General features: G+C 32.2%; 4 protein-coding genes and 1 long non-coding RNA gene across 16 annotated transcripts in view; 1 reads left to right on the plus strand and 4 right to left on the minus strand.

Annotated features, from left to right (window-relative positions):
- Positions 1–3911, minus strand: part of LOC148621370 (uncharacterized) — a 7533-nt gene extending 3622 nt beyond the window's left edge. The window contains exons 1-5 of one of the 2 annotated variants that reach the window (XM_088575616.1): positions 3761–3911; positions 1847–1955; positions 1064–1105; positions 539–804; positions 1–43 (exon numbers count right to left, since the gene is read on the minus strand). The exon at positions 1–43 is cut by the window's left edge and continues 137 nt beyond it. In XM_088575616.1, coding sequence (XP_088431742.1) covers positions 1–43; positions 539–804; positions 1064–1105; positions 1847–1861 — 366 coding nt within the window. In that variant the 5' untranslated portion in view covers positions 1862–1955; positions 3761–3911. Of the gene's footprint in view, positions 44–538; positions 805–1063; positions 1106–1846; positions 1956–3755 lie in introns of both variants that reach the window. The other variant, XM_088575615.1, reaches the window with a different exon arrangement.
- Positions 3912–7882: 3971 nt separating this feature from the next.
- On the minus strand, positions 7883–67346 carry LOC148621371 (leucine zipper putative tumor suppressor 2 homolog). 11 transcript variants are annotated; one of them, XM_088575619.1, is made up of 6 exons: positions 67275–67346; positions 57524–57645; positions 53419–53477; positions 52062–52212; positions 32591–33198; positions 7883–11224 (listed from the first exon to the last, which is right to left on the minus strand). In XM_088575619.1, the coding sequence occupies exons 5-6, from the start codon at positions 33182–33184 to the stop codon at positions 9938–9940; spliced, it is 1881 nt and encodes a 626-aa protein (XP_088431745.1). In that variant the 5' UTR covers positions 33185–33198; positions 52062–52212; positions 53419–53477; positions 57524–57645; positions 67275–67346; the 3' UTR covers positions 7883–9937. The 11 variants fall into 11 exon arrangements, with proteins under 11 accessions (XP_088431745.1, XP_088431743.1, XP_088431744.1 ...); XM_088575617.1 differs by lacking the exon at positions 67275–67346 and adding an exon at positions 64068–64210; XM_088575618.1 differs by lacking the exon at positions 67275–67346 and adding an exon at positions 62917–63043.
- A 3414-nt stretch (positions 67347–70760) lies between these two features.
- LOC148621372 (uncharacterized) lies at positions 70761–78094 on the minus strand. Its single transcript, XR_015920849.1, has 4 exons — positions 77954–78094; positions 76191–76378; positions 72184–72258; positions 70761–70934 (listed from the first exon to the last, which is right to left on the minus strand). It is a non-coding gene; the product is annotated as an uncharacterized LOC148621372 (long non-coding RNA).
- A 4950-nt stretch (positions 78095–83044) lies between these two features.
- Positions 83045–108071, plus strand: LOC148621373 (ubiquitin carboxyl-terminal hydrolase 3-like). The gene is made up of 16 exons (XM_088575629.1): positions 83045–83283; positions 85775–85835; positions 90636–90722; positions 91056–91142; positions 92078–92131; positions 92955–93090; positions 93400–93485; positions 94240–94347; positions 95002–95115; positions 95469–95689; positions 96140–96220; positions 97153–97271; positions 104034–104153; positions 104607–104683; positions 105079–105119; positions 106012–108071. Exons 1-16 carry the CDS (start codon positions 83199–83201, stop codon positions 106155–106157), a joined length of 1623 nt encoding a protein of 540 aa, XP_088431755.1. The 5' UTR covers positions 83045–83198; the 3' UTR covers positions 106158–108071.
- A 3261-nt stretch (positions 108072–111332) lies between these two features.
- LOC148621374 (putative serine/threonine-protein kinase DDB_G0267514) lies at positions 111333–113511 on the minus strand. Its single transcript, XM_088574069.1, is given in 3 exon segments — positions 111333–112303; positions 113135–113370; positions 113373–113511. Coding segments are annotated over 3 exon segments (1242 nt in total). The 3' UTR covers positions 111333–111436.
- Between the last annotated feature and the right edge of the window lie 17365 nt (positions 113512–130876).

The following is a 130876-nucleotide window of genomic DNA, read 5'->3' on the forward strand; positions in this document are numbered from 1 at the left end:
GTGTGTAGAGATCATATCAGGTGTTGCAGCCCAAGAGGCTTTCCTGCATGTAGAAATAATATGTTTTATTTGGTTTTAGTTTCATTCACAAAATTGTTTGCATCAAGCTATTCATTGGTGTTCATCCCGGTAAGGTTGTTGCCTTTTTTACATATCCATTCTCGTGATATAAAGATGAATGTATGCATGTATCACCTAAATGCTACATGCCTTCAATACTAGCTTTGAAATTATCATAGGAGGTTTACTACTTTGCTGTGATATATGTAAAACTACTTTTTCCCAATGTCAAACATTGCAATGGCGGATCTAAGAGTTCCGAAAGGGAGGCGCTCCACTGAATACCTGTTTTGTTTATATAATCAACCGAACTTTTCGAACATAAAGGGTTTCCTCACCCCCTATGCACCCCTTGGACCCGCATATACATTGAGTAACATTGATACTAAGTATGTGTACCAGACTTCGTACTTTTATGTTCTTAAATCTTACTGCAACCATTTTTAAAACTTTCGTATTTTAAATTTCATAGTTATACCATGCAGAATTTTGTCGGTATTCCCCTGTGCGGTTAGACTCTCTGCTGTCCATAACAGCCAATCTGGTCCCCCTACTGGATCGATCTTCTAACTGCAGTTGAAGTCTCTCTATTTCAAAGTGAAGCTTGTCACATTCGGCGCAGTGGTGAGATCTTGTATCTGACTTGTCAATTTTTGCATAATCTGGAATCACCAACTGGCGAGAAACTGGTTTTCTCATGGGTGTCATCCTGGATACTAGTTCAGCGCGGTATTCATGGGAACCCTATCAACAACATTATTTTGAAAAAGGGGAGGGTTTCAGAAAAAAAGAAGATTCAAGGCTATAATTTTGTCACGTTGTCCAAGATTCACACTGAATGAACAAAATTTTCGGACAAAATTTCAATCCTTTTTTGATAATTAACTATTACTCATACTTTTATCTCAAATGTATCTTCATTTTTAACAAGTCGATAAACCACTCAATTCTTAATTTAAATCGACGTCATTGTAATGTCTAACAACACCCAAAATTTACTTACAGGAGAATCCTGTGGCTTGTTTCGAAAGACGAATGATCCATTCTGAAATAAGAAAATTAAATATTACCATGTTTGTTCCGGTGTTCAAAGGACAATAATAAACAGGTTCATATAATAAATACTTATTTATACATATATATATGAATAATGTAAGAAAGAAAAAAAATGTTTACATGGATTTTTTTTTAATTTATGAAACAGTTTGTTATTTATATCAAAAGTACTTCAGATCTTTAAAAATTTCCTTACAAACGAATCCGTAATAGGTGCCCATCTAAGTCACTTGAGCAACATGACTTTGGTAAGGGTATATTATACAGTCAAATTCGCTAAGTGAACAGTGCATCTTGTTCCAAACTCAGTTCATTATTTGAGGTAATATGGGTGCTTTTTGTTGTTGTATATCGCGGTATATGTTTTTGTCAACGATTTCTTGCCTAGAAATCTCCATCTTGAGTACTGATCCCTTTCGATGCCCTTGAAATTTTTCTTTGCAGTGGGGGTCGAGAGAGATTCCGTGGGTTGAAATCTCTTATTTTCCCCGATTTTTTTCCGTTTTGTGTGAAACTTGGGCAAAATGATTAAATGATAGCCTATAACCTCTTTTTTTTCTGGAACCATTCCCCTTTTCAAAATATTTTGGAACAGCTCAGGGCTGACTTTTTGTATGCTATAACTGCCACGAGTATGCTATTGCACCTTAATATGTAATTCAGAGAGTTTTCAAACTTTTTTTCACCAATATAAACCAACTTAACAAACACGATAAAAAAACAATCTTACCTTGGAAGAGAACATCTGGCTGGGTTAAAAAGTGGCGTTCCTTCTCGTCTCTCCGGTATATGTCATATGAACTACCCAGTTCATGTAAGTATATACTTTCTCCAGAATTCTAAACATAAATATTGACAAAATGAATGTGAGTTTATTTACTTTAGGTTTTGGATTGGCCCGCCGTACTTTAAATTGGGTACTTATTTCAAGTTTATAACCAGTATAAAAAGTTAAACTCTTTTACACATTTTTTTCACTCTTAAGTTGCCAGGTAATAAGAAGTATTGAAATGACAACTTGTATACAATTGAACTTTTTAATTTGGAAGTTGTATGTGAAAGGTTTATTTTGTATAATTTGTTACTCGCAAACTACGGGATTTTAAGATAAAGATTGTATTGAAATGATGCACTGTGTATGCATTTTTCTTCAGTTGTCTTTTTGGTGTCCGCAGCTTCTATGTTTTTTCCTTCGATTGAAACTTTGGTAATCAAACATTTTATTGATAATAACATTTTCTACTGTGATGATGATTTTGATTCAAGAGCCATTCGCGCATTCCGGCAGAGTCTGGGGGTTGAGTTTTCTTTTTGGTTTGTTTGTTTGTTTGTTTGTTTGTTTTTTGTTTGTTTTTGTTTGTTTTTGTTTTTGTTTTTTTTTGTTGTTGTTTTTTTTTATTAGGGGGGTGGATAATATCATTAAAACATTATTAAAATTAGCAAAAAATAACAGCTTGCAGATAGTGTTATCCATTTTCTAGATCGGACTTAAATAAATTTCTGGACTTGTCATAATAGCTTCTATCATTATATCATTAACAATGTATTTGTAATTTTGGAATTATTGAAATTTATGTTGCTGTTTAGTCAGTACTTTTAATCTTATAAGTCGTAATTATATGCGTCTTTTTTTAATTCAATGAAGATGGTTTTCTTCTCCACCCATGCAAGGCCTTTCTGATACGTCTTTTATCGACACTTGAAAGTTATCGTTCTTAAACATGAGGAAAACCGGAAAAGTCAAACATGTTAAAATGTTGTTTTTTTTCTGAAATTAATACGAAGTTCGCTTTTGTAGTGAAAAAAGTATGTATTACAATGTCTATAAAAATACGTGAAGCTGAATTTACGAGACTATGTAGGAGTGTCCAAGAAATCGTGACAAACTTAAGAGGTTATATACAATGAGCATATAATACTTGTTTAGAAATGAATGATTTCGCCATAATGTAATTGTTGGTCATTAATGTGTCTTCGTGTCGTTATTTGACTTTTAAGTTTATATTGAAGAAGTGTAATCGTTCTGTTACCGTGTATTTTATTACTTTTGTTGTCAGGGCCTTTCAGAGCTGACTTGAAGCTGTGTTTACACTTATTGAAAACCCTTTGGAGATCTCTTAAGTATTCGTTATTTTTATAGGGATAATACGATGGTGCATTTGTTTCGTTTCACTATATATTTGTTGCCTTTTCTATAAAACAAATTTAGAGAACAGTGAACAAATTTTGCAGAAATTTCGCTCGTTTTGTCGTACATTACATTTGTTTCTATTTAATCTAACTCTGTTTCGTTTACTCATTTACTTCATTTTGATGTACTGATAAAGTATTATTGTTCGTGGAGTACCAATTTCATGGTTTTCGTGGTTTGCTACGTTTCCAGCGAAAGGGAAATTCCCCATTCAATTGTAATAAGAAGTTAAGAATCTACGAACTTAACATTTTCCCTAAACCACGAAAACCGTAGTTTGAATTTCCTCTGGCCCTGCAACCCTCCTCCGCAGCCGACATAACAATATCCAAATAAAAAAGGGACTGGATGGTCAAGGAAATTCAGACTACGAAAACTGGTACTCATGAATAAAAGTGCTTTCACATATTTGCTACTCAAAGAAATTAAGTGAGAAAAAAATACCAACCTTACATGGATGTCTACGGGAGATCCAATTATTGTTAGATTATCCCAATTTCACAAGATAGACCATTCTTCAATAGAATAGACCGAAATAAACCAACCCAAGTAAGAAATCGGAGTAAAAACACATTTAAATGCCATAAACCACTTCAATACACAAAATGTGAATTTCGACAAGGTGAAATTTTAAATCTAGTTTCAATGTTATCGAACTATCTGTCAATTTTATACTCTAATGATGTGGTTTAAACTACAAGTTAAAAAGAGTAATTAAGAAAAATTGCTTTCCTAAACATTGGTTGTTTGGATATGGTTCGACATAGCAGTTGTGTATTTACTTAGTTCTCAGTGGGTTGAAAAGGAAAATGTCAAACGTTTTCATAGTGCTAAAATACTTATTATTTGTGATGTTTTAAATTGGTTTTACATTTGTATTTTGATGCTTCATTTCTTTTAAAGAGAAAGTAATGGATTGTCATGAATAAATTTCCAATATGATGTCAAGAAATTAATTAGAGTTATCGCTCTTTCTATATCATAGTATGCCAATAGTAAATGTCTTGTATATTCGCTGGGTTAAAATTATACTGAAAATGAAATAATTTCATTCGCATAGAATACACGTTATCTTGAGATGAAATAGTCTAATGAAACTTTTGTCCATAAGTAAGGACCACTGCATGGGGTCTGTATCATACTCTATAATTTTAACATTATCATTACCACCGTAAATTACTGCAAATGATGTTCTGAAATAATTCAAACTTCTCATGGAAAACCCTGCATTCCGGTGTAATAATCAAGATAATGGCGAAATGTGAGAAATATTAAAAAAATAAAATACATGCCAGTAATGACTGACCGCACATGCATTGGTGGCAAGCATTTTCTCGTTGTTTGAATCAGGGACTTACTATACCACCTGTTTAAAAATGTGTTCAAAGTGATTTTTTTCTTTATTTGTAAGTGTTTTATCGTATTGTTGCATACATTACAACTTACTTGCACTGCACGCAGACTACACCTGCATTTGTAGAATCTTGAATTCTTGGATTGTAGCCTTAATTTTTTTTAAAACGCCTTCGGAAATCTCCAGCTATATCTTGTTATTGACGCCTAATTGACCGATGCCGCTGAGTGTTCATGCAAATGTGATTCATGGTTTAAAACCTACACATTCATTGGCTGACCCAGAGGAGCTGCAGGGGTTGGCATCCTCTATTTATTGGAAAATTTGTCATTTTTATGTTTAAAATTGACAAAAGATGGCAAATAATTTCCTAGCACCCCATCCCCTCCTTTTCTGAGGCACACCGGTTGGCACCCTTCCTTTTCAAATTGTATGGATCCAGCCCTGACATTTTTATTTTTTGATATTTTGTTAAATGAACATGTGACTTTTCATATAACCCCAGTTCGTATGAAATATACATTATAAGGAATATACTAAAGAATTCGAAGTTAAGGGAGATAACTCTGCCAATGAAACTGAAATACAACAGAAACTACTGGATTTTCATTGTGAACTATCTCATAAGAACAGACATATTGGAATTAATGATTATACATTTCATAATATAGACCCATAAAACAACTTAATAAAAAAATATGTAGTCTTTTGGGAGTGTATCACTTATTTCTTACCAAGACTGTTTTATATCATAACCAGTTAACCACATGGTGCCATCTAGACATCGTAACCAGGATCTCTTAAGAGCTAATGCAATGGCATGAAAAAATTTGGAAGAAAATGGGCTCTTATTCTTATTCTGCTAAGAAATCAAAGTAACTGCTAGTATTTTTTTCACATATTTTGCAATCAAATGTAGGCCAGCACAATACACATTATATTTAAAACATAATTCTTTAATGCCTTTTCTCCCTTCTGGTCAGTTATTTTAGAGCTATCAATTTGAAATGGGGTGTGTTAACATTTAATATTTGCAATGATTTGTACTACACGGTCTGTTCTACCATTTTTTTTTTTTTTTTTGATTGTCTTGTTTCTTTGTTCAGCTATTGTAGAGTTCAATTATATGATAAGCGATACGTGTGATAAAAAAAAAGTAAATATTAGCACCTTTACCACAGACAAGGATTGACTAGTGGATCGTTACGGTGCATCCATCTGCACCATGAAAACTGATTTGTTCAGCATGTCATAGTTTTCCTTTCATCTTTCGTCTTTGACTTTTTATCAGCAACTCGGCGTTTGTAGAAAGGCAGAGAATGCTTACCCTACCGGGGCATCTGGTCCATGGTCTCACTTTTTAGTGGAGCCCGAGTTGCTTATTTACTTATGTTACTTTATATGTATTATTTTAGTGATTTTATGTTCTTCGCTGTGTTCGTCTGTTTCCATGTCTGGTCTTTGTCCCTAGATTACATTCTTTTGATTTCTGCTAGAATCTTGGTTCCCTTGATTACTCTTTCACTACATCTTTCTTGGTTTTGTCTTGTTCCATTTTGCTTATTTGTGTTTTTCCATATTTACATTACGTTGTTTCAAAAATGCCTTTTTTTTTGGTTTGAGGTTGATGAGACCTTGCTGCTTCTTTTGGTCTTACTCCATGTTGTAGGCTAGATAACGTCTTTCGATTTTTGTTTTCCTCATAATATTCTTGCCAAGGTTTTAGTTTTAACCACATTTTCCTCGTATATTTGGCCAGGGACTTTACATTACAGGAACTGGTCACTCCTAACAATGTCTATATAATGTGTAAAAACAACTGTGCCTCCCCGATCTTTATACGGTTTGAACTTAAAGCCTGTAAGATTTACATTTGGCATATACATAGAAATTTTTCAGGAGTTTAGTTATATAAGTTGCAAAATTGACAGATTAATAATGACAGTTATAATGAAAACACTGAGGAAGGGTGTGTTTTCAAAACACTAAAATATTATAGAAATGTTCAGATTTACCTGTAAAAATCAATAATTACTGATTATTTATCAGTAATTGCCACAAGGAAAATTAATGAAATTGGTCAACTTCTAATTGTTAATTAAGTTATTCAAACTCATTATTATGTAATGAAAATTATATCATTTTAAAGAAGTTTCTTTAATCTTTTAATTGGTTGTAAATTCACTTGGTTCAATAAACAGAAGACACAATAATTTAGAAATTACTGGGGTATAGTTAAATTAAAATAGGAAAATTAAAATTTTGATATTTCTTTCTCAAGACATAGGTACATACATTTAGTCATCATATTATTGTTATTCAAAACACACTTATTAAAATTAGCCATTGTCATTCAGCTGTTATTTCTCTTTCATTTGGTATTAATATCATTTTGATATAGCATTTATTGAAATGAAATTCATAATAAATCACAAACATTAAAGGACAATTCATACTTTTTGAACCTTTAAAAAAGTGACTTTTTTTGCTTATTTTTCTAAAAAGAAAATATTTATATTCCTGTTATTTTAAATAAATAACAAAAATACATGTTGCCATATGCCAATCTTTTACCTTTAATTTGGCACACCACTCATCAAAATCCATCTACTGGTTTTAACAAACACCCTTAGCAAAGTTACCCTATTTTCGATAAAGGAATTTGAGAAAATTAGCTAAAACAGCCAAAAAGTAACAGCAGTGTTCAATATGGATTATTACAAGTGACTTCTCCCTCTAATAAACACTCCCTGGTTTGGCAACTGTAAGTAATTGTGCATATTTAATAGAGGGATAGGGATCTGTACCTAATCCAATTCCACTCTATAGTTGTACACCACTGCCAGTGGGGCTGATGTTTGCCTTCCCATTAGACACACTTAATTTTCCTACTCTACTTATACAATAATTCATACTGGTAATTGACTTTATAGATAGTGTACAGATATTTTTTTATTGTTGTGTTATCCTCCCCAGTCAGGCAATTTGTTAAAATTGTTTGTTCTACATTTTTTGCCCAGTTCCTGTTTTTATGTAATGACCTTTGCATTTTTTAAGGAGTTGTGCTCCTTGGATGATTCATTAAGTAATATTACAGGATGAGCTTTTTTGATGGTATTTCATTTTCTATTTGCCTAAGATTATTTATATGGGGGGGGGGGATTTCGACATCGACGCTGTAATCTAATGTTCTAGTAAATTAGGACTAAGAAAACAACAAATTAAGGTTTCATATTTTATGTCATTATAATATTATAACATATTCATCACTGGAAGACTTTCCAAGTCCTTCAATTGAAACTGAATTGTACAACAACTATTTTTCTCATATTTGTATTAGAGTTGCTTCCCTTTGACCATGACTAGAAATAAAATAATTGAGTCTTTCAATATGAGCGAAAATGAAACATCAAAAGTCTAAACATACATTTTATAGCAGTGCTACTTTAAAGTACTGGCAATTCCAAGAACAGGCTAGCACACTATTCATAGAACAACATTTAAATGGATCATTAAATCATGAACTGCCATCTATGAATGTGGAAAACATGCACTTATCATGAAATACTCCAATATTGTCCCCTGTCGATAAAACTGAGATAATGGCCATGAACAAACACAGTACTGTCTCATAACAAACACTTTGTTTCATGACAGACATATCGGGTCAAGACCTTAAGGACACGAAAATAAACTTGACCTTAGAAGAATACAAATGATGTCTGACTTGTATTGGCCTTTTAAAGGAATAGAGATTTTCTGTTTCTTGAACAAATTTACTTTTTTATTTAATAGCAAATTTTGATCACATCAGGATTTTGAGCTATTTCAGAAATTAATGGATTAAGGAAAACAAGTGAACTCCTTTTATCTATATAAATGCTTCAAAAACAAAAACAAAAAAGAAGCATTACAAATGTACAAAGGAGTCTCATTTAAAAAAAAAAAAAATTATCAAAGCTTAAATAGGAAATTTACTTATGACCAAAAAAATGGTGTTTCCTTGATATTGAAGTGACAGCTTTCGAAACAAAAATGTTCACAGCTGTACATGATGGTGCAAAAGAGCTGCCAAAATAATCTACTAATTGATGCCAAATAACAATTACTAAAAATGCATATCATAAAAGCATAATTCACACAATAAATGCTGCAGTCTTTGAAATCCTAATAATATAACTACAAACAGTTTACACTATAAACAACAAATTTGGCACATACTAAATAACGTACATCTAACTTTAATTATATATTTCATTTGACAAAGAATGCTTCAGAAAAAGGGGGGGAGGTGATTTAAATAGAAAATTCTATGGTGTTTTGTAACATATAGCAGATGATTTCAGTAAGTTACAGCAATCTCTTCTTCATGGAAGGACACTTAGTCTTCGTCCTTATTCATTCACAAATATTCACAAAGACAGGGCATAAACCTATTTATTGCCCCCTTGCAAAGCCCAGCAGAAATATCCAAATCAACAATACCAGTATTTGATTTTTACTTATCAAAATGTCAATATCAAAAGGACTACTTTATCACTGTTTGCAAAATCCACTTTACATCTAAACCAAAATTTGAAACAAGGGGAGGTAATTCTCTTCCACAAACATACTTAATTTATTAATTGAATCGGCACACAATCTATGAAAATTGAGTACTTTTACATTAATTCCATATGGCGTCATGTTTTATATTGATTGAACTGTTCCAGTAATACCCATAACCAGACACTAATATCATAAAATACCTTAACGCCTGAATAAAATTATTCTTTATTCTCCTGTTTTTCCTGCTCTAATGGGAAATCAATGAGAATCAGATGATACATAATCTAACCCAGTTATTATTATAACTGTAAAAACATTGAAAATCCATCTCTGAATCTTTTTAATACATAGTTCTTTATGTAATGTCCTCAAAAACAACACAATGGGAAGTTTCCTAAGAATCTGTGAGTAAATCCAGATCAAACTGATCAGATTCACCATAACTCAAAATTATCGTATTTTGTACTATAGAATGAATACTGAAAGTAAAAGAATTACCTCCCTTTTATAAAAAAAACCCTTTCATTTTGAAATTTAAAATAAGATTCTTTAACATACTGAACAATATCAAATACTGATCAATTCTCAAAACTTACAAAAAGTACATATATGTATGTACACGTACATGTATTTAAAACATTCATTTTAAGGTCAGGTTGCCCTCTTCAATGACTGATCGGACAACAGATAGTAAATGTATGTATAGTATAGCACCATTGAAATATTTTCTAGCACATAGATTCTTCGCCTCCATTCATGGCCATTAATTTAATATCACGATTTTCTAAATCCAGCGTTAATTGTTCTACCTCTGCTTCAAGCATACGATTTTTATTGTACATTTGTAAATAATTGAGTTGTAATTGTTTCTGGTATCGTATCACTTTATTTTTCTCATCTTTCCACTGTTCTTTTTCTTTTTCGAAATTTTCATTTTTTGCCTGTAATGCCGTACGCAATTCCTGAATTTCTTGCTGTAAACTTGATTGACTGTCACCTCCAGGAGACTTAACTCCTGTACTAGGAGACGTGAAAGTGTTTCTAAACTCCACTTGTATTTCCTTATCACATGAACAGAAGCTAGAGTCTGTGAACTCCATATCACTATCTCCTGACACTCTTCGTAAGTTTGCTCGAAGTGTTTTCACTTCCTCATTTCTATTTGCAACTTCTTTGAATGTCCTTGAGAGTTCATCTTCTCTCTCTGCAATTTCACATTCCTTTTCTTGAAGTCTAAACTGCAATAATTGAATGTCTTCATTCTGTTTAGCTAAACTTGAATTAAGATCTTCAACTTTCTGCTGAAGGTCTGTAACTTCAAATGAATGCTGAAACTCTGATCCTTGTGAACTACTTCGTCCCTGCATGGACATCATATCCGAGCAGCGAGCTTCAACCCATTCACTCTTTTTCATGAGATTGTCTCTTTCTCCTTTAACATTTTCTAGTTCTTGTTGTATGGATTTCAGTTCTTGTTGGGCTTTAAATGACTGTAATGATAAAACCTGTTCAGTTTTGTAGGCTTTGCGTTGTAATATTTTTAATTTCTGCTCATAGTCATTTTTAATTTCATGGATTTCTTTTAACCATGACTTTTTCTTTTCGTCATAAACTTGAAATATGGCTCTCTCATTTTTATCCATAACTTCTCTGAGTGTGTTTATCTCAGCATCTTTTTCTCGCAACATGGCCTCCAATTCCCCCACCCCGCTATCGCTAGGGGATGGGGTTCCAACATATCCATCCATATGGTTTGAAGAAACACGACTCACATTTGCCATAGAAAAAATATCTGGTCTGTCGGCCGGTGAAAAATGTTTTGTGCTTCCACTTGAAAAACTGCTAGACCTATCACTGTCCACATGAACAGACTGTGGTGATGGGTGTCCACCATTTTGTCCAATCACATGACTCTCATGTGCCATACTGTCATTGTTATTACTGATGTAACTGTTGTTAGCATTGATGACCACTGGCTTGAATGCTATAGGCTTAATAATCCCTCTGGCTGGTGACTGAAATGAGAAAATAACTTTAGTGAAATAACCTAACAAAATTTAAATTAATTAGTAGACTGCTTGCTCTAGGCTTATTCCTGCTGATAGCTGTTAAAACATTCAAATTCTAGTCACTCAAATCATTTGCAGAACAGCAAACAAGACAAAAAACTGAACAAAGTACCAAAGTAGTATTCAGGCATCAGAAAGAAATACATGACTGTATGTAAGTTAATCCCCCTACATGGCAGCCTTTGCACACCCAATTTGCAAAAAGTTATGAAGCTCACCATTTTAAATTCACTTGTGCAACTCCCCATACTCCAAGGGAGGCAACTCCAATTCAAAGTGTGTCAATGCCTTGTAAATTCTGATTTAAAATGAAAATTATTCCTCTCATAACATGTTGAGGACAACATTTAACTAAGAGAATGATGTCATTGAAGATAATGGTATAAGAACAGACTATCCTCAAACTTTTATGCTTATAATTAAGGACACCACAACTTTGTCTGAGGAAAAAGACATAATTGAAGTTCATATTTCAATTAGGTTTAGGATTATAATGTCAAGGGTTTATAAGTGGTTTATTCTACTTTCTGTGCTTCATGTCACATATGTTATAATTTTTTTACAGTGTGTCTTATAGAATCAGTCAGATTCTATCACAGAATGAATGGATAGACTCACTGTACATAAAAAGCCGATAAAAAACTCAGTATTTTTTCTTAATAAATATGGTTAACTATTCTTTCAAACCATCCTTTCAATTGCTGTGATAATGCAGACTTAGTGCTAGACTCAAATATCTTGATGACAATTGTAATTGAACAAAAATCAATTCAAAATAATGCAGACTTTGTGGCAGACACAAATATCTTGATGACAATTTTTAATAAAACAAAAATCAATTCAAATGTTATACTTTAGCTATTCATCCTCATATATTTAGAAATGACACAAGTACAACCACTAGCGGTTGTTTTCTAACTTATAAGTGACAAGTAGAAATTAGTTTCACTGCCTCTAAAATGTTGATGATTTTGAATATTTATATTGTTATCTCAAATTCAGATATTAAGCAGCACTCCAGCTAAGAATCATGCAAAATGTGATTCATGGGTAAAAAGCCTACATATTTTTATTTTTGATATTTTGTTTGAATTGCCATAATAAGCAGAAATTAACATTTCAGTTTTTCATATATCCCATGTTCTTAGGAAATAAAAATTATATAGAATGCACTGTAGATTTCAAAATTAAGGGAGATAACTCTGTAAATGACACTCAAATACAACAGAATCTATTGGATTTTAAATGTTGATTATCTCCTAAGAGCAGGCAGATTTGAATGAATAATTACACATTTCATAGTATAAACCCATAAAACAACTTGATTACAAAAAAAAAATATGTGTAGCCTTTTTTGGGGTGTATCACATTTTTCAGATTTTGCATGATTCTTACAAAGACTGCTACTTAACACTGTATAAAAGTTTGCTTCTAATGAAATTAATTGCCTTCAACATAGTGAATGTTACACAGAAATTGTCATATATTTTGCCAAATTATAATTTGACTAATCAAAATAGGTAAGCCTAATAATATTTGTCAGCCTTGAAGACATGCTTACCATATTGAAAAGAAATGTTAGATTAGACTCCTTAAACAAATAACAAGCCTGCTTTTCAATAGTACATATGTTTATCTGACACATAGCATAAACTTCTTTCTAATGTTTAAGTGTAAGTCTCAGTAAGAATCAGGCAGTGGGTGAAACATGGTATAAAAAAAAACACCATTTTGATAGTGTAATTTGACTATTTGAACCATAACAATCAAGGAAAAAGGACAATATTTTCCATATCATGTTCGTGCATTGAGTTATAATTTCTTTGAAATGCATTGAAATTTAACACTTCAAGGGCAGATAACTCTTGTCAAAAACCTCATTTTTTTTTAACTTTCATGCAAAGATCAGATAAAGGTCTCTTCAAATCGAGAAAACATCCTTGAGTGATATTTTATTGTCAGATCAGTGGGGATTTGACATGTATGTTTCTGATTTTTTCCATTTTGCCTGATTCTTACAAACACTTACACTTAATCATTATCATTCATTAGGTTAACTTGTCATTTATTTTGACATCAGAGAAACCTACATACAAATATAGGAAGTGAAACCTTGTAGTGTTATTCATTCAGAAAATGTAATGAAAGATTTGGAATGAATTAAATTCTTGAGGAGCCACAATACAGTATTTTTGGAATTAACATCTTTCTTTCTTTCATGGCTTGAAAAAGGTCAACAAAAAATCTGTTAACATTCAAAATACTGGTATTGTTTCTTTTTCAGTGCAACTGTAGTTAAATTTCATCCTGGTATTTGAGAGAGTGATAAAGTACTGTTACAAAAAATATCACCAATATTTTAGCTGCCACATGTTACATGTAAATGGCTAAAAGCACATGAAAGAAATTCTTTGCAATGAGAGAGCTCCATAAAATTTTCAGCATTTAACAAAACAAATCATCTGTATCACTGTGTTCAATTGATGAATATTGATGATGATTTAAATTGATGATGTGATATTTGAGTCACATGTAATGGAGGATATCATCAGGAAAAAAGCAACTATCTGACAGTGACTATTGCAAAAAAATCCAAAACCACAACTTCAAAACATGTTACCAATGGTACAATATACATTTTGTATCACATGATGAATAAAAGCAATAGATACATGTATAAAAACACAAAAATTACCTTGTAAACAAGAAAAACATATCCATAAAAAAAAAGTCAGAATTCCAAATATTTCTGTTTATAAATATCACCTGATGTCACATAATCACTTAGCTTTGATGGTAATTTATACCTGTTGAGACAAAGCTATTTCCCACCAGGTTAATTACAATATGTATTCAGGTCAGATACCTGGGCAATGAAATATACAATTATTATTGGTTGATGTCAATTTCATCAGCTGTTAACAAGCTTGGATGTTTATATATTAGTCTTTTCAAGAATCAGGCAGTCTGTAAATTTCAAGGTGCTACCAGTTGTGTTTGTAATTATATGTGTCATTAAGTACATTTTACCTTTTTTCCCCAGAAAACTTGTCAGATGTACATCAAAATGCCAGGTCAAACTAATGTACAACTAATATCCCAATACAACTATTATTTTCTGTTTGTTTATAAATATATGGCAGTTGGTCAAAGGCATTACTTCTGTTTGTAACTAGTTGAGCAATTATTTTATTTCCTCAATTCTTTTCATTTTATTCAAATGCAATCACAATTAATCAACAATGTAAAATCGGTCATTTGGCAATCAAGTTTACACCAAAGTAAACAATGTAGAATATTGAACAAGTAATCATTTTTTTTACGAGTCACTGCATGGTTTTTACATGGAGTGGTATTACTAAGATCAATAACTCATTTCATCCCTCTGATACTATCTGATTTTATTCAAAAGAAAACTATTGATCACATGGTTTTAAATGAATGGTCATTAGGTCAATGAGAAATTTATCAGATACTATGATTTTAAAGAGTTCTTTGGGTAGATAAATCAATGTTGAATTAAATAAATAGATTTCCATTTGGATGAAAAAGAGTACTTTTTTTCACTGTCATAAAAGACTGACATATGGGTCTATTAATATGGTGAAAGACTGTACATAAAAGACTCACATATATCATGTTAATTAAAGCTTGTGCTAATTTTGTATATCATTAACATGATAGAAGATATTACATCTGACAGATGAAAAAGATTTTTTTCAAATACTTGATATACACTGTCTGGATGTCATCCAACTGGATGAAAAATGGAAAATTTCAGATCTGCATATTTTCCTACTATTATCTTGATAAAGCAATTTGAAAACTGTTATGAAATCAGAAGAAAGAACATGTCTAAAAATAAACAACTAAATGCCACAGTTAAAATTGTTGTTTATCTACAATAAGTGTATGGTCAAGCTAACAGAGAAGGTAATAGCCTAAAAGGCAAAGTATGAAATTATGAACATGTAAAAAAAATGACTGATGCAACAATTTTCCTAGAAATAAGAAGAGGCTCTGCTGTTGGTGACTATAAATTTGTCATTCTTCCTTAGCTCTAAAGTTGGCTTCTGCAATTTGTGGTCAAAATTGTCAACCAATTGATGATTCTTTTACAAAGTTAGTTTCTATTTCTGTCACATATTGCTGACTACAATCTAATAAAAAGAAAAGATCTTGTAATTTGTCCACTACTTCCCACATTGAACAAATTGCAAGATCTAGTTTTAATTAGATTGTGCTGACTACAGCTTAATACAGAGCTTATGAATTAACAAAATTCACCCAAAACTGAGAGGATAAACTTAAATGAACATCTGTTTCAAAAGGCCACGAAACAAAAACTACAATTATCATTCACTTAAATTTATCAGTAACCATTTAAAAGTCAACCAACTAAAATCACAGCATGACAAATGACAAATAGAAATTATACCTTTTCAAAGTATCAATCACATTTTGTCCATTTAACTGACCAAGGTAAATAATATACCCCCAGCACCCCAGGGAGTTAATTACATCTACTATACAAAACAGAAATCTGGTTTCGCTAACATGGCGTGAAATAGAATGACTACTTAACCCTAGGTCTTAAACTTTTATTTTTAATGAGGTCTTTTGTAGTGTCTTTGTAGTTTCTAATGTATGGATAAATAGACCAAACAGAGTTAGATGAGGGGGGGGGGGGCTAGACTTTTGTGTACTTACAGTTATTGTAGTAAATCTGGTTTATCAAGTTATGTAAACACTGTCATTTAAAATGTAAATACCTTTTATGTAATTAAGGATTATGGGGCTGAGGGTAAAACCGTGACCCTATAAAGTGGAAGGTCAATACTCACAAAAAGAAATATCTGTCTTTTGAATCAATTTTAATATCAATTTTCAAAATTTCTGTTTTTACAATTGCTATTAAAGACTGAGCACACTGAAGTGAAAAATCAATGGGAAATGACAAGAAACTAACTCAAGAAAGAAAGAATATTTTCAGCTTGGCCTAATGCCTTTATGTAATTTGAGATTAAGAGGGCTAATAATGAGTGTGTCAGTCCATTCAAATATTAGTAAGATTTTTGCATAATCAATGTAATATAGATAAGAATATATAGAAATTCATAATGACGGTTTTATAAAGATTAAATAAGATTATTACGGGACACAGACACTATAGATATCCTGTGATACACTGGAGAAATATTTACTATATCAAAGTTTGTAGTAACTTAGTCATCCATATAGGTTCATTGCAAACACTATTTACTTTATAAGGGAAAAAAATTGAATGTCAATAATAATATACTAATGTGTGGACATGAAATGTTTGAGTTTTTTCTGAAAAAAAAAGTGTTAAGGGCAGTGTTCTAGGATTTTTCATAAATTGAGGTTTCCTCCAGAAAAATCCATATAAAATCAACATTCCCACAGTCAATGACTGCTTTCCTAACAAAACAAATCCTTACAGCATATTAAGTTTTCAACTTGCCACGGGAAAGTGTAACTAAGTATCTAACTTTCCCGGACCCAAATTTCACTTGCCCCGGTCAACAGGAAATAGGACACTGACAATCCTAGAACACTGACAGGGTTTATGAAACTGAGATGTACATTTTTTAACAACCTCACTGCAAAGTAAAACAAATCAGAAATACATTTTTTTTTTATTCTTAACATTCTAAGTATAAAAGTAAAATGCTGAGCAAGTTCAATATGCTGGCCTGTCAGTAGTGGATCAAGAAGCGCACGGGGTGTCAACCCCCCTTTTTATTCATGTGCATAATTGACAAAAATGGCAAATAATGTCCTAACACCTCCCTTTCTAAAGAACTCTGGCTGGCCCTCCTCCTTTTCAAAGTGTTTGGATCTGCCCCTGCTTATTTAATGTCACAGAATTTCAGAAAGACTTCCATATTTGATGCAGATTTTATCCCCAATTTTCTTTATCAATTGCTTTTTCTCCTTGATCTTTCAAAATTTTGCCAAATCTCTTGGATTTACATATTGAAATCTTTACAGCCTTTTATTTAACAAGCATGGCAATACATATATTTCATTTTTTTAAGCAGTGTATACCTGAACAAGAAACACGAAACCACCAATATCCCTTTGGACATGGATTCAAGATCTCGCAAACAAACACACTTTGCAACTATTTATACTTCAAACACTTAACATTCTCCCACTGTCATAACCGTATTCTTTATACAAAATTTTGAAAAAAGAGAAAATTTCGTCTATCTGACAATTATAAAATTGAATTTTTTTCCAAATAAGCCATAACCTTTAAGAGATATATAAAAATGGATGTAAAATAAATACCTTCATGGCTCATAAAGAACATTATCCCAAGTAAAACCAACTCACACTACTTACAGCTATAGTTTACCTGCCATTGTTCACAATTTCACACTTGAGTGGTTGACCCATCTGTCAAAATGGTTCCACATGATTGAGTATACATTCTCTAATTTTTGTTATCTGAAGAAAATATTTGATTCTCTCTCCAGAGTTAAGTGGCCTGATGACTCTGTTTACATACAAACCTATTCAGTCTACATGACAACAGATTTATGTGAAAGTGTGACCTAATTTATCATAAATCTGGTTCTTGTTATGAAAAAGACAACTCAATATAATATTTTTTTTCTTTGGAATGTCTTCAGAACTATGCAAAATACTATAAAGATATGTGTTGACATTCTTTAAAAGTTGCTCATCGCTACTTTTGAATGGGCATCACAATGAGCCCTGCCTGCCTGTCTGTAGCTCAATTTTTATTAATCTACATATCTTAAGGTCAATTTTAAGCATATTAATCTTGTTAGTCTTTGTCATGCTTTGTATTTTTCACTTATATGATGCCCTGTCTACAATATTTTGGTATTTTTAGCCATTAAAAAACGTCATTTCAAAACTTCTAGCAATCACATTAACCTCTTCAGATAAAATATTTCCAACGTAAAGAAAAACATGACTTGAAATACCAAATTGTGGTTTTCTAGTCACTTCCGACAGAAGTCAAAATATGCCAGAGGGAACCGTGAATGTCAGACTATATTTAAAACTTGTGCAATACTCATCCAGATTTTTTTTCCATGATGAATGAGTACTGGAAATTTTTTTTAACATAAAATAAACATTTTGTGGTCAACTCAAAGTAATACTCCATACAACAGAAATCTTAAACAAATTATTGGACCACAAAAACTATAAATAGAACTTACCATCTGAACACAATGTCCTTTCAACAACATAATATATTGTCCCTTTCACTGATCAAACTTTAAACTTTGAAAAATGAAAACACAACTGCCACTTTCAAAACACTTGACATGATGAATTAGCTTACAAGTTAAAATGTCCCTAAAATGTTACCCCTGAACCACTGTCACCAGTCTTTTGTCAAAAAAATCTCTATTATCTAAACCAGAAGTACATGACCCCTGGCCATTTTAATACATTTTTTTTTGTAAAAATACATTTTACCATAATTAACCATAATGTGAAATTGTAGTATAAATTTACAGAGAAATTTACCTGAAGATAATGACTGATCTCATTATGATCCTGAATAAGGTTGATAACTATTGAAATTTGAGTGGATGTGTATTGCCTTCAGTGAGGGTCTTCATGGTTCAGGTGTACATAGATTACCTTTGTCAGGTTTCATACTGGAGAGAAAGTGCTTACCTTTCAATTTTATCAAGTATTTCATCAGATACAAAGCAGATGATATAAAAAAGAATTTAGCTTTGTCCCTTTGTTCGTCTGATACTCACACTTTGTTTGGAATACCAGTTTTAAGTTTGTGAAGGTTGCTACATTGTATTTTTGTCAGTGCTATCAGTATAAATGTATGAAAGTATCTTTAACATCTAAAAGAATAATCCATTCAAATGTAGTATCTGAGTTCAAGAAACAATAGTTCTGAAAATTGCCCAAACAACAACCTCCAAGCATACAGGGAAACCACATTACAAAGTTAAAATCTAAACGATGATTTCTTACAAAAATATGAAATATGCTTGACTTATCAGACATGCATTAGTCATTCTCTTTTGAATGATGTGTCTGCATGGATATTGCAACTTGGGCCTTTTTCATCACTGGAATTGGCTTTCGCAATAAATCTATTGAAGAAACTATTACAAAATAATATATAAATGTACTTTTCATAAACTTTTTGAACTACCACAAAAACTTATCCACTAACATAGCCCAATACCCTACACAGCCTCACTAGACCTTTACCAATATAGACCCTCCATAGGCCAATACCCTACACAGCCTCACTAAGCCACTACCCATACAGACCCTGTATAGACCAACACCAGACAAGGTAACTACTCTCAACTATAAACAACAAAAAGTATTTCCTCCTTGCAGCCATGTGTTCCTACCATAACTTCATGCATGATAGATTTCATTGGTAAAACAATAGGGCTCAGGAGACATGTTAATTAGGGTGAAGTTACAGCTACCAGATCTTATAGGCAATTTATAGTCTCCTAACTAAATCAAATCACCCCTGGTACTGATAAAAACAATACATTAGGGATTTGAGGTTTGGTTTTCTGCCATTTCTATTTTGCATTTTCATGTTCTTTATCTATTTTTGTGGATAATAGTTGGCAAAACATTTGTTACAAAAGTTAGTAAAGGATTATTATAAGCATTAAAAGATCTACAATCAATTGAAGGGATGAAGCATCAGCCATGTTCTATATTTGTAGAGAGTCTGAAGTATGAATGGCTCAAAATGGTTCTGTTAATGGCATAGTTAATTCAGAAGTGATTGTTTAAATTTTTGACACAGTGTCAAAGCACATATTCCCATTGGTCAAGACATAACTACATGGCAGTGCATCATTATCATAATCATTATTTAATTACAAATTGCTCCATCCCTCAAGCCAAAGCCTAAAATCATATTAGCACCCTTAACCTGAGAACAACACTTATATATAGTCTATGGCAGGCTTCCGAATGGGCACTGGTCAGTACCATGAAGCCAGAATGTTTCTATGGCAGGCTTCCGAATGGGTACTGGTTAGTACCATGAAGCCAGAATGTTTAACATGAAATTTACTTTAAAATCCTTTAAGTACACAAAACAACCTTCCTACCCTCAATTACCAAAATTTCTAAAGCTTCTGAGATGGTCACTGCATGCATTCTTTTAAGTGTATTCAATGGCCATCCCTGTCATAATGTCTTTTAATTCAAACCCCTTGACTTCTAAATTTCTTATTTTAAACCTGAATGCCAATGATCTTACTTGTAACATGGCAGTCATACATGTACATACATATATCTACTAGATAAGCATTATCAGAACATAATTTGGGTCCAGTAAACATTTTGCTCAAACTATGAAATAATTTTCACTATTTGCCAAATCATTTCTCAAATTAGCCCTTAATCTCTGCCATTGTTTGATTTACACTTGAAAGCTGGTCATAATCATCAAAAATAAATGTACTGAAGAATAAAACTGGAATATTAGAGATTTCCCACCGATTCCCCACTGATCATTTGCTGATCATTTGCTGATATTCATGTTTAGCCCCATGAGTTATGGTCTAAATTAACTTAATTTGGCTTATGATAACATAGCTCTGACCTCAAGAATGTTCGAACTGCCCTCCTCTGACAATTCAAAACCAATGTCATACTATTTTCTGGACTAGAAAACTTCCTGGACTAGAAAACTTTCTGTACCATACAACTGTAAATAAACAGGTCTAGAGTGCACATCTTATCAAAAGCATAACTCGAACCACGATAACCCATCATATAAAAGGTCTATCTAATCTTCTTGCAATATTCTAATATACATGCATGATTTCTTTATCATTCTTGTTGCAAAAATATGATGTTTTATAATAAAACCTTATGAAACTTTCTTTTCCACAGAAATCTAAAGATAATGTAAAAAGCTGCTAAAATGCGTCAGTTAGTATTAAAAACCTGTTTTTCATTAACATACATGTACATGGTACTGCTAACACTGACAACCAAAGAAAGGAGTGTACCTGAAAAGAGCACATCTTTAGATTTTCAAGTATAGAAAGCTGGCATAGTTCTTCAACTTGAAATGGTCAGGCTAGCTATAAAATTCACATATTTCTTCACCACCCAAGCCAATGACTTGCAAAAAATTTTGCAAAATAGTCAGAGATTAAACCTCAAATAATCCTGATTTGAGGAAGAAACTATATGTTCCGTTATTTTCATAGGCAATACCCGAGTAAAACCAACTTTTATCATAAGGAAATAAATTGACATTGATGTTTTTTTTTCATCTTCCTTCTACAAGACACTTTAAAATTTCCAAGGCTGAGAAAGCTATTGTGAACTAACACCTGCAATATACCATAAACAATAGAATATGTAAAACCAATTACCTTTTAAGTGTTATCAATGTCATATTTATGGATTTTGGCAAGAATTAATATCTATACAATTTTTTGTGGTGGTGGAAGATCATAGAAACTAGAAGAGCTATAATGTTCTGTGGTTTTTTCAACCCTTCTGGCAAAAAAAAAAGATACAGAAATTGCCCATTGAGTTCTAAAATCTATATGCCATATCTGATTTTAAGAAATAGCTAATACATAAATATTCTGCTTCCATCTTGTGCTATTGTACAAGAATGTCAATCCTTTTCCTGGAATCTCAGGAGACTCTGATATTCCAGAATTTTAAGATGTGACAGGTTGACAAAGTCATTAACACCTGCAATGCCACAAACTGAAGAATATGGAAAGTCCATTTACCTCAAACTGTTATCATAGTCATCTTTTTATGGAGATTGACAAGAACAGGTAATAGTTCAATCATTGTCCACCTGTCATGGTGAACACCTGAAAGTCAACCACATGTCATGTGATTATTAGATCATCACTGATGCTTTCTGCTGATGTAATGATACCCTCAAGAAACTAGAGAGGAGTCTGAAAATGACCTGGTCTATAAGCCAAGTAAAATATCCAGTTTTGAAAATTTTTTTGATATCAACTGACAATCTCAACAAAAGGATGCAAGTGTTAGCTAAACTAAGGGACAAATCTAAGATTTAAATTAGGGGAAGAAAACAGAACTAACTGCTTTAAGTTATGCTCATTGGAGCAAGGCAGGACAAGTTTTTAGAAAATTTAATGGAAAGTTCAAGATTTCATGTAAATATATACATTTTTTTTTCAATTCCATGGAGGAAGGAAATCCCCTCTCCTACAAATCTGACATTGAGACTACCACTTTACAGATTTCTGACTGAAGACGACCCCCTCCCCAATTTGTACCAATTAATTGAAAAGTCAAGTTTAGCGTGCCAATTACATCAAAATTTCAACAATTAAAGTTTGCAATGACAAATATGCTTACAAATAGAATGGTACTGCAAATGTTTTTGAGAACTTAACTCTCCCTTGTGTCCAGAAGTATAAATAGACAATAAAGGAAAACTAGGTTTATCAATACCATGTTATTCCATCTATCAAATTCACAAATTCAATGTACCTTCACAGAAAACAAGCAATGAGCATATTGGTTTAATTGCCTACCTTAGATATGTAGTAATACTAAATCAATGGTCATAAAATCATCATCAACATGAAAATTACAGATCAGAACAAAATCCAAATTTCCTCACGAAATCCACAAAAAATTCAACAGCTAATTAGAAGGTAGAAAATGCTAAAATACCATACCTGATGAATATTCATTTTTCAAATTAAATCCTCTACAAAAACATGTACACTGTAATAACATACCTGATGAAAATTCATCTTTCAAAATCAAACTCTCTACAAAAACATCTAATTTTACACCCAGCTTAGTGAATTTTTAACAAAATCAATGCCTGAATGTGAAAACAATCCTCAAGATGTTACAGTCATGGAGTTGAATCAGCTGCTAATTTTACATAGAAACCATAGTCTGGCTTACTGAACCGTAAATTGTCTGACCCATAGATGTAATATCAGGTCTCCATTGCAGTTTTTCTTTTTTTTCAGAGCAGTTGGTCCATAATCTGGTAATTTGATTAAGGTGAAAATCTTCTCCCATAACTCACAATGTGAAACAAAGCATAGATCTACTATAAACTATACTTTATGTTTTAACGGCATGTGCAAACTGGCTCTTTTCAATACATTTTTCAAATTTTCTATTATAAAATTATAATAGATTGTATACATGGTGAAGACAAAATTGGAGGGTGTTTGACAAATTCTGATGAAAGTGCATGTTTCATTTACATTTTATGGCTTCAGAGGTGGAATGTTAGATGCAAAGTACTTATCAATGATATCTATTTAAAGTTTAGAGACATCAAACTTATTTACCTTAAACAAACTGAACACCATTCTGCCAAAATAAGGAGTAGTCCTCTCCACTCTAATAATGTCTTATTTTTTTTCAGCAATTGAAAGGTTAAGAGGTGTTAAGTACTGTTTGCCCGATTTGTGATTAAGTTCCATAGTGTCAAAACATGCTTGAACATTCTGGCTTATTATAGAAATCTCAATTAAAAAATAAGTTATATATAGTACATCATACAAAATAACACTTAATATAGAAGGGTTTTTTTAAGATTTGACAGAACTATCCTCTTATTTCATCAAGATAACAAATCTGATTAGCCCATCCACTTAATCCAGAGATTAAAAGATTAAGATTTATTAAGTGGATAATTTCCATCAATGAAGGTGATAATTGGCCTTTCATTATTTTAAATGTCACTTTGTTAGTGTGAAAGCACTAAAATGTCAAAACTCAAGAATATAAATGGCTAGCAGTTTTATGGGCTACGCTGTAAAATTTAAATAAGTCTCTAATATTTATTTTCTTCAAGAACATTATGGCCAAACACAAGGTCCTAACATATTTAAAGAGATTCATAGGCCATAAAAGTGTATTAAGGATTAAATATACAACTTACTAGTAGTGATACATTTGTAGCCCCTGGAGCATTTCTTGATAAAAATCTAAATGGTTGGGCCTTAAATTTACATAGATATATAATTAGATGGTTTGGTTTTATTGTTGTAAAAAGACAGTAAATGAACTCCTTGGTACTTCTCTATTTTAGTAGAGATACAATCTATTTGTCATTCCTAGGTTTTATTTCATACCAGTCAAAATTACAGCCTTGTTGTAAAATCCAAAATTGATACCTTATGACAGGCAAAGTTTTATATCTGAGAATGCAAAAAAATTAACATTTAACAGGTGAAAGGAAATAAATTTACAGACAACTGTCTGTTGCCTTTAAATATCAAATATGATAAAAAGAAACATCAATTGTTTTTTATTCATATTTTTTCAAAGTTCTTTTGATAATTTGAAATTTTACTACATGTGCACATGTATCCCTTGACAAGATTGCGTGATTTCCTGATCCATTTACAGCCAACCTACAATAGTTCAAATGATATTTTTTTGTAAATTAGTAAGTTAAACCACAAATTCTTATTTCATACATGTACATGTAGATCGATGTTTATTTTTCATTGACACAGAACAAAGCTGATGATATCAGCAAATCATTTTTAAATTCATTACATTTGTACAAACAAAGTTTTACCAAAATACCCATTACATTTAGTCCCAAAATGTATAAATATCTACATGTAATATAAAAAAGTTCCAAAATTAGGGAATATGAAATTTCTGAGTCTTCAAAATGGAGTAAGCATCTGTATAAGTAACAAAAACTCATGATGAAGACCATAACTTATCAAACAGTACTTTTTTAAAATTATTTAAAGAAAAAACATGTATGTAAATATCTAAAAAGAACATAAAAAAAAAATATGACTTACTGTTGTGAAATTAAGATCCATACCACAAGCATTTCTGATCAAAATCTAGAATAATTCCTCCAACTCATACAATCAGATGAGTCTTTAAACATTGACCCAGTTATGATCTCACTCCAAGTTCATCCATAACAAATGACATTAGAAGACAATTTTTTTTATTCTGCCTGAAATCTACACCTTCTTTGGTTTGGCTGATTGCCACATAATTTTGACATTTATTAGTCATTTTATTTACTCTTATGTTATCATGAAATTATCTTATGGTATTTAACACAGATATATTCTATTCCTCATTGGGGTGTGATTTTATGATGGATAATCTTTTTATTTTGAAAGAGACGCAAATTTATTTTCATTGTGTTTTAGTATTTATTTATAGGTATTGATATCATTTAATCTATTCTCTATGACAGATCATTTAACAGTAAACAATGCATGAAAAAAATAAATCTTTCTTTATCATGTTTTCAATTTGAATGATTTGATCCCCCTTATAACATAGATATCTTTTTATTTGTCATGCAATTTAAATAAACAATACACAATATTTCCATATTAGGTTGATCCCCATAGAAGGTCAACTATGTGATAAAAGATGGGTGAAAAATTGTGAAATATTTCCTCTGACCATTATTTAATGAAAAAATTTATAAAATCTCATAATCAAAGATGAAACCTATCAGCTTTCCTTTCATAAATGCATTTTCAAAAGATATATTATTTTCTTTCAAGTACATTTTTATGCCTTTTTTGACCATGAAAAACCACAAATCCTATCACATTATCATAAAGATCATATATCAAATTCTGTGATCTAGCCACAGACAAATTCTTTTTTTCTCCAGGGATATTTACTGAATTTACAAAAGTACAAAAACCTGCCCATGAACCAATTGCATTAAGTACACAGTACCTGAGGGTCATAATTTTTTATTTTTTTATATGCTTACTGAAAGAAGAAAAAATTATTATGCTGCATTTGTACATAAAATGGAATATTTAAAAAAGGCAGCAAGAATGATACTTTCCTTTTTCATCAACCTCACCAATATTTTTCTTTTCAATACTTTATGGATTTATCCCCTTTTACTTTTGCCTTTTTTAATCATTGATTTTTTTTATTTTCATTTAATAATTTATTCTTCTTTGTAGTATTTTGGTCACCATTGTTCATGCTCAAGGCAAATAAAAAATTAAAAAAAAACTTTTTTGTTTTTAGTCCTTTTTGTCCTTTTTATAGTAAAAATATTGTTGAAAGTCTATCATCCATAATAGGTCTATAATTATTATCATTAAATAAATAAATCACTCAGTTGAATTGAAAGACATTTCATCTAATTTCTATCTGGTTTTCTACATAAATCTATAATGCATTACCCCTTATAACAAAACACCCAATCAATATCAGTCTTTGATGTTCTGTTCCATTTTCAAAATATATTTGTTACACCTATACAGCATTAACAAACAAATAATCATTACCAAGTACTGTAAACAGATTAATTTTCATGGTTGCTAATTTTAGCGGATTCTGTCAAGTGAGTATATTTGTGGGTATCAGTTTTTGCAGATTCAAAAAAATGATATGCGTTAAATAGTGTTAAAAATCAATTTCGTGGGTACTATTTTTTGCAGTTTTCTGTCCACTGTGAAAATAGCAAAAATTAGTACGTTTACAGTATACAGTTAATTTAATAAAACTCATCAATGAAATATATAGAAAAATTCCTTCATCTCTTCACATACCAACAACAGATGGTAAACGATCATTATCTACATATCTGATTCACACAAAAAGTAACATCTATCGTGTCAGAAATATTAACTTGAATCGACCACAAATAATTCTGCCTTACATATTCTGTGGCAACATCCTGTCATCATGAATTACTCTAATGTGATCACCTTAGAATTGAAGATACTAGTTAATGAAATACATTCATTTAATTTTTGCAAGCAGTATAATATTGAGTTATCTCCCTTTGACCATCAACCTAATATTGAACCATCTTCTCAATCACCGCTACCACACTCAACATTAAACCCCACCCCTTTATGCAAATTAGTATAGTCCACCAGAAACAGTTTCATAGATATGTAATGAGCAGTGCTCATGCCCTGTAAAAATGGTCATAACTGGTATAGCTAACTGTGTGATATACAGTAAATAAGGAAGTGGTCATACATGTCTAGGGAGTAGATTGGCATTTTCCTGGATAAAACCACTTCAAAAAGAACAATAAAAATATAAGACAACCTTAGCTTTCCTATAGTCTAGGTTTCTGACTATAAAATGCAAATGCATATTTATAGATGGAAATAAATATTTCGAGAAATATAACATCTATATGAAACAGAGTTATTCCTCTTTAACTATTCATTTTTTTTTTAAATGGCGCTGCATACCTATGAATATGCAAAATAGATTCACAGTGCTTAACACTTTATATCCAACACAATTAATTGATTACATTTTTACTTATTATTAGAAACTAGGCTTAAAGCATACATTTTATTCATGTTTTGAAATTGACGGGAAGTGTCTCTTGTGACCTGAGGATAATCAATTTAATTTTGTATGTATTTTCCAGCTTTAATTTTAATTAAACATCATAGAGGTTTTCTGTAAAGGAGGTAATAACATGTGAATGATAAAATACAGCTTATACCAAATCAAAGGAAGGACAAAAAAAGGAAAATGCAACCAAAATATCTGCTTATTTCTAAAGCAGCTTATTAATAAGGATTTCAAGTTAGAGGGAACATGAGTAAAATGCTCTAAATTATCAAGTATAGCAAGGCATGATTACTTTAAAGTATAAATAAACAATAATTAATATTTCATTGAGAATATCAATTGTTTTCAAATTTGACAGGGGTGGTACAATGGGCCTGTCTCTCTTTGACTCTTTACATGAAAGTGCAAGTATTACACTCACTCCAAAAAAAAAAAAAGATTTGATTTTGCCAAATCAGGTAAACATTGTATGACTAGATATGTGGAATATACTAGGTAATATAATTAGAATGGAAATGGTGAGAACGGAAATGGTGAGAACGGAAATGGTGAAAATGTAAAAGATACAACAACCCAACAGGGATGAAAAATCTTAGCTCAAGGCCACCCAAGGGTCTTCGGTGAATGCCGAGGAAACCCTCATACTACAGGACAGGCTTGAGTTGTCACTAATACAACATTATACACAGGTACTCTAAAAGAGTTGCCCTATATACTCCAGCAACATTAAAGTAAACTGAAAGTGAAAACGAAACAATACATACTGAGGTCAGAAATTCCTGACTTGGGACAGTTAGTTACAAAATGTAAGTATGATTACCAAAAGAAGAAGCAGAGTAAAATAAAAATGCAATATCTTGTGGAAAAATAGACAAACTGACAGACAGACAGAAATGGAAAAATACACTATAGTTCTCATTACCTATCAGTGGGGGTATAAAAATCTCACAATAAAACATTAAAAATACTGAACCAACTCTAATAAAACCATTTCTGATGACATTACAAAATTGCTATAAATTTTATATTACATAAGTTCAAAAGAATCAGAGTTGTTGTATAAAAGAATAGCATAACCTCTATTACAGTTTGTCAACCGAAATATTCATAAATTGAACACAAGGTGAATGAAATCAATAAGGCCCTGTTAAAAAGATCAAGTTAAAAGTAATATCTTGAATTCAATGCCATCAATTCAAAATTAATTTTACACAAATTTCTTTCAATTCTATATAAAGGCAATTCAAGGTTTCAATTAAAAATTTTTAAAAAGTATAATATTTCAATCATGTTTATTAATAATTATCGAATTCCTATTAAATGCTTTAACATAAATTAAATGATCCTGTACATCACTTTCACAGTCAAATATTTACAAAAAATTATTTGTAATATATATGTTAATTTTAATTTTACTTCAATCAAAACTTTAAAAGTACACATGAAAACATCTTTATTTTGCTTTAAGTAAATCGGATCACCTAAGAATCAGGCAGAGGAAGACAAGTCCATATTTTTGTCAACTTTCTAAACAGTGCAAATATGTCTCACCAGTGGTATAACTATGGAAGAGGTACAAAAAGTGGATTAAAACATTTATTAATTACATAATATTCTGTAGTGAAAATATAAATAGAATACAAATACACTGCTCTGCCGAATTCCATTACTTTCCAAACCTTAGATAAACCTATTATTTGTACCTGATCATAAATCTGGCATCAATTTCACAAAAAGTCCTGTGAAATTGATCGTAAATTATGACGTCATAATGCTATTTTAGGTTGTGATGTCATTACTTATGATCAACTATACACTAACAATTTTTTGTGAAATCGACGCCTGAATTTTAGGTTACTAAGAAAGGTGTCCCAAAAATTTAACTACGATCTGTTTCTTTCTTTGCATGATTCTTATGCAAACCTGTACATCAAAGATCAGGTCTGGTGAATCCAGGATATCACAGGAAGTTCTAGACTATAACTTGGTCTTTGACTGTACCATAATGACATTTTAAGCCTTGGAATCATTCTCAGCAGCAGCTACAAGTTTCTTGAAGAAAATGGACATCACTTTCACAATCAAATATTTGTCCTGGTCTAGAAATTGAACTACAGCAAATGTCTTTTTAATAAAAAGTAGGTTAAAGCTATAAAAATGATGGATGGTATTTCCTGGAGACTCTTTTAGCTTTACTTAGGATTATTTCAATAATAATACTCCACAGGGAGTTAAAGTAACCAAGTGATTGCCCACTATCAAGCAAGAAAACCTCACTATTCCAAATATCTTTTTTTCAAACAAGAGATTGGGTTCAGGCAAAGCTGACTAATTACTCATGACATAAATCTCTGAAACTTGATCTAAAAAAGGAGTTAAACCCAGTAAAAGCTTAGAGAAACCTGTGACAAAAACATGCCAAACTTACAGGGTCTACATAACATCAAATACAAAATTGTGGTCCATCAAAAGTTACAGCAGGAGACAAAATACAGCCTACATGTATCATGCTAAGCTGTGATACAGATATCAACAAAGTACAGGACAAAATCTAATGGATACCAGAAAGATTACAAAAATCATTTAACTTTGTATGAAATGTCATTTTAAATGATGGTATTTCTGCAAGCTAAAGGCTTAGATCATTTCAGTTCTACTTATTCAAATCCTCAGTGTAAAGTAAAGAAAAAAGAAACTATACATAAAGATATGAAATTTCTCACAAGAAACCTTAGTTAACACACAATAACATTAGGTCATAGAATTCTGGGTGTAGAATTTCTCCCATATTCTCGGCAACAGACATTTAGCTGAACACCTAGCAAGTCCTTATTATTACCTTTGAAGTACAATATCAACAGTATAATTTGGATAAAATGTTGATTTTATGGACTTAGAATGGTAAATTGTTCACTTTAATGTGTGATCTATCTTACTGTGAGGTTTGCTCTGGATTATTGAAGTCTGGAGATAAAATAACACTATAAAAACTTGATAATACTTCACACAACAATCAGCTACTGTTTATAATAGTCGGGGATTTCAATGCTGCAGGATTTTAATTCCGGTTTTAATGGCCATTTTAATGGTTTTTGCAATTTTAATCACTGAATGCAAGTGTAACAATAATTGGATTTTCTGGTTTTCTTTGTTTGACATGTACTATCAAATGGCTTAAGTTGAATGGGACGTTGTTTTTACACCTTTTAAAATATGCATTTTTGGACCAAGAGGAAGTTTGGAAAGGCAAGTTTTGACAACAGGCTTTGATAGTGATAGAAATCAGGATGACTTGCTATCAAAACAAATATCAGTACCTGGATGACTTGATTTTTTCATGAAATATGAAATACAAAATCAGGGGCAGATTTAGAAACTTTGAGAAGGTTAGGGGTAGTGTTAGGATTTCTATTTCCTGTTACCCGGGGCACGTGAAATTTTGGTCAAGGAAAGTTAGATACTTAGTTACACTTTCCCGTGGCTAGTTGAAAATTTCATATGCTGTAAGGATTTGTTTTGTTAGGAAAACAGTCATTGACTGTGGGAAACAGAAAAGGGGATTCCAGGTTAATTTTTGCTTATTCTTACCCAAATTTTGCTGAAAATAAAAAAAAAATTCCTGATAAAAAAGGGGGTCAACCTGGATATAGCACTGATAGTAGAGAACAATTAGTCTTCTACTTATTACTGTGAATATATGTAACTCTGCTCTAAAAATTGAAAATTTAAATTGAAAGCCAACCTGTTTCTGAAGATTTTAAATGACATTATGAAAAGCAGATAGGACAGAAAGGGGACATTGTTAAAACTCAAGCCAAATATGTTCTTTTTGAGTCCTTCCCCATCCTGTGTAAGACAAGATAACATTATTCCTTCACTTTGGTGGACATATAAATTAAGATCATAAAAAGTCACTCAACTTCACTTGATTTATAAAGAAATTTCCTGCAAATACCATATAAAACCCAATACAACCACATATGTAAACATTTTTATCTGCATCAGACCCTGGGTAGCCGCTGTAGATAACTTTATATTTGAGGATGTCATGCAGTATCTTACAAATGAACTCTTGATGATAACATTCCACAACATAAGGGCAGCTGTTAACCAATATCCTCAAAGCTCGAACAGAAATATGACCTCCATACCTGTTTCTGCCATAATCAAGCTCATGAGGAGATAATGTGTTTCTATGTGTGTTCTCATTTGTAAAATAAGTGGTACAGCATGACTGAATAGCTAATTCAGACATGGACAAGTCTTATTGAATGAAATGGTTACAATTAGCCAAATACATGTACTAAAGTGGACCCCTATATGTCTAATGGCAAACCTAAGTTATCCAGAATCTAGAACACTCTGACATATTCTGTTGTCTAAATACTTTCATTGTTTATAAACAAATGTAAACCAAACTTATGGCTTATCGGGGCATTAATTTTTGTCAGGTTGACTGTTCGCATAAATCTTTTTACATCTTAGATAAGTCAGTCAAATCCACATAAATGAGAAGGAAGACACACATCTGTCATTTTTATAACAGTTTCTGTATGACATAACCCCGTCAATGAGCTCAGTCTCATCACCATCTATGCATGGGGTAATGATTCTTTGTGGGGTACTAATTTTTATGAATTTCCTGGTTTGGTCAAACAAAAAAATTCATTCTAAAACATACTGTTACTATTGTATTGGCAAATAAAATCCATAGAACTAAATTCTATAAACCTAACATTGTAACCGAAAAAGTAATTAAATCCAATATAAAAGGCAAATGTTTATACAGAGCCACTGTGGAAGGCATGCATCCCATTTTTAGAAAAAAAAAAAAAACTAAGTTGTTGTGTTTAACTGGATCAATGTTCCTTTAATATACACAGGGATACTGAGTTCCAATACCACAACTCACCCACTACTAGAAAATTTCTCCAGCCATCCCAAGAAGATACCATGTAAATATCTTACCTTAGGTAACATGCCACTAACAGGAGCCAGTTTAGGGGGACCTTTATCTTGGTCTTCATAAATTGTTGGTCCACCTCTTCTCAATTTATTGTCCAATAAATCACTACTACTACAATTTCTTGGCCTTCCAGAATAGTTTCCAGACATGCTCAATTTTAATCCGTTAGGTGACCAAGTTTTCCGTCTGGACTGGTGATGATGCTGATAGTGGTGTGGATGCTGTAACGTGTAATTTCCATAATTGTGATTCCTATCGTGCTCGTATGCCATAGGATACGATCGCTGACTATAGTCTGACATCACTGACGAAACACTAGAAGTTCTGATTGGAGGTTCTGGAGGAATTTTGGACCCAGCTCTATGTGGAGGTAACTGTATATGGGCATAATCCTCGTCTTCATTTTGAGAACACATTTTCTGTGGCGTAATGTATCCACTGAATTCCTGTGAACTTCTCACTGGTGTTATATACCCATTTAGTTCTTGAGAATTGAAGGAAAAGTTTGATATTGGAGAATACAAGTTTTGAAAATGTGGTGAAAATTCATCGTCTGAATAAAATACTTCTGACACTGAATTAGTCCTGCTCGCCATTTTTCACTTCATATCTGAAAGTAGCAAAACAGAACTAATGAAATCAAAATGTTTGTGCTAAAATAAAATGCAAAATTACATCATCTAAAAGAACTGAAAGTATCTTTAATTTGATTAAAACTTTGTAACTCATCTAAACATTACCTTGCTAATGTACCTTAAAAATTTGTTTCCATCATTTTATGCAGAATTCTCACGTAAACAAAAAATTCCCTCCAACAGCTATTAATAACTTTTAAGAAACATCAATAATATAATTCCAATGCATTTGAAATCTAATGCTACAAGCTTAATGCTCCCAAAATACAACTGATGGAAAAATCCTCCTATCAACAGCATACTGATACAGAAACAAAATCATCAATCTATATACCCATCCATCAAACTCAAAGGCCAAGATCAGCAACCAAAAGGGAAAAGAAGAATAGAAACCAGAACATCAATAATTAGTAATAAGCTTATCTACTTGCACTCCACTATAAACACTTTGAAGTAGATCTATGAAGGAAAACTTCCAAGAAGATACACAGATAACAGGCAAGCCAGGTCTGTGTATTGATAGGTGATTACCTCCCCTGGGGCAAAATCCATCATGTACATTTTGTACATCTGTCAAACCTTCTGTCATTGCTGTATGAAATAATTTGTACCTCACACTTCATTTAGACATGTTACTTGTTGGTGATATGAATTCATATAGCATTGTCTGTCTAAAGGTTAAAGTTCATTAATTTCCAAGGGCATACTTGAAATCTTTCTTTAAAAGGTGTGTTTGATACTTTTAGTGTTTATAGCAAATGAGTGATTGCAAAAACCTTTACTTCTATTTTCTTCATTATTATAGAGATTTGAAATGGGAGTTACGAGGCACATTCTTTAGTGATTCATTTCAAATGGATCATAAAAATGAATTGTCTATCCAGGGTACACTAAAATTATACATGATTTTACATCTTAGCCAACAAAAGAGCAGAAATTCATTAAATCTGAAGTAAACATATGATAAATAAAAGATAGGAAATAAAAAAACAGAATTATCTTTCAAGCAAATACAATCATGTCTGAAAAAAAAATTATTTTTTCCTTGCTCCAGTCTCACTATTGAAAAATCAAACAAATGCCAATACACAAACTGTATTGTATTGTTCCTATAATCTAAGACCAGTGGTTACCTTTACAAATCAATTTAATAACAGACAAAAATTTAACTTCCTCAATTACAATTGTGAACAAATTGACAAAAGTTGATGAATAATTTATAATCTATAGACATTTTAACACCTTTAAACATGAAATCCACACACCAATATGCTGTCAAGAGAATGTCTAAGCTCATTCCAAAAATGGTAAGAAATAGAGCTTTTAAGTAACAAATGAAATGCATGGTTTTTCAAGAAAGGTATTGACATCTGCCAGCAAGGGGAAACTGGATTTGACTCTGGTGCCATTCCCCCCACACCCCAAAAATAAATGCACAGACATTACACACGACATTCAGTAATATCAAGTTCGAAGCAATTTTGAAAAGTATAAACCATTATGTCCTGGAGGGGGGGGCTAAAAATACAGTTTCATTTCATCCCTACCATTAATTACAAAATCTCACAAAAACCCTCACTATGAGAACATTTCACTAGCTCATAGATACAATTGCTCCAGGCTCATGTAAAATTACGCAAGTTCAAAGAAACATATATTACAATTTTGACAAGTCCAATACGAAGCAGTGCCAAAATATATACACCAGATGGCCAAGACACAAAGACTCTCTGATGAGGTAATCATCATCATAAAATTAGAATCAATTACATCAATAAAAGTCTGAGGAGTATGTTTCTAATTACTGCATTACAAAGCTGACTACATGTATGATGTAACTGGGTACCTGTATAAGTTTAAAGGGTTCAGGTGTTAACAATGCAATTGCTTGTAAATACTGATAAAACTTGATGAAGTGGGTTTAATTTGATCTTGTTAATGATACATAACAAATAAATTTGTGCTTTCAACTTTCACATTAATTCGGAAGTTAATGTGAGCCTCAACAACCAATTGATGAAACTCAAAATTAATCATGCTTTAAGCTAAAAACTGTTTCAAGTTTTATTCCATGGAAATAAATAATATGAGCCAAATAGAAAGTACAAGCATCATGACTAACAGACAGACAGACAGGCACACTGACAAAAACTATATGTCTCCTAAAATGGACAAATCTAGATACTATCAATTAAAACAGCTGTTCAATCTTAAATTATGGCTTTTGATATAAAATTTGTAAACAAGAAAGTATGAAAACGATATCCCTTGCACATCTGAGAGTTTTTTTTTTAAATCACTATCAAGAAATCTTCTCTATACATAAGGTGAGTCACATGCATATGAATGCATGACAATAGTTTATGGTTTATATCTAAAATATAATAAAGTAGATATTGCCTGATTTGTAAGGTATGATGATACACCAAATATAAAATTAGAATCAAATCACCACCAGGTTTCACAAAAGGCCTGTTCTCTCTCCTATTTTCAATGGATGTCAAATTTGCATAAGTAACCCATGCCTCAGTATAGGTATACATACACATCATACATCCATCAAAAGAAAATATTTTTATAGAGAAATCTATACCAAATTGTTAGTTTACATTACTTATAATTCCCAACATGCAATATTCAATTTACAGGGAGTTACCGAAATTAAAAGAAAATAAAACCATGTAATACTATCGCTAAAATTATACTTGTGAATTTTTAAAGTATGCTTTTAATACTGTGTAAACCCAACAACCTTACTTCAAAACCTATTCATACAGATTGATACCAACACATCTAAATACAGGCTGTGATGTCAACAGGGACATACTATTGTAAGATAGGGTGGCTATTCAAAGATTATAAGTACAGTACAACCACTAAATGCTCTGTTTAGTTTATGCAGGTGTTTATTTTTGACAGATACAGAATGCTATGAAAATGACAGACAGGGCAATCAGAAGGTGTCTGGTTAGGACAGGTTTCAGATTTATTCAGGGATCAGTTTATACAGCTTTCACTATGTTTCAGATTTATACCAAGTTTTAGTTTAGAGTCTGGTCTCACTGTGTTTCCAAATTATTCCGGGTTCAGTTTAGACTGGTTTCACTGTATAGCACTTGATGGAGCAATAAAAAACAGAAATTAAAACTTTAAAACTTAGCCTGTGATTGTGTAAGGAAATATATCATAAATTCTCAAGGGACATAACTCCTTACAAAATGACACATTTTTTCATAACATGACAAAGGGGACATAACTCCTTAAAACTTTGGAAATACATACTTTTTTTTATAAATTTATCTTTAATTTGACCTGATAAGGCACAATACCACACCAATTAAGAATCAAGCAGAATCAATGATTGGTATATGCAATATTTCATAAGACTTCATTGACATCATTAAATAACATGCCATCAATTTTTTCATGTATATAATAATATTGCTATTATATTATTGGAATTATTTTAATTATATGTATATACTTTTCAACATTTGACCTCTGCCTGATATTTATGGAATTTCAGTAGAAATTTGGGAAGCCCAATATCATTAATTAAAATTACTTCTTTCATGTATATCACCAAATTTTCAACATTCAACCTCTGCCTGATTTTTATGTAATGAAGTTCTTGAACAAGAAACATAAACAATGTATTAAAACAATGGCATTGATGGTACAGGAAAATAATCAAATTATGAAAGAATGGAACAATATATGAACAACCCATCAATAAACTGGATGGAAATATCCACATAATGGCCAAAACTTCGGCACTCCTCTGACTTTGTTTATTTATATGGCTGACAGCTTGTCTATGGAGAAACATAAAATTCTGACAAGAAGATGAGCAAGGGCAGGAATTCTGCCAGAAATTCTGACTTCATGTAGAGAAAAATAATAGAATTTACCAATCAATATACAACCAAATACCACAAATCAATGCATATAACAATACTGGAAAATCAAATTTGATTATGAACAACATGGCATGGGAGAAATGAAAACAGTAATTAGATGGATCTTGGCTGAAATCATATTGATCTTAATTTCTAGATTTATGTACCATACAGAAAAATCTAGTACTTGTAGTTATATGATGTAACATTCCATTGCACAATTAGGAAGTGAAATGTCAAGGTCTTAGAACTTTTCAAAAGTATTTCAGATCAGAGAACATATTTTGAAGAAGAAGTAACTCATCCTCAATTTTTTTTCCTTGTTTTAGACTTTCATCTTTATAGTGGTTTGGGAAATAACACACTTAGCCATCTCTTACATCATAGCCTCTTCACTTAATAGAAGGAAATCATCTCTAGCTTGCAATAGTATATTTGCACACCATGTTTTTTCTAAGCTTCCTGATTTTTGTTTTATTAACAGAAGATATAGTACAGACAAAAAATTGTTTCTCTTACAGGTAAACAATTCATAATTTTCAAAATCACTATTTTTTTTTTTTTTTTTTTTTTTGAGAACTTTGAAAGCAAAGGAAAACTGATGATTCTTTTTCTGCTTCTGACAGTGATAGCACTATTTCTGAATATTTTAATTATATTTAATTTATTCAATCCAGATTTATAAAATGGGGGGGGAGAGTACAATCAAGAAATCCATAAGAGATTGGGCTCCAGACTAAGATATGCTCATTTTTACAATTTTCATATAAAAGAGGGATACCAACCTCTGGAATCCTCCCCTGGATCTTCCACAACAATCTTACTAGTTTATAAGCACTGAAATTTAAGCCCATTAAAGAGGGAATCTGAAAAAAAATCACTTAGATTTCTCAAACTGAATTTTGTCTTTTCTTTCAAGGAGCATTTGATATTATATCATGAAATGATTTAAGAGCGAATATCATCAAATAATTGTATTCTTTTGAAGTTTTCACAACATAAAACACTACTTGAGACACTTTGCCTGGTGTCCATGGTTCACCACAGGAAACCAAAACTACCAAACATTTGCATAAGGAAAAAACAGTTAGTGTTATTTAATCATTTTGTATCAAAAGAATCTATGACATAAACAATTAAACATGATAAATAATTTCATTAGGTAATAAAAATACTATTGCCTATCAATTACACTGTCACCAAAAAGTTAAAATTACCTCAACCAATTTATGAATCATTAATGTGATCATTGCATGGGAAAGTTCAAGCTTAATTTGGTGTACATAAGTCAAATTACATTTATAGCACATGAACAGCTGATCACAGCTCTTTTATAGATATGTAAGTTATACATTTATTTATGTTTGTGACACTGCAATTTTCTATCTTTCTCCCAGCTAAGCAATTATGGGCTTAACTCAACTTTGCTAGAAGTGTCTATTCACTATACCAAATATTACCTCTTTCCTCTTATCTGAATTTGAAATCTATGTGCAACCTAGCAGGAGTTCTAGAAAAGCAGAGGATGCTTACCCTACCATTGCACCTGGTCCAGACTCCCAATTTGGTGGAGACTCTCGGAAGCTTATTAAATAATTATTCTGAAGTTTCTGAGAGATCCTAGTTAATTTGTTTAATTAACAGTGTTTTGTCCTCTGATCATGAATATCCTGTTCTTCATTCTAATAATTGTCACCTTGCTCTTACTTATCCATACAATAATAAAAATATGTTGACTCATTTGCCATCTTAATCTGCCACAGACAGCAAGCCCAAACCCCATAGTAGAATGTTATTTTTTCAAATCATAAAAATTTATACCCAAGAAAAAAATCAAAGTTTCAAAGTACATGAAATTAGAAATTAATTTGTGTCAACACTAAAACAACCTGATTTACCAAAACTTAGATCAACAAACAGAAAACTGTACTTTTAATGTAATCCAACTGCATTAAAACATTCGTTATACAATAAAAGAAGAAACTTCGACATTATACCATGAATCATACCATTCAATGTTCCCTTATTTATTAGATAGACTCAGTAAGTTAAACATGAATATATAGTTTAAATTTCAGAAGTGAAAAAATACAATGAATTAATTGATTTTTCTGCTAAAGCTACCACTTACCATCACAGAATATAGTATTTAAATTAATAAATCCAAAACCTGCATAAAATTTACGGCAAATTTAGAAACTTGATGCATTATGTCACCACTTTACTCAACGATCTGACAAAGTCACAAAGAAGCTAGCGTTAAAGTGAGATCATTATCCGTCATGTCAAAAGACTAAGAACACAAAGACATATAGAGACCTAAGATGGCTGAGATAATACGGTCCGGATCCCCAACTTCCTTCATACAAAAGAAAACAAAAGCCTTGGGGTCACATCTAATCGGGGACTGAAACATGCACAATATTGATTCAAAAAGATTTTCTTCAAGTCCTGCATTTATTATAATTACTTCTTATGATCATAAAGTTTGGTATTAAATGATTTAAACCACTATAAAATCTTAGCTTTTCCCTCAAGCTGGTTGTAATTTGAAGAAATAAGAGACATTCTAAATGCAATTGGTAATGATTATTGATAGAAGTCAACAAAGAAAATTGACATTTGTGGACTAATCAGAAAGGGAGTCTAGAATTAAGCCACAGACTCATTATAAAGCAGTAACCCAAAGGCTATTAACAACCACTGACATCATTTTTTGCTATATATAAAACTGTGACAACTCCCAACTTCTTGTTGTATTTTTTACTTAAAACATTCTCTAATTTCACAAGCCAAAGTAAATGTTATATCTTGTATGGAACTATACCAAATAAATTCACTGCTTTTAAGTTGCAAAAAATACTCATCATATTGATTCTGTTTGCTTTTTAACACTATACCCTAAAAATGTGTTACAATTAAATATGTCCATTGGAGAGAGTCTGGGAAAATTTGCATTTTTAAAAAAATTATCTGACTTCCTGCATAAAAACCTCCCTCTCTGTATCCCATCCTTAAGATTCTTGTCCTTGAACATAGATTGATAATGATTGTGGGTTCAAATATACTCCCTTTAAACCACACCCCTCACTGAGCATCTGTACTATTGTTGTAATTATACCATGTTAAGGGAAAAGACTGTGAACATAATACTGTACAACTAGTATAAAAAAACAAACAGGTAAAAAGCCTATAAAGATTGTTGTATTGGGCTACCATCATTTGTTTGTAGGTATATGAACAATTCAATTAGTTCCATTTTCCTGTTTGCCTTCTATTGAACATTCCGAACTGCTCTTTGAACCCCGTTCTACCTATTATTTCAATTTACTCAGTGGAAATAACAAGGAACTTTACAAATGAAGCTAACATGAAATTCCAATCAAGTTTCCAGTTAATAGAAATTGGATCCACGAAAAAAAAAATTACAAGAAAATTGGCATCCATGCACTTGAAATCTATAGAAAACAAGGGCTACATGCAAATTTGAAGCATACATATCCTGGAGAAATTGATGAAATGTAATAATTTCTGAAAGCTATAGCCTCTCCTGACTTCTGAGTGTAGGTTTTTGTTGATCCCATGGGAAATATGCATAAAAGAGAAAGGAATCAATAAAGTAGCATTGTATTTTGAGAACTGAGTAGGAAAGATAAACATATTAGCCTTGAAACAGCTAGAAGGAACGTTATCAAAAAATAAAACTGGCTCCTCCTCATAATGTAACAATTAAAAGGTTATCATTTAGAACATCTTATCTACAAAGATACATGCAGTGCTGCTAAACAATGAACCATGAGAAGCATCATTGCCAATGAGACTTAAAATTAACTTTCAAAGGGTACAGAAGATTATCTTTGGTTCTGAGTATACACATCACATGACAGAAGACATCAGACATTATAGAAACCTGCATCATCTGAGATTGATTTGATACATGTAATAAACAGCTGAGCAAAAGCATATAACATAACCTCAATAACCAGTCCCTTTTTTTTTGCATTAAAATGGATAACTCTGAAAAAAACAATAACTTGTATAGATGGTACTAGACTTATCCAGTAGATATATTTTATAGATTGCACTACACTTATCCACTGGATAACTTGTATAAATTGGACTGGACTTATCCAGTGGATCACTTGAATAGATTGCAATATACTTATCCAATGGATAACTTGTATATAGATAGCACTATACTTATCAAGTGGATAACTTGTATAGAATGAACTAGACTTATCCAGTGGATAACTTGTATAAAGATAGCACTATACTTATACAGTGTGTAACTTGTATGGATTGAAATAGACTTCTCCAATGGATAACTTGTTTAGATAGCACTAGACTTATCCACTGGATAACTTCTTTTAACATTAAAGGCTAGAAGGAACAGAAGTGTACAGAACCCCACACTTTAAATGCTATATATTTGTATTCAAACCTTTCTACAAAAGTTCAAAGCAGATTTTAATAGGAGGTGATATACAAGTCTTTTTACATGTACATGTACTAATAAATATATTCAATACACAAACTGAATAATTGCAAGAAGAACTTTTATAAAAAAAAAATGATACAATAAATTGCCAAAATATGACTAATATCGATGCATCAATATTTTTCTTCCACATTTTAGGCTGATCTTGAGTCATGCTATCTGTAATAGCTGATAATATTACCCTTTTTCTCATCATCAGGGAATTAATTCCAGTCATGAAACGTAGGCCAGGAAATTCCCTTCTCAGCTGTCACAACTTTTTATGATCTAATTTGCAATCAAATTTGTATAAATGTGATGAAATAGAGAAATATCAATTATTAAGCAGTTGTTTTGTTGTTAAGTGGTGAAAGTCAGTCAGAATTCAATTTTCTATAATTTTTCTAAGAGTGTTATAATGGATATACTAGGTCTCTCAGTGACATACATTATGGAAACAAAAACTGGATGATCTTTCTTGTGTAGATCTTTCTTTCGCATTGATCTGTCAAATTTCCAAAAGGAAAGTAGTATTTTTAGTACCTGTCTACTTCCACTTCACTGTTCTTTCTTAGAAGCCATTAAAGGACAGCTTGTCTCAAAATAAGCTAGGTAGTGTGATATTAAACTTTAACTAAATTCCCACTCAATATTACTCCACAAGTCCATATATGACTTATTGACCTCATTAAAAGTCCATTAAAAAGACTATACACAGATACTAAGGTACAGTCCATCCTCAGACATCCATGAACTCGGTATAAGAGCTAAGACTCTAAAACACAAAGATAAGATTCTGAGGATGGATACATCAAAGGAACCAATCACAAGTTCAGGGTGTTCTTAAAATGTTCTAGATTTGGGTGTTGGTACTTCATTCAAAAATTGTATAGTGCCAACTATTGGAATTACAATTCAGACATGGTTTTGCTAATTGTCAAAAAAGTAGGAAAATGGGGAGGGGATAGGAATTAGGGGGGTAATGCCTAGAAAAAAAAACTGTTTTATATCTGTTCAGACTAAAATCTGTATCTTTTGAGACCGAAATTGCAGATTAAACAGTAGGAATTCTTATTTAAATAGGAAGAAAATCATGTCTGTTACATGTACATCTACTCATACTAGTAGTTTATTTTAGGAAAAGAGAAAACCTTGCATCCCTTCTAATATACAACATGTTATTCAATGTAATACAAACACAAATATACATCTAATACAACAAAAAACAACCAAGCCATCAAAACCCTATAAAATCAGAAAATCATACAATATATTAAAGTCGAGGCCCACTTGTTTTAAGATTTTAAACAAGTTACGGTAAAAACAAATACAACTTTTATCAATAAAAAAATCAAAAGACCAAAAAATGAAACTAAGTTAACGCCTAAGACAACAAATATATCACCAAATTTTTACACCTATCAATATTACTGACATCAATAAACCACGATCACAACATTCAGTAGAACTCTTTTCTACAACTTTTTTTTTATATTTGTCATGTATTTACATGTCACTATTTCAAACATAAAACATCAATATAAAAGAATTACACAGTATGACTTTCTTTTAACATGTGTCTGGAATTCCATGTCAATACCTCAAGTTCAAGAAAACATTATAGCTCGTTTTCCATGCCACAAATTCCATGCTAATATTTCACCCCAAAACATAGTAACATGTCAATATATCTCCACATTTCTTTAGGTGTTAAGAAATTTTAAGATCTCTGAAGCTTTCATTTTATCCTTGTACACAATTTGATTTCATTAACCACCCCCCCTTCCCCCCGCCCCCGCAAAAAAAAAAAATTCTGATCAAATTATTTACTACCAGTACAACTTCTTTTTACATTTTGTCACACTCCATGTGAATAGATCTCCCCCTAAAATATCAATAAAAAAGTTCAAGAAGTAACTATCTTACACATCAAAGTAAAGATAACACTTACCGTATTTAAAACACTTCTTTAAACTTTGAAAAATAATCCTAAATAGTCCCAAGTAACATTTCCTTCATATGATATATATTCATATATCTGATACCATAAAAAAGTAATTTTCAAACTGCCAAAATTAAGTCCTTTCCTCTGAGTTTCTTTATATTTTTGACGGAGATTAATGAACACATAAAGTTTCCACTGATACAATTCACCTGCATGATAAATTTTTTACCTGAGATATATTTAAACTCAATGAAATGAACATCCACGCAAATTTCCGATCTTTAAAATAAATGTTCAAGATTTTAATCTTGACAGCTTGCATTGTGATCTGTGTCTGATATCGTTTAGCAATAAAGTTACTATGATCATCAAGGTAGAGAAATTCAGGATTGTAAAAAAAATTGCCTCTTTTCCTAAGTTACCCGCTTGGGGACAAATGCCCTATTGTTATACATGTACTTGTCTACGATGAACACACTCTTTAACCAAAATATGTCAATTTATCACTTTTAAAATTCTTTTAAATTGCTTAAATAACCACAAAAAAGTAATAAAACTGAAATATGAAAATCATTAGTATCACCTTTCAATTGTGCTCTATGGCATGAAATTATGTTGACTTTTTTTTAAAATAAGTTTTAGGCCATAAGTGTTTATAGTGAAAAGATCAAGTAAAGTAGAACCATTCTTCCGGAAATGGCTCTTTGTGAGTTGAGACAACCCATGTAAGATGAGGTCACATGTGCTTGTTTTAACTCATTTGCTTAACCAATTATACAACTTAAAATTGGCAGTGTCACAGACATATTAAAAACAAAGTCAATAGGAAATTTGACGTCACAATATACACTATGTTTCCAAAAATGGCAGCGCTCTCTAGGAGAAGTGAATGAAATATGTTTTGACGGAAGAAACTGGTGCTTTACACTAGTTATAGATAAAAGACCCGGTTATCTTTCACTCCTCAGAGAAACTCTTGGTCTTTTCAATTGTTCCACTAAACTTGTGAAAGATAGTCTGATCTTTTATTTTCACTTATGTAAGAACCTAATAACCAAATGCAAGAATAATCAAGAGAACCTAGATTCAAGTGGTAATCAAAATAATAAGACTAAACAGGGAAAATAGACACATGCAACATGAAATAACAATAAAAAAAACATGTACAAAGAAACAAAAGTAAAGGGCAACCTGTACTTCACTAAAGACTGGAAGCATGGATTAGGTGTACCGGTAGGGTAAGCGTCATCTACAACTCACAAGTAATCCAGAATTTCTGATACTGATACCTTGATTGTTTTTCAACTATCTGTTTTATCTTTTATGAATTTCCCTACCTGTTTTATCCTTTATGAATTTCCCTACCTGTTTTATCCTTTATGAATTTCCAAGTTTCAAATTAAAGGTTCGCTATAAGAAAATTGAAAATCCTTAATAAATTGAGTGTCAATGAAAAGGGTTAAAAGTACAGGCATAGTTAAATGAAAAAGGTCCAACTAAGAAATTGAGGGTCCAAGGCTGACAGACCCACACAAATCTGAAACACTACTTGAATTTCTTTTTCTCCAAGTAAGTGAGATTAGATAAGTCCATGTAATCATACTTATTATGTTAATCTGATTATCAAATCAATCTAGCATTTTAAAGCTGGTCTTTGTAAGAATCAGGCAGTGGGTCAACCCCCTACCAACCACTTAAACTGTGCATTATTATTATTTGCACCACCAGAACTAATAGTATAGACCAGCTTTGCAATTTTTTTCTGATAAGATGAGTTATAGTGTCAATAAAATGTACTCCATGTGATCAAAAAATACATGGACCAGGATACTTACCCTACCAGTACATCTGGTCCAATTTTTAGTGGAGTCCAAGTTGCTCATTTACTTATGCTACTTTGTATTAATTTAGTTACTTTGTGTTCTTCACTGTGATTGTCTTTTTTCCATGTCTAGTCTTGGTCCCTGGACTACATTCCTTTGATTTCCGCTAGAATCTTGGTTCCCTTAATTACTCTATCAAATCATAGGCTTGTATAACTCAGCTAAAAATAAAGTTTTCAAATGTCCCAAATTTCACCAAATAGCAGTCATTGTGAAAAAAAGTAGATGAATATTCAATATTTAGGATAAAGGTTAAATATTTTGTTAATTGTATTACCGCTTAAACTGAAATAAGGCATCTGCAAGATGCATTACCCTCATATAAAACAAATGAAACATGTTGTGAAAATGGATAAACAATGGTTCATATCTCATGTTGACTTGACCGGAGATTCTGACAAAAATTTTCTAATGATTTGATTTATCTAAGAAATTGAATGGTAAAAGGACCACGGTCTTTAAGATTGAATTGTCTGGATACTCCTTTTAAGATAACAGGAAGTTATTAGATCTCTATGAGTTAATGGGGGAGATAGGATGTTCAGATCTTTGTTCAATGTAAAGAAAATTCAGTTAAAATATATTAGCCCAAAGAACTCCACAACCTTGTACAACTGCTACAAAATTGTTAAAAAAAGGAAGTGTATCGTCAAGATATATCAATATAACTTGTATAAAACATAAACTTAGTAACTGAATGAACCTTATACACAAATCCCATATTATAAAAATACCCTCTACAGAGAGTTGATCACTACCTATAATACCAGTACTACTCATATGACACAGACTAACAGGACTCCTCGCACCTGGCACTAACCAGAAAGTATTACAGGGAAAAGCCATTAGAAAAAAAATCTATAGTACATACCTCATACCTTTGACCAACCAGAGAGTGCCCCAGGTGAGCCCACCTTAAAAGACAGGGGATCTATGACATGGAAAACAGGACATCCTATATCAGATCAACTAAAGTGCCCCAGATAAGGTCAAATTGGATATGATATACTGATCAGAATATCCCCAAGCTAAAAACCTGGATCAACACAAGTGCCAAAGATGAAGGCCCATTAGATAGGAAATCTATAGAACAGACATCATGACTCCAAACAAATGGGATCAATTGCAACTGATGACACATAACAGGGTTTCTAGTACTTGGACTAATCAGACAATACCTCAAGTGAAAGCCATAAGACAGGAAATCTGTGACACAGCCAACAGGACTTCTAATAACTGGAACCATCGAGTAAGTGTCACTGGGCAGGAGATCAATGGCACATATCACTATACTCACAACATCTGGAACCAACAAACAGGAGATCTATGGCACATTTAACTGGAATCTCAACACCTAAGATTAACAAGTGAAAACCCATAGACAGGAGATCTATGGCACATACCACAGGACTCCAAACACCTGGGACCAACCTGTGAGTGCCCCTAGACAGGAGATCAGTATCACTAACCAAGGTACATCTATCTACCCAGGTGTAATTTACCATAACATGAACTTGACAGTAGGAGATACAACTCTCACATTACAGACTATGACCTAATGTAATGTTTCCGCTATCATGAGTAATATTGATGAGAAATCGAATGAGTTTACCTTGAAAAAGGTATTTAAGGCTAAGTACTTAGTAAAATGATAAATAGATGTGTGAATAATAAGACTGAGATTTATGTACCTCTGATAATTGGATATTTTTCAATACAAATCTTTGATAAACAACTTGAAGTAATTTGGATCAGAATCTATGAAGGCAAATCAAATCTGATGTCATGGAGTTTATAATCATTGACCAAAAAATCTATCCCTATGGTAATAAGTACAGATTGTAAAACAGGGGCAGATCAAATTTGCTATTATGAAGTTCATGATTATGGACGGCATGTCCATCATTATTCATTATTAGGTAGAGAGCCAGTTGAGCAGAAGCTTGAGAATCAAACTTGACATTATATTGTACGAATGTTAATAAACCAAGAATATTTATTGAAGTTTTTCTGATCAGAATCATGCAGCTGATAAGACTAATTGCATTGAAACCATAAATTTCATTAATAATATTCATTAACCAGATTTTATAGGAAGTTGTAGACTAATTAAATTTAAACCACAAAATTAATGTTCATTAACCAAATTCTGTAGATAAGCTCAGCTAAAATAACAGTGTTATCACAGAAAAAAAAGTTTGGTTAAATTTATTTATTATTTGATGCATTTTCAAAATCTCCATTAAAAATGAAGATTAGATCATTATTTTCTTCCCTTGTGAGTAAACCAAAAGAGTAGTGGACCCAGAGAATTTGAAAGGGTGGCTTACAAGTGGATTCTAGAAATAGGTGGGAGGGAGGTTCAAGATTGTTATGTTTTGCATAAAATTAACAAAATTTTCCAACAAATGGAGAAGGGTGTTTTGACCCCTGAATCCCCCCTAAAATCAATCACTGGTCAATCTTAAATTTACTGTTTTAGTTCTTCTGAAACATTTTTTTTTGCTTAACACAATTAAAGGAATATTACACACTAAGATAATACAAACAGACAGACAGACCAACAGGATAGATTCATGGCAAAGTTCATGTACATTAAAATTTTGCCTCAAATCTCTGCCTTCATTATGGATAAAATGTATTCAGTATCTGTTATTTAAGCACTGAAAAAAAATACATTGTACAACTTGTTCCATGGAAAACTATCTACCCCCCTCTTTTGCACAAGTTATGTTGTAGTACAACAAGAAAAACAACTATACAAGCTAGTATCTAATAAAAGTAATCAATTGGACTGAAACACTATAATTTAATATACAAATTGATTTCAAGGCAGCTTAACGTGTCTACCTTTTTCAATAAAATTATCAAATTATTATTCTGTCAATGTCTTAAAGGTAAAAATAGGACATCTTACAAATCAATTTCCAATCATATATCAAAACACCTGTTAAAAATATGATTCAACCTACAAAAATATATAATTTATTCTTTATATCAAATCTTATTAAACTCAGCCACTTATAAAGTTTGTTGCCATATGAATTCATTAGCAATTCAATACAACAAAAATATGTTCAACATAAAAAAAACAAATTTACCATAAAAAAGATATTTTCATATTTCTTTTTAATTATTGCAACCGACCAAATGTGGTAGCTTACATCCTGTAGATCAAAGAATGTTAGATAAACTACATAGAAATGATGTTCTGCCCTTGGATATATAATGGTTTTGTTTATACTGACAAAAAGATGACTTTATCACATTTCTCAGGAATGTTATAACAAATGTATTGTACATGCTGACATGGTGGAGATTTAAAGTATATCATAACGAATATAAGTTTAAAGATCTTCCTTATATTTATATGCAAAAATAGATTATTTTGTTTTGTGTCAGAGACTGTCTTAAACCTTCCATTATATTTCTGTAAACAATGAAATTTTCGCTTTTTTTTTTTTTTTTTTTTTGGCTGTTTCTGTGATCAATCCACTTTTGTACAGTTTTTTAATTTGCAATCTTTCCCAAATTATAGTATAATGTTCATCAAAAAATATTCACAACAGTTTAATTTTCGTGTTACTGCTCTTACCGCAAAAAATAGTGAAAATTAACATCCACTAAAATTTCACGGTTTATATTATAAGTTGTCATAAAAAGATAGACATGAATTCAACTGAGAGGCTGATCAGGGTTTGCCTCTTATAAAATTGAGACAATAATCTGAAATTTATCTTTACTTTCTTAATTTCATCTGAAAATATTTCACCCAGAACAGATTCCATGATTCTTATCAGAACGGACAAGGAGCAACTACTACAAGTCACTGTAAGATGAACTCTATCTGCAAAGGTGAGAACCTGGTCGGTGAAAAACAACATGAACAGTATCTAGAAAGTGAAAATCTGGCTAGTCAGAAAAAAAAATGGACAGTATTTGGAAAGAGTGAACCTTGCTGGTCCAAAACAACAAGGACAGTATCTGGAAAGAGAGAGCCTGGCTAGCCAAAAACAACATAGAATGTTTCTGGAAAGATTAGAGCTGGCTAGTCAAAAACAACATTAAATGTATCTGAAAAGAGAGAACCTTGCTGGTCAAAAACAGCGTGGACAAAATCTGAAAAGAGAGAACCTAGCTGGTCCAAAACAACATGGACAATATCTTGAAAGTGAGTACCTGGCTGGTCAAAAACAACATGGACAATATCTGGAAAAAGAGAACCTGGCTGATCAAAAACAACATGGTAACAGAACTGAAAGATAATGGGCTCTCATGGGGAAAGACACAGAAATTGGCAAAAAGACAGACCAAAGTGGAGAGAAACAAATTGCAGTAATAGTAGAATTCTGTTTTTGCTACATGAAGTTGACATGAGTTTCACAAATGGCTAGTACAAAATTCTTGAAGTACTGCATTGGCAATACAAAGAGTTCCTTCTGAAAGGGCATAACTCTGATAAAAGTAGCTGATGAATCAGAAATACCAATAATTCACTGAATTATAAATACAAATGAAATATTGAGGAAGTATATTTATCTCGATCAACTGAAAAAAAAAAAGTGTGGCCAACTAGATAACACAAAATACAGACTGACAGATGGACAGAATCTACAATATAGTCACCATGCAAGTTTATGAATCACCTCAAACTCCTAAGCACTCCCTTGTCTTTCAAGCAGAGACCACTTACCACTCAGCTAAATGCATTACAAAAAGCTCCAAATTAATGTGAAACTCTCTGTGCTTAATCTGATTACATAACAAAGTTAATAAATACCCTTCTTAGAAATTTAACAAATCACATTCAATTGGCACTGATGCTGATTCATGTCTCACAGTTTTTAAGTTACAATCAATTGTTATGGGGCAGCCAATGGGAGAACTAAAATGGACTAAGACTCCGATTGTTGGGGGAAAACCAAAGTTGCCCAGGAAATAGCTATGAAATTAGACTCATGGATAACAAAAGTTGTTCTCAATGTCACTCTCTTTATCAAAACCTATTTTCAGTAATAGTGACCTTGCCCTTTGACCAACTGACATGGAAACCAAAAGGTGTCTTCTTTGTCATTCAAGTTTTAATTAGTGCAAGTTTATTCAAATCCTTAAAGCAAACAAGCTATTTTGGTAAAAATTAATTACACACACACAAGCACAAACACACAGACTGACAGACAGTGAAATTCATTTTGAAGGCAGACTTTACAATGCACAAATATATATAGAACTAGTACTCAGATAACATTGTAGCAGAAATCCTTTCCCTTTATAAGAAAAGAATAACTCTCTAATTCATATGTAGTAAAATGCAAACAAAGAATTTCTGAAATTAAAATGTCACAGTTTTCTGGAGTTACTCAAAACAATAACTATTTATCAGACAAAAGTAATATAAATATTCCATTTTATATAAAACAACACTTTCAGTAAATTATGATTTCACATAAATATGTTAGACAGATAATATTTTCTACCATTTATCTCACCAGAAATTTGCATAACTTTATCAGAAATATGACTGATTAGGGACAATTTAGAAGAAATGGTCATACAGCAGTAAAATCTATCATAATATAAACATCACATAAGTATGCATAGTTTTATATGTTAATGTTTTTTTCGAACTTTTCAAAGGAGGAGAAAACAATACCTCTAAGCTTATCAATAGTACTTGAATGCATTTTAAAGAAATTTTTTTTTTTCAAATGGAAGCGGATGATGTTAATAATAGAAATAAAACATTTGTCGTAAGGGGTCTAAATTTTCATGGTTTAACTTTCACCTGTTTCAATCACATCTGAATTTGTACTTCCACCCAGTGGTATGATTTTAATTGAAAACTAAGTTTCCTGATCAAAAAAATGAAATCCACTAACATCAGAATTAACAAAACGAAAAATTGAAGCCAACACTGTCCTCTATAAAATAAATATACTAACCTCAACCAGTGAATCAAAATGCAAACATTAGCTTCATGGAACCCCTTACTATGACTTTTTTCTATTTAGGATAAAGAAGTACATTTCTGTTCTCAAAGTCAATAAGTTTGCTTTAGTTTTGGTAAAATAATATTATAAATGTCAAGTTTCTTAAAAATAATTCCCTTTTCAATCATGATTCTTCATTCATCATTAACAGTATGTATTTGAAAAAAGTTCTTTCAAATAGCAGTGTTGACTTTTCATTAAAACCACAAGCCTCAAACCAACATTCCCTCTGATATCATTCTTACCCTCTAATAGCAAAGTTCAAGCTATTCTACCTATAAATCTGCCCAAAGGTTAAAATAGCACATAAAATGTCTGGTCATTAATGGGCCATCCTTAATGGTCTTCTCTGGACCACCACTAATAACACTTCATTAAAGGTTTAACACAAATCAAGATTAATATAGTGACCATACAGCCCATTAACTGGGCATTAACTGTAGCTACTAATAAAGTACTAGCCAACTTACCTCTAAAACTTGGAAAAAATTACTTAAGTGGTAAAATATCCTTTTTGATTTACATTAAACACCAGCAACCACTTTCAAAATGACACAATTAGAGGCAAAACTATTTTTCTCAGTTTTGCCTTGGGAAGTTATGACCCATTTCTTTCCATTAACTTCAGCTAAACCTGCTCTCACCTTCAAACAATAATGTAGATGACTCTGACCTCTTTTGACCTAAGATGAAATCCACTGAACCAATCAAGATGCTACATAATCAAGACACTGTATCAGTTAGGAATGTTCCATTATTCTTGTAGGGATTTTCTAAAAAGTGTGTATATTTTGTCTGAAAAGTAAAAGAATGCAAATCAAAATAAATAACAGATGTTAGTTACACATGTGAGAAGAAGGAAATTCTAAGATGTGTGCAAATTCTTAATAATATTTCAAATAATTACAATCTTGAAAACCTGTTTGCAAAATGTTATTAGTTTTAAAAATCATCTACATGTCTTATAATTACTCTTATGATTTTCTTCTTTCCCACATATCATAGACCACAAGTATGACAGTTTGTAACCTCAAGAGATTTAATCTATAAAAGAAATATTTTCATTTGTTAAAAATTCAAAAATATTAAATATTTATTTATATGGTAAAGTAAACAAAATCATTCTGAAATCTTACACCTATTTTATTGACTCACGTCCAAAATACCTAATAATGTACTATGGTTTAGAATATCTGTATGTGTAATACAAATAGCATTTTTGAAATTGTAACAATTCAATTAAAGCTATCAATTTCCATCTTGTCTGGGTTGGATTTATTATTCATGTACATTAAATATCCCGCTTTGTAATAAATAAGTAGTATTCTATTTTCAGATTGTCGTCAGAAAAAATTTTGTGTTCGTTCAATAGAGTCAATCCTTAAATTGTTACCTTGAGTGTAGAATCATACTACTGGTAATTTGGACTGAACTTTATATAACTTAGAATTAACAATTTAAATGGTCAAACAAAAATTATAAAAAAACTTCCTATGTTCCATACCACTACTTAAAATAATGACCCAATTGATTGATTAATTAATTGAACTACAGATATAATATTTCTGCTCTATTTGAGAGTACCCTAAAACTAATGACTTAACATATCAAATTCTTAGTCTAAGATGGGCCTAACAATTTAATTGAGAAGACGCTTTAAATAATATTACCAATACTTTTGGTGAAAATTACAAAAAATTCAGACTTTAAAACACAAAGAACTCATACAAGATTTTTTTCAGCAGAGGCATAAACATGGTCTCCCAGCCATGCATGGATCCAGAGATTTTGGAAAGAGAATATTCCAGAAAAAGGAGGGTTCTAGGTTATAATTGGTCACTATTTAAACAAAAAAATGCACAAAATAAACAAACAATAGAGGGGGCTCCCACTAAACATTCCTCCTTCCACCTCAGGATCCATTAATGTCATCTACATATGAAGCTACCTACAAAACTTCTTATTGAACATGATCCTAAGATCCACTCCTTTAAAAAGTACCTTTGGTATACAATAACTTCTTCAGGTGGATTTTATCAGCTATCAAATATGCAGGATCCCTGTGTGAAAGAGAAATATATGACCTTGATTAGATAACCACACCATGGAGGTATTGTCTGCATACAATACTACTCATACTAAATCATGTATATAGCTCCATATGAAGATGGAGAAAAGCATTTAAAGCTCTGCATGTTTCTCTTCAATGACATATCCCCCCTTTTAGAGAGATTTAGTATCATTAACATGCATTCCATATTGTTCCTTAACTTATCTGTATTACATAACATTTAGGCATGTACTTCAGTAGGTATGACATGTACTTTGATTGGTTGATTGATGGATAAATAATGAGTTCATGTATTTGGTGATTAAGTGGTAGTCCCTGTAAGAGTCGGGCAATGTGTGAAACATAAATTTCTTGCATTACTCTAAAAGGTATATATGCATTTAAGTCTTCAATACAAATATCATCCTTCCCTATTTCTACCTGAGTAACGTAACCAAGGAATAAATATTTGATTTCTAGTTTTTCTTGCAAGAAACAGAAAATCAATGAAATACATTACAAATGAACAATTTAGGCAAAAATAATATTTTTTTAACACATTCTAAAAGTTCTGTGGATCACTGTAATCCTAGGCAGATCCAAGGAAAAGGAAAAGGGCCCCCTTAGGAAAGTGCAAATCTTTAAAACTGTTATAATTTTGTTAGGAAGGTAGCTCAATAAATACTTATGTATAACTTCATCATAAAACTAGTCAGTATAATATCTATTTTATTTTCATTGATATGACCCCTTCTTTTTGTAGTTATAAGCCACTGGTAGTCATTTCTAATAACAGGACCAACTTTTCAGTGTACATGTACCCAGATGATTGGGTTTTGACATGAACAATTAAATTAATTTTACCTGATACTAATATAGAATTGTACTCACAAGAACATCTTAATGAAAACATCAAATACTGCATGTGTTGTATTATCATACTTCCAGAAGTAGGAGGGCTAAAATTTTAGTATTTGCAGGTGACATGCATGTTAAATCCTTATGTATCAATACAAATTACGTTGTAATCTGTTTTGACAGACAAAAGCTACCGAACAAACTATACTGTCAACACAGGAAAGTAGCTAAATACCCCGTTTGATAACAAGTTAAAAAATGTGGAACTTTATAGATTAATTACCTCTAGAAAAATGAAACTTGAATATGTGTATTCCAGGCACAGATCCAAGGAAAGTTGTGTTGGGCATATGCCCCACCCCCCCCCCCACCCCCAAGCAGATAAAGGAACAGATATGGTGAAACACAACAAATGCACCATCGTCTAACCTTAATAATAATAGTAAATTCTTACAGAGATCATAAAAAAGTCTTCACTAGTGCTGCTAATAAGCAAAGAGATTGAACACTCAATGGTGGATCCTGGAGGAAGGTTCAGGAGGTTGGCATCCCTCCTTTTTAATGGAAAATGGGTCAATTGACTTATAATGGCAAATAGTGTCCTAGCACACACCCTTTTTTTCTGAGAAGCCCCAATTGGCACCCTTCCTATTCAAAGTGTCTGGATCCACCCCTGACACTTACAAATGGTAAGAAATTGCAGATCCAGGGGTTAATTCCATGAGTTAGGACCCACTTTTGTTGGAAAATTTTGTTAATCTTAGGCAAAACATGAGAAAAAGTGAGCAAATGATATCCTGGACAACCTCTTACATTTTCCTATCCATCTCTACTAAGCAACATTTACATTTTTGTATCGTATTCTTTTCAATGAATCAATTAGGTTTTTCTTACAAAATCTGAAATTTGAGGATCCATCGTTTTGAGTTGGTCCTCAAATATTACAATTATAATTTATTCTTATCCTCTAGATCAACCAAAAATTTAATTCACTCCATCAGCATTTATTTCAACAGCGGTCTAAATCAAACCTTAAAATTCATCTTTTTTCATATTTATAACAGTAGTTCTGAAAAGCCAAAAGAACCGTGAGTTTTATAAGGTATAATATTTCAAATTAATTCATCCATTCTTTTTGAGCCCTAATTAATAAGCAATAAATATTCATTTGTGGTATACATTGGAAATTCTATAAATTCAAATACCAGTAGCATTTTATATTATGGCAGTTTATGGGATTCTTGTGGATACTTGATTTTTACTATTCTATTTTCATACAGGTGTTATAGCCATAGTCATTTTAAAAGTGACCAAATGTCAACAAGAAATCCACAGACAGAAACCTGTGGTTCTATTTCAATAAACCATACTTAAATTTCAATTTGAGAAGTACCGTTGATTCTGGACTATTGTGTCAATTGTGTATCATAGCTATATCCCTAAATCAGAGGAAGAAAGCCTATTTTTCCTATCTGATTTGGCCATTTAAAGTATTTAATTCCAACCTTTATACAGCTATAGAAATTGTGATTTCATTTCAAACATGCAGTTGTCATTTTCGGGTAACAATAGCGTTTATTGTCGCCTGATGCTAGTGGGCAAATAAAAGAGTGAAAGAACTCCCTAATGCTTGAGTACACACGAACTTCATAATGAACATGTTAAATGCAAATGAAATAAAAAATAGTCCAGTCTAGTCGTACTCAAAGTAAGTTGAGTAAGGTGGCTTCTCAGTGCAAATCTTACCACTAAAATACATGAATATAGAAATGGGAGTTTTCAGTGAATAAAAGTCTACTTTTTTTCTGCAGTTTTGATTAATTATCATGATAAGAAGCAATATTATCCAATTCAGGTCCATGATCAAAAGAATATTTTCAAAAATAAAGTTCAAGGTATCATTTATATGTACGTAATTATAGCTCTTAATGCAGAGCTTTGTAAAAATGACATTAAAGATCAAAACTTTGATGTGAAAATGCCATATTAGAATTTTATAAGGACTTAGATTCCAAAGTTGACACCAGATTTGTATCTGAATAATCTTAATGCTTTACAATATTAGGCAATAATAAGACTTTAAAGTGATAAAAGTCTATAAAGGACTTAGTTTAATGCAAACAGTAATTTTATCAGCATTTTATTGGGAATAAAACTGTGTCAGCATGATTATTATGTTTTATCACATGGAAATAGAGACAGAATTACAGACCACACTATCAACCACATTGGGAAGAAATATTTTTTTAAAGTATCCAATTAGGAAATCTAAACGCATGATACAAAATAGGGACCTGCAACTGGTCCTTTATAGAAATCAAAGCTTATTTGAAAAATTAGGTAGAACCAAGACAATGAAAATACCATTTTTTCAGCTTTCCCTCCCATACCCTCCTTCAAAATAATCATGATCAAATGGATGCTTTCTCGGTCCCCATAGGCTTGTTGGCAATAATTCTAATATGATCAGTGGTCAATTTTGTCACTCATATGTCTACATGTATGTGTCCAGGATATGTCAAGAGAATGTTTCAAGAATTCCAAGGCTGTTACAAAGAACTTCAACCAGCAAAAATATAAAAGAAAATAGGTAAGAGGCAGGAAACACACATAGTTACTCAACAGTAGGAGGCTTAAAAGTTTTTGTGGTAAAATTTATTGCAAATCAAGATTTCAGGCTAACGTATATACATTTTTCTTTAGATGGGGCCCCTCTCTAAAAACTATCCTGCAAACATGTCAAATTTTACTCAAAACTGAGTTCAAAATCCCACCCAAAAAAAGAAAACAAAAATCAAAAACACAAACAAATGAATTCTGATGTCACAATATGTCATCATTGCTCTCTCAGGCAGTGAGGGTGGTGAAAAATGATATTCACATCAGTTTAAACTACGAAAAATTTGTACAATTTCTAAAATCCAGAATGTTCTATTATGATTCTGTAATGTATTTATTATCAGCCTTAAGATGTCCTGAAGAAATCTTCAATATTTATTAAATGTATTAAAGGTTGTTTTTCAACATGAAATAGAAACAAAATTTTTTTAAAAAGTATCCCAAAGATTTTACAACCCAGCTGAATCAGTCTAATTTTAAGTAGTCAGGACAATATAACCGAAGTTGTGTTTGTTTTTAATCTGTTGACCACAGCAAAAAAAACTAAATTCAAGTACATGTACTCTGTAGTTGATATACCTAGACTTCTTGAAAGTTGAAGTATTAAGGCCTATATAACAGTGTACAAAAATGTTGTTCAGTTCTAGGTTGTCTTCTTGTATCAATCAATCTCTCTAATCCAATGTACTTCTTCTTAGGATCTGAAAACAGAAAAAAAAACAGGGCATTAATGGAACATCCACATAATGGTGAAAAAAAGGGGACAGCAAAATGTTCAAAATGGACTAACTCTAAAACAACATTTTGGATTTTTGCTGAAAATTAAACATGACATGTATTTATGGTACAAAACAAATGCACATAGTTTTTATAAAAGTCATTGATCTGATCTCAAGTTATGAACTGGAGACTGTAAGGGGATAGACAGATGGACGAACAGACAGACACACCACTTTTCTGGGAGTTTCACATAAAACCTCACCCTTTTGTCTGAGGGGTATAAAAATAAATAATTTCGACACATTGTTATTAAAAAAAATTTCTTTTATAAGACAAAAATAAATGTTAAGGTTTGAATTATCTGACCATTAACAAGATTCATCATTTAATATTCCTATGTCTAGACTGTTCATGCTATGCCACACAATGTATACCTACAATTGTTTCATATATTGAGAAAATGGAAAGTTCCATTGGACAGCAACCAAAACTCATCTATATGAGATAATTGCAAAGAAATTCAAACAGACAGAATGACAGATGGAAAGATGGACAAGGTGAATCCAATAAACAACACTCAATGTGTGGGGGTATAATTAATAGAAGTTTTTCAATTTTTCAAATGTTAATTGGGAGATGTTTAATAAAATTGCTAAATAACAGAGAAAATTTTGGCAAAATATGAAGTTAAGACTATTTTAACAGAACAGTACAGCAACTTTAAGTATAGTACAGAAAGGCAAGGTTTAATAGGGTTACGACCCCCTTTTTGTTGGAAAATTTGGATAATATTGAGTATTGCTTGGACAAAAAAGCCCATTAATAGCCTGGAAAACATGTTTGTCCTAAAAAATGCCATTTTCATAAGTCCAGGATCTGTATGTGATACAGCTGGGGAGAAAAAATGGGATTGTCATCAGTGAATACAAAATTATCATATAACATGAAATCTACATTAACGGATATACAGATATACATGGTTGTCTATACCCTTCACAGCTTACTACTGGTACAATGCCTTTGTCATCAATCGTTTATCAAGTTTGTACTAAGTAGCAGCTAAGAATCAAGCAAAATATGATTCATGGGTAAAGAGCCCACATATTTTTATTTTTTATATTTTGTTTGTTTGAATTTCCATAGGAAACAGAAATTAACATTCAGTTTTCCAAATAACCTGTGTTCTTAGGAGATAAAAATTATATAGAATGCACTGTAGATTTCAAAATTAAGGGAGATAACTCTATAATTGACAACCAAATACAATAGAATCTATTGGATTTTCAGTGTTGATTATCTCCTAAGAGCAGGCAGATTTGAATGAATAATTACACATTTCATAGTATAGACCCATAAAACAACTTAATTATAAAAATAAAAATATGTAGCTTTTTTTTGGGTGTATCACATTTTTTCAGATTTTGCATGATTCTTACAAAGACGGCTACTTAATAGCTATGAAATCTATAATATGTCCCGTAAGTCACTGTCCTATCCAGATGCAGTTATCTTAAGACAGTGACACCAATAGTTGATGTAAAAATTTATGAAAATTTGAATTAATATGAATAGTCTGACACTATCAGCCATCACAGCCAAAGGTCAATGTCCAAAATTGAGAAAGTTTAGATTTAAATTAATGAATATTCCAGACTGTCATTTAAACCATAACTAAAATCTACCATTAGGTACCAGGCATTTAACACATCAATATTTCACAAATATTTCATAAAACCCATTAAACTTCTGGTGGCCACCTGTAATTTACTGGCCATCATCCGCGACATGTCTGTCACCAGATTTCAAAAACTTTGATTATAATCTTTTTATATAGGTAATTTCAATAAGATATGGTCAGTAAAGTTTAAAATTAATCTATATGTAAGGTAATTGAACCAAAAATCGTTAAATCTTCTCCATTTCAAACTTTGATATCCATCAATTGGCAAGTAATTTAACGGACATGGACAGTCAGAACGTGATAAATTCAAAACCATTAGGATTTTAAAACTGTTTATTTTCTTTATCACCTAACACCAATTTTATTATAGGTTTACAGTAACTAATTTATATCAACTTAAAAACTGCAAAAGAATGGTCTTTTCAGACTGGGTGGTCAGAAATGGCCCATTAGATTAAACAAGTAACTTTTAGAACCATACTGGGTTACACTTGGTGTATATCTATTTTTTTATTAATACAGGGGTTAAAATTAACCTTCAAGTGTGAAAGGCCCTTGTTTTTATGCATGCTAAACAAAAAGATCCACCAGAAGAAAGTGAAAAGTCCTCAATAAGATTAATGTAAACTAGGTAGGCCCAAAACCTACAAAAATGAAATTTCAGTTGTCCTGTATCAGAAATTGAGGATCTTGGACTTTGGACCAACACTAATTTGAACCCCTAATGACAGAAAATATTTTCAAAGTTACTGTTTCTTTTTCCTTTATTTCAGTAAGTTTGCTGTTGTCATTATTCAGATTTTTTTTTCTCTTGTTTTATTTTCGGTAAAATATCAGCTTTCCTTAGAAGTTAACGAGAAATTCTATGCAAGATTGTGATCTCAATCAAGCACTCAAGAGTTTTCTTGTAACCTAAAAGCATATCTTAAAGTATCCTGCATATGATTACTAACCATTCAAAGGCTTTCAAAGCAAGTGCTAGTAGTTTAAGAGCAAAAAGCTGAGATCTTGTTTGTAATGCAAAAGTGATAAAATATGCAGTTTTGTAATATTCTAAGACTTGGCCATCAATCTTCTGCTGTTTATAGACAATGACTTGAAGTGGCTGACAGATGGCCAGGAACCACAACAAAGATGTCTAGACAGACTAATCACATTGTCATTATTATCTCCAAACTTTATCCCCCATTTTTTGTTCCATTTAGAATCACAATATATCAATAAAGAAAAAGGACTCATTTAACTTATGTATTAGTTATTTAATCAAAATTTTATAAAATGCTTGTTTCTTTGGGGGGAGGGTGTCCCTTTTATGGTACACAACTCCTGTATGAGTGGGGACACAATGCAAAAAATCAAAGATCCACACACCATTACTGAAGCTAGTCCAGAAAACAGAAAACTGATGACACAGATGATGACATCCCAAACCATTATAACTAAATAAGGAGTGGTAGAGCAAACTGATATTCTATTTCTCCCAGCTTAGAATTAAAGTGTTTAGGCTTGTCCAAGCTCTCTTTAAACTTATGCTTACATCATTTGTACTTTCACCATAATCATTATATAAGAAATCTTACATAACAAATTGAGAAGGGAAGGTAACCTTCTCAGAGCAGTATGAAAGTCATGATTCTTAAAAGGGCTCATTACACTCAACCACTAGAAATTACCACAAAGGGTCACATTATTCTATTAATCTTTAAAGTACTTGATGAATTAATTATCAATTATCAAACCATTTAAAGAGAATCAGACAAGTGTTGACAAAACAAATATTTTTCTTTATTTGGTGTTTAAAATACTTTCTCTACATTTCACAGTCTGATGGCTAATACTGAACAACCACATCAGAGGAACTCAACTAAACAGGCGACTCAAATGACACGATAAAGGATTTTTAGGGGAATATTATCATAATTTTATCAATTAGTAAAAGTAGTCCCTATGTTCAGGCCATTGAATACTTGAAATTGACTATTTTATGTTGACTGATTACCAACTTTGTGAGATTAAGGCTGGAGTTTGATAAATTAATTAGATACCACAAAGGACATGACTTTTGGCTTTTACATAGAGTCATGGACTTATCATTTAATCAGTGAAATGAAAATTAAATTTAATTTAATAATATACTCAGAATACAAAATAGTATAATCAGCAATAAAATGTGTTAAATCCTAGTAACAACTTTTCTGATAATGTTGGAGAGGACCAATTACTAACCAATGATTGGCAGATTAAATAATTTACATGAAATTTCATATAAAAAGGAACAATATGCCACTGTGTGGGAAGTACCATATAAGAATCAATTTGCTGACATTTTCACTTTTTTACCCACTTTGCAAACTTTAATGGTAGGACAGTGCTGTCATGCACAATGCCTGCTTCACTTTAAAATGCTATAATTGAAAGTAATTTGACACATAATTATTGTAAAATTTACCAACAAACTGCATAATCTGTCAGTGTCAGCAAGATTTATGTCTCGAACAGAAAATCTATTGATAATTCAATGTAAATTGTGTCATGACCATGTGCATTCAGAATTTATAATTTATTGGGTGTAAATAGAGATGAGTTATCTCCCATTCCAGACTGATTTTGTAAATGAATTCATCTATTCAGGTACATGTATAGAAATTACACAGATTTAAATATGCGAAACAAGAGATTTAAGTTTTTTTGTAACATTTCAAATCAGAAAGCAGAGATTTAATTTTTGAATGAAAATTCCATAACTACGCCTTTTCAGCAAGGAGTTGAATTACTAACAACTTTGATTTCTAAAGATAGTAAATTCCTCTTGGTTTTTTTGTTTTTGTTTTTTTTAAGTAAAGAGAAATTTATGACATAACACTTCTTTTTGAAAAACAGAAAATTAATTACTAACTGGAAAAAACAAACTTTTTAATGCTTGAAGAATGTAATACCACCACTTCTCAAACATTAAGCATCGCCTAATCTAGAGGGAGAAATTGGGCAAAAACTTCAGCTTATTTGTGCTCACTTTTCCAATTTGTCTTTGTAAGGGAGAAGTTTTATAATACATTATACAGACAATAATGTCAATATTGTTAATTTTCAAACAGAAGTTACTAAAACGTCTCCTGGTCATTGCTGTCTAGATTAGGCCCTGTTGTGTAGATATTAGTTTTCTTCATTTATCTTTTGATGTATCTGATGTAAAAACATATGTTATAATGAACTGTCGATTGCTAATGTATATTGAAATACCAATGGGGTAGAAACTTCTTACTTTTATTCATAAACTGCTATATAACATAAAGTTATTATTTTTTTTTATTTTATTTTTTTATTCATTTTGCTATGAATGAAATGTCTAGGATTGATGTCAAATTCATGTTACTGAAAGATTTCCCAATTTAAAAAAATATCAATTGTCAGTCTACAAAATAATCCAGGCAAAAATATCATTAAAGTGTTGAAAACAAAGGGCAGCCATTTTCCCATTATGATCAAATAACACTGCACTTGCTTTAAATTATTAGTCAGTTTTATAGATCAAAACATATGTTTTACACTAAAAAAATAAATCTGAACTTACTACATGTAGATTTCCTCAGATTACTCTCACCAGAGAAATTAGATTATCACACGATGTTGTACATATATTTAACTACAATGTACTAGTAAACCTATCCCATCAACTTTCATATGACTTTTTAACACTATGACAAAACAAAACACAACCAGACTTTTAAAATCTATTAGTCTTCTGAACCAACATTGTTTTTGAAAACAAAAAAAGCATTTAATTCTTAACAAAAGGCAGCATTTCCTTTGTATTATATTGCCAATTTTCTACTGTAAATGTTTGGACAAGGTTTAAACAGGGATTTGGTAGTAGATAATGAGATAAATAAACGATTGTCAAAACAGTGGCTTTATTTTTTAACAATTTGGTAAATCACACTTGTCTGACCTTTTGAACATCAGAGGAAAAAGAGATAATGATAAAAAAAAATAGTATTTTCATGTTATAATCTTCTTTGAAAATAAAGCATTAAGTAGAGATGGATCAGCCTTTAGACAATCAAAATTGAGGATTCTGAAATTCTGGGGTTTTTTTTGTGGAAAATACAGAATTTTAAAGCTGAATTACTAGTGCATTGTACATTGGTCAGTAAAATCACTTCTTTTAACAAACATGTAAATGTGATAATACAAAATGCTTGAATTGTTTAATTCCGTCTCTTTTATTTTGTAAGGGTTTTTCATCGTTACTTTACTATTCAGTTTTAGTGTTTATGAAGTATTAACAAGCACACATATCAAAATTTTTAATTAATAACAAATAACTGACTTCCTACAACAATTTTTTTTTAATTTCACAATCCCTGTTTTGGTTTTAAGGGGCTGGACAGGCTGGCTTGTTGCAAACTTATTAAGACTGCAGTTTGAGATTTAGAAGTCTAACTTGTACAAATCTGTTAGTATTACCAGCAGGTAAAGTCATAGGAAGAGTACTTCTTGTTGCTCTAACAATTATCATGCTAGATTTTGTTTTTCGACATAAAAAAAACAAAACATTCCTTGTTGCTCCAACCCATACATATTAATATGCTAAAAAAACATGCTTTGTACAATTGTGACAATAAAAAATCTGTCATAAAAGCATCTGTCATCTTACAATTTACTTTATTGCACAAAAACATGCATTACATCGGAAACAATTACATAATAAGGTTACCTTACCATCGAAAAACGAAGAGGCCAAATTGATAAAAAAATCCCAGTGAGAGCCAAATTACTAAATGACGTTTTTTGCAACTAGTTCTTGATTATAATGGAGTATTATGGTGTTGTATGTTGGTAACATAATTATCACGAAAAAAAACACTAATTGAAGATGAATATGTTTTTCTAATATGTTTCCATAGTAACCACCACAAAATGGTAAGAGGAAAAATAAATTAAAGTGTTATGTAATGTACTAGAACTGTATTATGAATTTGTTTTGCAGCAGGTTTTTTCAATGATGCACTGTCAGAAAATTAATATAGAACAGGTTGATTTCCATGGGAAAACAGCTCGTATAAACAAACAAGATGGCATCAGGATAGAAACAGCTGATAGAATGTCACATCATATGAATTTGATAGATGCAAAAGGAAAGGAGTGTTGTGCCTGTTTTTTCTACCTTCTTTTCAAAGTTATATGGTAAAAGTAAAGATAATGATTTGGGTTTTTGAGAAAAAATAAAGACAAAAAGTAAGAAAAATGGTTGCAGTATAAAATTCCTTCTTTTAGAACCCAACTGTAGTTGCAAAGTTTCTTATTAGTAGTCAAGGGTTACTATTACTTCCTCACCTCATTTGACAACAGTAGATTCCCAAGATGTTTGAGTTATATATAAGCTTAATCAATGAGATGTACCCAGCTACACATGTACATGTATACTAACCATGTTTCCATTTCAGTGTTCTACGATTCCACATTCCTGTCACCCGAGGCAAGTGCAATTTTGCTGTGGGAAAGTTTATTATTATGCCCCACTTTCCCTTAGGCAAGTGGAAATCTTAATACATGTATTTTTAAATGATTTGATAAGTTCAAGTGAGGGAAAGTCAATCTTCATTTAGACTTTTCCCCTGTAAACCTAAATATTTTAAAAATTCTAGAACACTGCCACTTGTCTTTCTTTTTTTCAATGTTAGAACTCATCATGGAGGTTGATTATCCACAAAGCTTCATATCAGATAACCTAGGAAATCAGCATCTCACAAAATAAAGAAATTTTTTAATTAATCATGTCAATTGTTACAGTTGTATATGATAAAGGAAAGATAACCCAAGAAGGTATAAAGGAATTAAAACAGATCATATTAAGCATACAACTTGGCTGTAAACATTGTTTTCCCTAAGCACTGTTATTTATGGTAATGTGTAATTGCTTGTGCTCTATTTGCACAATAATAAATATTTGTCACAAATCAATATTGATTCATAGACAATCAAATTTAAATTCATAAAAATCATTGCAGTATATTGTACCTAGAATTAATAGAAAAGTATAGAACATGGTTTATTCCAATGAAAGGACTATTTATAAAGCATGTTGGACATTTGCATACAACAATAATTATCATATAGTTACAAATATCAGAAAAAGAAACTATATTTATACTGGCAGTCTATAAATAATGGTATGTTTTATAAGTATTGTTCTGTCTAAAAACCAGGCAGGGGGTGATTCATCATATCTTATGATAATCAATGAAACTTTATAAATATACATGTTAGGTCCTAAAAACAACTCTTCTTATGTTCATGTCTTGGATCTGCTACTTATTGTGAAATATTTTTGACTGGTTATAGTGTAAGATTCTGGTAGGAAATATTCCTGAACCTTTTCAGTAGTGTAACATAACCAAATTATTAATATCTCCAGTGGACTACTTTTATTGAAACTTATATTTTCCAATACAGTTTCTACAAGCTCAGTCTACAGCAGAATTTGTTTATCTTCCTCAGACAAATTACATGAACCTGACATAAATCATAACATCTTGACCTTCTTTGATCAGGTATATTTTATCTGGGCAAAGATAGACAACTCTTGGTATTTGCTAATCATTTTGCTAATACATGTATTTAGAGGGAGAAGTCACTTGAGCAATTACTATTTGGGTGCCTATAAATCTTAAATTTTGTGTTTTATTTAAATACATAAAATATGTCAAATTAGACGTTGATTACTGATAATTTTCCAGTTAGCAATTAGAGATAATTAATAAACAATTATTGATTTCTAACATGATGCTATGATATTCTTTTACTTATAAACACAAACTCTGTATTTTCACTTTCATAACTTTCTCAATTGTATAATATTCATTTTCATAACTTACTCAATTGTTCGCCTTTTTTTTCTAACATAAAGACCTGGGAGGCACCATTATTTATGTGAATTAGGGAATGTAGTTTAAAGTCCCTGATTTAGTAGGCTGTTAGGGATGACCAGTCCTTCTACATGTACATGTATAAGGCCACAGGGCACAGTTATGGAAGTCTAATTAACTATTGAAAACTTTGCTATTTCTGAATTTCACATTTTATAATTTTACATGATTATGAGAGTCAGTAGAAACAAAAAAGTGAATGTTTCCTACTCCTAACTGGAAGATTGTCAATGAAAATCCCACTAGAAAAATCACAGACTAACAGTCCAGCTAATAACCCTTTTTGGATTCGGCACTGGAGATATTTTTTTACCCCCACCCAAAAGGGATACTGTCCAGCCAATCCTTACAATTGCAGGTGTCCTTTGGATAGTAAACTCTAAGTCTACTATCAGTATTTCAACTGCTTAGTTCTGTCATGACGACATGAGACAATGTAGTCCGAATTTCCTCTGACCCTGCAACCCTCCTCTTTTTTATTTGGATATTGATATATCAATATCCAAATTAAAAAAAATAAAAAAGAGGAGGGTTGCAGGGGCAGAGGAAATTTCGACTAGACAATGTACATTGTCAGAATCTTCGACTCATTTGCAGTGTATATAGATATACTAATATGAAAAGAAACTGTGCACAAATTTCGAATTTCTTTCAATACTTTAACACATTAATGTCTTATTTCTCTTTTCAAAACATCCCAATTCATATTTTCATGATTGGGAATGGAAGAAAAAAACTTTCTAAAAAAGATTTGGATACAAAAAAATAAAAAATAAATTTCCATTTTTAAATAACAGATTGTAATGGTTTCCAGTGAAAACGTTTGATCATCATTCTGTGTAGAGTTTACTCGATGGATTTTGCAATAAAAATAGATTTTTTCCCCCCAGTTTTTGAGTAAAAAAGTGGTTATTTGAAAGTCAGCAATTGGAGTTCTTTCATAGCAAGGATACTCAGCTCCACTTCATACGTAGTACTGGAGCTGTATACCTGTCATTACCTGTCGAAAAAAATTAAATAAAATTTAAATAAATAAAGGCAACTTCTCTTTTCTGGTGTTAATAGAATGGGGAATGAAAAGGTAATAAACTCGTCACAGAATATTATCGGCACAAACGTTGCATTTTAGTAGCAAAATTCAATCTTTTGTGCATCCATGATTTGGGCTTGTTGTTTTGATTTTTTTGCTTGGAAAACATTGTGTGGGTTTCCGAAAAAAATATATTAATGTTGTCTAAAAGTTGAGAAATGATTTGTGATGATTTGCTCGGTACCGGATCATGAGGACTGTACCATAGTTAAATATGTCGAAGCCGAATAGAGTATAAAAGTAAATGGACACCCAAATTCCATCAAAAGCTTTATCGAGATAAGCATCACTCATCAAGTCGTTCATTATTATAAAGCCACTGATTTCGAGATACGAACGTTGATTGTACTTTGTCTTCGACTTCCAATGCCAAAATTTGGAAAATATAAATATAATTCAATTTGTAACAAGCTTTCTAATCGGTTGTTTCTCTTGATAAACCAGTTACAAGGTTAATTTATATAATCTTGCTTGGTATTATGACGTCATTAACGTCGATCGGTGCGCACTCCGAGATTGAAAACAAATCCTATGATTACAAATTGATACTTTTATTCATTAGAAATTAAATTATAAGGAATGTTTCTATACTAAATAACCCGTTCAAAAATTAGAAACATTCCTGTAGTAATAGCTGCAGTAGCGGATTCCGATCAAAACTATATTTTATTCTGAAAATATTCATGATGTAAGATTTACATGATAAAATTATATGATTATCAATGCAAAATTATTAACACCGAGTAACTATGAAAACCATGCAGCGGTAGGTATAGTAAACACGTACCTTTAAAATAAAGAAATTTCCACAGGGGCCAGATTTTAAGGGGGTTGTGATCACTCCAAAGTATTTTAAACCCAGCCGCATCTTTTGCACCGGTCTCAAGTCAGGAATTTTCTGGCCTCTGTATTTCTTGTTTTGTTTTCACCTTTAGTTCTTTATGTTATTTGAGTATATAGGGGAACCTCTTTCGCTGTACCCGTGTATAATGATATTTTGGGGCCACCTGCAGACTGACCTACGGTGTAAAGGTTTCTTCGTCGTTTATTGAAGACCTTTGATTGGCCTTGGGCGGACATTTTAATCCCGATGGGGTTATTGTTTCTTTGATAAAATCACCATACCTATTCTCGTTATACTAGGAAAACAAAAAATTACTTTTCTATAAATTTCAATCTCACAACACAAACTTACAGAATACAAACAATATATGTGCCAACTTATTAAAGGTTCAATAAATACATGTATTACATTCTTGAGAGGTGTAGCAGAGAGGGAATTTTTAGTGACAGTCAAATCATTTTTGACAAACAAACTGAATTGTGTTTTTTTTTATATAAAAGATGCTATCTTAAAGAAAGACAACGGAATATAATTGTTGAAAGCAATAGAAAACTAACTATAAAAACAGTTTGAAAACTTTTTAACTATATCCATGCTACTTTTCCATCAGGTTATTGCTTTCAGTCCGCATGAAAAACACTTGAAAACTGGCAAAAACGTTATTCGTTTATATGTATGGAAGTTAGTAAAGCTCATAACTGCTTTCTTCATAATTCACTGACTTTAAAAAAATCATGGACTCGGTCAATTTTTTGTACTTTTCTAGCAGGATATGGTGTGGGAAGGTTGGTCAAAGTAAAATGCTTGATATATTTGAATTAAGGTCCATCCTAGGAACAATACTCTTCATTTTTTCTTGAAGCATACGTAGTCTTTGGAAAAAGTAATTTCCCGTGGTTTTCTTCAATAAATGCAGGCAAATTCAGAAAATGTTCATGAATGGGATTGCAAATGGACCTAAAACACACTAGCAAAATGAAAACTCATGTCAATCTTAATAGTGCCATCATATAAAAGGTTAGCACGAAGTGAAGGTTCTCTGTCTTAACTTAAACTGGATTTTAACAGTCACTATATCAGTGAAAAAAGCAGTCCGACAATTGAAAGAACTGAAAGACACTTTATAATGAACTGACTGTCAAAGCTATCAATTGTGCGTGCATTCCCATGTCAAGTCAAATTTCTGTTATTGTCCTCTTTTATGGCACTTCTTCAATGACCATATCACCAAAAATAATTTTAAAAAGGAAAAGAAAAGAAAAAAGAAACGTGCGCTTACATTTAATACGAAGATTAAATACAATTATAACTCGTACACTATTTTACCTCAAAATATCAGCTCATTAGCATCACTTAAAGTTAAGAGGATGAGAACCATGGCATCAACAATTCATCAACAATTCATGGTCCAAAATTTCTACATGCACGATTCGGTCGATAATCGAATATATAGTTCTTATAATTTTAGGCGTTAAGGCAAAGCTTATCTTCAAGAACAAACAAGTTTGGTAAGAGAAGTTTTTGGGCTTCGAGACAGTGAGTCTTTGGACCTTAATACATTACTAAACAAAGAATATAATTATGAATATTTCAATATTTTGTATCTTTTGAAATTTTTCGGATAATGGTTCTTGCAGTGTTTGTCGGTAATCTAAATTTGCTCGCTGTGAACAATCTATCAGGACAGCTCTTTGTATGGGTTGTACTCCAGTAGTACTCTTTTTCAGTATTTGTCTCTGTCACTGTGTTACTTATTAATAATTTTTCTGTGGATTATTTTATCTAGATAACAGTGTTTTATGTGTGCCTTGCTAATAAATACGTGTGTGTGTGTGTTTATATCCATAGCATTTATAAATGTTACTTTGTAAATGTATGCGAAGGGCCTCGATTTACGGAAAGCCAAAAGAGGTCAAAATTCTTAATTCGTATACAAATTATAAATATGTTGAGTATCAAAGTTGCAAATAATTGGATTTTTTGTTTGTTTAAATGTACAAATTCAGATTTTATTCACTGACAATTTTACAAATTAGAAATTTTGAAATTACACTTTTAGATGCTACGAATTGACAATATAGGAATTCAGAATTTTGATCCTATTGTCTTTCCATACTGTTTAAACGGAGGCAAATACATTCTTGAAAAACACATTTGAGCAAAATGTCAATCATGTTTCAGAATTTGCTACGATACTTTGGTAGTAGTTATGAATAACAAATGTGCATGCTATATTTTTCACGATATGCTATATCATATCAAAACATGTTGCGTACTGGAAATTTACATGCAAGTACTACAATTCACTAATAGAAAAATAGTAATAATGGAGTACACACACAGGTCATAAACGATATATTTGACAAAGTGCTACGAAAGCGCAATAAAGTTGTTGTCCATTGTAACTGTTGAAACATAAAAGTGGATACAGTGTATGTTTGTTTGTTGGGGTTTAACGTCCGAGCAGCAATATTTGATACAGTGTATGAGATTCCTTGTCAAATTCTTTGTGATAAAGTAAACAACTAACAACTGCTTTAATTTATTTTTAGTTTTATTCAAACCACCCAGAATTATTTAACTGAGGAAACGCAATAAGTCCTATCTGATATTTGAAAGTACATTGTATTGTATTATACTGCATGCATAAAGAAATGCCCCGGTGAGGTAAAGTGGCTGACGCTGGTAAAAAAAAAAACTATTTCTCTGTTTTCTTGAGTTTTTCACTGAAATAGAAATAATTGGATACATTAAATACGTTTTTGCACAAACATGAATACAAGAAAATTAAAGGAACCGTTCGTCGTCCAGTACTTTAAAGAAAGTCGATTTAATGGTTTCTGAGAAACACACGAGAAGAAATAAATTAAGTTTTTCTTTGATTCTTTATAATCACTGATTTTATACATGGTTTTTCGATTTTCATATACACAGAGGTGACTTAGGTCTTTGATATTCAAATCATAAAAAATAATTGAGGAACTGAAAGTATTATACGACAACTGTTGAATAAAACATGGGCGAGACTGCAGAGATATGACGTCACATAATAGAAAAAAAAAGAACAGATGTTGTGAAACGCAACAAATGTTCTATCGTATACCCTTTATAAAAATGCAATGTCGTAAATAATTACAGAGATTACCAACAGGTCTTCGAAAAGTGTAAACACAACTGTAAGTAAGCTCTGAAAGACCCCGACAACAACAGTGATAAAATCCATGGTAACAGAACGATTACACTTCTTAAAATAAACTTAAAAGTGAAAAATGTGCGTAAGGAATATTCATCCAGATCAAAAAGTCAAAAGGAATGGCATAAGGCAAAAAACAAAACAAAATGAAGTGACTTAAAGTGGTTCGGAAGGAGCACTGAATACAAGACTGATTTTAATACTCCATTTGGTATAAACTAAATGGCAAAATCCGAGATTAACTGAAATACTAAAACAAAATCATAGTAGGTAAATTTGTTCAATGACATTAGAACTTGAAAAAAAATCCGCTAAAGTTCATTATTCGGGTTAATTAAGAGGAAGAATAGAACCATTTAAGAAAAATTATGTCAAGAATCCCAATTTAAGACTATCTGAGCATTTCCCCTAAATTGACGATACTCAGTCAATCAACAAAGCAATATACTCATACGTGAGTACTTTTTTTTTCATTTTGTAAATTGCATTGTACGTGGTTAAATTGAAAAGTGATAACAAAATTTCAAATAAATGGCAAGTATCAAGTGCTGCATTGCTTTGACCAGTTTAAGAGATGTCGATACAATAATGTGATGGACAGTTAGTTGAACGAAAGTTCAGTGATTATGAAAGTTACCACTGTAAATCCGCATCAGTCAAATTGAGATGGTGATGGAACAAACTCGCAAACTTAAAAACACGACAATGGCAACGCTGACGAGAACAGAAGTGTGTGTGTGTGTGTGTGTTTAGTTAGATGTAAGCTATAATTGGTGTTTTACCTCCATACTTTATTATCGTCGGTGTTTCAAATTACCACTGTCACTTTTGCAGTCCATGAAATTTTCAACGTGTCTCTGAAAAATAAGATAAAATGTATCATTTATGAGTAATTTTCATTTATTGGTTTTTTATGAAGTACAATGTCCGCCTTTGCTCACAATAAAAGTATTGCATTTTTATACTATCAACTATCCCTTCATTTGTAATTATATTTTTAAGAGCCTAAGCGTACATATATATGGAGTCATTTGTGGCCATTACGCGGATTTCCTCGAAAGAGCTCAGCGAATGACACATAATTTGTTAGGCCAGGGATATTTTGTCATTGATTAAGTCTGTACGGTCATTGTTATGACCTGACTGACATACACATGTATATGGAGTTTCCATATATCCTATATGATTCGCGACCTCCAACTTCCATATATATCAGCTGTGTGATGAATTCGATGAAATAAAAATTTGAAAAGTATGAATGATCTTGAACTTGATGCTTTAATTGGCAGGATCAAGATCATTGGTACGTATTAGACAGTAAACAGTCATTCGATGTTTCTCTATTGACATCGATGGTACTGCGGCATAAATCAAAACAAACAGTCATGAAAGTTATATAGTCGTCTAAATGACTTCACGGTTGATCTCCCTTCGCGCCAAAAAGGGACACTTTGCGCAAAAACTCATTTGCGCCACGAATCCCGGGATCCTAAATTGACGACAGAAAAATAACAGAATCGACAATGTATGTTGTAAATTGATAATGTCTCAAATTGCCTTCAAGAATTAACACTTGAAAATATTACATTCTGAACTTCTATTTCATTTTCATATTATTTTGTGAAATATTTGATATCGCTGCCTCTGAAGATATTTTGCAGGTGAACTGGCGCATTTGGTAGTCTTTTTTGGCGCAGTTCAGCTACGGGGGTAAAATACCTTTTGTCGCAATCAAACTACATTTGTTATCTAATTGGTGCAAATGATGATGCCCGAATTCGCTAACATATCCGATGTCAAATTTGGTTGTGATCAGAGAGAGAAAATGTGCCAAATATTTTACCCTCAAAAATCACCACGGCTGGTTTCATACAAGAAGCAGAAATTCTCACCGTTGCACCCGAGTTCATGCCCGATTTCACTATGGGTTTCGTGCTGGTTGCATTTTGTATGTACCTACTTTTGGATTCTTCCGTTTCGTTCATCGCGAGATAATTTTGTGGTTTTTGGTGTAGTCTTTTTCAGAGGATTAATCTTTGTTTGTATTTTCTTCTTTTATGTCCATTGTAAAATAAAATGCTTTGCAGAGTGCGGCATCATACGACCGCAGCATGTCAAACATTGTTTACTTGGGGCAAAATTAGTTTTTGACACACTGAAGCATATGACTTACATTTAATTATGGACACAACAACTAGTTTGCACTCAAGACAGCAAACATTTGAAATTCTAATAAAATGTTCAAAATCAAAAGCCGATAGTTTGGCGCGTGGCCCCTTTGGAAAAGCCTAAGAGATATCTAATTAAAAATATAAGGATGTTCAAAAGGAATCCGTTCATAAAAATCCCATTCTAACCAAAAATAAAAAAGGTGAATTTTTGTTCTTTTTTCTTTGACGTGATCCATTCCTTGTGAACAAAAACTTATAACAATTGGTTCGATTTTCTCTTATTTGTAACAATTTTTCGGATTTTAACTAAAGGAACCTTTATATAACCGAGGAATTACTATTTCAAGGTTTTCGATATTGTTGTCCAATCGTCAAGGATAGTATTTTGATTCCGTGATTCTCAACCCCCCATGAGAAGAATTAGGATTGATTTTATATACAACTTATAACTTTTTGTAGGTTTAGACTGGTCTGGAGCTGGCATGTCAGTTAACTGATAGTAGTCCTTAGTTTATAGGTACATTTGTGTATTTACATTTAGTTTCTTTACTTCCGTTGTTACGCGGGACTCAAACCTTTTTGAACTGATTTTTTAGGTGTGTTTTATTCATGCGTTATATTTTTTTCCGCAGTGGTCAGATTTTAAAGGGGATGGTAGTGAAGTATTTTAACCCCCCTTTTTGCGCCTATCCCAAATCAGGAATTTCTGGCCTCTGAATGTTTTATTTAGTTTTTACGTTTAGTTTATTTTTTTCTGTCACATGAGTATACAGGGAACCCTGGGTACCTGTGTATAATGATGTTTTGGGACCAGCTGCAGCCTGTGCTGTGGTATGAGGGTTTCCTCGTCGTTCATTGAAGACCAATAGGAGGCCTTGGGCTGTAATTTTCATTCCGATGGGGTTGTTGTCTCTTTGACATATATACCATACCTATTTTTTGTTATATTATAAAACAGAATTTCAAAAGGAAATATTGACATCTGACCATGTTTCGATAAAAAAAATCGGATCAGCAATAAATTTTTCCAGTCAATTCTTATGATAACACACGATTTCTTCCTTTTAGCCCCTTACTTTTAAAAGGGTGGAACAAAAACCTCCAAAACGATGAAGGATCCTCTGCCAAGTCCATACTAACAATGTGTTAACTTTCAAGTTTTATTATTCAAGTTTTCGTATATACACTAAAGTTAACAGACGCTAACGACAACAATGACAGGGGGACAGTATTATACGACCGAAAAAAAAATTACATACCCAAGGTTTATCATTTGACTAGAAGACTTTTTAAACCGTGTGGCTATTCGTGACACTGCTATGAAAAAAATAACGTCATGTTTAAAATCATCCCACGTGTGACTTAATGTGCCTCCGTTGAACGGCATGTGGAATAAATTTATTAGCGTGCCTAAACCGTAAGAAGAATATCTGATGCGGCTATACTGAACAACTTCGGTAGTTCGTGTCAAATATTTCAACTCAAAAAGACCTTTTTTCTCAATTCAATTCCGGTTCTTTGTAGCGTTGCATAACTTCTCATGATTAGTTTTTTCAACTAGAAATTATATGAATTGACTTGCGGCCTATATTTAATTATTTGAAGTGTATTGAATGTTTCTTCAAGAGGAAACTACTTTGCATTAAAACGTGAGTAAGTGCCATTCGGTGCATTCCACGCATTTTCATGGAAATTGGCATAACAATGCCCCCTCTCTTGATTAAGGAGTCCACAGCTGTCGTGAAGACTGTGGCGCCCACTTAAAATGGTCTCAGTTAAAGAAGTGTGACTTACTCGTCATTTACTGTTCAATATAAAAATTAGATTACGCTATTATCCTCAATAAGTCTGTTTAAAAATTGGGTATGCAACCGATGCGTTGATGACTTAAACGGATGGTGAAGAACAGGATTCAAATAAAACTACTGTGCATGTCCAAATGTATCAATGGGGTTTTGAGTTTTTAATTGCTTATTTGCAAATCATATTTATAAAACTTTACTCCTTGCTTCTAGTTTGCACGTAATTTCAATCTAAGATAATAGGGTTCGGTTTGTACACAGACACAAAAACAGCAAGTATTTTACAAATAAAGCGATTTGATTTCATTCCTTGATTTCTAAACACATTCAAAAGTTCTCTGGTCACTTAGTCTAGACAGACGACCTAGCAAAATAAAACTTAGCCTCTCAAGACGACATAATTATTTGGACTTGTCATCACTATGGCCTGATTTACCAATATTGCCAATTATGAGATACCTATGCACTATAGAGAATGATAAATGACCTTTAACCGGACCCAACTCCATGTTATAACCCCCGATTTTCAGTGGAGTTCGATCGTTCTGTTCGTTTTCCGCATATATTTTTAAGTATCAGTCTTTATAAATATCAGACAGGTGTCAACAAGTCGAAAATTCCTGATTTTTGTCTCAAAAGAGAAACAAACGAACGCCATACTAAGACTGGTTATGTTTCTGAATTTGAAGTAAAGTGAACTTATTGGAATTGATTTATCACCTTCTACCTGATTTTTAATAGAGACTGCTACCATCGTGGTGTTGTTATGGTACCATGCACAATTAACCTGCACAATATTCATTAATATATCCTTACTTGTATTAAGCTTGCCATATCATATATAAGTGACTGTTCCAGTTTAGATTTGCAGATATTTTCGTACGTATCCAAAAACGATCTTTTACCACTTCCCCAATCTGTTGAAAAGCTGATTTGTTCTGAACTTTCGCCGAAAAGGGATAACAGCAGACAAAATAAAAAGAATCGTTCCATTATTATCATTCCTGTAAGAAAAGGGGATAAAATAATTTTAAAACTACAACTTAGTTTCACACTATGTGGTAAACTAGTTCTTTGGTGGGGTCGGTACATCACCATAGCTCTTTAAAGGGTCTTTTCTTCTATTCAGTCGCTCCTCACAAAAAAAAAGAAAAGAAAGAAAGAAAAAAAATGCAAACATGTATTCTCAATTATAGGGGGGGGTGTATTTTAGTCGTATAAAAGGTAATCTTACCAAGTAAATACCTTTGGGAATTTGTTTATGGACTGTGGCGGAATCAGGGGTGCAGAGGGTTTGGCACCCGTCCTTTTTATTGGAGAATTTATAATTTTCACGTGTAAAATTGACAAAAAATGGTAAATAATGTCCTAGCACCTCCTTTTATGGAACCCCGGCTAACACAAGTGTGTGTATCGTTTGAAACTTTGTGTTTTCTGAACTCGACGATTCTCTTTAGAATTTTGAAGTTCAGATTATTTTGTGTTAAAATTGTAACAGTTCGTATACAATACCAAATCTGTGTTTATATAGTTTTATTCACACCAAAAATAATTTCAACCACTCTGTCATTTTACGAAAATATGTCAGATTTATTTTAAAACTAAAAAAGACAGCACCTGTCAAATAGAAATATCATTCTGTTTCTGTATCCAAAATTACCACTATTACGGGAATTTATTCTGTAAAAATTCGGTTAACACACTGCAAAGATTTTAAACTAATGGAGTGAAAATAACATTAATGAAGTTAAAATAGCCACCTGTTTTAATTTCAAGCATTTCTTTTCGCTTTTTGTTGTGTATGCATCTTTTGTGCGCATTATACACAGATTTTAATCTTGTCATTCAGAATCCACCATTTTGCGAAACAAATTTTTAGACCTTTATAGAAACAATTTCCGATTTTTTTTCAAACCTGATTCTAAATGGAAACAGTCTTGATAGAAGCCATGCAATGAATATTAATATCATTTATGATTTAATGTTGTAACAATCGACATGCTCAATTATAATTAAATTTAAGATGTTCATTGAATGCGGAAGTGTTTAAAATTAGGAATTAATGATAGCTGATCTAAATCGGACTTGTCTTGGTACAATATTTGCATGAAAATCGGCGATCGAAATAACGATTTCAAAATATTAAAGGAGTTTACATCTTGTCACAGCATTTAAAATTCATTTAACTTTTATTAAACAGGCATTTTTCTTCTGATTGAGATTGAATGCGATAGACGCCCTTTTTTTTTAAATCACGAACAGTTAACGGTAGTTTCAGAAATTTTCACCTAAAATTTCCCCAAAATGAAAGCAAATTTTTGGTTCATCCGCTATTAATTGTAAAATAGGGCGCGTACTCGGTTCTTCTGTAGCAAGCCACTATTGACATTTGAGACATACTAAACAGGGATGTGCATCTTGGAGAAAAAAGCAATATTGTAACAATAACATAATGTTATGTAGTGGAGTATATAAAATTATTTCGAAAAATAAAAAAAAACTGTTAATTGTAAATGGAAGGAGTTCTATGTGGTTTCTATATTGCATAGAAAAAAAATAAAAGAATATAGTATACTTACTTTTGTTCATGTTTGTTATCCCTTCCTTGTGTCAGTTTGCGAAGAATTTTCCTCTAAATATCTATTTCCCTTTCTACGTGGGCTGGCACTAATTTGACAAACCGTCACTTTGATTGTTATGGTTCTGTGGCGTGTTTCTGCCACTTTCTACATTCAATTAAAGAATATAAACGATGGCAATTCTATATATCATTAAATTGCAAAAATTAAAATATTAGAACTTAGTGATTCTATAAGTTAATTATAGTTTCTATTATGAATTGTTTTTTTATTCTGCAGAAAAAGACTTTTTAAAAATAATTATGTAAGAGTTGTTAAATATGCATGAGACCTGAGTGAAATGTGCATTAGTGGATTATCTCACCAATCAAAGCTTTAATTCCTTTCTGGTTTATACGTCTTTGAAGTGACAGAACGAATCTGATTGGAAATATTCTGTGGGTGTCGCTTAGAATTAAATGGAAATGGACATTATAGAATGAACCATCATTTTCGTGCTATATGTATCCCGGCATGCAATACCAATTCATGTCTATTAGCAGACGATCGGATGTGATTTGATAATTACTAATGACATGTTCAAAAACTAAAAAGAAAAATACCTAAGTCGATTTGGAAATCGGAAATGAAATTCTATCTCGAAATGATAAATAATTCTGCTTAATTTTGTTAAATAATCCCTATTCACTTTTTGTCGGTCCTAGATGCTTTATTTTGAACATCATTGGTCTATTTGAGTCGAATATCTCATATTATTTTAATATTTATGAACCATTTTAGATCATCGGTACTAGCCTTACCTTATTGATTCGTGTTTCATATTAAAAGGCAAAACTTGATCAATTATAAAACCTGTCAGACAAAGACCTTTCGATGACCTCCCAGGAACTCAACTTAGCCCCTGAAGGCTTCAATAAAATAAAGAACTATTCTATTAATGATTGAAAAAATACATATTAAACAAGTATATGTACTTCGCTTGAGCCCTGAGTGCATGCCTTAGTTCTCCTTCTCTGTTAGTCAAAGTGTAGTTTTAACATAACTTTCGGTTGAAAGCATTTCCACATTAAAAGTGTAGAGGGTTTGCAATTACTCCTACAACGTAAGAGGTTGGAATTCCGTTCCTCCATAATCCCAACTTAGCTTATTCAAATTTGCGGTGGCTTTCAACATGTCAGATGCTATAGGTTAGGATGGCACCAAGTCAAAAAATACCTTGCCAAACAACATCTAGCACTGATATAATAGGGTTGCAATTAGTCACCACATTGTGGCTTAATCTGCTGTCTGTAATCTGTTTAAAGAGAATTAGATTACTTGCAAACTACTTTTTGATTTTTGGTGTTGTGGAATTCAAGTTTCTACCAGGAACAAAGTTTTGTGTCAAAACCTTTGGCGGAAATAATCAAGTTTGTGACATATACAAACAGGCTTTAATTTCATTCGAAGAACCACCAACTTGTGCGTAGAACTTAAGTCATTATATTCTACGAATTAAAAAAAAACTGCTTTAAAGCATGCAGTTCTAAGACATTTCTTTCAAACATACAAAATGGAAGTCCATGAGCCTTATAGGTTAAGTTGTTCTTGGTTATCATAGGTTGTAAACTATAATTCCAAGTAGAGCCAATCAATGCCCATCATTCTCACACAATTAATCGAAAACAGAAAACATGCACTGTTATTCCTTATTGTCTAAATTCCATAAAGATGAAAATGGTAATTTCATTTCTGTTCATACTTAGAGAAGAAAAACAGACCAACAATGAACAGATCCGTATTTGTGAATTAATGTCAATCATGTTCTGAGCTTGTGTCTTCTTGTTCTGTACAAAATAGTAGGGATGCAAGGATGTCAAACGGATAGACGATTCCCATTGTTGTAATTTGTAATCAATTCAAATTGGTGTTTAGTTCTAAATCTTTTTGTTTCTGGAACAAACCAATCATGTTATTCAGTGGGGGGTCTTGGGGAGGGTTCAAGGGTTGGATCCCCCTTTGTTAGAAAAGTTTGTTAATTTTACGCAAAATATGGGCATAACTGAGCAAACAATCAATGAAGCATGAAACCTTTTTTTGAAAAACCCTTCCTTTCAAAGTTTCCTGGATCTGCACCTGTAACTTATTTAAAGCCTATAAAATGTACCTTTACGTATTGTAACTCAAGCAAACCTATAGACCAAACATATGAAAAATCAGTACTTCTGTTTAAATATCGAAACAACGGTGTCTAGGCGTAAAAGCATGCTGCTTAAGAAAAAATCCAAAGTAACATTGTCATAGTACTTTCATGGAACTTTTCATACTGCTCAGAATATTATATATTTTATCATTTCACACATCAGTCCTCATATTTACCTATGAAGGACCCTCTAAATATATCATACAATACATCCGTTGACATATTAGCTACCATCAAAAACAACACACACTTTTCAAGATGAAATATCGAAATAAACTTGCAAATAATCATTTCAAGTTTAAATGTGCTAGTATATTAATATATGGCTAGTTTTACAATTTCAAAAGTTATACAATAAATCAACCATTTATCGTTATTTTTTTAGAGTTAATTTCAAAATGAAAGTACCAAAAGATCTTTTTAAGATGGACAAAATCGTCTCGGGTCACCATGGCAAAATATCTGTCCAGAGAAGATTTAATTTGTTGATCTCCTGCAATAAAACAATTGTCTATGGGGCCTTTTAATATTGATGGAACTTCTAAAATCGGAATTTGGAAGTCAAAAAATAATTTAGGACCTGTTAGGATATATGAGGTGGTCCTTTTATAATAAAACGTTTGACTACAGCACAGGGGCTTCTTCCCTATATCAAATATGCAGTCCAACTAGTGTTATATACTAGTGTGGCTGCATATTTGATAGTGGGAACAATCCCCTGTGACTACAGGATGATTCATAAATGAGTCAACCATTATAAAAAAAAATCCCAGACATTTTTTATGGGCCTTTTCCGTTTACGCCAAAAAGAAGCCTTTTGCCCCACAACTCTTTTGCGCCAGTTTACTTTTCGATTTTCGTAGTTAAATAGCGCCGATAAATTAATGATAATTTTGCAGCAGAATACAGGTAAATTTACACAAAATTACATTAAAAAAGTTTAAAAAAAAACAAACCCTTTTATCACTGATCTTAATCTATGTTTTATCGAAAAAAGACAAATATTTCACATTTATAAATACAACTCGTTTGTTTTTGTTTTATTATTTCATTGCTTTAAAATATTAAGTACAATCAAATAACAACAGAAAGTTATGACGTAAAAATTTATTTACGCCATTCATGGACATAAACATGGACATTGACATAGACATTAAATTTAAATTGGAATATACATTGTAGGTGTATATCTGTAGAGCTCAAGTGTCAGTCTTTGTAAGAATCAGGCAGTGACTTAAACATGGTATATAGAAACCTGCCATTTTGAAAGTTGAATTTGACAATTTATGCCATCAGAATTATGGGAAAAAAGACAGGTTTTTCCATACCATTTCGGTAAACTGAGTTATAGTTTCATGGAAGTGCACTGAAAATGAACATTTCAAGAGCAGCTAACTCTGTCAAAAACTCATTTTTTTCTAACATTCTATAGAAAAATTTCTGAGCGTATCGCTTCGAACAGCTCATTTCAGAGCGTAGCTCCTTGTATAACGCCTCGGTCGCCAACAGAACCTACCTGATTCTCTAAATCAGCATAGACGGTTACCAGGTAGCTTTTAACTTATAATGAATGTAGTCAAAAATGAGTTGTCCTTATACCTGCGTAATGTCAACAGTGTGGAGGAATATCAACAATGTGAAGGAGTATCAACAACGTGAAGGAATATCAACAGTGTGGAGGAATGTCAACAGCGTGCGTTTTTCTGAGTTAACTATATCATGGAAGTACATTGTTGTATATACTTTTGTATACTGGACAAGCTTAATAAAGAACATCAAGAATTTATGTGACCATAATACAATGCACGAAATTAATCATCTAGTTTTGTCAAGATGAAAGACCAGATTTTAATCTATCAACAGAATTTCATAATCAGAAATTTAATCCTCATAAGTTAACCTCAATTAAGGCACGTTCTCTGATTTTTTTTTCTCGATTTTTTGTTTTGATTTTGTTTTTATGATGTTTTTTGTTTTTTTTATAACCCTCGCCACAAGCATACCAAACCACCGGACAATATTATTAAAGAAAGATAAATAATTTTAAACAACCTTCCCAATTTTGATAAGTACATGTATCTCCCTATTCTTTTACACACTTGGTTTAACTGCTTTGATACTTATTCGTTTAGTTTTAAATTTCAGCAGACTACCTTGTACAAAACCCGAGGAAACCCAAGGAAAATTAATCTAATTTAATAACTTTTTTTCCAAATATAAAGAACTGCTAAGGGACCGGTCAATATTTATCGGCGCGGGGTGACACCGGTGCAAAATGCAATAGGACACAAATTTACCTCAATAGATTCTAAAAGGACTCCATAGGACATCAACTCTTTTATTACAAATGTATTATTTAAAATATTAAAAAGGTTTTTCTTGAAGTTTAACTACTCATTTATTGTATATATTGTTTTTTGTTGTTTTGTTTTGTTTGTTTTTTGTGTTTTATTGAGGGTATGAAATGCACCGGGACACACCCCAAATAAATATTGACCAGCCCCTAACTTGTAAAACAAAACAGAGAACACATTATTAATCATAAGTTAGATCAACTAAACAAAATTTACGAAAAAAAAATTTAAAAAATATACATGTACACTTCTGCATATCAATTTTCGAGTACCGAATAGTATCATTAATAATGGACATCATACATTTGGGACGAACTTGTATAGACCGAAAGGGAATTAAGTCTGATATGCAAATTAGTCACGTGATTAAGCCGAATAACTACCACAAATGTAATTCTCTTTTCTAAAATGCGTTGCAATCTTATTTAGACATGACAATCAATGTAATATGTATGTTTGAAATTAAATATTAACATAAGACTGAATATTTCCCAAAACTACATGAATATTTATTGACTTAACAATAAAAATATTGCACATGCGGGCGTATTAATTTTACTATTGGAATTTCTATTCAGACACGCAGGACGTCAAAATTTGTTGGACAAACATCGTCAGAACTTCATGCTGCCTCGATCCACTTGCAGAATCACTCTCTTTCGATAAGTATACAGGAATTGTCTGTTCTAATTGTACCCTTGTGCATTTTATGGAGTGTCCTCATCTTGAAGAAGCCGTGCAATTATTAGCGCCACCTACATTTGCAGATACAAATACACAGTTTGTCTGTGCAGGTGAGATTCCTGCCAATAGTAGAACAGTTTTGTCTAAATTTGAATTAGAGTGATAAAATATCTTACGAGATGTTGTATTTAAAATCAGGTGCCCTTAATGACGGTCTAGCCATGTGGTCAAAGTGGGTCACGTTATGTCATTAATGAAAATTTGTATTTTTCCAGATAAAAATGAAATTTATTGTACGACAGTTTCAAAATGGTTAAAATTATATCACATCTCAAAATGCCTTTACATGCACGCCTGTAACAATAGGATATTGATCTTAATCCTGACTATTCATAGTTCTTTGCAATCAAAACAAAGGTATTTCCGTTTTGGGGAACATCTCAAAAGCAGTATGTTGAAGCTTTATTCAAAGCTAAGTGATAGCAGTCATCTCTTTTAATGTCATCATGTTTCCTGTTCGAAAATTAAATTATCGTTAGAATGTCAATGTACGTACATTCCAAAAATATTTTGTGTCATTCATATCGAGGATGAATCAAGAGTTGGTGAAAACTGGTATGAGAAGACCCCTCCCATTTCCTATCAATTGAGTGAGATCATGTCTGGTTTTGTATTTGCTAAATAAAAAGAACAGTAGGGCAATTATTACTTCAAAAACATTTACATGTACCTTTGCACAAGCAGGCATTTGCCTTCAGAAGACCTAAATATTGATGAGTATTGAAACTCTAGATGATAAACATTATCTCTTTTTATGTGAAATTACATTCTTTTGTGTGACCAGTTCCTCACAAAGAAGCACTGTTAGATAGATTGTTGGAACCAATAAACCTCATTTATTTACTGCATTTCAACATAATCTGAAATTGCTGAACATTTTCAATTGCAAGTGTTTTCTTGGACATAATTACATGTTAGACATTATAGATTTTTTTTTTACCAATACATGTATGTGGTAATTCAAGCTTCCCTTACAGTGAATAGTCATAAATTACTTTTGATCTCTTGGTTTCAACAATTTTCATAGGACTTTGATAAATCATTTCTTTCTATTGTTGAGAACCCCTTTTGATTTTTACCAGGTAAGAATTTTCGTTCAGAGTTAATTCATAGGAAAATGGGTGCTTTACATATATGTATACATGTATATAGCATGTCGGATCTTATACATGTACCTTCTATTGATGTACAGTGTACATGTATATGTATATTTTAAAGGCATGTTTTTTTATGTCCCACGCAACGATAAGTTGGGGGTATATTGTTTTACTCCTGTCCGTAATTCCGTCTAATTCTGTCTGTCCCATAAGTTTTCCGCACGTTTTTTGAAAATCCATGAAGATATTGAACTGATTTTTTGTATGTTAGTCTTTCATGATTAGTTACAGATCGAGTTAAAGTTTTGTTCCGCTACGGTGAGTTTTACCAAAATTATGGGCCCTTGACTTAAAAAAAGTTCCATGGAAATAACAGTTTTCCACACTTTTTTTGTAAACCCTGGAAGATATTGAACTGATTTTTTGTATGTGAGTCTGTCATGATTAGTTACAGAATGAGTTAAAGTTTCATTCCGCTACGCTTAGTTTTACCAAAAATATGGGCCCTGTACTTTAAAAATTTCATGGAAATAACAGTTTTCAAGTTACAAATCAAGTGTAAGTTTCATTCTTCTACGCTGAGTTTTACCATAATAATGGGCCCTGCACTTAAAAAACTGTATTGAAATAATAGTTTTTCACTTTTTTTTGTAAATGCTTGAAGGTATTTGACTGGTTTTTGGTATGTGAGTCTGTCAGCTATGCTGAGTTTTACTCAAAACCACATGCGGGGGCATCATTTGTTTCTCACAGACACAATAACACATCTGACAAAGTGCTTTTTACAGTTATGATATAGCTGTATGGAGGTTAAATGCTGGGGCATCACTTTATCTAGTTTTTATTATTTTTATATTTCTGTAGACCAACTTACTGAGCAGTAGTAATGTACTAACAATCAGTAGGTTGTAAATATACATTACTCTATAAAATTGCAGTGATTAGGATTAGAATTTTGAGAATGTGACATTTCCTTAAATTAAGATTTTCAGTGGGACATTCTGTAACATTGTTTGTAGAAATTTTAAATTTATATGGGACATTTTTCAATTTGAATGTATCAAATGGTGCATGGCCCCCTCTAATCCTAATCGCTGAAATTGCCCATTTAGTTGCCTGTCAACAATTTTACAAAATCTGAAAAAGCTATAAAGTTTTTTTTCTTCAGTTGTTTATAAGCATACATGTACATATACAATGTATGAAGTGGTTCATTATGAAAATGGTAAAAAGTTTGAGTATAAACAGAAACAAACTTCAACGTTCATGCATTAGCTTTTCTCTTATACCTGGTAATGAATATGAACGTGATTTTTATTTTATCAGCATAAAATTACTGGTCTGCCTGTATTTCATATCCTTAGGATTATTTGGTTGGAGCTAATTTAAGACAAAGTCTTGTCATACTTTTAAAATGAACTACATGAATATTCATATCTTTCAGTATGTAATACAGAGAAGAATCCTTGGATTTGTACTCACTGTGGGAAAATTCATTGTGGAAGGTTTGTTAAGAAAATTATATTAAAGCAAGTTTACAATGGCCTCTTCAAATTACATGTAGCATTATTGAACTGATAAAATATCTCTTACAGCTTGTTGAAATAGGCCGGTGCCAATTTAAATTCAATTCCATATAGGCTAGTGATTAATTTAGATAGCTCTCTAGTAGAAATCTGCCCTTCATCATACCAATGTGTCTTACTTGACTACCAAAGGACACCTGTGTGACACTCTTAATTTTGACTAGCTGACAATGATGACCTTAACCTTTAAATTTTCTGTCCACTTTCATTATTGACAGTTTTTTAAAGTTTAATGACAGTGTCCAAAGGATCACACAGGTGTTCTGTGGAAGTAAAGTTGGACACATTGGTATAATGTAGAGCAGATTTCTACCTAAAGAGCTATTTAAATTACTCACTAGCCTACCTTAATTTGTACTGAAATTGGAACTGGTTTATTTCAACTGGCTGCAAACTAGAAGTACATGTGTATATTATACATGTAGTATAATTTTAATACTTAGCCAGCACTCCACAGTATTGTAGAACTGCCTGATTTTGGTCTTGTAATCTGATGCTTTGTAACATTTATCACTTTAAAAAATTGTCAAGCATCTGTAAATCTATATATCTAGAAATAGCTCAAGCCAAGGCCTTCAGGATGCAGTAAAAAATTTCTGGAAAAAAATTACCCACAGCATATAGGGTTACCATGGAAACCATGCAAAAATATGCGAAAATTTGCAAAAAAGTTCATAAAATCAGGTTTAAAAATATCAAATTTCCCGCAAAATATCTGAAATTTTTATTTCAATCCCTGAAACTGTTCAAACTTTTCCCTTCAGAAACCCCTTCCTCATATGGGCATCGCCGGTTAGATTTTGAGCTATTTCACTTTGTAATCCACTTATTAAATTTAGCATGGTAAAAAATTGACTTACTTTCACTTTCACAATGAAGTCAAATTGTCATTGAAAAAAAGCCCCTTCAACATTGAATATATATAAAACATTGCAAAATACTTTTAAAAGTCCCCTTTTTTCAGAAAATGTTTTATCAACAATAGATTCTTCATTTTTAATCACTATAGCAACTACCGGTTTCCATTCATGTCATTTTTCATCCCTAGCCAAAAGTGCGAAACTAAACTAAACTGTGGAGTGCTGGCTTAAGCAAAATGCAATATTAAATATTGTAATTTTCTAGTTATTTCTTGAAAGCTTACCTTCTTACGAGTAAAATGATACCAAATTTATCATAATTGGACAATTGATAACAATTTTAGAGGCATTCTCATACTAGGCTATCTCCTCTTCATTAGTGGAGAACTTTCCTTATACCTAAGTACAGATATGCATTTCACTGTTTTGCTATAATCATCTTTTAAATGAAAATTTCCACTTAAAACATACAAAATCACAACCCATATGTACTTATAAACCCTAAATTTGGGGTTTTGTAAGCTTTTAACACAGGCTATATGCCAAAATAGTGCATTTGAAGCTCATCACATGAAAAATCATAGAAATCTGAATGAACTGAAAACCAAATACTAAAAAGCCCACTCCAGGTCTAAGGTTATTAAACCTGTGCTTATTGTGCACTTAAAAGTTGCCCGGTTAACTATTTTACATGTAACCTGCGCAAATATTTAGCTTTTAAAAATATATTTCATTCTTTGTGATGGCAAGAGCCATATTCACACATGAATTAGTTCAATGATTGTTCTGTTAACTTTGCAAAAAATCTGCATACTTGGTTGCTAGGGACTTATTAGCTAACAACAACATAGGTCCATACCATAAGTTACATTGTTTTAACCCTTGTATCAAAGCATAGCATAAAAACACTAGTTTCTAAGGTGTAAAGCAATTTTTTAAATGTGTAGGGGTATAGGCAGTTCCCTTTAAGCAAAATGCAATATTAAATATTGTAATTTTCTAGTTATTTCTTGAAAGCTTACCTTCTTACGAGTAAAATGATACCAAATTTATCATAATTGGACAATTGATAACAATTTTAGAGGCATTCTCATACTAGGCTATCTCCTCTTCATTAGTGGAGAACTTTCCTTATACCTAAGTACAGATATGCATTTCACTGTTTTGCTATAATCATCTTTTAAATGAAAATTTCCACTTAAAACATACAAAATCACAACCCATATGTACTTATAAACCCTAAATTTGGGGTTTTGTAAGCTTTTAACACAGGCTATATGCCAAAATAGTGCATTTGAAGCTCATCACATGAAAAATCATAGAAATCTGAATGAACTGAAAACCAAATACTAAAAAGCCCACTCCAGGTCTAAGGTTATTAAACCTGTGCTTATTGTGCACTTAAAAGTTGCCCGGTTAACTATTTTACATGTAACCTGCGCAAATATTTAGCTTTTAAAAATATATTTCATTCTTTGTGATGGCAAGAGCCATATTCACACATGAATTAGTTCAATGATTGTTCTGTTAACTTTGCAAAAAATCTGCATACTTGGTTGCTAGGGACTTATTAGCTAACAACAACATAGGTCCATACCATAAGTTACATTGTTTTAACCCTTGTATCAAAGCATAGCATAAAAACACTAGTTTCTAAGGTGTAAAGCAATTTTTTAAATGTGTAGGGGTATAGGCAGTTCCCTTTAAGCCAGCACTCCACAGTATTGTAGAACTGCCTGATTTTGGTCTTGTAATCTGATGCTTTGTAACATTTATCACTTTAAAAAATTGTCAAGCATCTGTAAATCTATATATCTAGAAATAGCTCAAGCCAAGGCCTTCAGGATGCAGTAAAAAATTTCTGGAAAAAAATTACCCACAGCATATAGGGTTACCATGGAAACCATGCAAAAATATGCGAAAATTTGCAAAAAAGTTCATAAAATCAGGTTTAAAAATATCAAATTTCCCGCAAAATATCTGAAATTTTTATTTCAATCCCTGAAACTGTTCAAACTTTTCCCTTCAGAAACCCCTTCCTCATATGGGCATCGCCGGTTAGATTTTGAGCTATTTCACTTTGTAATCCACTTATTAAATTTAGCATGGTAAAAAATTGACTTACTTTCACTTTCACAATGAAGTCAAATTGTCATTGAAAAAAAGCCCCTTCAACATTGAATATATATAAAACATTGCAAAATACTTTTAAAAGTCCCCTTTTTTCAGAAAATGTTTTATCAACAATAGATTCTTCATTTTTAATCACTATAGCAACTACCGGTTTCCATTCATGTCATTTTTCATCCCTAGCCAAAAGTGCGAAACTAAACTAAACTGTGGAGTGCTGGCTTAAGCAAAATGCAATATTAAATATTGTAATTTTCTAGTTATTTCTTGAAAGCTAACTATTTTACATGTAACCTGTGCAAATATTTAGCTTTTAAAAATATATTTCATTCTTTGTGATGGCAAGAGCCATATTCACACATGAATTAGTTCAATGATTGTTCTGTTAACTTTGCAAAAAATCTGCATACTTGGTTGCTAGGGACTTATTAGCTAACAACAACATAGGTCCATACCATAAGTTACATTGTTTTAACCCTTGTATCAAAGCATAGCATAAAAACACTAGTTTCTAAGGTGTAAAGCAATTTTTTAAATGTGTAGGGGTATAGGCAGTTCCCTTTAAGCCAGCACTCCACAGTATTGTAGAACTGCCTGATTTTGGTCTTGTAATCTGATGCTTTGTAACATTTATCACTTTAAAAAATTGTCAAGCATCTGTAAATCTATATATCTAGAAATAGCTCAAGCCAAGGCCTTCAGGATGCAGTAAAAAATTTCTGGAAAAAAATTACCCACAGCATATAGGGTTACCATGGAAACCATGCAAAAATATGCGAAAATTTGCAAAAAAGTTCATAAAATCAGGTTTAAAAATATCAAATTTCCCGCAAAATATCTGAAATTTTTATTTCAATCCCTGAAACTGTTCAAACTTTTCCCTTCAGAAACCCCTTCCTCATATGGGCATCGCCGGTTAGATTTTGAGCTATTTCACTTTGTAATCCACTTATTAAATTTAGCATGGTAAAAAATTGACTTACTTTCACTTTTAACATTGAATATATATAAAACATTGCAAAATACTTTTAAAAGTCCCCTTTTTTCAGAAAATGTTTTATCAACAATAGATTCTTCATTTTTAATCACTATAGCAACTACCGGTTTCCATTCATGTCATTTTTCATCCCTAGCCAAAAGTGCGAAACTAAACTAAACTGTGGAGTGCTGGCTTAGGTGTAGGAATACTCTTTAGATCTACATTATATGGTAACTTCAAAAGCTGTGTTCTAGGATTCCTATTTCCCGTTACCCGGGGCAAGTGAAATTTAGGTCAGGGAAAGTTAGGTACTTAGTTACACTTTCCCGTGACAAGTTGAAAACTTCATATGCTGTAAGGATTTGTTTTGTTAGGAAAGCAGTCATTGACTGTGGGAAAGTTGACTTTATATGGATTTTTCCTTGAGGAAACCTCAATTTCTGAAAAATCCTAGAACACTGTAAAGGATATGGTTTTGATGATATCATTAACATTTTCGAATTTTTCAAGTTTTAGTGGATAAGTGGGACCTGAATTCAAATCGAATTGTTGTTTACCTAGTGCACATAGTTCAGGAATCAAAATATGGCGTCTCATGGACCGGTTAACTTGATTACCAACATCTCAAAATAAAAAATAATTGTTACTTTTGTACTTAGATTTGAACATGTAGCCAATCACACTTCTAAGTGAGATACACGTGTCATTGTTTGTACATGTAATCTGTTAAGCAATTATTTTTATTTTCAGATATGTCAATGCCCATGGAAAGTTACATAATGAAGAAAATACAAGTCACTCTGTGTGTATGGACTGTGAGTCCTTTGCTGTTTTCTGGTATGATTATTAAGTTTTCTTTAAGTGAAATATGCCCAGGAGCAGGGAATTAGGCTTGCCAAAAAATCTTTTTAAAACATGCTAATTTAAAGTAGAACAAAAGAATATTCCATGTTCTATTTATTATCCAACTGATGTCATGTTACTCATTTTTTACATACATGTATATGAAGTACCACATATTAATGCATGCCCTGGGATTCTGTCATCATTGTTTAGAGCTTGGTGACTGATGTGTAATGGCTTCCCCCAATTAAAATATACTACATTATATGTATTTTTAAGTCAATAAAGAAAACCTGTATGCTTAAGTCCACAGTTCTTGTGTTTCAGTTATGCATGTGATGAATTCGTCATCAATGATACAGAGCAGGGTCACTTAGACAAGTTAAGGAAGCAGGTGGTTCAACTTTTAATGAGGTATGTGTTCCTAGCATAAATACTGTCTTCAAGGTTGTTACCTTCTCATGCACAGCCTTTTATTCAGTAAATACGTCTTTAAATGTTGTTTTGAATTTTTTATGAAATCCATGTTATTTCTTCCAAGATTTTAGTAGATAAAAACTACGAAGACAAAACCTATGAAAAATCAGGAGAAATCCTGCCAAAATTTCAGATGCTTATATCTCAAAAACGAGCACATTGACCCATCAATTTTCTACTGCTATTGTTCTTGCATGAAAGATCTTAAAAGTTTTCACTACCCTTTGAAATCTTTGTTATTCTTAAACATATCAGCAAACATCCTCAACATAGGTAAAAATTAAGAAATACAAACTGGTAGCCCAGACCATATTTTTATATAATAATTTGTTAAGTTCGACCTAATTTTACTGGAAGAGTAATCAAGGGAACCAAGGTTATAGCGGTAATCAAAAGAATTTAATCCAGGGACAAAGACCAGACATGGAAAACAGACATACACAACAAAGAACATAAATTAACTAAAATCATACATAACAAAAGTAAATGAGCAACTCGGACTCCACTAAAAAAGTGGGAGCATGGACCAGGTGCACTGGTAGGGTAAGCGTCCTCTGCTTTTCTAGAAACACCCGCCGAGTTGCTCATAAAAAGTCAAGTCCGGGGTAGACAAACAAGGAAAGGAAAACTATGACCCGTTGAATAAATCAGTTTTCATGGTGCTGATGGATACACCATAACGATCCAGTTATGGAAAGTTTGGAAGCCCAGCTCAAAATGTAGTAGCTATGGGCTACTGGGTGACTGCTGATATTTATCCCTGCTTAAGAATGATCTTTATCATTGTTGACTTAAAACATAAAATTGCACTTTCAGTTTAATGATTAAATCAACTACTAACCAAAGTCATATAAATATTATACTTTTTTCAGAGCAGACACTTGTGCAAAGGGTGAAAGCTGTGAAAATTCAGATACTTGTGCTAGGTTTGTTTATTATATCCAATAGAACTTTGTTCTTAAAACTGTGATGATATAGCAGATCAGTGATGAAGATCAAATGCAGACATACTTTATTTTCTAATTGTGGGCAGTGTTCTAGGATTTTTCAGAAATTGAGGTTTCCACGGGAAAAATCCATATAAAGTCAACTTTCCCAGTCAATGACTGTTTTTCTAACAAAACAAATCCTTACAGCATATGAAGTTTTCAACTTGCCACGGGAAAGTGTAACTAAGCACCTAACTTTCCCTGACCCAAATTTCACTTGCTTCAGGTAACGGGAAATAGGAATCCTAGAACACTGTGTTGGTGATCTCATTTCTCACCAACAAAATGATCAAAATCTCCAAATGTTGATAGAAATCCATGTTCAGTTTCTTTGTTGTTTTTTCCTGTGTATTAGTCTTCTAAATTGGGACCAGCTCACCAGTCAATGCTGGTAAAAATAGTGGTGGGCTTGCAGAAATTTTGCTTTCAAGCCACTGTATCCTATATCAAATTCTATTCAGGTCAAGGGGAGGGGCTTGTTGTCTGAAATTTAGATGGCATAGACTGCTTAGGTTCATTTTACAATTACAAAATAAATTTAATATGGGACCAAAAGATTATGTAAAGTCAACATATATTAGGCATAAAAAAAGAAGAGAACACAAGTTAGTTGCTTCATTTCTATTTGTAAGATCTGCTTACTTTTGCTTTTTGCTCAAAATTTCATGTTTGTTTATGAAGTTTTGTATTTTATTTTCTACTGAAATGAAATTTTAAACTATGAATTGCCAACACACAATTATATCTCATTCTCTTGCAGTTCACAGAAACAGAAATTTTCATTAACACTTAGACCAAAGATAAGAAGGAATTCCACTGAATCACAGGAAAATGTCCCACAAAATAAACGAAGAAATTCAACTGAAATGCAGGAAAATAAAAAGAGAATGAAAAAGGTATTGTACAACGTGGAATATGTCTTGATATAGAGTTTCGTAGAGTAATCAGTTAAATGAGGGTGGATAAATTCAGAAGTCTTTAATAATCTCTTGATAAATTTCAATTTACACAAAACGGACTACAGTAGTTAGAAGTCTTACCAGAACAACAGCACTTTGATTTAACTAATTGTGTTTTATTGCACAGCACTAAATTGATCGGGAGACAACATGTTAGATGTTTTTGCATTCTAATACACAACATTATAAGAGTCCAAATAGAATATTAAATTTTAATATTACTTGTCATAATTATTTTTCTTACAGGAAGATCGAATAGCACGACCTAGATCATCAGGTTTAAGGAATCTTGGCAATACATGTTTTATGAATGCTGTATTACAGTCTCTCAGGTAATATTCTGAGGATTGTGGTGAATACATTTTGCAGTTTTGTCCAAGTATGGCTCTGTCAATGTAAGATATCTAAATTAGTCACTGATATCACTTTTCATGGCATCATATTGGCTGAATAAGGATATCTGTTAACTACATATCATATGCAACCTGACAACTTGGACAGACAATAAAATGATTAACACTATACTGGTTGAGAAATACTTCCTACAAATTTAGAAGAGAGTAAAGTTTCACAAATTATGAAAATCTGACGTGTAATGTCATTTCTTTTTTTTAATTTAGTTTAAAAAAGAAAATTAACTCACAGAAACATCTTATTTTGTTATATTTAAATAATAGGAGATGTTTACAAGCAATGTAAAATTCTGACTTATTTTGTAACCTTGAAATGACTTAAGTCCATGTAATCCAAAGATTTCCTTTGTAGTTTGAACAGCCCTCTATGGACTGAGTATGGGCCATGTGACCTCGGGCTAGTCCAAAGAAAAAAAGCAATTGGACATATGGGCAACCTCATTCTATTTCAACTGAAGGAAAAGCTAAATTATTCAGTTGCTGTTTCAGTAAACACAATTTTAGAAAAATTGATTTGGAATGGGAAACATGTAAAACAGAATTATCAATAGAAAAGTGAATCTGATATTTATAGCAAACAGTGTATAGGAACTTTAATATAGATGTACATGGATATTAAAAAATCTTTACTTCCAACAACAGAAAAGAAAGAAATATTTTATATTTTTTGCAGTAATATCCAACAGTTCTGTGGTTATATTAAACAACTACCTTCATTAGATGAAAAGTCCACCAAGAAAAAGCATATTACCAGAAAGGCTTCAAAAACAGAGGAAGACATGTAAGATCTTGGTTTTTATCCCTTTTTAATTGTTAAGGACTAGAAGAAAAGCTGTTTTACTTCAACCTGCTATACTGAACTCTATCGATTTCTTTAATCCATGAGATTTTATGACCTAACACCTGTACAAGTGTGAGATAAGGAAATCTCAGACACCCAAGGGTAATATTTAAACTTTCTCTAATGAGGCTTGCCCCTTGCAGGTCCAGGAGTGAAAAGAATAGGCCTGCAGTTGTGCTAATCTTGTTGTAAAAGGCGACTAAATAGTGCTCAGAACCCTGGCAGGGCTAGGGTGCTCTGCCCACAGAGCAACTGGGTTGTGTGCCACAGATGGTGGAATGGGGTACCCCTGGCATGTTGCATGCTGGGGTCATCAGGCCATAATACGGAAAACCTCACCACAAATCATAGTGATGCAACATGTTGGGAAAAATGCCACGTCCCTGTGAAAACTTCTGTGGTGTTCTATTGGAGTAGGAACCATTGGGATCCGCCACAGTAGGCTAAATTGCCCGACCCTACCGACCTCTCCCTACAAGTACAAGTGCATTGTTGTATCATCAAATGACTGAGATAGTCATTTTAGTTCTTATTAATGTTATCACTTGATAGTGCATTGATAGTTATTCTTCTTCTGGTTGTATTTTATTTTAGATTTCTGATTGAGGAAGTTAGAAAGACATTGGTAGCTTTATGGCAGGGAACAAAAGGGGCCATCTCACCAGAATCTCTCTTCTGTGTGATATGGAAAGTTGTTCCTAGGTTTAGGTATGGTAGTCAGTAATTTTTTATGATGTAAAGTTGTAGTGAACAACAGTTTGTATTAATCACTTGATTGATGAGAAAATGTTCATTTGTACTGGGAAACTCCTGAAACCATCAAATTTGATTACACTTTTCTTTGATTTTAAGTTATATTGCATGGAAAGGTTCAATCATCTTTTCCAGGAAAACATCTTGTTTTTTTAACTTTGTGCAAATAATTTTCTGTAAAATATAACATCACAGTTGACATCTAGTTGAATTCAACAAATTACTGATTTTTTTTTACCTCAAATAATATTCTATAATAATGCTAGGTCATATATAGGCTTCTTATGTTTTCGTCATAAATTTTGCAGGGGATACCAACAACAGGATGCCCATGAGTTCATGAGATACTTGTTGGACAGACTTCATACAGAACTTTTATCTCTGTTACCATACCCAAACAATAACAGTCCATTTATAGGACCAAAGGGCAAGAGTACAATTGTCACTGCTGTATTTGGTGGTCTCTTGCAGAATGAAGTCACATGTCTTGAGTGTCGGATGGAATCAAAGAAACATGACCCATTTCTAGGTTGTACAATATTGTAGTTTTTGATAAAATATTGTTTCTATGCCTCAGCCACAAGGTGTAGGGTGGAGTTAATTTTCGTATTACCTCATGGATTGTGTGGTCCTTATATTGAGGTCGATAGACCGTTGGTGTTCATTATGTCATAACTCAAGTATCAGTTTAATGGTCTTATAATATGTAGTTGTACTTCAAAGTTCCAATAAATAAAAGAAAAGTTGGAATTTATTTTAAAGCTAATGACCCCAACTTTTTATGATGTGTGCGTAATATTTGTTTTGGTTTTAATGAGAAACCGAGAGGATGTTAGTGAAGGGAATGATTTGATGAATAGTATGAACATAAATGATTCATTTTTAGTATCTATCTTGTGTATTGCCAAGTTCATAGTAGTTTTTAAGCACTTTATTTCCTATGAAAACTGTTAATTAGTTGATTGTTATTCTTTTACAGATCTCTCATTAGATATTCCTCCTCAGTTTGCCACCAGATCATCTAAAATAAAGGAGGGTGATCCTGTCTGTCGATTGGAAGGTACTATGTTAAAGAGTTTACTATTGTAATGACGAAACTTTTGTGTTTCAGATTAAAGTAAGCATGTATGGGAGATACTAAAAAAAATATGCTGAATATAGAATATATTAGCATATGTACATTAATTTATGTATGCTGGCAGCGTATCCAGAAAATGTGTGTCCATGTGACAGAACGCATACGATATCTAGGGGTACCACCAACACATTAAAATTAAGATATAATACAAGTGTTAATTAGAAAATTGTGTAATTTTACCTCCAACCAACACATTAATAAATTAATGGTATTCTGCCTGCTGGATGTACAGAATGACAGATGGACACTTCGCTATAACCCTCCACTTTTCAAGTGGATGTTATTATAAATAACACAGAACAAGAGTTTCACACACAGTAATAAAAAAAGTTTTTTTTTTTTTCAAATTCATTATATAATGATGTATTAATGTTTAAATAATGATACAGTACATATTTTTACATTCTTAAAAAAGTTAGTATTGCCAGTATCATAAGCGGCCTCACTCGTATTGTGTATCATATCATAGGGCAAAATACCATAATATATCGTGATTCGATATACCATTGCATTCTTACAGCAACATATTTAAAACGTAATAACCCAATCAACATTTGTTTATCAATTTTAATGGAACAATACATATATATTAAACAAATGACTACACACATTCACATTTTATTAGACCAATTTTGAAAGAGTATTTGTTGGCTTCATCATTTAAGCAAAGCTCTGTCCATTTAATGTATAACAGTAATCCTTATATTACATGGGCTATTGACTCACTCCATAACAGAATGTCAAATTCAAAATTACTTACGTATGCAGCCCTAGGTGTGTTAACTCTGCATTTTCAGAGGTTTCATATTCTGAAACGGCTCTAATTTATCATTTAGTACATTTTCTAATTTCAGATTGTCTTTCAAGTTTCACGGAACTAGAAGAGTTAGAAGCGTCAGAACTTTACATGTGTAGTAACTGTAAAAAGAAACAAAGATCTACTAAGAAATTCTGGATTCGCAGGTTGCCAAATGTAAATATAAAAAAAGGTGTTCAAATTACATGCTAATATCATTGAATACTTGAATTTTTGAAAAAGAAATTAAGTAGTGAACTATGTGAATCGGGAGCTATTCAGGTTTTAGTAATTGGTCTTGGGTACAAAATCCAATCAGTGTTATGGATTACTATGCACCATTGTCGCATTTCCTCTTAAAATGGCACATTTAGTAACTAATGTGTGCCGTCATGTATGCACATTAAGTTTCCATCATTGCTGTTGGAGTGTTGCTTGCTACTTGTGGCAGTTAAAAAGGTATGAACATGTCTTTAAACAAGGTTTTTATTAGCTATTTGCGGGTGTTTTGATCGCCACGTTTTCCAGGGGATTTGAGGAGCGGGGAATGAAAAGGGTTCTTTGTTGTGCTTTGTTGAGATTGCATATTCTTCATCATTTATGCGTTTGAAAGAAAGAACAATTAATATTGTATTTTTAAATAATTTAAATAACACAATAATATCTTGACCCAAAACAAAACAAGTTATCTTTTGCAAACAAAAGAAAGTATTAATGTTGGTTACCAGAATCATACTGCAATTGTTGTAGAAACTGACTTGCCAACTGACCGTGAATCTGAACCCTCCTATTGAAAAAACTGATGATGGAGGAGACATGTCATTTGGCCCTAAAGCCCCAACAAAACATCAAGATAAATAGGCAAAATCCAATTGTAACTAAACAAATAAAATGAAATAGGCTCTCACTTAATCAACTTGGGGATCTGTGGACTATGATAAAGCACTAGAGAATACATAGGTATAAAAACTCAAACAGCAGAAAAGGAAAGTGATCTGATGTGACAATCAATTGACATTGACATATATTGTCAGTTATATACAATACTGATTAAGAAACATTTTAACTCTTAATGACCAATTATCTACAGTGTTCATTTATTCTACATTTAGTCTTCATATTTACGCATAGTTGCTATTCCAAATTTTGTCCCATGGTGTTTTTTTAGGATGGCCCATTGAAATGAAGGGTAAGGGGGCCATAGTCCGATTGGTAAAATTTTAATCCCAATCACTGTCTAATCCCATGAATTTTTCGCCAAGAAATCTGGACTTGTGCTGAGGTGATATTTATCAAATTATTTCATGTCTGATTTTGCCTCAGTGTTCATTATTCTCATTTATTTGACTTTTACACAGCTAAATTTGCCACACAGAGAATATAGAGTTAAAATACATTTATCATATGAATCTCAAGATGATTTTCATAAGATGGAGTTTACATATGATTATTATATGATAATTACTATTTTATCTCAGACGTGATAAACATATATGAACTACAATATTTACATATGAGAATCATAGTCCATTCTTATGGCTTTCATATGTAAATTATAATTTTATTATCGTACATTTATATGTGGCACTTTTGGCTTTCCAAAATATGTCTACATAGGTGTTGACTTATATGGATTCTCATTATTTTCGAAGAATTTTTATTGCAAATTACTCTCTACAGATTATGAATGTCTCCATAGTACCTATAATAAAATATCACGTTCAGGATTTTAAGGATCATTTCCATGGAATATAATGAAAAATACGGACTGTCATCAAATTGTATAAACTGGTCTGTGTCTACATGAATGTATAGATCTATGATGATGCTATTAGCCGACCAATTCCTTACTCATCTGATATTCAGTGATATTCAATGATAGGACAGATCTATTCTGAGTCAAATTCCTTTTATTAGTAAAGGTTATTTTACACTTGAAGAAATTTCAGAAGGACTTAAGTTGAGTTTTGAAATCCTTCCTGACAAGAAAAATAGTTTTCTCCTGAACAGCTCATACGCTGTATGACAGGGCACTTTCTTCTTAATAGTTTTGTGTCTGGCATCATGATTATTTTGGATTTCTTTACAAGTTGAAAATAACTGTTCTGAATACGGTGATTGCCTTATAATAAGTAAAATCTGCTTCATGGTCTTTTCAGGGATACCAGTAATGTATTTTGCAATACAAAATGAACCTCATGGTTTTTGATGGAGCTTATGTAGAAGCTTTATAGAACAATATTGTTTGTTTTTCACAAAAAAATCTAAAGTAGACCTACAAACTTATTATTTTTCACAACTTTGGGCTAGCAGCTGTGGTATCCAAATGAAGGTAAAAACTTTCATTTTTACCATGGTTAATTGACTCTTTATTTCATTATAACAGAAATAAATATGGTCATGAAGGTGGTGAAAAAATGTATTATTTTACTTCTTTATTGCATCAAGTCTTGATTTTTCTTGAGGTGGTAGACAGTTAATAGTTGAAAAGTAAAGCTCAGTTTTGACATTCCTCTGACAGGTCATTAATGAAGATAAAATGCAGAAATACTTTCAGAGTTGTTACCCAAATTACCACCGAAGAAAATACGAAAAGACAAGTAGCAGGAACAATAACATGTGTTACTTATTAGTTTCATATAAGTTTTATTTATTACTATAAATGGTAACAGATCTATGATGATGCTATCAGCCTACCAATTCCTTACTCATCTGATGTACAGTGATACTAAATGATAGGACTGAGATCTGGTCTAATTTACTATTTTTAGATTAAGTTGTAGCAGAGTAGGACTGAGATCTGGTCTAATTTACTATTTTTAGATTAAGTTGTAGTAGAGCAGGACTGAGATCTGGTCTAATTTACTATTTTTAGATTAAGTTGTAATAGAGTAGGACTGAGATCTGGTCTAATTTACTATTTTTAGATGAAGTTGTAGTAGAGTTTAATAGGTTTTTACATGAGTGAAGATTAAAGATCAAGTTATATTTCACAAGTTGGAGAAATTCAAGTCTTTTTCACGTGTGAAGCATAGCTGAAAGAGGGTAAAGACTTGGAATTTCTCTGACGAGCTAAAGATAACCTGATCATTGATTTGTAACAAGTACCTGTTTCTTCCGTGAAAACATATACTTTGTTCACTTCTCTTAGTGGACACTACCATTTCTGGAAACATAGTATAATGGTGATGTCAAATTTTCTCTTGCCTTTGTTTTGAGTGTGTCTATGACGCTGCCACTTTTAAGGCATTTCATTGGTTAAGAGAACAAGTTAAAATGAGTGTGTGACCTCATCGCACACAGGTTGTCTCAACTCGCTAAGGGCCATTTCCAGAAGAATGTTTCTTTAGTCTTAAATGTTTTTATTTTATTTTGCTTCAATGTTGATCAATGTGATAAGTATACATTTTCTTTCCCTCAATACAACAGGCTTTCTGTCTATTTTCACGTGTTTATAACAGTCATATTATTGTTTAAAGTTCAAACAATACTTGAATCAAGATTTGAAGTATTAACAACAATCAATCAGAGTTTTTTCAGAACAATTCTTAAACACAAGGACTTCTGGCAATCTCACTTAATCAAAGGGAAATCTATGCCTGGATATTCACTTATTCTAAAACCTTACTGGTCAAGTTTTGGTATGGAAACAATTAGTTGCTATACATTATCAGTACAGATGGTCTGAAGTCATGATGACAGTTATGACAGATCTATGATGAAGATCAAATGCAGACATACTTTAACTTCTGATTGTTTGTGATCTCATTTGATAGGACTGAGATCTGACTATAATAAGTTATTACATGTCAACTCAACTACACCCACCTCTGTTCAAAAAACCCATGTAGCATGTAGTCAGTTCTTGAGTAGAATTAAAGTAACAATGGAGTTGAAAAAATGTTGAAAAAACTTTTTGAAAATTTGTGCACTTGTGCAAGGCTTGTTAATTCCAACATAACCTTATCCAGGGATAAAAATTGGCAGTCACACTGTAGCCCATTGATTTTTTTTGGGCTACCAAACTTTTCAGCAAAATTTAGTTGAACTTTTAAAAATATCAAACAAAACTATGGTTTGGCTATCAACTTATTTTTTAATTATTGTCCTTGCCTTATTGATATTTCAGATCAATGATGAAGATCAAATGCTGACATTCTTTATTTTCTGATGGTCTATGATCTCATTTGATAGGACTGAGATCAGTGTACAACAATACAGTTGTAACATTCTGAAGATCTTTAGAAAAACATAAGCAAAATTAAAATAACAAATAAATAAAAAACTCTAGAGTCTATAATTCTTCTTTTCAGGAGTGTTTTAAAGCATAATTACTAACATGAAGTTACGGTAATGCATATAACACATATCACATGAAGTGCTGTTCTCACTTTTGACACTTATAATAATGATTAAATGTGACATTTTATCACCTTATAGGCTGTGGGATTATATGGTAGGACTACAATCTGTTCATACATAAGTACAGTTAATTCAGAACTGAAAACTAACAATAAACCTACTGGTACTTGCAGATGGTACTCCTCATAGCTTCACAGATTTACTTATGATTAAAGTTGGAGTTTAAAGTATAAAGTAACCTTCCAAATAAAATTCAGACACTGGCTATGTTAGAGGTGATTCATGGTTTAGAAAAACCCACGGAACAAAAAATGCTTTTATGGTCTACATATGCTATATATTTTAATAACGATATTTCTTTCTGTACATTCACCTCCCACTAAAATCAATCAAATCGAGAATGTCAACTCTTGTGAAATGCTTATTTCGTACACTGTCTGTATAATTTTTACCTGGAAAGAGTGGCAACCTAGTGGCCAACAAAGACTTGTTTTGCAGTCTGCAACTGTTTCTGAATTTAAAATTAAAGTGTCTTTGGTGGGTTTTTGTCATGTATGAACCACCTCCTGTCTGATTTTTATTAAGACTGCTACTAAAATGGCTTGAACTATGGTTATATGTATATAAAAGTTGTAATGCACTGTTTTTTTTGTTTTTTTTTCGATTATGGGTCATCATGACAGGTCAGTGATGAAGATCAAATGCAGACATACTTTATTTTCTGATTGTTGGTGATCTCATTTGATAGGACTGAGATCTGTCTATACATTAACACAGTTGTTTCCCCATGCAAAAAAGGATGATGCATTAATTGTTAAAGGAAATGGATATACATGTATTTACAGAAATAAAGCAAAATAATGGATATACTGTGAATGTACTATTGTTTGTGGGGTACCAATTTTCGTGGTTTTTGTTGGTAGACCAAACCATGAAGTTTGGTTCCCATCCAGATTTCTATTGATGTGTATACTGAAAACATTCAAATCATGAATTAAAGAATCCACAAACTTGTGTTTCTTCCCTGATCCATGAAAAATGGTATCCATCAATTTAAGTACTTTCACAGTATTCAAAAACTAACTTGTGATGCAGAAGGAAAAAAACCGTCAACTTCAGAATACTGAGACATGATCTTTTGAGAGAATGTTTGCAATGTAATCAAACCCAGACATTTCTTGAATGATCAGATTTTCCGGAATGAACACTTCAGAGTTGTTTTTATACGATATTGAATTTCATTGTCTTTACCTTATGTTACTGTTGAATATTCATATTTTTGCTAAACTAGAACTTTCCGACTCTGAGAAACTATAAGCAGTGAGTGCCTTGGGCTGGAAATTGTGCATCTAATTTCGAGTCTCTTGACAGATCAATGATGAAGATCAAATGCAGACATACTTTATTTTCTGATTGCTGGGTATCTCATTTGATAGGACTGAAATCTGTCTTTGCACTAATGCAGTTGTAACACATTCTAGAATCTTTATCAAAAACAAAACCAACAAAAACTATCTTTAGGCTCTTGGGGTAATACTCCATCTCAGTAGTGTATTCAAGCTTTAATACTTGGATTCTTATGGGAAGCAATGGTAATAGAAGTAGTATATTGACAATACTTTTTAAGTAGTTTTCTCAGTTTTTTGTCAGGTCATTGATCTAATGTAGGCATCTTTTATTTTCTAATTGTCTGTTCTCATTTGATAGGACAGAGACTTTTCTAGCTATGTACATTAATTGAGTTCTTTCACTCAAACCTGACTATACCTAAACTCTGTTTAAAAATGTTATGTAGGATGCTGTCAGTGCTTTGAGTACTGTAGGGTTCAAGTAATCAAAGTTGAGTGTGAAAAATCTGAATCTTCAGAAGAAATTCTGATACATATTGTACGTTTGTTAATAAATTCCAACAGAACATTAAAGCCTTACTGATATTTCAGATCAATGATGAAGATCAAATGCAGACATACTTTAACTTCTGATTGTTGGTGATCTCATTTGATAGGACTGAGATCTGTCTATTCATTAATGAAGTTCTTTTACCCTATCCAGCCTACACCCAACTCTTTTTTAAAATGTCATTCAGGTGCTTAAGTAAATCAGTGTTACTTATATACCTGAAGTGTATCTCCTTCTTTGTCCTTATGTATCTGTCAAATGCTATTGTTTGGTGTTGTTTTTTATTGTGTTATTAGAGATCCATGATGATGTTACCAGTGGATAAACTTTTTCACTCATTTGTATAAATGATACTTCATTATAGGACCGAAACTTGTATTGTACTATTTGTCAGTAAGGCCTTGGGTCAATTACATGGCAATGTAATACATTATATTACCATTGTTTTATAAATTTCTGCATTACCATTACCATTACTCAATTCTGACCAGGTCAGTACATTTTGTCAGGATAAAGTAACAGGCAGTTTGCTTTGTATGTGTTCTGCTTTCTCATCTTATATTTGCATTGTTTTATAGCAAGACCATGTAACTGTATTCCTGTTAGTGTGAAGTCTAGTACGTTGTCCTTTAATGATACAGACTTAATTATTGCTTATTATTTCTGTATTATTTTCAGGTATTATGTCTCCATATCAAAAGATTCCGGTGGCAGTCATACTTCAGGGTTAAACTAGATACATTCATAGACTTCCCACTAAAGGACCTTAACATGAACAAATATGTATTGAATAACTTGGTAAGTGTACTGCTTAACAGAATGCATTGAAGTAAGTTGAAAAAAAGCAATTTCGTCCTCGAAGTTTTGTCCTGGAGGTTTCGTTCTGAAAGTTTCTTCCTGGAAGTATTGTCCTTGAGGTTTTGTCCAGTTTCGAAAGTTGTTTGGTTTACACATGTTAAAGATGCATTGAAAACAACAGAAGATGACATATAAGATGACTCCAGAAATTGTTCCTTTGTACAGGTTTTACTTTGAAGGTTTATTTTTGATTTTGCAGCATGTACATGTATCAATAGTAACAATTGGTAAATTGAGCCATTATCAAAGTCATATTTATTCAGTTGTATTTTTACATTGGTTTTTCCTTATGTTGTATAAAACTTGAGTATTCATTTTATATATTTACATTTTAAATTTGTCCTTGCCTAGATTTATGCATAGCCAAAAGAAAAAAAATATTTTTATTTTCAGCATGAGACGAGAGGAAGTGGAAAAGGGTCGGCTAATGAGTATGACTTGGCTGCAGTGGTTGTCCATCATGGATCTGGGTATGTATTTCAGCAGAACTGTAATCTTTGGAAATTTTTTTCAAACATTTTTATTTTCACACTAAAGATCTGGAACAAATAATTGTACTGGTGCTGGCAAATTAAAATAAGCAGAAATAGTAGATTGATTAGTTAATAATAAAAAAAAACCATAACAGATGACATGTTAATTTCATTGGATATTTATATTTTTGAATTTCATTAATATTTATAGCTTTGCTAAGGGATTATAAATAAACCAAAAGAAGATGTGTTGAAAAATATTTTTTATCTTTTTTTTTTACATGAAGTATGCTTTGAAAGGTTATTCACAATGATATACTACTCAACTTGGTATTTAGACCAGATATTTTGTATATCACTATTTGTTAAACTTGATGCTGTTTTCTTTTCAGGGCTGGATCTGGTCACTACACTGCATATGCCCAACATGAGAGTTAGTACTATATTTTAATTACCTTCTTACCTTTATGTGCAAGGAAAATCATTCAGTGAAAATTCTGAATTTATATTCAACTTAATGACAGTGACATCACATTTATTCCAAAGTGACAAAATTACAGTGAAAGATGGTTTTGGTAGTTAAGTTAGTAACAATATTCTCAGTGACATGGAAATAAGTATTAAATTTTGCTAATATACTAATGGAAAAAAGAAAATTATGCACTCTAGTTTAAATTCAGTATGAACAAAACTTTAAATTTGCATAAAATCCTTGAATTTGCAGATATTGCCTAGATTTTTTACACAATGCCAAGGAAATTGGGTATGTCAATTTTTGGCAAAAATTGCGAAATGTTTGAAATCCAGTGTCTGAGGATTAAAAGAATCTTTTTTACTTAAAAAATGAAAGAAATAGGTTTTATTAAAAAATTTTATACTATAAACTCACCACAGAATGATATAATCAAAATCTGATATTGATATATGTACGCTGTATTCCAAGTGAAGATCAGGTTTGTTAATTCATTTGTCACACAACCTATTTTTCTTTGCTTAGAAATCCCAATTATAAAAAATTGAATTTGGATGTTTAGGTAATTGGAATCAAACATAAATATGACAAAATATTTTATCTGTCTTAAATTATTGAGCAAACAGAGTGCACAGTTTCTTTTTTTGATTAGTATTTTTATATAAACATGTTCATGGAATATATTAGACATTATTTTCTGCCGGTTTTAAATGGTATCCACTTTTTCCAATCTGGATTTTTTTCACTCTGTTTCTTTGTTATACCCCATTTTTACTTTTGATTTTGCCAATTTTAACTTGTTTGTGTCTGATATATAGAACCTTAAGTAAATGTTGGTTTTATTGTTTTCCAGGCCAATGGTATCACTTCAATGACAGCACTGTTACAATGTGTGAAGAACAAACAGTTGCCCGTTGTAAGGCATACATATTGTTCTATATACGACGAGAATTTAAAATTCCGGATTATTTTAATTTCAATGGAACCTCCCATCGATGAATATTGTGTGTTTAAATGTGTGTGTACAGAATGTGTAATGTAGACATGCTGTGAATTTGAGTATTTTTTTCATCATGGAAGAGAGTATTTGTTGTGTGAATGATTATTTGTGTTTTTGTTCATTTTTCTACTTTAATGTGTAGGTCTTTTTCTTCTGAATTATCTCATTGTATTTAAATTTTTTCGTTGTAAGTTTGAATGATATTTCTTAGAAAGAATGAATTAATGTTTTCATGTTCTAATGTGACAGATTTGGTCTAGTATTTGATAATATTTTGAATATGTTAAAGAATACTATACTCGGCGTCACATAAATAACATACTGTTAAAATTTGAATAAAAATATTTTCTACGACTTTATTGACACCTACCGTCGTTTAAATTGTCTTGAATGACTTGCTCATTCGTTTAGCCAAATGGCTTCTCCCTAAACATTGAATCGTTAAATTCCGTTCAGAGTTTAAATCTCGGTGCCAATATTTACATTGTAAAAAGTCTGCCATGTTTACAGTGATCAGGTTGCTAGGAGATGTTGTTTACGTTTAAATGGTTTGTCCAAAAACCGAAGAACCCAGAATGCATTTCGGCGTTATTTCGGATATCTCGGATTTATTTTACGCGAACAACGTACACTACCGAGAAGTTGATCAAGTAGACGACGGGAACTTACGAACTTCGTTTGTAAACAAATTGTCCCGTAGAAACCAACATGGCGGATATTGGTATGGGATTTTCCCGTAAGGATTTGTTACGCATGATTTAAGCTAATAAGCAACTTGTTTAGGGAGAAGCCGTTTGGCTAAACGAATGAGCAAGTCATTTAAGACAATCTAAACATTGGTAGGTGTCAATAAAGTCATAGAAAATATTTTTATTCAAATTTTAACAGTATGTTATTTATGTGACGCCGAGTATAAAAGACTTTTGTACTAAAATATTTTTCTTGTTTTTTATTTGATACACAGATGTTATTGGTTTTAACTAACTTCAATAGCTTTATAGGTTGTAATTTAAATCCAAATCTTTGCCAATATTTAACGTTTATTGAAAGTTTTAACAATCACAAAAATGCAAATCCATAAGTAATTGTCCCATGCTGCTACCCAGAAAGGTGCATAGAAATACCTTTGTCCGTCCAGTCATATTTGTGGATGCAACTCTTCAGAAACGGTACAGACTGCTTGACAGAATTTTTTGTTCAAATTTTGTAGGATTGTTAGTCACTATTTGTAGTTGATCATAGTGTGTCTCCATTTTGTTTTGGCAAAATTTATAGGAGTTATTTATAGGGACTTTTGCACTTTAACATTTTTGTGGCGGCAGGGGATGTGGCTATGAGTTGAATGTTTTATTGAGAATTAGTCCTACCTTTAATGTCATGGTCCATACATAGAGGAAGACCTCACAAGGGGAAGTAGTTAAGACTAAAGTAATCTTGTTTATTGGTAACTTCTGACATTTTTCTTTGATGTATACAGATTGAAAATGCTATCACAGCGCCTTGCCTGTTATACATAAAATAATAGGTAAAGTTTTCAACCAGGCATGCATGAAAAATTTTAAGGTCACAGTGGAGTTGAATGACATTGGCCTATCCTGACAAAATAGATAATTTGAAAGTATTTTTTTCTAAGGTCTAAATTTTGATTATTGTATTTTTTTAACATACAAAAAACAAAAATAAAATGTTATCTATAAATTATCGTTAAACAGAATATTAGGCAATTGGTTTTTGATGCTGGCTTTCTTATCGGAATCTCAGGCTCGACCTGGGATATCAAAAAACCAATTGCCTGATATTCTGTGTATCACATATGTATGTAGATGAAATATCATTTGTATCACATCAGTTGCCTCAAACCACAGAAGGACTGTTACATATCATGAAAAAAATAAAACTGAATTTTATATAAAGAGAACTTGTGTTATCACCTTATATGACGGACATTGTTTATACCCGATAATACTTTGATAATGTTATTCTCGCTTGATAGGGCTTTACATGCTGTATAACATGGTCTATGAATTCAGGTTGCATTTGGTTTGTGTTAAAATTTGTGTCATGTTTTGTGGATTATCTGTTAAATTGATATTGGTATACACCATGAAATTAAAATGCCTATCACATTGTTCTTAATAGCTAATTACTGAAAAGTTAGAACTAGATAGGATCTGTTGTATCTTACATGGGTTTGATTGAGTTTTCTGAGACCCATCAACTAGTGGTTGTCTATGGTCATGCCTTGTAAGGTCAGATACCCCCCTTAAAGTATGTTACAGTATTCCTCATCTTGAGTACTTACAAGTTTGTATGTTTTAATAACTTTAATCTTGCACAAATTTATTTAAACTGTACATTTTTCTACTACAGATATATGATTTCACAGTATTATAATTTATTGTAATGGTTAGTACTACTAAACCAGTTTCTTGCTTAGAAGCAAATCAAAATATGATGTGTTAAATGTTATTATATGTTGTTGGAAAACGTTTCATAAGAGAATGTTTTTAAGAAATATGCAGCATTTGATCTGGCAATGAATTGACTACTAATACATGTGTCTATTTCAGCTGTTATTTATCAGCGACTTTACAATTTTCTATTGTTCTATCTGCCTGATATTTTCTTATATGGAGGTAGATCTAGGGTAAGGGACATAACTCTTGAAATCAGTGATATGTTTGTATCATATTCAATTTCACCAAAACCTATCAAGAGTTCATTTGATACAGAATGAAAACAATCCAAGTTACTTTGATGCTTACATGAGATTGATGTTAGATACTTAACACAAACATTCCAATGATTTGTAAGAGTTATGTCCCTTACACTAGGTCTGCCTACTTTAAAGTATATTCAAAGACAACCAGTTGTCAAATTCATTGTGATGTTGTTGATTAAGATTAAGATAATATTAAGCTTAGGATTCAACCTGTTCCGGTCTTAATTGTTAATTGCCAGTCATTGGTAACAAAGCCAGTAGGTTATTCCTACCCTTAGGTTAGATACATGTATATCTCCTTGTAAGGGATACAGATTTTTTTTTGTCTGACGGTATTCATGTGCAATTAGAATATATTTGTAGAACCAGAAAATTAGGGTGATAATCTTGTCAACTGATGTACAAGACAACTTAATCTTGAAGAAAGTAATTTTAAAGGAAAAAAACTTAATTTGTATTCTGGTATTGTAACCTTATTATATATGTATGGAAATGGCTATTATTAGTATTTACAAAAAAAAATGTGCATTTTTAGCATGTAATTTTTGATTGTGGCTATAGAAATTCAAAGTTTGTCGCTAATATAGATGAAGATTTGTTAGAATACTTTTTAAAATTGCATATCCATTTGTCAAAGCCTGTTTTTTCCACCTCTCTTCTTTAAGTAGCTAATACAGCAGGTTCTTTAAACAATTTTTTTATTTCTCAGGAATCAGTTATTTAAAAAAATCATTGCTGTCTTTCAAGTATGAAAATCTAGTTGATTTGACTTGGGAGTTTAATATTTTGAAAAATTGGCGTAAAAAGAATTATTATAAGTTATATAAGTTTTGCTGAATTCAGTCGATGAAGTTACATAATCTGAAAATATAGGACAAATTATTGTTGTAGCTTGCTGTGTCAAACAATTGAAACTTTTTCTCTTTCATTTTGGAAGTGGTCATAATTGTCCTCACCTCATAAATGATAGGTTGCTTGTTGAATTTTCATGCATGCAAATGATGTGAGATAGCCACACCCATTTTTGTGCAGGTCACTGTAGGGCTGTATGTGCATTGTTCTGTTGTATAGAATAATGTAAATAAAAGGTTCTGTGGCAATGTTTGTCAATTGTCAATAAAATCATTGAACTGCCTGTTGTCTCTCCTTGTCTATATATAAGAATATATCTCCCTACACCCCAACAAAGTAAAGGAACACTAGAGAAGTGTTCCAAACAGTTATCAATTTGAATTTTTCCCACCAATTTCACTTGGCTAAAATCACTGCTATTCACTTCCTATTTATTGATTGGTAAATATTTATGATTAATGTGATGAGAAGCATGCATGAAATAATGATGAAAACAAATAATGAAAACCAATGGAACTGATCTTAAGATATTGACAGTCAAAAATAGCACCCCCCCACCCAAAAAAAAATATGTACGTTAGATTAGTAACTAGCAACCAAATATATATGGTCTCAACTAATCATACCTTACCATTTGATTTTTATAAAAGTAAGGTATGGTTATACCGTCAATAAGTGTCAATTTTTTTTTTAAATCTTGTGTTCATCAAGGAAATTATTTTCTTGAGCATAATTTGGTTTTATCTAAGTTTAATTATAGTGTAGGATAAATACACTGTTAATATAGTTATTGAATGTAAATGCAAACTAACTTACGGACAGGTTTAAAAATTTAGAAAAAAAAGGAGAAATTTAACAAAATTTGTAAATGTATATGGATAAAAAATCTGTAGTTTTGTTTGAAATTCAGTTTATTTGTGTAAGAAAAAAAGACAGATCTATATAATATGAAAAATGCAATGTGTGATCACAGTTTTAATTAGCATCATGTATTCTTCGAAATTTTGTTCGTGCTACAATTTTTTCAAGAATCAAAAGCCTCTAATCGCACGCAGCATTTTGATTAACCACCGAGCGGTGATTAAATTTCTGCGAGAGTTTTCCACCACTTCCCATTTTTCTACAGAACCAATTTCTTGGTATAAATTATTTTTTCCCTCCATGGTAAAATCGAGATTTTAACATGTTCGCTTGCATGTATAAAATCTTATATTGGAAAAAAAATAAACCACTCATTACCAAAGGAAATATCTATTATTTTTTTACACAAAAAATTGCCAATAAGTTTTTTAATGAATAAACTAAAATCATCCCTATATAACAGGACTGGAAACTTATTTAAACAAATATACCCCTTCGAAAGAGTAATCAAGGGAACCAAGGTTATAGCGGTAATCAAAAGAATGTAATCCAGGGACAAAGACCAGACATGGAAAACAGACATACACAACAAAGAACATAAAGTAACTAATATCATACATACAAAATAACAAAAGCAAATGAGCAACTTGGACTCCACTAAAAACTGGGAGCATGGACCAGGTGCACCGGTAGGGTGAGTGCCACAGATGAAAGGAAAGTTAACAATTCTGAATGAAAAGTCATCACGTTCGTCGTAAAGTTTGGTCAAAAGTTTTCCTTTACCATCGATTTCTAAGTGTAGGTCAAGATATGAGGCTGACGTCACAGTGTCTTTAGTATCCTTTATCTCAAGTTCTTTAACTGAGGGTAGTTCAGGTCATGAAATGGTTCATTTTCTGTAACTACCTCAAACGCTATCAAGGAAAATGAATAAATGTCTGCCATTTTTAATTCTTCCTGCTTAAGAAATTCACCGCGAAGAATTTCTGGTGCTGAATAGCGAGGGGTTCCGATGTTACGGACGACATCTGCACTCGACGACATAGATGTTTCTGCGTCGCTTTTCATTGTACTTAATCCAAAATCTGTAATTTTAGCAATAAGGCTTTCACCTTCTTCGTAATCTAGAAGAACATTCTGTGACTTCATATCACAGTGTGCTACATTAGACCCGTGTAAGCAGTCCAGTCCACATGCGGTTTGTTGAATTATCTGAATTTTTTCTTCTTCCGAAAATTCAATGTCCTCCTTGATATGCAGTGCCTCAAAAAGACTCATTTGCATAACCTCCATCACAATACAGAGCTTTGGAGAAACAACACATGCTCCTATAAACTTGGCGATATTCAGGTGGTCTAGTTCACAAAGCAACATGATTTCTTTGGTAAAATCCCTTAAACGTCGCTTGGAAACTCTTTGAACACGAAGCATTTTAGCTGCCACAACACTTGATTTCCATTTTGCGAAGAAAACATCTCCTAAACCTCCTGATCCAATTTTGCGTTTTAATTTTATTTCTGCGAACTCTATAATGTTTCCTCTGTATTCTCCTAACACATGAGCGGATGTTCTCGGGGGTTCTGTGTTTTTTGTTTCGCTCTGCCAATTGAGAACTTCTTCCATACGGTTGATAAGACCCATGGCAACATCATGGGCAGCCATCTTTTGTTCTTCTTTGATATTATAAGAATCAAAGTCAATTTCTTCAAACTACAAAATGAGTTTTTATAGATTTAATGGAAATGAAAGAATAATGTATGGACCAATAGAAAATGTATTTAAGCGAAAACGCTTCAGATTAATGTATTTTTAATTTGCATAATATATAGAGGACGAAGTCTTAGTACTGGTTATCAATACAAATTTGATCTTAGAAGCACTGAGAGCCCGAGGAAGTTAACCTCTAATACCACGTAAGGATCTTTATAGTTTCCCTGCAAGTTTCCTATCTTAAACAAAGTGTTTATCTATTTGCAGCTCTGAGCCTCACATCTTAAAATTTGTTAAATTATAAGAAAAAAATAGATGCAAAAAGTTTTGCATGAAGCATGATCATTTAAAAAAAATAAATATATATAAATTCGTCCTCTTACTGATTGCGCTAGCCTAATATCACGATATATACAAATAATATATAAACTAAGTAAAAAACTTTATAACATGATGTTACTTTACAAATGCATATTTGCAGTGCATACTTATATGAGATGTATCAGTCCCAGTTTATCATTGAGAAGTCTATCCGCGTTTGTTTTTTTTTATTTTGCTTGTATCAATTGGTTACCGTCGTTATTTCTTATTGGTTGCCACGTGCATCTGGTTTTTTAACTTTGCCTTCTTCCTTCGATTTCCGTATACAAAGGAGCAACCATTTGATTTTTATTGTGAGGGGGTGCTAGGATCAAATTTTGTATATTCAACTTTTTCAGTGCTAGAATATTTATTTTCAAAACCTGCCAGTCCACCTCATAATTAAATGGTCGTCCCCTTATGATTTCGCATTTTGATTACGACACACTTCCCTGCCTTTGAAACACTAACCGGTTGAGTTTTGATGTGGTGGTAAATATCTCTGGTTTCATTCGTCGTCCTACTCTTACGTGACGCTGGCATTGAACCTCTTGGTAAATCCACTCTACCTAAGTTCCTATTTAAAGGACTGTCAATGTAAGTTTTTGCGGATAATTTAGTCAATGCTATTGCAGAACCTACGGGTAACCCTGCTCTTTTAAGCCGACGGTTAGAATCGTTGTCTTTATACACTTTAGCATCCTTTGCGACATGTTTATGAACTGGTGTTATCGGTCGTCATTATCTCTAGACTTTGAAACCACCATACTTCCAACTGCTATTCCAACTCGCTCCACCGCTCGATTGCAACGGTTATTTTCGTAAGTCTTCTCGCCAGTAGAACTCATTTCGCCTTTAGAAACAACTGGAAGAGTTGATATTCACTTATTTATTTTGAAAATAAAAACAGTGAGACAGTAATTAGAACGAGGAATGGGATATTCATAAAGACTAGACCAAGAGTTGGTGCTTTTGATCGATATAACTCGAAAATCATAATAGATATTTGAAATTAGATTAAAAAATGGGGCAGATATTTTCATTAGGAATCCAAAAATAAAAAAAGTCGATCTTTATATTTTGTTTGTGTGTTCTCTTCGACTCGTACGAGATATCGGAATTTGCATTGAAAAATGCAGGTAGGGATTTTCATAAGGATACCAATAAAACACAATTTCGAAATTTAAAAAAAAAGTCTTTTTTGGTGTTGGGACCATTTCATCCCTTAAGACTCGTAAATCGTAAGAGATATCTGAAATCTGACTGCAATTCGCAGACATGCACGCAGTGATTTTCTTCGGAAATGGGACCCCCCCCCCCAAAAAAAAAAAAAAAAAAAAAAAAAAAAAAAATTAAAAAGTTGATTTTTTTGGGTGTTGGCCCAATTTTGTACCCTTTTAAATCCAAAACCATGAACGACTGACATCTAAAGCACATATAATCGAATTTAACAATATTGTAAAATCAGTTGTTCATCAACCGTATTTGCTATAAGCGCCGTTTTGGAAGAAGCAAGTTATCCACGTAAGATACTCATGATGACATAAATAGTATTGCGTTTACTCACATAATTCCATCTTCAGTTTTCTATTTATAGTACATACATAAGAAAAGTCAATGAATGTCCACCTATCAGGGACGGATTCAGATGATTATACCATAACGATCCATGAATTCATGTGTCAAATGTTTTCACAGAAGTTTCTGTTTAATATCAGTAACAGGTAGATGGTATATATAAAAATTTACATTTATAAAAAAGAAGGTTTAAGATCTTGGTGATTTTTTTTACAAATGTGAATATCGGGGTCGGTTCAAAAGTCAAAAGTTCATGGAATGAAATCTGGAAGAAAATCGGACAAAACACCAGTTTGATATCAATAAATGTCTCGAACGGCATCTACAATTGGCTATAGTCCTTTTGGAATCAAAAACCTGGCAATGGATGATCTGACATCAAATGATATTTTCTTAAATGTCAAAAGGACACGCACGTTAAGTCTACCTCATTAGCTTCTTGTAATCAACGCACTGACAAGTCTTACAATAACCTCAAGATATAATGTTCATCCATCATTTCCTACTTATCTGCATGTTTCGAATCAAGGAAAGGTTATTTTGTAGGGCTATCTGTGAATTCCCCGTTGGTGTAAGTTATCAATACCTGACGGTAAAATTTGAAAATGAGTTAAAAACGCTATAAAAAGATAAACGCAATCCTCATGAAATGACTTGCACAAAATATGGTTCCATGCACGTACTTGATGAATTGCTGCTTCCAAATGTATTACCGAAAGTCACTATTGTTGTTTTGTCTGCGATGGGGGATATAGTTCATTGTTATAAATACGAAGAATTCGTCTCAGGAAGCATTGTTACCACACCACATGACAATGTTGTGGTATTTAGTCGGAATGCGGAAATGTTCACTTTTTAAATTCCTTGGGCTATTCTATCGTCAACCGTCATTGGATCTGATGCCAATATGACAAATATAAACCAGGAAAATGACATAAACATCATTGATTTAATTTAATTTAATGGGCAAATATTTTGGATTTAATTATAAAAAGTTGATTAAATTATTTTTATTGTAATGAGACTGGATTTATTGTTGTACTGTACGATTAGATAAAACTAATTTATAATCTTTTTACAGCTTGCGTCATGTACATTCTTTGCAAACCTTTAACGTAATACGGTTCAAACTTTGTTTTAATATGCTTATTAAAGCTGAAGAGGAGGTGCAATATTTGATAAATGATCTGTTTAAGTTCCATTTAATTTCACATAATGATGTAGGGAACGATAATGCCCTTTTTCATTGAAGGTATTTCATTAAAGTTAATTCAAGTTAATTTCATTAAATTCCATACAGCAGTGCAGAAGGAGTAGTGGATATATGAAAAGTACCCTATGTGTAACGGAAGTACGGATGGATGCTATGACGTCGTAGTTACAGAAGAGCGGACTCTCCAATCACTCCTAAATCCAATTTTCAAATGAGGATACACTGTCGTCTGTTAACTGTCGTCACAATTATTCTCCTTCACAAAACCAAATTGAAATTAAGACTAGATTTCTGTTAATGTCGATCGTACCTATAACACAGGGCATTTTTCTGTCATCTTGCAAAATCATACAGACGTATGTATTTTCAACGAACTTATACAATTTGACATGATGTAAAAAATATGTTTGAATTATTTGAAATGAATAACTGACATAAAACTTTCTATGGTAAAATTTCAAACATGAATTTAGAAAAGTCGTTTTCAATGGAAAATAATTGGTGGAAAATGTTATAAAAATGTAAGAAAAAAGTTTTTATATATTACAAGAAAAAAAGTTCGCAGATAATCTGGTGTGTTACACAGAACCTTCTATAACATTGAAATATTTTATATGCAACATGCTAATATGTTCTTTTTGCAAGACTTAGAGCTGGTAAACACTGTATTTGAAAGATAATGATTTCCCTTGGATTTTTATGAAAAAGTATGATTCGTAAATGAAATTAAAGGTTAAATAAAAAATTACCCTTACCGAAAAAAATATAATAAAGAGAAAATATAGAAGCTTGAGTATCTAGGATAGCACTTCATTAAAAAGTCAAAAAATGATATAAAACAAATAAAGATATATCTTGCGAGGTGTAATAGTTCAAAGAAAATTTAAAAAAACTGACGGATATCACATCACAAAATATCCACAAAACTGCTCATAACATGCCCAGAATGGTAATTAAACCTTAACGTGTCCATAGATTACGGGTAAACACATTTGTTTGGTCGAACTATCAACACTATGGACGTCGTTTTTTCAAAGTGAAGATTTTAATCATAGGAAAACATATGATAAATGGTTTAAAAGGTGTTTATGTACAAGGATAGACATAGATGAATCTAAACTCCTAAGAGGCTTAAAGATTCACGACATACGACATGGAATGAAAAGCCGTCACAATTTTCGTAAAGTTTAGTGATAATCTACTTTTTACACGCCCAGACAGACATGTATATCAATCATAAAAACTGTTTCCAGAATTTCAGTTCATCTGACATATGCTGAAAACTTTTGTGTCGATTTTTTTATTCCTCGAAAATGATGAGTATTGTTTAAAAGTACGATATGTTTTTACGATAAGGTTCTTAAACAAACTTTTGTTTTAAAACTTGTCAGCATCTACCTGAAATGCATTGCATTCGAAATCACATCTAATCAATTGTTCTTACAAAATTGCTTTGGAAGCTATTTCGGTTTACCCATCGACTTTCACCACACATTATATACTTAATTGACAAAAATAACCGTTACATCAGAATTTCATCCCGGAGGTTTTCATCAGTCCCGCAATTAATCTTATGGAACTTACAATTGGGTCATGTTTTTTTTTCGACTAACCTTCGAATTCTGGTTCCATTGGTTTCCACTCCGGAGTTCATATATTGAATAAATGATTTATTTCAGCTAATGCTATACATTTGTTTTTGACTTAAAGATTTTGCAAACTCAGTCACAGTAAGTTTCATGTTGAAAGCATGTCCATATTTTTCGAAAATAATCATGACCCTTTAGAACTTTTTGAACATAACTGATTTTTTACAAACATAAAATATATTGGGCTTTGTAAAAAGGCAGATTGTTAACACACTCAATACTTCAATGTTTATTTTTTACATAAAAGTAATTCGATAAAAAATATCAAAAGGAAATAGGTCATGTTCTGGCAGGCATCTTAAAAACGAACTTATTATTTTAAGTCAATATCTCCATACATTATAGTCCATGGGTCCATTGTGCACCTCCCCCATCATCAACTTCATTGTGATTTTTAGGTACCTTTATACCTCCCATTACCGAATCAATTTGATTCTTTTTTCAGTATAACCCTATATGTGTAACCGAGTTGGTCAGAAGCCAAGATTTATGTGACTCAATTGTTTGAGCGTCTATCCTTGGACAGCGTGAACGAATAAACTAAACAAATGGGGGTATAATCATGTTGCCCAATGTTTCAGCGTTACAATGGTACCTAAGCAGTTGTGATAGCACCTCAGATTTTTGGGTAAAATGAAAAAAATGTACCCCTAACCACCGAAAAATCGCTTAAATTGACAAAAAAGATTCGTTAAAAGGAGGTATAAGGGTACCTTAAAATCATTTTTTTGGTTGATGAGTGGGGATGCACGGGGGTTATCTCACCCCACGTACTATTAATTTGCACTGCATTTTTTTCCAGTATCCAATATAAAGTGAAAACAAGTGCCGACAATCATAGTTTGAACATCGAATCTGAATCAATATTGACCAAGCTGAAAGAAAGTGTTTGATTGTCGACTCCTGTGTCCAGTGCATAGAAATAAAATGCGATGTGAACATCATAATTACCGCATTGTTTTTTTTTTTTTTGTTTTTTTTTAACAAAAGTGTTAATTAAAAAATGAAAAATCTATACATTTGACATTTTTAATATTTTTTTTTAATTTGACCAGTACCGATTACTTGTTAAAGTAAGTTTTGCAATCACTAAAGAAAATATTGACGTATACATTAAACATTTTTTTCTAAGTAACAATTTCGATTACAATAGTACCTTAAATGTTGTGAAATGGGCGATGCCGAATCGTTAAAAGGTTTGACAAAAGCTATTTTAAATATAATTGCTTAATATTGAATTTACGTAAATACATTTTCTTCACTGAAATAAAAGAAAAGTGGATGCCATGTAACCATTGTTTAATCTTAGTCAATTTACTATATACTGCGAAAGTACTTGAATTCGTGTATAAAGAGATGAGTACTGGATACGCAGACTAGGTACTGCAATACCTTACGGATGTAATGCCAACATCAAAAGTATAGGAAACTTTTCAAGCCAATATAACAATAGCATAAATGTGATGAATTTATTTGACAAAAATCCAAGACGGAAAGGAGTCATGGCCATCGCCACTTTACGTCACCTAAGTTACATGATATCTCCATAGATGGTCTCCTTTCTTTCATACAAAAAACTTCTCGTAATTCATCACATTAGAACCAAACTCTGTTTATATATCTCACTCTACTACACTTCGTTTACAAAACGAGTCTTGACACTCCTGTTTCTGACCCTATCTCATCATGATACAGGCTTGTTGCCATCATTTTAGATATTGGTTTCCTCAGACTCTTTAAACCAGTTTGTGTGAAAAGTCAAGATGAAGAAAAACGATCATTTCTTCCACTACCGTTTGTCAACCAAGATATAGATGCAATTAATATGGCTAACATCTTCAATCACAAAAACGTTACCAACAAAATTCCCCCATATTTCAAAGACAAATCCATACCAATTATTTCATATTCCTATACTTAACCCATTGCATACAAAATTTTCAATTATAAAAGGCTATTGCAGAACCTCGAGATTGGGGACTTTAAGGCTAAACCACCTGACTGTTCTTGCAAAAACTCTCCATTCAATTATGGTCCTTCCGGTCACGTCGTTACGGGAGATTTGTCCATGATCGAAAACGAATCTCTGCGTAATATCCTTTTTTCCTCAAGTACCGTGAACCACGCTCCATAAATTGGAATTTTAACTTTAAAGTTCTTATAGATGCCGTGGAGGACTACGCAAGAAAATGTATAAAATGAAAACAAGAAGACATTGATTCTCTGTCAAAGTGGTGGTCAATGAGTGCCAATGCTATATCAGTTTTCAAAGACCCCGATGTAGCAAAAACATTGTCTACTATACATGACAAATATGTTGTCGTTACAGCACACAAAGCCAAAAACAACGTTTTGTCTGCAAAACGTTTTACATCCAGTGTTTATTATCAGAGGTAGACGTAGAAAATAATAGTAGTGATAAGACTTATATTGCTACGACACTCTGCAAAGAAGAGATTGTGGAAAACCATAAATATGTGCTGTCCACTTTTTGGTCTCTCTCCCAAGAACGATGATTGTGATTTACCGTCTATGTAGCCTAAACTCCACAAGAATCCACACAAACAACGTTACATAGCTGGGTCTGCAAAATGTACCACCAAACCTCCTTCAAAACTTTTAACTTCTATACTCACAGCCATCAAAGAGGTTATGCAGTCCTACCACAACACTTGTTACTCCCGTAAGTGGTATTAATTCAATGTGGATCCTAAAATATTCGAAAGACCTTTGGAGACAATCAGTTCAAGACTATTATCAGAATATAATAGCATTAAAACCTATGATTTTTCAACACTGTATACTTTTATTCCCCATACTCAGTTAAAATCCCGACTTAAAAACATTATACATCGTTGTTTTTCAAAAAAAAAAAAAAGATGGCACACCTAGATACAGATATATATATATTTTTTGGTAGAGATTCCTCATACTTTGTTAGAAATAATTCCAAATCATCTTCCAAATATACAGAGGAAGATGTTTACAAAATGCTGTATCGACAACATGTTTGTTCAGTGTGGTGGACCTGTTTTTCAACAAACGATCGGCATTCCAATGGGAACAAATTGTGCTTCTCTACATGCTGACCTATTCCTTCACTCTTATGAGACTGAATTTATAGCTGATCTGATCTGAAAGAAAGATCATTTAATCTCAGTTTCCGCTATATATATGACATATTATGTTTACACATTCCTAATTTTGGGGATTTGATATATCGTATCTATCCAAAAGAACTTGAGATAAAGGATACCACAGACACTGTGAAGTCAGCCTCATATCTTGACCTACACTTAGAAATCGATAGTAAATGAAAACTATTGACAAAACTTTACGACAAACGTGATGAATTTTCATTTAGAATTGTCAACTTTCCTTTCATCTGTGTCAACATCCCTTCAGCGCCTGCGCATGGATTGTTCATATCACATCTCATACGTTATGCCAGAGCTTGCCGAAACTACACAGACTTTTTGAATTGCGCGAGAATTCTAACTAATAGGCCTCTTGAACAGGGTTAGGTTGCTACAAGATTGAAGTCATCACTACAGGAGTTTTATGGTCGTCATCATGAACTCGTTGATCGTTACGGTGTATCCATCTGCACCATGAAAACTGATTTATTCAACGGGTCATAGTTTTCCTTTCCTCGTTTGTCTACCCCGGACTTGACTTTTTATTACCAACTCGGGGGTGTTTCTAGAAAAGCAGAGGACGCTTACCCTACCGGTGCACCTGGTCCATGCTCCCAGTTTTTAGTGGAGTCCAAGTTGCTCATTTGCTTTTGCTACTTTGTATGTATGATTTTAGTTGCTTTATGTTCTTTGTTGTGTATGTCTGTTTTCCATGTCTGGTCTTTGTCCCTGGATTACATTCTTTTGATTACCGCTATAACCTTGGTTCCCTTAATTACTCTTTAAGACATTAAAACGGGATGGCTAGCTTTAAAAATGATACTGCACATATGTTTGTAACTTTTGCCCTATATGTACTTCCGGCAGTCCTTTGAAAATTATTCTAAAATTGCTTATTTTAAGACATGTAAGATACAAATACTTACAAATTGAAAACATAACCATGCATTTTAAAGATTCGTTACTTGTAATAATATGTAATTTTTGTAGTTGTAGTGAAATCAACTATTAGTCTTTGAGAAAAGTGGAATTTGTACAGCCATTATGTCACTTTAGAATTTCTTCTTAATCATTTTAACTATTGATTGTAGTTATGTATATTTATGGAATCAATAATACATGGAATCAAAAGTACATTGTAATAAAAAATAATCATTTATACGGTAAAAATTCCTATAAGGGGAAACTTAGTATAAAGCTAAAAAATAAACTTGTACATCATAAACAAAAAGATACGGCATACTTGTACTGTTGTTGAACAAAAAATGTCGACAAGGAAAATGGGGAAAATCTAACTACACAAATATAAATTTACTGGGTTCATTACAAACTAAAATAGTTATGACAAAAAACACAAGGGGGGAAGAGCCAAGCCGTTTCACAAAGCTGGCAGTATACATATATAGGAAACATTGTGTATTTTTCTTAATCCTTGCTCTTTTCTTTGCTTTTTCACTTGTATTGCTGGTTTCTGTAATTAAACTCTTTCAGACGTTCGTCTATCTATTATATGTAGTATATGAAGTACCATACCAACAGTCATGTTACGGACCTTGAACCACTTCAAATAAACAGATGTGTAGTTTTTTTAAACATAGATATACTATAATTTGATATATTAGTCCTTTGACATTGATTGGTACAAATAAATAAAAATAAGATAGCAAAAACTGAAATTCAACCATTTCATACGTTCACACCCAAAGTGTTTCACTAATTCAGTACTAAAAAAAAAATATATGCATATGTAGCATACATAGCATATATTATTGTACAACTAGTGCCAAATCAAGCATTGCTCAAAGCTTTGTAAACTTCGCTTACTTACAGTGAAGTCTGTCTTTCTATTAATTGTAATACATATATGTGTACAGATTGAACTCGTGTTCACATAAGTAGACGAAAACTTAAATAATCGCTGTACTCGTAGATATACACATACTTTAAGAATTCAGTAAGACCGATGCGTTGTTGCACGAGTTGCTCCGCGGAAAAATTGAAAAAATACAATTTAGATATAGCACACAACGAATACAATAAAAATTAATCCATGAATTCTTTTTCGTGAGGTTTAATGTCTTTTTTTCAGTCTGTGTATGCAGTTCTTTTCATGCAACAACGCAAATATCGGTTAAAAAATATCAAAGCGTCAATAATGGGATACAAATGCGTCAAAATCCTGCGTGGGTAATTCGCAAGCGGCATCCTTCATATTGCAAGTGCGTATTATACTGTAATGATCTTGCAATAATAATGAAGATCCCCGACACGAGTCACAATGGGTTTTAATAGTTCACGCTCGGGCAGTATCATTCATTTGAACAAAGTGTCACAATGTTGATAATTTAAGAAACGAGGAACATTATCAGAAAGAGACAAATTAAATCAAGATAATAAAAGAACATCATAAAACATAGCTATAGGAGTCGCACTATTTCCCCATCGTGAGATAAATTAACTAACTTAATATTTCGAAGATTTAAATTGACTTCTTCGTCATTAAAACACATGGAGAAGGTTCCTACTAGATGATAGTGTGAAAAAAAGGAGATGATATGGAAAGTTACCACCAACTGGTTAAAGGTATGATCAAACTTAAACCTATTTGCAAAAACATTGCCGAGGGAAGCGCTTTGATATAGACAAGTTAAACGACATCAGAATAAATAAAGATGTCCCAGTCAAGCTGCAAAAAAGGTTCCAATTGATACAAAATTTGAAAGAAGACACAGTAGATGAAAAGTGGGGGGAAATATCAAAGATCATAACATCATATAGGCTATAAGCTGAATAACAAAAAAGAAGGATTGGATAACACTTGAATGGAATAGAAAACAGAAGAAAGGCCAAGAAGAAAGTCAATCATGTCATTCCTCAATGGCTCAAGGGAAAATTTCAAAAGGAATATAGTGACATCATAAAGATGTTAAAAATGCATAAAACTGATAAAATGAATTACAACGACAGCCTTGCAGAAAAAAAAGCACTTGGAAGTTGAAATAGAATGGAGCAAAGCACGATCTTTAAAATCACAAAAGGGATTGCGGAAAACGTCTAACATACCTATTAAAGATAAACTTGAAAAATCATTAACATCTGAGAATGACCAGGAAGGAATCTCGGTGGAGCATTTCAGTGAAGTTTTAAATCGACCACCACCTCCTTAAGAACCTAACGTTTCTGAGCCTGAGCATGAAATCAAAATCAACATTAATATTGAGCCACCAGAAATTCCTGACAACCAAAAAAGATTGAAAAATGATCAAGCACCAGGCAGCTACAATGTAGAACTTTTCAATATTGATACCAACTTGAATGAAAAAGTTTTATATCCGTTTTCAAAGACATCTGGAATTGAGCTGTTATATCTTGTTTGGAATAAAAGAACCATCTTTAAAATACGAAACAATGAGCATAAAATGATTACAGCAACTGGAGAGGAATCACATTTCTATATGAACAAAGTAAGATAATGTTAGAAATCATCATGAAGCGAATTTCAGAAGCCTTCGGCAACACTATCAGGAAAGAATACGTAGGACTCCCCAGTGAAAAGGGTTGTACTGACCAGAAAAGTCCATTCATAGCATCCACAGAATCAGCCTATGGAAATTAGTAAAATGTTATGTTATTCCACAACACCTCAATAATCTGATAAAGGCATATTATGATAACTTTCAATGCACTTTTGGAAATTCAGAGGTAGTCTTCCAGCTAACAACAGAAGTTAGTCAAGGATGCGTCATGTCATCTACCTTAACTATCATTGCCATCGACTGGTTCTTACGACAAACGTCTGGCACCCATCAGATGGATAAACTTTTCAACCTTAAAGATCTTGATTTTCTTGATGATCTTAACTTATTTTCGCACACTCAAATTTTTACCACCCAAATTGGCTTACGAATCAACATAAGACAATCTGAAGTCATGGTCCTCAGCAATTCTAAATTATCAATAGTAGTACTAAATGGACAAACACTACCTCAAGCAGATACATTTACATAACTTAGCAGGAAGAGTAATCGAGGGGACCAAAGTTATAGCGGTAATCAAAAGAATGTAATCCAGGGACAAAGACCAGATATGGAAAACAGACATACACAACAAAGAATATTAAGTCACTAAAATCATGCATACAAAGTAACAAAAGCAAATAAAAATTCTGACTTCACTAAAAACTGGGAGCATGGACCAGGTGCACCGGTAGGGTAAGTTAGAGAAGTAAGTGGTGTTACAATTGACATTAAATGACGTCTATCAAAAGCAAGAGCTGCATTCAATGAATGTATGAATGTTTTTAAACCTAGGCAGGACACCACACGCATCAAACTGAAGCTGTTCAAAAATTCTGTTATACCTACCATTTTGTATGGTGCAGAGTGCTGGCGAATGACTGAGGCTGACCGACACAAACTCTCAACCTTTCATACAAAGTGCCTTAGGAGGATCTTTTGAATAATATTTTTGCCAAATAAGGTCACTAATAAAGACCTCCTCCATATGTGCAATCATGAAGACATGAGCAATATCAATTTGGAGATGAATGATAAATAGAACACTTCTTGAAATAAAATGAACACGACCTCATTAAGGTACCAGTATCGTATTGCATATCCCTGAGCAGGTGTACGTCAAAACATGGATGCTATAAAAATATAGTGCATTTTCTTTTTGCCTCTCTACAAACTAATATTTTGTCAAAAGATATGAACAATGAATTATAAAATAGAGCAAACATCACACTGTAAGATGAAGAACTTTTTTAACAGAACATCTAACATAATATCATAAAAATGTTCCACTGAAAAGGTTGGTTTGGTGAGTGCAAAACGAAAGTGAAAGTAGGGAAAATGGCTATTTATAGTTCGAGACTACTTTTCTGTCCGATCTTCGTGGACTCACCCTATTTTCTTTGCGGGAAATTATTTTTTCACATGTCCTTACAAATGCTACATAAGCGAAAGTTTTATTGAATCAATTTACATATTTTTTAAAAAATCCTAAAAATATGCACTTCACTATAGAAGTCTATGGGAAAATTAATACGATACTGAGACCTTAAAACAGCACTTTTCTGGACACCAAGGGGAAAGGACGCAGAGGTAGACCCAAGATCACATGACGACGTACTATTAAGCCGGAAACTGAACCACTCATGTTGAAATTTACAGAAGATGGCCAATGACAGGCAAAAGTGGCATACCTTAGTTGCTGTTACATATGCCATTGGGTGTAATTGGAAGCAAGTAAGTAAGTATAAAACACAGAACAGTACCTATTATATGATTAAACTCGCCGGAACATTTCATTTTTAACTTGATATAACACAGCAATAAATAATGCGAAAAAAATATATATCATCGTATTTAGAAATTACTAGAAGATTAGAAAGGAAAAAGACTTGACATGATGCACTGTGATTTATAATAGAAATATCGTAGTGAATCATATGAACTTATTAAGGAATTAGGCATTGATAGCAGTACACCAGATAATGCAAGATACAAACGTACTACTTTTGACAAAGTTGAAATCTAAACAACCATAAGTGTCATGTCTTCTCTCAACATCGAAATAAAATGTGAGGACTTACCTTACTTGTACTGGATTCCCAAACTTCATAAGTATCCATCCAAAGAAAGGCATATAGCTTGATCTTCATCTTGCTCCACGAAAAAGATGACGAAAATTCATCTTACTTCAAAACCTAAAATCCTGCAGTTCTTTTTGGTAATTGGTTTTCTTCATAATTTCTACTTCTCAACTCTTTACACAAGATGTCCCACGACAAATTGAAATCTCGTTTAAAACAACGTATTCTTAAATATTTTGCTCATTCGAGAAATTATGCATTTCTTGTTTACACATCTACATTTCTTCCTAAAACATCGCAGAAGGGTATAGTGTGCTACACAGAAAAGCAGGTTTGCAGCATGCTTGATTTCTTCATTGATAACATATTTGTCACATTTGTAGGAGCTATTTTTAAGCAATAAGTTGGCATTCCAATAGGCACTAACAGGGGTCCTCTCCTATCCGACTTGTTTTTATATTTATATGAAACTGAATTTCTTCCGAATCTCGTAATGAATGAAAATATTAAAGATGTCAATTCTTTTATTCCTCATGCAGATATATGAATTATATATTGTCCATTAACAACCCTTCTTTTTGGGAAATGAACGGTTACCTTCAATATATCCACCAGAGCTCGAAATAAAGGAGACTATAGAAACTGTTTGTTCAGCATCTTTTTTGGACATAAATCTTCAATTCGACAACAGTTGCCATCTCAGCACTACGATTTGTGAAAAAACAGACGACTTTAATTTTGAAATTATAAATTTTTCTCATCTGCGCGGTAATAAACCTCCTTCTCCTGCATATGGTGTTTATCTTTCACAATCGATTCACTACAGTATAGCAAATACTAACTACTCTAACTTCCTTGAACGCTATAAGTATCTGCGCAAGAGACACCTGAATCTGGGTATGAGGATATGCGTCTCAAAAGACCTCTTACCAAATTTATTTTTGTCAAATATATATCAATCGTTGGTTGAAAAATACTCAATTTCTTCTAAAACAATGAGTAATGATTGCTTTTTTGTAAATTACTCTTTATGAGTGCTGGTATGACCACTGATTCACAAATTATGCCTCAATATCATGCAAATGCTATTTAATCACCACCTGTATTTTCACGCCGCAATGGAAGAGGGAGCTGTAAAACCTTGATTTAACCCACTAATTTGGTTGAATGCCTCTTCCAAGTAAGGACTTGTAAAACGTTTGTATACAGCTACAATGGATTAGCTAGCACTGTAGGCTACTGGAAGAATGTCTTCTGAAACCTTGAAAATCCACATCTGATTATACCACTTAAAGAGTAATCAAGGGAACCAAGGTTATAGCGGTAATCAAAAGAATGTAATCCAGGGACAAAGACTGACATGGGAAACAGACATACAACAAAGAACATAAAGTAATAAAAATCATACATACAAAGTAACAAAAGCAAATGAGCAACTCGGACACCACTAAAAACTGGGAGCATGGACCAGGTGCACCGGTAGGATAAGCGTACTCTGCGTTTCTAGAAACACCCGCCGAGTTGCTCGTAAAAAGTCAAGTTTTGGGTATACGAAAGATAAAAGGACATCTATAACACGTTTTCATGGCGCAGATGGATACACCGTAACGATCAACGAGTTCATGATGACGACCATAAAACTTCTGTAGTGATGACTTCAATCTTGTAGCAATATAATCCTGCTCCAGAAGCCTATTTATTAGAATTCTATCAAGATACAAAGTCTGCGTAGTCTCGGCAAGCTCTGGCATAACGTATGAGTTGTGATATGAACACTCCATACGCGCAGGTGCTGAAGGGAGGTGCTGAAAGGATGTTGCCACAGATGAAAGGAAAGTTGACAATTCTGAATGAAAAGTCGTCACGTTTGTCATAAAGTTTGGTCAATAGTTTTCCTTTACCATCGATTTCTAAGTGTAGGTCAAGATATGAGGCTGACTTCACAGTGTCTGTAGTATCCTTTATCTCAAGTTCTTTTGGGTAGATGCGATGTATCAAATCCCCAAAATTAGGATTGGTTAAAGATAAAATGTCATCAATATAGCGGAAACTGAGATTAAAGGATCTATTTAAACGATATTCTTTCTTTTGGATCAGATCAGTTATAAAGTCAGCCTCATAAGAGTGAAGGTATAGGTCAGCAAGTAAAGGAGCACAATTCGTTCACCTTGGAATGCTGACCGTTTGTTGAAAAACGCGTTCACCACACTGGACAAATATGTTGTCAATTAAAAATTCCAACATTTTGTTAAGATCTTCTTCTGTATATTTGGAAGATGATTTGGAATTATTTCTTACAAAGTATGAGGTATCTCTACTAAGAACTATATATTTGCATTTTGAAAAACAACGATGTATAATGTTTCTAAGTGCGGATTTTAACTGAGTATGGGGAGTAGAAGTATACAGTGTGGAAAAATCATAGGTTTTAATGCTAATATATTCTTATAATAGTCTTGAACTGATTGTCTCCAAAAGATCTTTCAAATTTTTCAGGATCCACATTGAGTTGATACCACTACGGGAGTAACAAGTGTTGTTACAAGGGCTTTGTCTGCTGGTACGACAACCTATTTGTCTTGTATAGTAGACAATGTTTTTGCTACATCAAACATTACTACAACGGGGCCTTTGAAAACTGATGTAGCTTTATCATAGTAACTTTAAGTTCATCTTTGACCGCCGCTATCAGTGAAGTTATAAGAAGCTTTGAAAAGAGTTAAGTCGTGCATTTGGCAGACCTAGCAATATACCTCTTTTTGTAATAGTATGTCGTTAGGCTCCTTGTTGGCTGGCACGTCGAAGAATTTGTCATAAAGATCCGAGAAAGTCCTGTGGACCTGTTGATTATAAAAAATATAGTTGATTTTGGAAGTCGTTGCCGTTCTGGTGTTCCGAAATTGGAGGAGCATACAAAGACTTCATGGAAATTATGCAATTAGAGAGTGTTTCGACCTCTTCTTTTTCTTTTAAGCTCATATTGTTTTACATGTTTTACAACTTCATTCATCAAAATTTTGATTTTATATTGCCAGTTGATGTGCTGGGGTTCACTGTATGAATGGCCTTTTGCTGGCGTATCTTGTCGAGCAGCATTATCAACGATACTAAGGTCACTAATGATGATATGTCCACAGGATTATACTTAAAGGGCGAAGAGGAACAGACACACTCAGTCAAGTGGTCATACTAAATTTGGAAAAAAAGTTTTACTTTGTCGATTCTGTTTAGAAGAAATGGGTAAATACATACATGTAAAACTGTGTATGGCAGGATAGATAAAAATATTTATTTCATAGGATTATATTTAAAACCAACAATTAATTTAAGTGTACGAAAATGAATTATTCAAGTTATTATCTCTAGCATGATTATTGTGTTTGATAATCTTGGAACGCACTTAAGATAAAAAAAAACAACATTTAAACGAAGAATACTAAAGATGTATTATAAAAGGAAATACCAATACAGGATTAAATTAATCAAAATTTATATCAGTTGTTGCTTTTACTCACTTTTTTTTCTTTTTCAGTTTTCTTTTTTTTCTCGCTTATTTCGGTTTTTTGTACCCGCTTGATATACCCGTTTACCCTACCCTTGTATCTGTATCATTCTCCCAGTTTGTAGTGTTTATTATGTGTGTCTGTTTTCCCAACTGGTCTTTGTCCCTGGATCACATTCTTTTTGATTTCCGCTAGAATCTTAATTCCCTTGATTACTCTTACAATAGTAAAAGCACGTGATTCAAGTGCCTGAACTGAACAAATATGTTCGATAATTCATTTCCTATGTTGATAACATCAAACATATATTTTACAGCATTTGTACAAGTATGCTATAAGTATGTATTAACTATGATCATTTCGTTCATCTTGTGCTACATTTGTGAGGGGTATGTGTTGCAATTTCTTCCTCTAATGGCCTTGAAATTATTCAGATATGTATCACTCGGGTTTATTGGAAGGCAAAACACTACGCAAATAAACTGTACCTTTCAAAAGCTTTTGTGAATTTGGTTTTTCAAACAATTGCTAATAATGGATGAAATAGAAGAACATCTGAATGAGCGTGAATTACTTTGAGTTTGTACATTGAAAATATGTAAATAAATGCGATATTTCGATTGTGTATGGGGTACAAATTTTGTATTTCCTGGAAAACATTAGTGTGACCGCAACTTTCTGTGACATTCTGCTACTACCTGTGATTATACGTATATCCAAAGATTACTTAACTTCGTTTGCAATCTAATTACATTTCTATCTTATAACTGCATCTAGGATCTCACAAAGTTTTTTTTTCGAAATCCTCGGAATTTTACCATTATACATGTATAAAAATACTTTACACTTATCAAAACTGAAATCTAATTGGCTGGCCGAAAATTTAAAAATCAATTGAGTTTTAGTTCATACATGCTGTGAAAAGGTCGAATTTTATCTAGATTGCAACGAATTTTAATCTATTTAAAAGAGTTGTCAATTTTGATGATATTGATGACGATGAAAAATATTCATACATATGGCAAGCCAAAGTGGACAAAAATAAGTATTTTTTAATATTAAAAAATGATTTTTTTAATATTACAAATTCATTTTCTAATATTACAAATTATATTTCTAATATCATAAAACTCTTTAATATTATAAAATCGACTGAATTTCTAATACTAAAAAGCGACTTTTTAATATTAGAAATTGATTTTCTAATATTAGAAAATGGACTTCTTGTATTCAATTACGATTTTTTAATATTAGAAAATCATTTTGTAACATTAAAAAATGTGACTAATTTTGCAATATTGCAAAGTGATTTTCTAATATTACAAATTCAATTTGTAATATTACAAAATGTGTGATGTTTTACAATATTACTAAATCAGGAATTTGTAATATTACAAATTCATTTTGTAATATTACAAATTAGATTTCTGATATCACATTACTCTTTTTTAATATTATAAAATCGACTGAATTTCTAATACTAAAAAGCGACTTTTTAATATTAGAAATTGATTTACTAATATTAGAAAATAGATTT

Source organism: Perna viridis, chromosome 3 (genome assembly GCF_037379345.1).
Source record: "Perna viridis isolate PV_CMFRI_1.1 ecotype Kerala chromosome 3, ASM3737934v1, whole genome shotgun sequence".
NCBI lineage: Eukaryota > Metazoa > Mollusca > Bivalvia > Mytilida > Mytilidae > Perna > Perna viridis.

Coding starts and splice junctions, on each gene's coding strand:
- LOC148621371 (XM_088575619.1), bottom strand. CDS start 33,184: ATGGCGAGCAGGACTAATTCAGTGTCAGAAGTATTTTATTCAGACGAT. Junction 11,225..32,590: donor TTAGTGGCATGTTACCTAAG/GTAAGATATTTA, acceptor TTCTCATTTCAG/TCACCAGCCAGAGGGATTAT.
- LOC148621373 (XM_088575629.1), top strand. CDS start 83,199: ATGGAGTGTCCTCATCTTGAAGAAGCCGTGCAATTATTAGCGCCACCT. Junction 93,091..93,399: donor ATAAAAAGAGAATGAAAAAG/GTATTGTACAAC, acceptor TTTTTCTTACAG/GAAGATCGAATAGCACGACC. Junction 96,221..97,152: donor TCCTGTCTGTCGATTGGAAG/GTACTATGTTAA, acceptor TTCTAATTTCAG/ATTGTCTTTCAAGTTTCACG.